Raw genomic sequence first — 105,780 nt, forward strand, 5'->3', positions numbered from 1 at the left:
AGTCCCAATAGTTCATTTTTGCTTTTGTTTCTTTTGCTTTCGTGGATGTATCTTGCAAGAAGTTACTGTGGCCAAGTTCGAAAAGGGTGTTGCCTGTGTTCTCCTCTAGGATTTTGATGGATCGTGGTCTCACATTTAGATCTTTCATCCATTTTGAGTTTATCTTTGTGTATGGTGCAAGAGAGTGGTCTAGTTTCATTCTTCTGCATGTGGATGTCCAATTTTCCCAGCACCATTGATTGAAGAGATTCTCCTTTTTCCAGTGGATAGTCTTTCCTGCTTTGTCGAATATTAGTTGACCATAGAGTTGAGGGCCCATTTCTGGGTTCTCTGTTCTATTCCATTGACCTATGTGTCTGTTTTTATGCCAGTACCACACTGTCTTGGTGATCACAGCTTTGTAGTACAACCTGAAATCTGGCATTGTGATGCCCCCAGCTATGGTTTTCTTTTTCAATATTCCCCTGGCTATTCTTTCCTGATTCCATGCAAATCTTAAGATGATTTGTTACAGCTCTCTGAAGAAAGTCCACAGCATTTTGGTAGGGATTGCACTGAATGTATAAATTGCCTTGGGTAGCATTGACATTTTCACAATATTAATTCTGCCAATCCATGAGCATGGAATATTTTTCCATCTCTTTGTGTCTTCCTCAATTTCTTTCAGAAGTGTTCTGTAGTTTTTAGGGTATAGATCCTTTACCTCTTTGGTTAGGTTTATTCCTAGGTATCTTATGCTTTTGGGTGCAATTGTAAATGGGATTGACTCCTTAATTTCTCTTTCTTCAGTCTCATTGTTAGTGTATAGGAATGCCACTGATTTCTGGGCATTGATTTTGTATCCTGCCACACTGCCGAATTGCTGTATGAGTTCTAGCAATTTATCTTTGGAATTTGCAAGTTTCACTATTAAATATAGAGGTGTTGAATGGTTTTTATTGATTTTGGGGGGGGGGACCTCTCTACCTCCTGGATCTTAAACATAGATTTTTTTCCTTCTGAGGCTGTCATTTATTTCCCTTAACCTTTCCTCATGGTCTTTTAATTGTTTTTCTCTTTTTTCTTCAGCTTCCTTCCTTGCCATCAACTTGTCTTCTATGTCACTCACTCGTTCTTCCACCTCGTTAACCCTCATCGTTAGGACCTCCAGGTTGGATTGCATCTCATTTAATTGATCTTTAATTTCAGCCTGATTAGATCTAAATTCTGCAGTCATGAAGTCTTTTGATTCCTTTATGCTTTTTTCCAGAGCCACCAATAGCTTTATAATGTGCTTCTGAATTGGCTTTCTGACATAGAATTGTAATTCAAATTCTGTAACTCTGTGGCAGAGAGTGCTGTTTCTGATTCTTTCTTTCATGGTGAGTTCTTCTTTCTAGTCATTTTGCTCAGTGCAGAGTGGCTGTATGAGCAGGCTGAGTCAAGAATATCAACCACGACCTCAGTAAATTTCACCGTAGATGATTCTTGTTAGAGGCGAAAACCTTTCTCTCTGTAGTGTTCCAGCTGTTCTCTCTTTAAATTTCAAGTCTAATTCATAGGTTTTCAGGAAGGTTTGAAAATAATCTAGGTAAGTTGGTGAGGCCAGGTGTGTTGAGGATCCCTACTCCTCCACCTCCTCAAGAATCACTTTTCAATCTGCTTTGTAGAAACTGGATCTCAGTAGTGAAGAGAATAAACCAGAACTATACCATAAAATAGACCTTCAATAAGTCAAAGAATGAACTACATAAAAAAAACCTGTCAAACAAAGGAGCTTGAAGTAAAAAATTAGCATAACTGAATACTATCAAATATTGTCATAGATAGCTTGAATGTCAGTATCACTGTTGCCCGAACTCCAGAGGCACCATTCAGGTACAAAATTCTGTGGTAGCAGAATATGTTGTAAATACATATTAAAAAGAAAAGGCATAGGTTGGGAAATTTTATCGCTGAAGAAGCGTAAAAATTGTACAGAAATATATGATGGGGCACCTGGGTGGCTCAATTGGTTAAGCATCTGTCTTCAACTCAAGTCATGATCTCAGGGTCCTGGGATCAAGTTCCATGTTAAGCTCCCTGCTCAGCGAGAAGTCTGCTTCTCCTTCTCCCTCTGCCCCTCCTCTCACTCATGCTCTCTTGCACTCTTTCTCAAGTAAATAAAACCTTTAAAAAAAGAGAAATACGGCACCCCCAGTGATGCAGTGGTTTAAAGCCACCTGCAGCCCAGGATGTGATCCTGGAGACCCGGGATCTAGTCCCATGTTGGGCTCCCTGCGTGGAGCCTGCTTCTCCCTCTGCCTCTCTCATGAATAAATAAATAAAATCTTAAAAAAAATAAAAGAGAAATATATAATATTATAATGTTATTATTTGGATTTCACTTTGAATGTAGTAAAAAATGAATAGATGTTTTGTTGCTGATGGAAAGGACATAGTATCTTCTTATGTGATAAAATGTCCATCCTTGCTAGTGATTAAAAACAGACAAATAAAAAAAACTCAGAGATACTATTATATCCCCATTAAAGTAACAAAACTAGTGATAAAATCCAATGATGACAAGTCTGGGAAGAAATAGTTTCATGAGAAATTGTATATTAGCTTGGTCTCTTTGGAGATCAGTGTGGTGATCCCCCACAAGTGTTGTAAAGGTGTTTATAAGTTTTAACCAAATAACAGCTTACTGTCACGGGAAACACTTCTTGTTTAATGCTAAAGATGTTTATAACCAAATAAATTATGAAAACATAAAGGGAAATAAATATACATGTACATAGCTGTTAAAAATGGCAAAAAGAAGGGCGTCTGTGTGGCTCAGTGAATTAAGCATCCTCCTCTTGATCTCAGCTCAAGTCTTGATCTCAGAGTCATGAGTTCAAGCCTGGCATTGGGCTCTGTGCAGGGCATGAAGCCTACTTAAAAAAAATTGCCCAAAGCATGGATAATGTAAAGTGAAAGATCAGAAGGTGTACTATTGTTCTCTGCTGACTACTATGGTATAAAGCTTTATATGTACATTGATAGCTAATAGAATTTTGAATGATATAAAGTGTTAGTTCAGTTTATAGAGCATTTGCTAGGAGGTTATGCTAGGTTTATGGAGACAGAGGAAAAAAAAATTAGATACCCAGATAAGTGCACAGATATTTTCATTATGGTAAGCAATGCCAAAATAAATACAACAGCTAGCACTTAGAGGGTAATTAATATGTCCCAGGTATTATTCGAAGAACTTTACATAAATCTCAAGTAATTATCCCAATAACACTGTGAGGTGGAAACCATTATTATTCTATTTTACAGATGAGGAAACCGAGATAAGAGAGGTCAAGTCCTGTGCCCAAGGTCATATAGCTGTGAGAGAGGTCAGCCTAAGGTTCTGCAGGAGCTTCAAGGTAGAGTGGCTAGCCTAGGCTGGGGAGGACCTAAAGTGTTTCCAGAGAAGGTGATACCTGCTCTGAGCCTGGCAGGACCGGATGGGGACAGATGCGGCAAGGCCATTCCCAGCAGAGAAACGGAGTGAATAAAGGCAGAGAGGAGAGGCAGTATGGCATGGTGTCTCAGGGACTATGGGCAAGGCCTGTTGCTGGAACGCAAAGTTGTAGGGGGAGAGTAGCTGGTTTCAGATGTGGGGTTGGGTACAAATCAGGAGGGCTTTACGTACCATGCTGAAAACTTTGGACTTGGTTTTGTCAAATATGACTTTAATGGTGGGGGAGAGAAGAACTAGCATTTATTGTTCCTACCACAGGACAAACCCTCTTTTATGTGCTTGACAAGGGTTATTTCAACAGATTACATTGTTTCTGTAAAGTTTTCTCTATTTTTTTAAAGTTTTCTCTATTAATAAGAAATAGAGAGCACAGGTTATTTTAATCAGGCAAAAGGCTCCGAGACAACCTATCCTGTTTCATGTTGACACTGTAAGAAAGATGCTGCCAGAATTGATGTTACAAAGTACTGTTTCAAATGAGAAAGTATAAGAATAATATCCATGAATTATTTACTCTAGAGAAAAGCTTCATAAGTATTATATTATTAGGCTTAAAGTGACAAAACCGATTAACCAGAAGCCAATTTATTAAAACCACAAATCATCTTTTTTAAAGGTATTTTTTCTCTTTATGGTTTTAATAAATTTTCAATTTTAATTCCAATATAGTTAATATACAGTATTATACTAGTTTCAGGTATATGATGTGGCAATTCAGCAATTCTATACATTACTCAGTGCTCATCACAGTGTACTCTTTAATCATCTATTTAGAAATACAATCATCTTGATCTCTCCCTGTGTTTCCATTTTAAGGAGAAATAAGAAGACAAGAAAACAGTTGATGTTAAAGATATATTAAAAGAAAACCAACTTCTGCGTCAAGTCCTGAGGTTGATAAACATTCATTCCAACTCACTGTCTCTACCCTGCAGCATGTATGAGGCCTGGTCCAGAGCAAAGACCACTGACCCTGCAGGATGGCAATTAGCAGTTCAGTTCATTATGCTACACTTAATAAGGCAGGGAAATTTAACAGAAAGTATAGAATAATTTTTCAAATAAATGATTCATTCATTCATTTTCACAAATGCTTATGGTATTATTATCTTTGCATTGGGCACTTCCAGGAGCTGAGGCTTCCTCCAGAGGAAGGGAGTTCTTGAGCTGAAACTTGAGGTGTGAAGTTTGGCAGGTAGATAAGCAGGAAGGAAGTGTACTCCAGGTTGGGGGAACTCCCAATCCCAGGTGGAAAGGCCCTGAAGCCCTTCTATAAAGCACATGATGGGTTTGCAAAGTTCTCCATGGTGGAAAATAAAGTTGGTAAGAGGTATGTGAGACAGTGAGGTTGAACAGGATGGATCATGATTAGATTCATGTAATCAAACGCTTTCTCTGGAGGCAGAGTGGGGCCAACATGAAGGGGACAAGAGGAGCCAGAAACCAGCAAGACAGAAGCCATTTCCAAGCATGACATAATGGCGGTCTCAACTGTAGCTGTCACAGCAAAGAGGAAAGGCACCAGAGCTGTTGAGGGAGACAGCAGTGGTGAATGTAGTAGGAAGTAAGAGGAGAGTGGAAGAGGAGCTCAGGTTTTTGGCAAAGGCCCCCCATGATGGCGGTGCTTGTAGCTAAGATGAAAGCAGAAGGAGTGGGTGTAGGAGTTGAGCTGTGAATCCTGGTAACACTGGCCCTTATTTCCTACTTTAATCACCACAGGACCAGGGTTATTCCATCCAGTCTTTGGTAACTGAGGGAGTCAAGGGGCCTACCTTGAGGTAACTGAGGGAGTCAAGGGGCCTACCACATTGCAAGGCGCCATTTTTCATTTCTTTTTTTTTTAAGATTTTATTTATTATTCATGAGACACACACTGAGAGAGGCAGACATAGGAAGAGACAGAAACAGGGTTCCTTTGGGGATCCTGATGTGGGACTCAATCCCAGGACTCCGGGATCACGACCTGAGCCAAAGGCAGATGCTCAACTACTGAGCCACCCAGGCACCCCCATTTTTCATTTCTAAGAAGCAAAAATGGATCTCATTCAATTTTTTTCCTTTTAAAAAAATAATTATACATTTTTACATGACCGTATGCCTGCTGAAAAAATTCAGGTATTATTAATTTTCCTTTGCTAGTTTTATCAGAATAAATTAGCAGTCCTCAAACTGTTTGAATTCAGGACTTCTTTATAGTCTTAAAAATTATTGAAGGCCTCAAAAAGCAATAGTTGATATGGATTATGTCTATTGATATTTACCACATTAGAAATTAAGACTGAAATTTTAAAATTGTTTATTAATGTATTTTAAATGAATAATAATGCATGCTAACATAAAACCTATTAAATGTTGATATAAATAACATTTTAAAAATAGCAATATATTTTTCAAACAAATATTAAATATTTGAGAACAGTGGCATAGTTATGCAGTTAGGCTAACCTGTTCAGTGACAGCTTGATATTCTCATATATGCTTCTGCCTTCAATCTGTTGCTGTATCACACATCATGCACTGCCAGAACTTCCATATGTACATGAGAGAATGAGTAACAAAAATAAACAATGGTTTTGTTTCATCATGGAAATAGTTTTGACCTCACAGATACCCTGAAAAGATCTTGGGAACCCCAAAGGCCCCTGGACTACATTTTGAGAATCATTGAACTAACATTAGGGGAGCATCATAGCTGAAGTGTAGTTGGGTTTCAGTCAGGTGCCTGGCAGTCTCAAGAGAGACAGCAGCCACCTCTGCCCTCCCAGCTTCTCACTAAATTTAGCTCTGCCTTGGAGCAGCTTTGTGGCATTACATGAGTCACATAGTTCTTTGGGTCTTGGTCTGTGAAATAAAGTGGTAAGACTAGAACATCTCCAAGGATTCTTCATGCTCTAAAATTCTATGCTTTCATAAGCCTGCTGTAGTAGGTGCAGTATACATACTTTGAATACATGTGTGAAAAACTAATAAAAGACAGACCTCATGATGATGTCGAAAGGACTTTGCATTGAGTGGAAGCTTGTACCAAAATTCAGGGTCATGAAGACACATAGTTTTGGGCTAGGTGTCCCTCTCTTTTTTCTCCCAATCTAAACCTATTCATGGGAAAGGATCTAATAAACTCATTCATTGAGGGCAACCTCAACCAGTGAGACCAATACCGTGAAACATATTTGCACTTTTAAAGTGTTAGTCTTAAGCCAAAATCAGGGAGCTCTGATGCTGGAATTTGAGCATCAGTGATGAGACCAGAGCAGGGAGCCTTGGCTGTTCTCCAGAATCCATGCTACATGTGCCTACATGTCCAAACCTGGGAGCTGAAGCACTACCTATAAAGATCTTCTCTACAGAATCACTAGGTGCTTTGATTGTTAGAGACATTTCTCCTGGGAATCTATGTCCCAAGGAGGTCTCAGGTAAGGTAGGCCCCACCTGGAGCCATAGCCCTCCTTTCTAATAGGAATCACTTCCCACATCCAGAAATTTGCTATAGTTAGCCAGCATCTTTGATGCCATATATCAGGGCTTCCTGAAGAGCTCTGCTCCTCAGGTGGGATTTTTCAGAAGTGTTGAGATGAGCAGCCTGTATCTTCCCAGAAAACATATTGGAAAGTCAATAAATCCCTTTCTGAGGATTCCTCCTGTACATTCCATAGGGCCAGGGCACCAGGGATGTACTAAGTAGAACCCCACTGGAAGAACCATAGAAGGGTAGGTGAAAGTAGAGGGAATTTTCCATCTCCTAAAAATGGGAGGTCTGGAGTCTGGATTGACCTTCAACTAAACAATCCTATATACCATCTTGATTTGCCAAATGCCTTCATACAGATATCACTCTGAAACCCTGGAGCCTCAGACAAGAGAATTCTGAGTCTCCAAGATTTCTTCTTTGGTCACTGATGATTAAGGGAAATGTGGCTTTCTCCGCTGGTATAAATCAAGGCTATTATAATCAAGATTATTATAAAACAAGCTTCAAGGCTCAGGGAGGACTTGAGACTATTTAAGAGACTATTGGATACACGCAAAAAATTTTAGGTCTCACAAAAGAATCCTTAGAGTTTTGTTGCAATGGAATCTGTTACTGACCACCCAAATAATTGTCAGACCATTGTCTTCTTTGTTTATGGATTGTGCACACATAGGGAGTCTCAGGAACATTTAGAGACTGGGGTTAGAAGTTGTGATTACATGCCATGTGTCCAAATTACAACAGAGCTGGCCGTGAAATTTGAGGATGGAGAACAGCCTGGCATGGTCAGGATGTCATAGAGATGGTGCAAAGTAATCCCTGATATGGAAAGAGACAAGACGTGGATCTCTTTCAGTTCTTTGCTTTCGTTTCTCTCTTTGAACGAATCACCCCAAAGGGCCCAGAAGTGTCATCAAAGAGATGCTATGGGAAAACCCTGTCTAGACCACAGGAGCCAGATTGTTCCCTCTAAACACACACACACACACACACACACACACACACACACAGGAGCTGGGAAGAGAGCTAAACCCAATATTGTCCTTAGACTTGGCAATGGAGCCTCTACTCTGAGCTCTGGCCCTTAGGAGGTTCCTTGTTTTAGAGAGACTTCCTCAAAAGTGGTTTTCCTCTGGTGTCTGAGACTATCTGTGCCTAGCAGTACCATCTGGATAGGGTGCCTTGAGCCTAGACAGGAACTTACATGGGCCTTGGTCTGTGGCCACATTCATGCCTTTGGGCACTCTCCAACCCACTAGCTGGTGCATGGGGTTGACCAGATGTCTCCATAGGCTTTAGGACTTGTTCTTACATGGTTGTCCCAGGGCTCCATAGCCAGTTTCAGTTCCTGGAGGGTGGCCTGCAGGGCAGATTGCTCCTGTTAGCAGGTGTGATTTTATTTTATTTTTTTGTGGGATTGTGTAAGATTGGCTCCCAGAAGGATGCTAATACTCTGCCACACACACCCAAGGGGCAGCCCTGCCTGAACCTATCTATATATCAAAGAGGCATGAGGAGATTGAATCACTTCCCCGACTTGTGTTGGTTTGTGTGGAAAAATGGGAAGACAGAGGAGTCTGAGGAGAGAGTGAAGGGAAGCCCATTTCCTCTGTTCTTCCTTTTACTGTATCTGTAACTGAAGGCTGGCTCTCTTGACTCTCTGGCACCAGAGTTTGCTCAGGCCTAAGGGAAGTGAGACATCACCAGACACTTCCTTAGTGGAGGAACAGAATGCCTGAAAGTGGAAGTTCCCACTAGGCAGGGATGTGGCCCATTAACTTTCCTCATAGAACTCAACCAAAGTGTCTCTTAGGTTTGACCTTGGGTTTTTTGTGTGCTTTTTTTTTTTTAATGACAGCTTCTAGGGATGAAACATCAATATGCTCTATTCCATCCTATAAAATATAAGTGTGCTTCAGAACAAGTTGCCGGACCACCTCCCCAAGCACCTCAGATACCTCCTGGGTGTGGTCCTGACACTCTCCCCACACCATTTGTACTGAATTTAACTTGAACTCCACTGAAATCAATGCAATATTTAGTGAATTTTTTATTTTTTAAAGATTTATTTATTTATTTGAGGGGAGGAGGGGCAGAGGGAAAGGGAAGAGGAGAGAATCTCAAGATCTCAAGCAGACTTCCCACTAAGCGCAGAGCCTGACACGGGTGGAGAGGTATGGGGACGGGACTTAATCTCACAACCCTGAAATCTTGACCTGAACTGAAATCGAGTCAGATGCTTAACCAACTGAGCCTACTCAGGTACCCCTTTAATTAATATTTTAAAACATTTATAATTTGTGTTCCTCAGTAGAATATAAACTCGTTGAGGCCAGGGACCATACATGTCTCATTCCCAGTTAACTAGAACAGTTAATAAGGTGAATGCTCAGCAAATATTTTCCAATGGTTGAATGATGGATTTTATCACTGGACTTTTGTTTGGTGAGCTAATTGCCCATGTGCATTCTATATTCTGTTCCTTTTAAATTCTTAGGTCATATTTATATTTGAAGGAACTTCTTGTGTGCTGCTAATGTTGCTTTTCTTGAAATGGTCTCCTGACCTTGCCTTGCCTTTCAATTCAGTCCAGTCCTATTAACATCTCTCAAGTTTGGTGGTCCAGAGTGGAGTTTTCTGAGACATGTAGACTGGGGAGGGTTTGAATCCTGGCTCTGCTATTTTCTACTTACATGACCTTGAGCAAGTTATTCACTTTACCAAATCTTAAGTTTCTCCATCTGAAATACGAGGATAAAAATATCTACCTCATAGTGTATTATGGTAAGATACGTCTTTCTGCTCAGTAAGTTGGCATGCTGCCTGACATGTTACAGATGTTAATACTGTTTTTTGCTCAGTGCCTACTCCCAGCCACTGAAGAGACAGAGATGAACAGATGCCTTTTAAATCTCCCAATCCAGACAGAAGTGGCCTGAGCACCAGACCTGGGAGTGAGGGTGAGGCAGGACTGGCTCTCAGGTCTCAGAGTTTGGAGGAGAGGCATGAGTGAAAGAAAGAGCACTGTGGGGAAGGAGAGACCAAAACCCCAACTCAGGGAGTTGATGGTCCAAAAAGGATGGGCAGGGTGAGACTCTCAGAAGAGTGAGTGTGGAGACAGTGGGCCCAAGAGAGGCAAGTGGAAGCTGGAGCAGGTTCTTTTAATAAAGCCTTGAGACCTCAGGTATAGTGTGAGAGAGATGTTAAGGGCTGGCCAGGCACTGTTGTCAAGGAGTTTAGAGTCTAGTAAAGAAGACTGGTGTGTAAGTGAACAATATTATAAACAGGGGTAAGTGTGCACGCTAAAGCTAGAGGAAGCACAGAGGAGGGAGTGATTACTGCCATGGCATGGGAGGGAAGGTGCGGTGTGGCAGGAACCAAGGAAGGCTTCAGAGACGAATAGCCAGGAGGATTTGGAGGATGAGAAAGAACTTAGTGGGGGTGAGGGATGAAATGGGTGGAGGGTTGGGGTCTAAAATGGAGGAATGAAGCAGAATGGTATTTGGGTGTTTTCAAGGCTCTGCCATGTTAGGGCTTTACCTGGGCTGTCGAGAGTGCATGGACTGGAATGGAGGGGCATTTTGGGTTCCTTACTTCGGTGGTCAGGTGAGGCTCATGTTTCTTTACTGAGAACAGGTCTTGCTTGGGATGGAGCAGGCCACCATGGTCCCTGAGGCACCCCCTCTCCTGTTCTCAGTCTGGGTAAGAAGACTGGCTTTGGAGTTTCACAGGACTTTGCCACTTACCTGTTGTGGGGCATTGAGAAAATCACCTAACCTTTCTACACTTAGAATTTCCTCATCTGTAAAACAGGAATAAAAGTGGTGCACACTTGACAGGGTTGTTTTGATAATCAAATGAGATAATGCACATAGAGGGCTTAGTATTGAAACCACTACATAATATGCACTTGGTATAGATGGGTAAACATCATTCATTCACACATGCATTGGCTCACCATTTAACATCAGACATGGGGAATACAGGTATGAACAAGGCCCAGTCCCTGCCCATAAGAAGCCTGTGCTGAGTATTTGTGTGGGAGTAAAGACAAATAAACAGGTGATTAGCATGTGTGTGATGGGTGCTATGGCAAAGGCACACACAGAGTGTTGATGGAAAGACAGGTGAAGGGCACACTGGTTGCCATGATGATGATCATCAGAGCATGGATGATATGTTGAGGAGACATCCCAGCCCCCAGGAGTCAGATCAAGACTAGCCTTGAAAGTCAGCCTTATCCTGAAGGCCACAGGAGTAACTGAAAAATCTGAAGCAGTGGAGGGACCTGGTGCTATCTGTGTTTGGGAAGGTCACTCTGGTCCCAGGTAGAATGGTTAGGAAACTGTAGAATTCCAGGTGAGAAATACTGAGGTACCACCAAGGAACTGAGGGTCCTAATGAGGTCCAAGGGCCACAGTCTACTGTAGCAGGGGAGTAAGAGGGCCAGACTCATAGGAATTTCCAGTCAGAGTTTAGGATATGAAGAGTCACTTGAGGAATATTTAATGTATCTCCTAAATCATGCAAAAGTCTAAAGAATGGGATAGCCAAATGCACCATTCACACCATATTATTTAGAATGACACCTCAGTTAAGGCTAGCTGGAATAGTATTTCTCTGAATTGGCTTCTCCCATGAAAAGTTTTATTATTTGAATATCCTGTGCTGTGTTTCAGAGAAATATAATTTGATTCAAAATTATCTTTCTCTCTTATTAATGCATGGCATTGAATTTAACGTATCTCCAACCTGGTGAGCCTAGTGAGGAAATAATGGACTGTCGATCTTACCCAATAGGTGCTCTAGACACACTGGGTTTCTCTGCCTTTTTTTTTTTTAAATGTTTGAATGGTGTCCAAAGGAGTTGAAAAGATTTGTTAATGTTATCACTCACAGATTTCCTAATAGAATTCTAGACACTGTCAGTCACGTTTTGTATTTAACTGTGAGTTCCCAGAAATGAGTGTTATAGGAACACTGCATTCACTTATACCAGTTTCTTTCTTTTCTTTAGCTCTAATGTAATTTAGATGTTTGCTGAGCATCTTTATTGTCTGAGGGTAAGGAAGAGCTCCAGTATGTTTTCCAGACACTATTTCATTGCTTTCAGTAAACTCTTTCCCTGACTCTTTCTCAGTACCTACACTCTTGGCTTCAGATGGATTAAATGCACTGATCTGCTCCAGCAGCTCTGGATCTCCAGGCCTCTTCTATCCTCCTGTAAGCCTTGGTTCAAACTAGAGGTTAGGTGATGCCTTCCTTAGGGGACTCAATCAAATGCATTCAGCAACCCCAAGTAGGAAAGCTAACTAACTCTTTTATGTTTTTGATCTGTGCCATTTATACCTCCATTTCTTCTAAAAAAAAATTGGGGTGGAGTATATTCTAATGAAGTTTTTGATACTACATCAACCCTATTTGACCTAAAATAATCTGCTTTTCCAGGGTATAAACACAAAGCTATTTGACCCAAGACATGTCCAGATTCCAAGAACTCCTGAAGCCCTACTTTTGAGGCCAAGTTCAGGTTTACCCTGTGAGTCCTTCCTCTGTAGTAGCTGTTAAAGTGACAAGCTCACACAAAGCACTTCCCAACACATACTGAAGAGTAGATTTTTAGTTAAAGGGAAATGTGCTATGGTAATTACTCTGTAAATGTCTTGACATAAAAACAAATTAGAGATGTTAAGAGCCTGGTTATGAAACAGAATACTCAGCATGTATTTTATTAGTTAAGATGGACGATAATTCAAAACTCATGCTACAGAACATCTATAAAGTAAAATGTAAAGGAAAAGAACTCTTTACATGGTGGATGGAACTCTGGGAAAGAGAGCAGAAGACTGGAAATGCCAGTCTGTCCATCACAGAAACTGAGGGTATCTCTCTTAGAGGGTGTGAATGGGGAAGAACGAATTTAACATTTTTTACTCACCAACTCTGTGCTGGGGGCCATGGTAGGCACCTTACAGACATCTTTTTAAATATCTTCTTTTAACATAGACTTCATTTTTTAGAATGGTTGTAGGTTCCCAGCAATACTGAGCAAAAGGCACAGGGTTTTCCCCACACACTTCCTGACCCTACACATGCTTAGCCTTCCCTATTACCCCCACCTTCCCTAATATCCCCTGCCATTATGGTACAGGTGTTACAACTGATGAACATACACTGACATATCATCACCCAAAGTCCATAGTTTGCATTACAGTTCATGTTTGGTGTTGTACATTCTATGGGTTTAGACAAATATAAAATGATGCATATCTACCAAAACAGTATCATATAGAGTAGTTTCATTGCCCTAAAAATCCTCTGTACTCACTAACTCCTCATAATCCCTGATCTTTTTTTTAATTATCCCCATAGTTTTGTCTTTCCCAGCAATTCATTTTGTTGGAATCATACAATATGTAGATTTTCAGATTGGCTTCTTTCACTTAGTACTATGCATTTAAATTTCTTCCATATCTTTTCATTGGTTTCTAGCTCATTTCCTTTTAATGCTGAATAATATTCCATTGTTTGGATGTACCATAGTTTATTTACTCACTAACTTACTGAAGGACATTTTGGTTGCTTTCAAGTTTGGACAATTATGAATAAAACTGCTATAAATATTCATGTGCAGGTTTTTGCCTAGATGGAAGTTTTCAAGTCCTTTGGGTAAATACCTAAGAGCATAATTACTGTCGCTGTGGGAAGAGTATTTTTTTTAGTCTTATTAAGGTATAATTGACAAATAAAATTATAAGATATTTAATGTGTGCCATATATTTAGGTTTTAAAAAATCTTTTTGAATTTATTGAGATTTGTTTTATGTCCTAGCATGAAATCAATTTTGAAGAATGTTCCATTTGTATGTTTAGTTTTGTAAGAAACTGCCAAACTATCTTCCTGAGGGGCTGTAGCATTTTGCATCCCTACCAGTAATGAATGAATGTTCCAGTTGCTTCACATTCAGCATTTGGTGGTCAGCATTCCAGTCTTTGGTCATTGTGTAGTGGTATCTCATTGTTTTAATTTACATTTCCCTGATGACATATGATGTGGAGCATCTTTTCATGTGCTTATTTTCCATCTGTATTTCTTCTTTGATGAGATGTCTATTGAGGTCTCTCGCTCATTTTTTAATCAGGCTGTTCGTTTTCTTATCGTTGAGTTTTAAAATTTCTTTGTAGGAGTACCTGTGTGGCTCAGTGGTTGAGTATCTGCCTTTGGCTCATGCCAAAGGTTGTGACTCTGGGGTCCTGAGGTCCTCTGCCTATGTCTCTGCCTCTCTCTGTGTCTCACATGAATAAATAAATAAAATCTTAAAAAAAAAAGAAAAAAAATTTTTGTATATTTTGGATAACAGTCCTTCATCAGTTATGTCTTTTGCAAAAATATTTTCCAGTCTGTGCTTTCTGTTCTTGTTCACTTGACAGCACCTTTCATAGAGCAAGAATTTTTCATTTTTCATTTTTGAGTCCAGCTTAGCAGTTATTTCCTTCATGGATTGTGACTTCGGTGTTGTATTGAAAAAGTCACCATCAAACCCACAATTGTCTGGGTTTGTTCTTGTGTGATCCTCTAAATCTTCTTAACAATCCCTCAATCCCCATTTTACAGATCTGGGCATAGGGATGGTAAGTGATTCTTCAGTGTAATAAGTTAGTAAGTGGTGGGACTGGATTCAAACACAGGATGCTCTCTCTTTACAGCTGCTGCCTCGAGAGCAACTCTCAATGGCGATCAGATTGGCTCTTGTCCAGGGTTGGATGAGGTCTCTGTCAACACTGAGATTCTAGGTCATAGATTAGAGCACACAGAAAAATGAGTACTCCCTTCGCCTTTTTGACTCAAAGACCTGCTGTTGAATTTTATCTTCATGCGCCTGAAGGGTACTCCCGTGTCATTTTCATTCATCCTTACAAAGACAGCTCACAGAGCATGATGACCTCTAAAATTTTGGCTGAACTGGGCAACCGAATCCCTCATTTTTGCTGGTAGGATTTGAGAGAACTTGGGGGAGATGGTGCATGACCAAATGGAGAATTAGTGAGTTTTTATGATGTTGTTATAAACTTTATGATGTGAATTGATTGTTTCATGTAGCCTCATAAAACAAGTCAGAGATGGTGGAAGGTGATTACATCACTCCCTCTGCCCTCCCAACAGAGATGAAGCCTTCTTTAGGGCTCAAGAGCTTTCCTGATGCCCCACTCAGGCCAGCCCAGTTTTCAGATCTTAATATGTTCCTGTAATAGGTGTGGAAAAAAATGAGGAAGAAGGGAGGAAACCCATTGGCTCAACTTGTTGCAATGCCATTCCTGGCAAAGATAAATGGCTAATGTCACAGGGAGAGCACCAAAACTTACAGAAACAGGTCTATTTGGCCTGCATAGTAAATAAATAAGCCAGTTGCACATTTCTTGGATGGCCAGCAAAAAGTTTTGTTGTCATAGCAACTCCCCTCGGCATGTGCTCTGCTTATACAAGTTACAGCCTCTGTCCCAACCCCAAGCTACCTAAGGAGGAGGAGCTGGGCCTTGTTCATTCCTTATTTATAATTAGCTTCAAGTGAGGGGGAGGGACAGGCAGGGTTGCCTCCTGAGCAGGCTGCTTGCTTGAGTTACATCCACAAATGCCTCGGAAGCAGCAGGCTGACTGCATCGTTCTCTTCACATTCCTGGGTCTGTCTGGGCTGGTTGGTGCAGTTACCAGAACATACCACATTGGGATTGTGGAAGAATACTGGAACTATGTACCCCAAGGGAAGAATGTTGTTACTGGGGGAAGTTTTTCAGAAGACAAGTGAGTAAAGTTGGGGTTCCCACAGACTCCTGAGTTTGGTTTCTTTTTGACTCTACATGGAGAGGGTTATAGTCCTTGGGTCACTATGGTGGGGGTGACCTGATCTAAACCAAGTGGAGGGGTTTGCGTTTGTTTGGAGAGCCCACACAAGGGTGGGCATGTAATGTGGAAGAGAGATATTCTTGACCCTATGTATTTGTTGAGCCATCTATGCACAGCCTGGTCTGTAAAGTGCTTTATACACAACCAGGTGCCTTGAATAATAGCTTACTCTATAGAAGGACAATTTTCACTGAGCACCAGTAGGGACTTCTGGGGGGTTCTGGACTCAGCTTGTTTTTTAAAATACAAAACAAAACAAAACAAAAAAAACAAAAAAAAAATGTAACTCTTGGGATGAGCATTTGAGAATTTTCAAGAATTCTTTACTGTTAAAAACCACTGTTTTCTCAGTTTTATTTTTGGAATGAAACTTCATAATTGGAGATAAGTATGCTGTAAGTAGTTATGTTTTGTTTTGGTTTAGCAATGCTTAAAGGGGGAATAGTTATAATAGATTTGACCGGTATTTCAACAGTTTTCCCAAGTACTCTTAGAAATGGCTTTTTCACTGGTAAGAAGATTGTTTCAACCACAATTTATTCAATCTGAGGGCAATGTTCTAGCCACCAGGCCCATGGCATAGCTGGGTGAGATGGTGTCAGTGTTGTATGTCTCTGCTTTTTATTTTTTTTGCAGAAAACAATCCTTGCTCTCCCTTTCTCCCTCAGGGTCCAGTGTCTTATATCCCTTATTTGTTCCCTGGAGCTCGTACTAAAATCACCTCCTGGCTCCAGAAGCTGTAATGCATACTTCCAATTTTGTGGTTCTTAGAACATCTTTTGAGATGTTCTGGCAGCTACTATCAGATATTTGGATATCCTGGCTTCTTTCTGATAGACAGAACCCAGTTCATTCAACATCCAAGTTCCATTTTCTAAAAACAACGTTAGTTGCTAAGATTCAGGAATACCATGGGGTCTTCCAATGAGTCTTTAAGGGTCCCACTGCCGTAGGGGAAGACCAAAGACCCAGTTGGCTTAGACACCAAGCTTCCAGATTTCTAACAATACAAAGGTGGCATAGTCATGTTTGGTTATAGAAGGATGAAAATAGTGCCAGCCAGGCTGCCAAGAAACACTTCCTTAAGCTTTGTACCAGGAAACTTAATGTCCAGGGGGCACTTTCTGAAGAGAGCTCTGGACTTCTTTCGATCTCATATGTGACAAATGGAATGGGATTAAGAGGCTACCCTAACTGCCAGCATCATTCCCTAAGATTGAGTTCTGCTGTCCTCAAAAAGGGCTCAATAGAAAATAGTCATTGTGGGCAGCTACTGAACAAAAGACTGTTCAAGATGTGTATGCGGAGCATAATGAATAGTCTTTAAGCACAATGTGATATTGACTGCCTTTCCACATGGTTGAGTAAAAAGCTTGGAAGTCTATCTTTCTCCTAAACTGTCAGCATAGCTGTTTGTGAGCATTTATTCCAACCCAGGAGTTTCACCAGTTCCACCAGTTCATCTTTCAGTTCATTATTGTTTGCAGATGATCTTATTAAACTTTACAAACCAGGAACTAAGACCCCCGAGATTAAGCACTTGTTGGAGTTTACAGAATAAAGGCAGCACCAAAGTTACATTGCTACAGAGCCTGGGTTTTTTTGTTTTTTTGTTTTTGTTTTTGTTTTTGCCATGTAACCTGTTTCTTGATGAAGGCGATGCTTTCCCACTGAATTAAACTCAGCTTTGATGGAAGCCAAGGGTTCTAGTAAAAAGAACTTTCTAGAAAGTCCCAATTCTTACCAAAGGTAGGTTTAGTCTCATGGGTCACTCTTCCCAGAAAGACGTTGGAATGATCACTGGTGTCAGTGGCCAGACTGGTTACCTGGGTTCATTAAAAAACCCAAAGTATTTTAAATACTCAAATGCTACAATGCTTTTTCCACAAAGCTGAGTGAAGGAAGAAATTAGGGGCTGTTAATTGTTTCAGCCAGAAGATGGTGCTTTAAAGAACATACAATAAAGTTTCTGAAAATATTTATGGTGAAAAAGAAAAAAAAAAGAATAGACATGACTAAGACACAGTTTGGTGTCAGCTTAGAATAGGGTGGTTTAATAAATGCTGTGGTCCCACCTGAGAGGACTCTTGCCCTGTAGGCACAGCTGGGGTTCTAGACATCATGCCCATAATGCCCAAGTCCCCAAATGTTTCCTTCCAGTGTGTAAAGGGATGGTGTTTGTGCAGGGATGCCTCCTGACTCTTAAAAGGGAAGCCTGGGTTATTTAGTGCATATTGGCTTTTATTAGCAATCATGTCTGGCAGTGCTACTGGTGCGGCAGGTGGTTCAGGGCAAGTCCCTAAGAAGGCTTATTTGTAGTGGGCTGCTGACTCTTACAGGACACAAGTCATGATTCACATGTGTCACAGCTGCCACAGGTGTAACAGGTGAAGATGCCACAATTGTGGGACTTATGGAGTTCAGTATGTGTAGTCTATCTTGTGCCTTTTCCCCAGTAGCAAGGAATCATCTTGGATAATGTGACCATGCCTCCCATTAAGCCTCTGGGACTTCTGAGGACAGTCTGCTGTTGAAGATATTCAGACCCAAACAACTGCCCGATATTTAGATACCTAGTATCTCACTATGAGTGGGAAGAGCCTGAAATAGGAATCAGGAGACCTGATTTCAGTCCTTGCTCTGCCCTCAACTTGCTATGAAACCTTGAACATCTCATGCAACGTCTCTGAACATCAATTTCCTTAATTTGTATTACAAGGGAGTTGAACTATGATCCCTAAAGTCACTTGAGAAGCATCATTCCAAGGATTCAAAAATAATTTTTGAAACTGAATGAAAAACCTACCTGATTCTCCAGTTCTAGAAAGATTTTTACAATGGTATGAGAGAGATGATTTGTAAATGTTCAGTCTAGGAATCCAACTTGGAGAAGATCTGAGAGTGGAGCTATATGACAAATTTTGAAGTATTCTATATTTTTCTCTGCCTGTCCATTTTTCTCCTGTTCTTTAAGAATTATCTCCAAATCTTCATGCAAAAAGCATTTTCCCACAACTCTGGCTTATTCTGATCGGTTTCCTTCCTCACTGTTCATGGAGCTTGGCATCTTCCTTAAGCCTTAGACACAGCATTTTCCTGTCTCTACATTACTGTGTGGGTATTTGAGGTACACTGGTCGCCTCAGCAGCTGAAAGATACTCACTGTGTTGGCAGAGAGGGAGGCCCAGAGTATATTTAATCATGCCCTCTACCCTGAGCTTTGACTGTGCCGATAATCCGTGGAAGACTGAGCACAAAGGTATTCATTTAGAATCATTAAAAACTAATCACTTTGTCAATTTAGTTTTTCCTGTTGCCTAATCTTTGACTATGAGAATGGCAAAAATGAGGGGAACAGAATGGTGAGTGCCAAAGTTTCCGTGATGTAAAAACCTTGGAAACCAAAATTAGGCAGTGCCAAGAGCCTAATAAATCCTGATTCACACAGATTAGATAGGAAATAAATTGAGATCATTTTGCCAAGACTCCATAGCAGCCAGATGGTACAATTTAATTTTCCATCTTGGTACCTTTGCTTAATCACAGAGCTTAGAAATATAATTTAAACTGTAAACACTAACATTTCCTAGAAAGCATGAAATTTAGGCATTATATCCTATTTAGAAATATTTTACCCAGATGAATATATTCCCCCTTTCCCTACTGGGCCTAATGGGGACACTGGGCTCTTTTGATTTGCCTGGGGATGCTGTCAGCATTTGATCCATTCATGCCTATCCTGTTCTGGCTCATAAAGTGCTTAATTAAGGTGTGCCTGTGCTTCGGTGGTAAAGCCTAGTCTTTAATGGAACCAGAGTGCTGGGGTCACCTTATTTAAAGCTACAATTCTCATCAAAGACCTCATTAGGCAACCAACACACATGCAGGATTTTTCTTCCCAGTGAAATGCAGAGTTTTCACATGTGCTAACTAGAACCATCCTTGGACATGAGTGAGGCCAACCATTGCTCAAACCCCAAGTTTTAGGTCTGTTAAGAAGTTTACTTAACCATATCACTGTGTCAGCCCAGTTGATGACAAAGGATTTTGGGTACCCCCTTGAAGCGGACCCTAGGATGGGCATAAGGGAGAGACCTATATATCTGTTTGGAACAAGAACTGGTTGAAGGGAAGCAAGTAGGGGAAGACAGAGTCTTCTGTAGGCTTTTAAATAAAGGGAAGGGTATCATCTTATTTAGGCTTGATCTTAGAGGGTGACTTTCAAATTCCAACTTCTGTTGGATCAGCAGAGAAATCATGTGTTGGATCTGATGCCATATGAATATCTCAGGGCTGCTGTTATTCCTTAGATTAGATAGTGATTGATTTGGGCTGCCTGGCAAGTGGAGACCAGAATAGAACAGCTTAAATGAGCTTCTGTATTCTCTCATAAAGCAATCCCAGAGATGAACAGTCCCAGGCTGGTGAGACAGGTAGTATGATAGGTTTTTGGGGGACTTCTATATTTTTGACCTATGATCCTTAGCATGTGACTTCACTCCTCAAGGAAGTTTATGGTCACAGTATGGCTGCTAGAACTTCAGCCCTCATGTCTATGTGCCAAGAAGTAAGAGGAAGGGTGAAGGTAGAAAGGTCTAAGTCCTGCGGCATTAGCCCATTGGCCTTCTAAAGGGCTCTCATGGAAACCCCCTACAACCAATTCTATGTATATCTCTCTGGATAATCAAAGCAACAAAAAGGAGGGGGTGGAAATATAGTCTTTTAGTTTTGTGTTTTTGTTTCTGAGTAAAAGTGTAATATGATTCTGTTACTAAGAAAGAAGGGAACGTGAATATTGTAAGACAGCAGGCAGTCCCTCCCACCTTCCCCTACCTCAGTTCTCCCTGTTTCTCAACCTTCACAAACACCCTCTTAGTCTCCCTCTTCCTTTTTCCACCTCTAGAGAGTGGAGCCCCAAGTCCTAGTTAGTGGGATTTAAGAGAACTCACAGGCAGTATAACAGCTAAGTATCCCTGCGTCCTCACTCTTGTTCCAGGCATTGTCATAAAAGCTTTCCATGCCAGGCAGGGGGTGAGAGATGTCCTGTCCCTGGTCAGGGGGGCCAGCAGGCCCAACGTGGGTTTCCTCAGCCAAGTGTAGCCCAGCGTGGTCTAACAGAGATGCTATGGCAGCCTGATTGGCTAGGGAATGTAGGTGGGGGGCATCTCACATCAACTGACAAGCTTACAATTCTTGTTCTACCAACTGGGTAAGTAATTGAATCTCTTTTTGCCTCAATAAGCTCATGAGTAAAATGAGGATAATGATAGTACTTGCTTTGGGGATTTAAGAGTTTCCAGGGGCTGCCGTAACAAATTACCACAAACTGGGCAGCTTAAAACAACAGAAATTTATTCTGTTCCAGTTCTGGAGGCAGAAGCCTGAAATGAAGAGGTTGGCAGGGCCACATTCCCTCTTGGAGGCTTTAAGGGGGAATCTGTTTACTGACTCTTCCAGCTTCTGGTAGAAGCTGCTGGCAATCCTTGGTTCTGGTGGCATTGCTCTGGTGTCTGCCTGTATTTTCCTATCACCTTTTCTATGTGTGTCTGATCTTTTTCCTCATCTCAAAATCCTTAACTTAATAACATCTGCAGACCCTTTTTCCAAATAAGGGGATTAGGACTGGGAATTATCTTTGGAAGTCATTATCAACCCACCCTTTGAGGGGATCAGGAGGCTCAGATGACACAGGATCTGTAAATGTGCCCAGATGCAGTGCCTGGCTCTGGGTTAGCATGCCAGAAATGTTAGTCATCATGATAACTTTCCTATCACGAGGGGTCTCTGGACAGCAGGAGCTCTGTGGGAAAGAGACCACAAATGGTCACATTTCCATCTTTCTAATTAGAGCTTTGCCATAACTCCCACTGACTGAGCATTCACTCTCCCAGACGCTGTTCATGGGACTTCCCACCGTCTTATTTACTCCTCATGAGGGCCCTGTCATGGTCACCAGTTTTTAGCCAAGGAAACTGAGTTCAGAATCGTTACTTCTCCAAGATCTCACAGCATCAAGTAAGGAAGCTGGGATTCAAGTTCATTCTCTTTTCTATTTACTGTGTAAATTTGTTTTTAACCCCCCTGTGTGGGTTCTTATGGGCTTTTGTAGACATGAAGTGGGAGAAGGAAGAACTCAAGACCTGAGTGGTGCCAGGGGAATCAGGGCAAGAGGCTGTGTAAAGGGATGCATTGCTTGGATGGCTTAAAATATATCAATCTAATTAGGGAGGGCATGGCTATGCCCAAGTACAACAGGTAATCACTGTCTCTGCCCTCTTTTTTCCAAGTAGCCCTTGCCCCAATCTAATTTTCTCAACGTCCCTTCTCAAGCTCAGGCAACAACGTGGCTTGTCCTTCTTGTGACCATGATGGTCTCACACATTTGCTCTGACCATAGCCTCTGCTGCTGCTTGCCTTCACACCATCTCGCCTCTATACACTCAGACCTGCAGGATCTATATGGTGCGGTTGTCACAATATAGAAAACTTGGTGCTGCTATTTACTCTCCAATGTGATTGTTTTGTCTTCCCAGCCAGATGGTAAATCTCCTGAGTGCAGGGATTGACATTCATACGTCTCGGCCCCATTTTCTAGTTTAAGGTCCCATATAGTGTAGAGGTTTAATAATTGCTCAGTGGTTGAATGGATGGGGAAAAGATCTGACTGAAAGATTCAGGTTGTGGGGGACAGCGGTGCTGGTGAGGTGCACACCCACTGTGAGCCACCAACTCCTTGGAATCTGACCCCAAACCCATCTCTGCACTGGTTAGATGATTCTCACGAGAAGATTTCTTCTAACAATGGTCAGTCTCACCTGCTCTCAGGAGGCATCTTCCTTCATGGTATTGCCCTTGGCTTTGGTAATGTAAATGTTCTACATCCTCATTCTGTCTTTAAAGCAGTTTCTAATATGGAAACTTTCCAGCCCAACTGGATTTCCTTACAGCATAAAATAGATACCTCCTCAGTTTGAGTCAGAGTATTAGAATGTTGGTTGGGTTGAACTTGAGGGGTAGTGATTGCTCAGTCCCTCACAGGGGGGCAAGCCTGTGGCTACACTATAAATACTATGAAGCCCATGAACACAGGCATTCTAACAAGTGCTCTACAGCTATGTCAGAAGCTTTCTGTGGATGCCTTCCTTGAAGTCACCCACTTTTATTTCTTGGGCAAGGGTTGCATTTTCTAGGGTTCACAGGAGATGGAGCTTCTGTCCCACTGTTACAAATGCATAATGTGTTCTTAGGAGTAATTTGCTGTGGAGACACTAAAAAAATGGATTTCTCTTACTTTCACCTATCCCTGTCTTTTCCACTTTGGATAGTTCCTATGGTTTCAAATAGTGACTATGTTCTAGTTTCAAATAGCTACTATGGCTTTTGTTTTGTACTGAGTACCATGGAAAGTGATTTCCTGACTTGTATGTACATTCAGCATTGTATTAGTTAGACCAGGTTAGGTTGTGCTCTAGCAACAAACAATCCCTAGATATCAGAGGCGTATTTTTCACCCACTCAGGTTCATAAAGGGTCACATGACTCCAAGACAACTGGCCTTTTGGGACAACTATTAAACCAGGCTGCTGGGATCTTGAAGCTTCACTAACTTCACTGGAGGCTTTCCCTGAACCATAGGATGTTATGGGGTCTTGTAATGGCAATTAAATGTCCTGGCCCAGAAGTGACACATGTCGCTTGCCAAAATCCCATGGCTCCATCTATCTGCGAAAGCTCTTTGTTCTCCCTTCTGCTGGGAGGAAAGAAGAATCAGCATGGGTAAGCACAGGGAAACTCTCTGTAAGAATTATTTGGTGAATTTAGGGAAAATACAAATGCCATGCCAGAATGTCTGATTCAGTTGCCTGGGGCCTGGGAACATAAATCTTTGGCAAATGTCCCAAATAATTCTGATCCGGCCGATACATGGGTGGACATATGGGAACATTTGTTTTAGACAACCTAATCTCTCGGGGTGACTATTGACTGTCTATGTGGTAAGACTGAGACTCGTCCAGGAATGTGTAAAACAAGTCAATATATATAACTCAATGCTAAAATATGCAGCATATGTAATAAGTGCTGTGGGAAGTCAACAAATATTTCCCTCCTTCTGATATGCTCGCCTCTTTGGGTGGCTCTGCCAGACAACTTGTGTGATAAGGAACTCTTACTCAGCATGCATTTGCATGTGTGTTTATACATGCGTGCGTGCGCACACATATGCTGGGAGCTCAGAGCAGAGTGGTGCGGTGGAGACTCAGATGTCCATCTTTCCTGCAGAGCCATTAGAATGACAAGGCACTCCCTATGAATAACCTCATTTTAGTTTTTTATCCATCAGGCTGAGCCTAGAGAGACACCAGTGATTTTTAATCTAATCCTTCCCTTGTCATTGCCTTACTGGGTGGCCCAGCATCAGCTCTAAAGCCAGGTAACTCTGCTTGCTCTAGGGCTGCTTAGCCAGCCTGAGGATGACTCAGTTCTTCCTCTGCTTCTTCCTCCTCCTCCTTCTGAACAGCCTGTTCAGTTAGGATTGTATTCAACTGCTGGTTAACAGAAGCCTGGAAAACACTGGCTCAAATGTATTTTTTGGCTTATGCAAAAGAAAGTCAGAGGTTGGCAATCTTCAGTGGCCCACATTCCTTTGGCTTTCCACTTAACCATCCATAGGGTATGACCCTCTACCCCCTTCTCTCAAGACAGCTGCTGAAGCTCATCATCAGATCTCCATTTCAGGCATGAATAAGGGGAAGAGCAAAAAACTACAAGGGTCTCTGCCAGCTGAGTCCAGACAAGTACCACTGAATGACACATGCATATATTCCATTGGCTAAAAGTGTGTTGCATGACCGTCCAGGCCTCAAGTGAGGCTAAGAAACATAAGAGCTTCTATCAAGAAGTCTCAGTGTCAAGCTTCTGGACGTTTTATCCCATTGCCTTGCACAGGGAAGTTTAGGCTTCTGCTTCACAGAGCAGAGGAGGCAAACTCTTGTTCCTGGGCAGACATACACAGGCTCAGTGGATATACAGAGGGAGGAGGTGGGGTGTACACACACCCAAATATGCCCCAAGTCCTCAGTTCCGACATCTGAAAGTGGACTTGTCAAGCCAGAGGTTGAGCAGTGATTCTCTTCCCTCCAACTCAGGCCACAGGCACTATGCTACCTCCCCTCAGGGTGCCCAGCCCCCCACGGAGGAGAACTCACCCGAACAGCACGCTTTGTGGAGGGAGCTATGCTTTCAGAGGGAGAAGGCACACAAGAAGAGAAATTTGGCCACTCAGTTGTCAAACAGCCTGGACCTTCTTTTCTAACTAAGATGTGAGCTTGTTTTTTATTGTGAAAGTAAATGAGGTACAGAATCAAACACTCCCAAGGTCGGAAGAGGGTGAACTTCTCATTCCTTCTTGCTCCTGCCTATGGCCTCAAGCCCATGACCCAGAGGTTATACTCTTATAGTTTCCATGGCCAGTTTCCAAATGTCTTATTTTCTTTGCATGTATGTGTATAAGCACATTGTTGAAAAAACACGGAAATGGGGCAGCCCCGGGGGCCCAGCGGTTTAGCACTGCCTGCGGCCCAGGGTGTGATCCTGGAGACCAGGGATCAAGTCCCGCTTTAGGGTCCCTGCACGGAGCCTGCTTCTCCCTTTCCCTCTGCCTGTGTCTCTGCCTCTCTTTCTGTGTTTCTCATGAATAAATAAATAAAATCTTTTAAAAAACCCCACAGAAATGGATTCATACTTTATATGCTAATCTGCAATTTTCCATGTAGTGTCTTGGTGATTGTGCCATATTGTCACCTATAGAACTCCCTCATTTTGTTGTGTGGCTATGTGGTATGAGGGTACCATAATTTACTTATCCAGCCACCAGTTGAAGAGAATTTTGGTCTTTCCAGGTTTTTGCTACCAAAATCATTTTTAATACTTCAACCCTTTTGTCAGGATTCCTGTCTTGTAAGTCCTATTATCTGGGTGCTGAATCTAGCAGGTTGGAAAGAAAGAGCTTTGCTACCTCTGGGAAGACTAGTACCGTGGTTCCTGGCTCCTCTGAGGGGAGCCTCAGCCTATGGTTTTCCCATTTGTTTTAGGAACCTCCTGCTTACTGACTCCACTCCAAGGGCAGGGCCAGGGTTGACACATGTGGGTGGCTGAGCAGCCAGTAATCTGGTGCTCTGGGAAAATAAATAATATTGGGGCTCCTTCAACTGATATTTGGAAAAATACTTGTTCAACTCTTATTTGGAGACAAGGCTGAGCCCTGAGGAGAGAAGGTGGCCTGGTGGTGGCAGTTTTTACCATCTCCTTGGTCACAAGAAGAAGCGATTTACTCTACAGCTCACTGGAACAATCCTTCTTGGAAGAGATTACAGTGACTACTTGCACACATCCCCTGAGGTCTCCTCCTTCCACCTCTCAAACCCCATCTGAGGAAGCTAATCCTTTCCAACCATATACAGTACTTGCCCTCAGAGAAGTTCCGGAAGTTGCGATTTTCTCCACTCCCAAAGTCATTTCCAGTTAATTTTATCCTCCCAGCAATGCCATCCAGCTCCCCGGTGATGTTGCAATGCCCTTTAGAGCTAAGGCCTAGTGGCTCCGCATCTTAGTTTGGCTTAGCTGAGGACCCCCGGAAGTTCCCCTGCTTCTAAGGCCAAGTCCAGTCTCTTTAAAAGGGGCTTTATCGCTGACAGGGTTGACCATAGCCTGTGGTGGTCTGGAGTAGGCTGGATGCCCCAGCTGGTTCGAGCAAGGAAGTAATGATGTGAAGAAATCACTTCACAATTTGATTTTAAAACCATGCTACGTATGTTTAAGTGTTTTTCTTTTAAATTTTGTTATACTGTGAGCTTCTGTTTATAAATTACTAAAAAGTAAGGCAGCTGCAAACCCTGTTTGTTAGCAAGGTCCCTGGGAGCAAGAAAAAAGTCTTTGGAAGGCAGGTCCAGCAATCAAATCCCATAAGGTCACAGGGAGGGTTTCAGGGAGGATCATTGGATATTTTCCAGTGTCCAACAACTCTACCCTGGACCCAGCCATCATCAGATATAATGTCTTCTGTAGTTTGGTTACAAAGGGGACCTGACAAATGAACAGGAGTTCATTCCCTGTCTGTTGCTGCTACGACACAACAACTTGGTGTATGGTCTGCCAGTACTGGTAGTACTATGTCATCCAGTTGTAGAGAAGGCCACACCCAGAGACCTCAAAGTAAGATGTTACCTGGCTTCCTGTGTAGAGGAAAGAGAGCAACTATGCACCAAGTATGCCTCCAACCCCACATCCACAGTAGACAACCTGAGTGTTTAATTCTTCCCTCTGACTGAACTCAAACTTGACTTTTTTTTCTAAGCAGTCACTACCAACCAGTCAGATTTGATGCACAAGTTAAAACCTATTTACCATCCTGGGCCTAGAAAATATTCAAAGCTGGGTATGGCAACACAGACTTTTCTGCAAATATAGTCTGCAAAATTATCACTTGCCAATCTGGGATGAAATTCAAGGCTTTTCTTTTTCTTTATTCCAAAGCCACTAAGCCCCAACACTTCCAGGCAATTACTCAGCACTACAATAAAAAAGGTATTTGAAGGATTTTTGTCTTCAATTAGCTCACAACCCAGAGATATACATACCTTACTGTAACACGTTTTGGCAAGTATGTTATTAGTGCTTGATCTGTGTGCATATGGAAGGGGAAAGGAGGAAGAGTTTGAACTGATCTGGAAGGGTGCTTGGTAGATAGAGAATGAGGGATACCATCTTGACACAGGAAAAGAATGTGTGCAAGTCTCGGAATGCTGAAAGGATGCAGCATGTTCTGGGAAGGCTGAGCATGATGCCTGATGGAAGGGTGAGGCCATGGGAGGTAGGCAAAGAGGGTATGAGGAAATGAGCCTGGAGAGATGTACCAAAGCTGGACTAGATGCACCAAAGAAGATTGCTCCTGATTTGACTTGAGCACTGGATCCCTGTCCCCTGCTTGACCCAGGCACCCTATCCTCCATCTGCCTGCACTTCTATCTTCTGCTCCATGGTGGGCTGCTTGTCTGGCCACTTGACACACTGCTCTCTGGCTCCATCATCCTGAAAATTTTGTAGGGTGGGCAAAGCTGCCATTCATACTAGAGACTGCTGGGGAGCCTTGTAGTAGGAACTTCTTAGGAGCTTGTATCTGAGTCACTGGTATACAAACATTGGATAATCTCTTTGAGGAAATGAGGATGAGGCCCTGAAAATATCTTGTCTTTGGCTTTTTGATCTATAGTGCTTCCCCCATCCTTACTGAAGCAAACATAAATCCATTAGTCAATACAGAGCCTCTCAGACCTGGTGTGATTCTAGCAACTCAAATGGCACTTAATCATATACTGCTGTATGTCATTACCTAATTTTCCCACTAGGTCATAAACTCTTTTGTATCCTTGTATAGCATGTAGCAAAGTGCTGGGATCGTGATAAAATACATGCTAAGTGTTTGTTGAATGAAAACGTGAAGGGGAATGTGTTGAATGAAAAGGGGCAAATGGACAGTGAGACTTTAGAGTATTCTGTTTAGCTTTGGTTTTGTTGTGAATACTTTTTGTGTCTTTTGGCTTGCCACTTAACTCTCTTAGCCTCAGGTTCCTTATTAATAAATTGAAGATAATCTCACCATCTCTACTGAGATTACAGGGTTATTTCCAACACCAAATAAGAAATCATACATGCTAGTACTTTATGAACTGTTACAGTAAGCTATTAGGATTTTCTCTTAATGTCATATAATTATAAAATATTTCCTTCTTACTTTTAGGCTTGCAACCTTATTTCTCGAAAGAGGGCCCAACAGGATAGGTGGTCTTTACAAAAAGGCTGTTTACAGACATTATACAGATGAGACCTATTCCACAGAGATTCCCAAACCTCCCTGGCTCGGATTCCTGGGCCCTATCTTGAGGGCTGAAGTGGGTGATGTGATTGTCATTCATTTGAAGAACTTTGCTTCCCGACCCTACTCTTTGCATCCACATGGTGTTTTCTACAACAAAGATTCAGAAGGTAAATATCAATCCTCTATTATTGGTGTCTTGTCTTTATTTCATAAGGCAATTGTCAGCTACAGTTAAAGGGATCTAAGAGGCAATGATTACAGATTTTCCTTTGTCTTTTCCCCATATCCTTCTCTCCCCATCTCCATCTGTTCCCCTGATAGAGAAAACTTCAACAACACCATCAACCACCTTGATCTAATTGGCATCTACAGAACATTCCAACTAATACACCTTCTTTTCAAGATTGTGTGGAACACTCCTCAGGATACACAGTAGACTGTGCATAAAATAAATCTAAAATTTAAAAGAATGGATAGGATGCAAAGTATATTCTCCAATCACAATGGAATTCAATTTAATATAATCAATAAAAGAAATCTTGCAAATTCTTGCAAACATTTGGAAATGAATAGGGCACTTCTAAATAACCTATCGGTCAAAGAAGAAATCACAAGATAAATTGTAAAATACTTTGAATTGAATAAAAATGGAGACAATACATACCGAAATTTATGGTATACAGCTAAAGAAGTAATTAAGAGGAGATTTAGAGCTTTGCTTATTTATGTGAAAAGAGAAGAAAAGTCTCACACCAGTAACATAAGTTTCTACCTTAAGAAACTAGAAAGCAAAGAGGAAACGAAACCTAAAGCAAGCAGAAAGAAGGAAATAATAGGATTGGAGCAGAAATTCAAAGAAGGAGAAAACAAATAATATATAATAGATTAAACCAAAATTTGGCTCTTTGAAAAAGATTAACAAAATTGAGAAAACTTCATCTAGTCTGACAAAGAGAGAGGGCACAAATTACCAAAGTCAGGAATGAAAGATGGGACATCAGTCAGATCACACAAATATTAAAAGGATTATAAGGGGGGGGGTATAAAAAATTTTATGCCAAAATATTAGACAACTTAAATGAAATTGACAAATTCCTAGAAAGAAATTACCCAAACTCACTTAAAAATTTGAACAGACCTATAAAATATACAGAAATAGAATTAGCATTTAAAAATCCTCCCCCTAAATCAAACTTCAATAAAAAATATTAAAATTAAAAATCTTCCTTTGAAGAAAAGTCCAAACTCAAATTATTTAATTTATAAATTCTATAAATTACTAAAATAATAATAATTCCAATCCTTTGCAAAATCTTTTGGGAAATAGAGGAATATTTCTAAATTCATCCTATGAGGCGAACATCAAGACCAAAGCCAGATAAAGACATCACAACAAAACTACAGACCAGTATTCCTCATAAATGCAGACAAAATATTAGCAAAAAATTCCTAACAAAATATTAGCAAACAGAATTATAAGGAGAGCTATATACCAGGGGAATTATACACCATGACCTAATGGAATTTATCCTATGATTGGAAGGTTGGTTTAACACTAAAAAATAAATGCATGCTGGGGAGCCTTACCCAACTCCTTATTTTTCAGCTTAGGTCATGATCTTGGAGTTTTTGAGACTGATCTCTGGATCAGGCTCCACTCTGAGCATGGGTCCTGCTTAAGATTCTCTACCCCTCTGCCCCTCTCGCCCACTGAAGAGCTTTCTCTCTTTCTCAAAAATATGTAAATAAGTAAAACTAAATGAATGTAATGCAACATATTAATAGAATAAAGGACAAAAACCACATGACCATCTCAAAGGGTACAGAAGGGCATTTAACAAAATCTAGTACTTGCCAAATTAAAAATTTCCAACTAACTAGGAATAGACAGGAAATTCCTTATCTTGCTAAAGGTTATCTAAGAAAAATCCACAGCTAATGCCATGCTTAATAGGACAGAGACTGAATGATCTCTTCATAAGACTGGGAGCAAGGCAAGAATGTCTGCTCTCACCATTATCGTTAAGTATTATTCTGAAGATTCTAGCCAGTGCTAGACAATCTGCTAGCAAAAAACTCACTCAGCCTTTATTTATCTAGAACAGCTTTACTTACCTTCCTTTTTGGAGGGATAGTTTGCTGGATAGGGTATTCTCCATTTGCATTCCCCCCCCCTCGCCCCAGCACTTTGAATATATTATCTCACTGTCTTCTCGTCTCCATTCAGATGGGAAGTTGACTGTTAATCATGTCAATGCTCCCACAAATGTGATGAGTCTTTTTTCGCAGCTTCCAATATTACCTTTTTGCCTTTTTTTCCTAACAATTTGACAACAATGTATCTATGTATAGATTCTTTGTATTTATCCTACTTGTGGTTCATTATGCTACTTTGGTGTGTGGATTAATGTTTTTCATTAAGTTTGGAAAACTTTGGGCCATTATTTCTTTAAACATTTTTTTCCTGTCCCTTTTTCTTTCTTTTCCCCTTTGGCAGGTTACTATTGCACCTGTTAATAGACTAGATGTTGATCCACAGGCCTCTGAGATTATGCTTATTTTCTTCAAGCTTTCCCCCCCTTTTTCAGATAGGATAGTTCTATTGACCTATATTCAAGTTCACTGATTCTTTTTCCATCTTGAATTTGTTGTCAAGACTCTCTAGTGAATATTTTATAACATTTATTGCACTTTTCAATGCCAAAACTTCAACTTTGTTCTTTTTTATAATTTCTACCTCCTTGTTAAGATTTTTCCATTTGTTGAATCATTTTGTTCAATTTCTCTTTAATTATTTAAACATGATTTGTTTTAATTGCTTGAACATTTTTTAAAAGATTTTATTTATTTACTCATGAGAATACACAGAGAGGAGAGAGAGAGGCAGAGACACAGGCAGAGGGAGAAGCAGGCTCCATGCAGGGAGCCCGACATGGGACTCGATCCCAGGTCTCCAGGATCATTCCCTGGGCTGAAGGTGGTGCTAAACCACTGAGCCACCTGGGTTCCCCTGCTTGAACATTTTTATAATAGCTGCTTTAAAGTCTACTTGCTAAATTTCACATCTAGAGACACTTTGAGATAATGTGTATTGACTTTGAGAATGGGTCATACTTTCTTGTTTCTTTATATGTCTCATTTTGTTGTTCTTGTTAAAAACTGGAAATTTTTGAGCATATATTGAAACAACTCTGGATTCAGGTCCTTCCCTCATCCAAGGTTGTTTTTTTCTTGGTTTGATTTTTTTTTTAAAGATTTTATTTATTTATTCATGAGACACACACAGAGACAGGCAGAGACATAGGCAGAGGGAGAAGCAGGCTCCCTGTGGGGAACCCGATGCAGGACTTGATCTTGGACCCTGGGGTTCACACTCTGAGCCAAAGGCAGATTCTCAACCAGGCATCCCTTGGTTTGCTCTTTTGTTTAGTAACTTGCCTGGGCTAAATCCGTGAAATCTGTTTTCCCTGTAGTGTGAGGCTGCCAAGGTTTCTGCTCTTTTTTCTTCCTTGTGTTTATTTTGAAGGCTGGCTGCTAAGGGGTCAGCTCTAAATCTGATTAGCTTTGAAGTCAGCAGATGCTTGGACAGAGGTTGTGCTTAAGCATCATTAACTCCTCAGTTCTTTGGAGTTGGAATTGTGGGTGGATAGAGAACCCATTCAAAGTTTAGGTGGTTCTTGTCTGCCTTGGATTTTAGTTTTTGTTGAGCCCTTTGCTTCTCCTCTTTGCAAGCACACAGCATTAAAGCCAGCAGGAAGAGACAAATAATTGATGTTCAGTAATTTTTCAAGCATAAACATTACTGGATGAATTTATTTAATTTCCAGGGCAATGGAATGGTTGGTATTTTTCAATTTCATTCAACTTTACGTTACTTTTGGGGGAGAGGATTTGCTGATGCCTTCGCTCTCTTTCGATGAATTTTTCTCTTCACTACCATTCCAAGTTTGCTAATCTGAAAGTCCCTGCTCAGTTCAACTTAGTGTTTACTATGAACTAGACTTATTGCTGGATACTGGGGCTGCAAAAATGAGTAAATACATAGTTGTTGCTTCCAAGATTTCACCTGAGAAGTGGTAGAGAATGTACTCAGAAGTTGGTAGGTAGAATTAACATTGATTAAACAGTCCCAATTTGTTAATCCCTATGCTAGAGCTCTTACATACAGTATCTCACTTAGTAATGGAATTAGTTGGTGTTTTTTTGATCTCCATATGAAATATAGTTATGTATTAGGACTATTTAAAAATAAATTTTATTATTTTTTTTTAATTCAGAAAAGCTTTAGGGGTAAATGCCTCACATTCTGATTCCCTATATATCCACTAAAATGAGCTCAAAACAAAAGATTAAACAAAAAGTAGTATATGAACATAGAAAATTTTAAGAGTACAAAGATGTATAATAAGGAAAGTAAAAATTCTTCTTTCTTGTCTCTTACCTGAAAAGCAATTGCCTTTAAAAATGTCTCATAAATTTCTCTTAGAAAAATTCCTGTACCTATATGTGAATGTGTGTGGTTATGTGTATGTATATACTTGTTCATTTGTAAAAAAAGAGATTATACTCTAAGGTTGTTATGTAGTCTCTTTTTTCATTTTTACTTCATGTTGGAGATTTTCTCACATTAGCGCACATAGACCTCCTTTTAAAGTTGTGCAATATTCCATTGTATGAATGTACCAGTTTAGTACATTGATGATTATTGATGATTAATGATGATCATTTAGGTAGCTTTCAGTTTGGGGTTGATACCAGCAATTCTATAGTAAATATTCCAGTACATTTATTTTGGAAAACATTTTCAAGAATGTTAAATTCTTAAAAGTAAAATTGCTGGTTATATTCATTTTCTTTCTTTCTTTCTTTCTTTCTTTCTTTCTTTCTTTCTTTCTTTCTTTCTTTCTTTTAGGAATTGGCAAATTGTCCAACAAAAAATTTCACATTTACTATTCCACCATTTGTTCATGAGCTGGCCTGTTTCTCCTACAACTTCAACAATCCTCAATAGTCTCAAATCTGATGGGGTGAAAACTTGTATATTTTGATTTATAAAAGCCCACACATTCTAGAATACCAAATGAATGTTTTAAAAATATTCTCATATTGTTAATGTTACTATTGCTCAAACCCTTGTCAAATCAAAATCCCTTCCTAAGAACAACTTAAAAAGCAACCCACCCCCAAATCACTTTTTACTTTATATTCACGGTTTATTTTGCATCCTAAATCATCTACCTCATCTTCAGTGGTGACACCAAGGATTTGTTTGGGGACTCCAGCCTTTCCTTTCAATAATAGCCATCAACACCCCCCAAAAATAATGAGGAAAAAGAAAGCACATAGGGATCCCTGGGTGGTGCAGTGGTTTGGCGCCTGCCTTTGGCCCAGGGCGTGATCCTGGGGACCCGGGATCGAGTCCCACATCGGGCTCCCAGTGCATGGAGCCTGCTTCTCCCTCTGCCTGTGTCTCTGCCTCTCTCTCTCTCTGTGTGTGTGTGACTATAATAAATAAATAAAAAATTAAAAATTAAAAAAAAAAGAAAGCACATAAATAAATTGTGAATAAAAGAGTCTCTAGAAAAATTGGTGTTTGTACCAAAATGAGTGAACTCATCTTCATGAGTTGAAGCTTCTAGACAAATCCACTACCCACCCATCCTCCGCTAGCTACTGATGCTCAGTCTCTCCATTTATAAGCTCAAAAGCTTCCAAACCATGCATATTATTCAGAGGACCTTGGTGTATGGTGTACAGTTGTGCCAGTCATTTATTATTTTATTCAACACATATGTGCTGAACACCTACTATACTAAGCACTGGGGTAGATCTTGCATTTAAAATTATGAGCAGAAAGAAATCTGGTTTTGTGGAAATTACAGTCTAATGTGAGAGACAGACATTAATCAAACAATTATATACATAGTGTTATACATATTTAACTAAAATCTTGGGCAGGTGCTATGAATGAATAATAACTGATGTTTTCTGCAAACTTACTATATACCAAGTGTTGTGATAAATGTATCATAGATCTTATGTCATGTAAGCCTCAGCAACTCTATGAGATAGGTGTGATAATTATCATGAAGCCAAGCCTCCTAAAAGAGAAGGAAATTGCCCAAGTCACAGCTAACAAGTGATAGAGATAGGATTTGATTCCAGGCAGTCTAACTTCAATGGCTGTGAACTTAGCTACTCCCTGGCTCTACTGCCCTAATTTGTGTGAATGCGTTTTAGAAAATTGATCTAGTCCAAGGGATTCGGGATTGTAGGTTTGTTGAATAAATTGGTGAACAAGTGAAAGAATGAAGAATGAACTTGGAGTGTATCCACATCCATCTCCTTGGACCCTCATTCTCCAGCCTTCTTCCCAGTGCTATCCAACTCCTCCCAGTCCTTCCAGGCCCCTACCTTCTATCCAGGTGGTTATCAAACTAGTTTTAGCAGTAGACTTTCCTTAATTGAAAAATATGATGCAGGGCAGCCCTGGTGGTGCAGCGGTTTGGTGCTGCCTGCGGCCTGGGGTGTGATCCTGGGGACCCTGGATTGAGTCCCATGTCGGGCTTCCTGCATGGGGCCTGCTTTTCCCTCTGCCTGTGTCTCTGCCCCCCCATCCCCCATGTCTCTATGAATAAATAAATATAATCTTAAAAAAAAAGAAAAATATGATGCAATCTTACTTTACAAAACAGAAAGGGAATGCCATGCCTATGTGCCCCTATCCTCTCTGTGGGACCCCCACACCTAGCAAAACCCATTATGTTCAACACATCACCCTATTTTACTCTCCAGTTGTCCCATGTGCTAATAATTCCTGTTCTGATCTGCTCAAACAAAACTGTAGGATCTCTGGAGGAAACATGAAAGTCTTACTCTTCCTTCCTATCTTTCATGAGAACTCAAACAGGTGCTGAATCTATAATAAGTGCCCAAGAATTTCATTATTTCTTCTACTGTTTCTATCCTTCTTTTTTTTTTAAAGACTTTATTTATTTGAGAGAGAGAGAGAAAGCACAGGTATGGGAAAGGGGCAGAAGGAGAGGGAGAAGTAGACTCCCCACTGAGCAGAGAGCCCAATGTGGGGCTCAGTCCCAGGACTCTGAGATCATGACCTGAGCCAAAGTCAGATGCTTAACTGACTGAGCCATCCAGGGGCCCCTCTCCTTTCCTTCTTGAATTGATGTTAAGTAAGGTGGATTCAAATCTTCCTGATTGGTTACAAGAAGCCTATCAGAAGGGGTCCTTATGAACATTTATTAAGCATCTGGTTTTGTGCAGGATGCTTTGTGTACATTGTATAAGCTGGTTTTCACAACCCTGTGGGGGAAGGTATCAAAGTTCTAGCTTCACTGGTAGAAAGCCAAGATATTAAGAATTTAAGTAATTTGTCTCAATCCCGCAGGAAATAAATTTTGAATCATATGGGTTTGATTCCAAAGCTCTACGCTGACCACTATAGCATGCAACCTCTGTATGTTAACTATGCTTTATCGTTTCTTGAAAGGAGCTCTATACCCAGATGGAACATCCGGAAGGAATAAGAATGATGATATGGTTCCTCCTGGCAAAAACTACACCTATGTCTGGCCAGTAAGAGAAGAATATGCCCCTGCTCCAGCAGACGCCAACTGTCTGACCTGGGTGTACCATTCACACATTGATGCTCCTAAGGATATCTGCTCTGGGTTAATTGGCCCGCTCCTGGTGTGCAAGGAAGGTAAGGAGCCCCTCCCTCCCAATACACACACACAGACACACACAGAAGCCTATTCCCAGATATGTTAAAAAGTGTTTTGCTTACCTCCCTTGTTCCATATGGAAGATGTCTTTCCTTCCAAGCATTCTGTAAGATTAGAAAGATTTTTCTAACATGGAAGATCCATCTGACACCACAAAAGGGGCAATAATTCAGACTTCTGTCAAAGAACCATCAACGTATTCCGAAACTTATATGCTTTAAAAAAACCAAACCAGGGCCCTACCATATTGATAGCCACCCATGCCAGCTTGACACCACACATAAAGTAGAAAAAGTAGCCAAGTGGCCAGGTTTACTTTTGCTTTAATATTTCACCCTCATGATCACTTTGTGATTTGTTCCCTATTAATCAAGGTAGTGTGTCTGTGCTGTCAGTAACACTGGCTCCCTTCAGGAGCAAGGTTTTCAAGTCTGGTTGTGAAGACTTCTGTTTTATGACTTTCCTCTTCTATGACTCTGTCATTTCTATTAAAATCCTTTGCTGCTGAGGATCCCTGGGTGGCGCAATGGTTTAGCGCCTGCCTTTGGCCCAGGGCGTGATCCTGGAGACCCGGGATCGAATCCCATGTCGGGCTCCCGGTGCATGGAGCCTGCTTCTCCCTCTGCCTATGTCTCTGCCTCTCTCTCTCTCTCTGTGTGTGTGTGACTATCATAAATAAATTTAAAAAAAAATCCTTTGCTGCTTTCATGTTGCAGTTACTTTTGTTCCTATAGTCTTTGGCAGATTTCAAACTTACCTAATACTATTGGCAAGAAGCAAAACTCATCTTGATTTAATTCACTTTGAACTTTTTCTCCACTCTTTTGGATGTCCCCCCTCCCTTGAATAGGTATCCTGAATAAATATACAGGCACAAGGACAGATGTGGACCGAGAGTTCATTATCATGTTTACTCTGGTGGATGAGAATCAAAGTTGGTACCTTGATGAAAATATCAGACATTTCTGCACCAACCCTGATTCAGTTGACAAAAAAGATGCTGTTTTCCAGAGAAGTAACAAAATGCATGGTGAGTGTCTCCTATGTTATCAAATATATATTGAATGCTTTTTTTGTGGATCTGATACTATGAGGGATGAAAAAACACAGAAATGTCTAACCTGGCTTTCTAGGATTTATAACTCAGTGATAAGAATGGTTAGGAAGTGATATGAAACATCATACATGTCAGAATGTAAAACAATCTGAGAAGAGATGAGGCAAAATTGGGTATGACAAGCTATGGTATGGAAAATGGAAGGATTAATGTTAAACCAGGAAAGAGTCAGGAGGTGAGCCTAGAGAGGATGAGTGGGTTTATATTGACATGAGAAAGGAGAATGAATCATCGTTATGTAATAATCCAGTGGTTTGCAACCTTTTGCATTTATCCAGTAACCATTTTCTAAATGGCTGCTAAATTTCATAGTTTAAATACACATTTGTGAATTTTCTATGTTTCCCATTCTTTTTTAAAAGTTAACTTTTAGAAAGATTTTATTTATTTATTTATTTATTTATTTATTTATTTATTTGAGAGAGAAAGAGAGAGAGCAGGAGCAGGGTGAGGAGCAGGCTCTGCACTGAACAAGGAGCCTGATGTAGAACTCGATCTCAGGACTCCAGGATCATGACCTAAGCTTAAGGCAGACACTGACTGAGCCACCCAAGCACCTGAAATTAATTTTTTAAAAAAGAGAGACAGAGAGAAAGAATTTTAAGCAGGCCCCATGCCCAGCACAGATCCCTATGCAAGGCTCAATCTCATGACCCTGAGATCATGAGCTGAGCTGAAACCAAGAGTTGGATGCTTAACCGACTGAGCCACCCAGGTGCCTCTCCCAGAGATCTTTTCATCAACATTTATTGAGCATTTACTATGTGCCAGACCCCATATTTGAAAATATTGAATTTCTATAGTTATCCTTGCCATTGAGACAGACCACTTACCCATGTCTGTTTTGCAGAGTAGTGCTTAATACAAAATTTTAGGACTTGAGGATTATTAGGCAGTCTCATTCTTCTGTTTACCCAGAAAGTTCTAATGAACATAATAGACATCTTCAATGTAAACAAACACCTCATGTCATTCATTGATAAATTTCCTCCATATCTGCTTGTCTCCCAGAATCATCCTAACCAAGGCAGCGTCAATGTAGTCATAAAGTCATAGAGAGAAGGAAAGAGCTAATGGTCATCTGACCTCCCCCATTTTACAGATGAAGAAACTGAAGTCTAAAGACCATCAATGATTTGTCTAAGGTCAAAGTGATCATTGGGCCAGAGTTTGCCTGAGAGAAGCTAAGAGGGAAGCCCCAAAGCAAATAAATGTTAGTTAGTTTGGTGGTGTTTGATTCCAAAGTGTGTTGAGGTGTGAGTGTCAGTATACTGACAATTTCCACTGCACTGCACACCCTCTGTTCTTTCCAGTAGTATTTCAGCAACCATGTGTGAGGCAGGTGTTTGGAAAATAGTTTAGAAGGGAAGTAAAAGACAGAAGGGAGGGACACAGGGAAGGAAGTGAAAGGTGAAATAAACAAAAACTTAAATTTGAAACATTGCTGCGTCCAGTCCACTTTTATTCCTATGCTTTACAAAACGGTGGCAATGATCTCAAATCTTGCTGAAAACTACTAACTGTGATGGTTTACGACTCAGCTGCCCACATAATTCCTCTTACTCTTTCAAATGAAAATGGCCAACAAAAAGGAATCAATTACATAAGCAAATATAGACTATTTAAAATGAAAGCTAGCCTGGGGACACCTGGCTGGCTCAGTCGGTAGAGCATGCAACTCTTGATCTCTGAGTTGTTAAGTTTGAGCCCCACAGTGGTGTAGAGATGACTTAAAAATAAACTCTTAAAAAATAAAAAATATAGAGGTGGCTGGATGGCTCAGTTAAGTGTCTGACTCTTTGTTTCAACTCAGGTCATGATCTCAGGATCATGGGATTAAGCCCCTCATTGGGGTCCACACTCAGCTCAGAGTCGGCTTAATGTTTTCTCTCTCTCTCCCTCCCTCTGACCTTCCTCCACTCACACTCTCATAAAATAAATAAATAAAATCTTTAAAAAAAATCAGCTGTATGCAGAAATAGGTGTTTGCAAACAATCTTTCTTTGAATTAGTAAAGGAGACCCAACCAAGAATTGAAAAAACATTAACTTAAAAAAAAAACTAGTCAATAGAAGATGTTCAATCAGTATAAGATATATTAATAAATTCATTTAAGCTTACTAAAATTATTTAGAATCAACTGTGCTGTCTTAATCATTATCTTAGTAATAATTGCTTTTTTGAATTTAAAATGAATTTAAATTTAAAATTTGAATTTCAATTTGAATTTAAGAAGTGATGTTATGACTCTTTAAAACCCTGAATCAAGTTCTCCTGCACTTGGTCAATTCCTGGCTCCCATTGAGATAATTCAAAAGACTAGGTTTCTGACTTCCAGCATAAGCTCAAATAGATTCTGCCCCAGAAAGACCTAGAAAATGGGTTTTTCTCCCTGCTTTTAAACTAACAAAACTTTAGAGTAAACACATCTCCTGGGACCCTTCTAATCAGCTCCTTTCATTTCCTTTTTTGCGGCTCACTTTAATTACTTAAATGAAGTAGCTACTATGTGCCAACTTTTCTGCCGGGTCCTGACAGCCCTGAAATGAGTAAGAGTAGATTTCTAATATCAAGGGACAGAGTCTCCTACGGAAGTCAGGTATGAAAATGAAGGATCATGATAGAAAGGGGCTGAGCCACCCGGAAAGTCTGAGCAGTGCTCTTTTTACTCCTGATCTCATTATTGAGTTCACACAGCAGCTCCAAGGCTGCTTTCATGTGTGCTCATCTCCACGTTTATTGAGTGCTTTTCTCTTGAAAAACCTAATACCTTTCATTCTTTTCTGGAACTATAGTTTATGAAAGGAGCCATGCTTTCCTGCACAAAAAAAATTACAACCAATGATCAGTGCTAATTTTTCAGCCATGCTAGAGTATGTGCTACCATTGCTTCTGGTCCTGCTCACCTCTGCAGGAGAGTCTCTTCCACCAGTGTGTTTCTGTTTTTCAGCCCTCAATGGATATCTCTTTGGAAACCTCCCTGAGCCTGATATGTGTGTTGGTGAATCAGTGTCCTGGCACTTATTTGGGATGGGGAATGAGATAGACATCCATTCCATCTATTTCTATGGAAACACCTTCATCAGCAGAGGGCATCGGACTGATGTCGTCAACCTGTTCCCAGCCACCTTCCTGACAACAGAAATGGTGGTTGAGAATCCTGGGAAGTGGATGATAACTTGCCAAGTCAGTGATCACCTTCAAGGTAAAATGGGCAAAGACAAGCATGTAAATGTTTAGAGTGGGACGATTATATCATGCTCTCAATGTTGCTCATTCAGCATCTGCTTTTAGATTGATTCTTGTGCTATATTTAATTAAATATTGAATATAGAGGAAGATGTACAATGCTCAATTACTTGGCATCCTATCAACAGATATTTATTGATCAATTCCATATGAAAAAGGTGGGAGATGAATGAAAGAAATAGTAAGACCATCAAGGAGCCTATGGTCCATTAGCTAGACACAGACATTTACAAATGAATAAAATGTGAGGTGGAAAGATAATTGCTCTTTGTTTGCTATAGCCACTTCTCTGGGACAATCCGAGGTACTTTCTGAGGAGTTGGCTCCTAAGCTGAGTCTTGAAATATGGGTAGGAATTGAACAGATGAAGAAGGGAAGAAAGACTTTCCAGGCAGAGGAAGTGCCAGGAACCAGGAAAAATACAAGTACTATATAAGCAATTCTAAATAGAATAATAACATTTTAGCATTTGAGGGAAATTTATAGATAATCTGAACCAACCCCACATCCAATTCTTGAATTTCCTTTTGGATGTGTCTTTCAATTAATTGTAGCAGCCCATTTCCTCTCTGGGCTGCTCTGTTAGAATGTTCTTCCTTGTATTGAGACAAGAGCCAATGATAGTTGCAAAATCCCATAGGTACATGATAAACATTATTTTACCTAAATGCCTGTTGAATGATTTAGTCTTGTTCCTTTGGGACCACATAGAATGGGTCCCTACTTAGCTGGACCACAGGCTTATACCAGAAGAGTGATAAGAGAGAAGCCTGCAGTCAGAGCCCAGTGGAAGGAGATTTGAAAGGCAAGGCTAAGGAGTCAGGACTGGAAGTCCATAATGAGTTCTTCTAGATTCTTAGGCATACCAGTGACATAATAGTGCAGCAATCTAGGAAGATAAATATGATACCTGTGTGTAGAAAGGATTTGATGGAGAGATTCTGGCTGCTGGATGCTAGTTAAGAAGCATTGACATTAGAGTTATGACATAGAAAAGATCTGGCTTAAGATGGTGAAAACAAAATACAAAAAAGTGTTAGATACATAGACACAGAAGAAATAATGCATAATTAAATTTAAATACTGACTACATGTAGTCACCAGCAGGTACAGGGATGCAACTCTCCAGGACAGCTTTGATAACACATTCTTGTTCCCACCAATCTTAAGCAGCTAATCTTAACATTAGTCAGATGGGTTATTCCAATTAAATTTAACTCAACAAATGTTGAGTTGATCAGAAATATGTACCAGATACTATTATGGGAAGACAAAGATGATCAAGTCCTATTCTTATTTTCACCCAGTTTTATTGAGGTATAATTGACACATAGGAATTGCATATATTTAAGATGTGCAACTTGATGTTTTGATATGTTTTGATATACTATGAACTGATCACCACACTCAAGCTAATTAACATATCCATGACCTCACATAGTTAACTCTGTATGTGTGTGTGTGCACGCGTGTACTCATACGTGCATGTGTGGTGTCACACATCCATGCTAGAAACACTTGAGATCTCAAGGAGTACAAAGTTTCAGTTATACAAGATGAACGAGTTCCGGAGACCTAATGTATAGCATGGTGACTATGGTCAAAACTGTAGTGTCCTTGAAATTTCCTAGGAGGGTAGATATTAAGTGTTCTTGCCACAAGATCTTACAGGGTCTTCTTACATTCTTACAGGGTCTCATGCTCTTAAAACTGGGAAGAAACTAGTTTTAAAATCAAGGCATTTGCAGCTATTTGAAGTCTCAAATTGAAGTAAGATTGCTAAGCATGGCCAGTGGTTGCGGACATAAGCTGGTGTTTGTACATTACTAAAATATAATATTTCCTATATTGTCCATACACTCAGAAAAAAATATCATAAAAATTAGAAAATACATTTAATTTTTAAATCAGCAATCCTGTTTTAGATTAATGGTGTATCCTCCATTTTCTAGACCTTTATACATAAGTGCATGTTATTTATAACATGAAATTAGTCTATTAATACATTGCCCTTTATCTTACTTTTCCCACTTATTAATATATTAGTAATATATTTCCATGTCAGTCAATATAGAGCTACTTCATCATTGTTAATCCTCCCGGGGTCCTTTCAAAGGCAATTATGACTTACCTAACCAATATTCTACTGCCTAACACTTGTATCCCCTCCCTTTTTTTGATTATTATAAACCATACTAAAAAACCGCAGTTTGCAGATATACTACACTTTTGTCTGGTCTTTCTTGAGGAAAACTCTTAGATTTAGAATTCTTGGGTCAAAGAGTTTGATTTTTCTCTAAAGCTATGGTCAGGCTTGCATTGCCAAATTTCCTTTTACTCTTCACCCTTAGTGTGTGAGCATTTCTCATTCATCTGCCAACACTGAGAATTATTAGTGTTTCTAATCTTTACCAATCTGATAAATGAACAACAGTATCGCTTACTATTAAGGTTGAGCTCTTTTTTCATGTGTCTATAGGTTGACAAGTATTTAGATAGATTTTGTGAATAATGTATTGATGTCCTTTGTCCATTTTCCATTTTCCTTTCTGATTTCCTATGTGAGCATTTATACCCTGGCTTGTGGTTTTCTTCTGTTCTGCAGCTGGCATGTTGGGACAGTACAATGTTGGTAACTGCAAAGGTGATATTTCTCATCCCAAGATGAAGGGTCAGCAGAGACACTACTTTATAGCAGCTGAAAAAGTTCTTTGGGATTATGCTCCTCAAGGCTATAACAAATTCAGTGGTCTTCCCCTTAATGCCTCTGGCAGGTAAGCAATCTTTGCTGGTGTTTCTAAGACTCTACTAGGAGAAGCATCTCTTAGACTTTTTCCTCTGACCTCACTTGAATTCCCAGCCCTTCTCCTATGAGGACATACTAGATGGCACGACACCACCACTAAGGGGTGGTAATGGACATATTGCTGAGAATTGGCAGAGTATTTATAGTTTCATGATTGGCTGGCTAAGTCAAAGCACTAGATTCATTCATTCACCAAACATTTTCTTTAGCACGTACTATGTGCAGACTGCAGTTCTAAGTGCCATGAGTAGTACTAAGCTGACAGAGAATAGGATAAGGCCCTTGCACATGTAAAAGAGACACTTCTAAAGAGAGAATAAGACAGGGCTCTCTTTCAATGGAAATAAACTGGCCAAGGGAAGTTTCCGTTTTGGTTCAAGGACAGCCTGATAAGTTATGCCCCCTCTACGCAGAAGGTCCTTTCCTACCTATTCAGCAAAATGTTATTTTTCTTCAAAATCTAATTCTAATGTCACGCTTAAGTGAAGCCTCCCCTGACTCCTGAGTCATTGTTAATCATTTTGTCTCCCATAGCATGTAGTATTTTTCAAACTGAATCTAACAATTCATTAAGTGGATATGGACTCTTATGACTTGTTATTATAGAATACTGTGCAATTATGCCTGTGAAAGCATTTTAAAATGTACAGTATGTGGGGCACTTTGGTGGCTCAGTTGGTTAAGCATCTGCCTTCAGTTCAGATCATGATCTTGAGGTCCCGGGATCGAGCTCCACGTTGGGCTCCCTGCTTAATGGGGAGTCTGCTTCCCCCTCTCCCTCTATTCCTCTTCCCTTCTCATACTGTCTCCCTCATAAATAAATAAAAAATCTTTTAAAAGATAAAGAAAATGTACAGTATAATACCGAGTGATTGTTATTACCCTATGATCCCTTTTATAATCAAGATAATGTTTTAAAAATTCTCTTTGTAAAAAAATAAAAATAAATAAATAAATAAAAATTCTCTTTGTGATGGATAAGACACCTTCCATTTCTTTCATCATAAGTTCATTCATTCTTTCATTCATTCATTTTTTCCCACCAAACCAATGCCTTTGAACCCAGCCTAAAGGATTTGTGTGAACCTTATTTGAACCTGCTTGATATTGACAGTCCCTATTGACCAGTATTTTTCCATAAACAGAATAATGAGAATTGGCATTGGGAATTTTGTCTTAGAAGCCTTTCAGATTCTGAAGCATCTTATGAAATATGGAATATTAAACTATCTTTAGCTGATACTTAATGTGATATATGAAAATACAACATTAAAAGTGACATGAGGGTTACAGGAAGGTCTAAACCAGCATTCCCACCCTCAGGTCAGAAAGAAACGGCATGCCCAGAAAAGAACTAACTTTGCAAGTTACAAATAAGATTAAAATGAGTTGTCCAGACAAGTGGGTTCTCTGGGCATTCAGAGAATGCTAAGACAGCCAGAGAACACTTCACAGAGAAATGAAACTTAGTAGAGTCCTGAAGAATAGTGGAATTTATAGAAGTGAATAGTAAGGAGGGAGTGAGATCAAAATGATTGGAGTGGGGGATTTGCACAGGGGAGTGGATGTTTGCATAGAGCTATAGGGAGAGGATTGGGTAAACTGGGTCTCAACCACAGAGATCCCATAATCCTTTTGAACTTTATCTGATTGGCAGTTTTAATTGAGTAAAGATGTTGGAGCAGGTAACTAGCTGTGGAAATTACCATCTTGATTAATGTTGTAGTAATGCATATGCTAAGGGAGAACTTGGACCAATCCAGGTGAGAGGGAGGGCACAGAGTGTGCAGCTGGAGGCTCCGTAAAATGTTGCAAACACAGGGTGATGAGGGCAGGTATGGCAATAGTGGCAGTGGGGAGAAAAGCAAGGAAAGGGGGCAAAAGAGGCAAAAATTGTACAGAGAAGAAAGGCTGAACAAGATAAGAAGATGAGGAGAGAAAGAAGGCAAAGTCAGCCTGTGAGACTGCAGGTCTGGTGGCACCACGGGCAGAAATAAGGTTTCTAGAGATAATGCTAGTCAGAATGCATATCACTGTAGTCCACAACTTTGGACTCTGGTATTTCATTTTTATGGTTTATACAATAACTCTCCATTGACTAAACTATTTGGTTAACTAGACACTCCATTCCTTAATCATGCCAGATATCAAAGAGCTTACTATATGCTGAGACTATTCATATTGACATCAGCAAGAGATAGAGGGATACTTATTCTGCAAAGAAACCAATTAGCTCTTTACTTTCCAGTTAGTTCTTTCCAGAACACCATTCTGGAACTCCAGGGCTGGTAAGTAAAGAGTTCACTTGTGCTTTCTTTGGTTGCTGGACCTCTGGGGAAGACAAGTATGGTGGCTAAGAAAGGAATGAGCTTGACCATCATCCAAGATCTTTCAAGGCTGCCTGACTATTCCTGGAAACTTGGTTGAAGACTGGGCCATCTTTCTTGGGGAGATGGGTGGGTGAATGAGCTAAAGATAATACAAGGAAGCTCCATAATTAAGGCATCTGGTGGATATGTAGAGATGTGCTCTCAGTCAGGTTCCTATTCTTTACACAGTGACTCCGAGCTCTACTTCACACAAGGGGACAACAGAATTGGAGGAAAATATTGGAAGGCTCAGTATATGGAGTATGTTGATGCAACTTTTACTCGAAGAAAGAGACTCTCTGAGGCAGAAGCCCATCTTGGAATTCTTGGTAGAATAAAACCATCTGTCATGTTTTGAATGGGGGGAGATGGTTTAGTGGGACATATATGTACATGGAATGACTCCTTTCCTCCTGCCTATATTCACTTCCCTCTGCCCCTTTTCATCCTTTTCTCCCTCCTCCTCTTGATATTTTTCAGGCCCCGTCATCAGGGCAGAGGTGGGTGATACTCTGTTAGTGACCTTTGCCAACAAAGCCGACAAAGTCTACAGTATTTTGCCCCATGGCGTGATCTATGACAAGGCATCTGATGCAGCCCCAAACATAGATGGTGAGTCTCAGCCTAGTCTCTGGGAGGAAAGAGGATGGGGGAACAGGAGACTTGGAATCAGATAGATTTGATTCAAATGCTGGCCCCTTTTACTACCAGCTCTGGGAACTTATGTGAGCTTGTGCCTTACTCTTTTCCCTACTAATGCAGATAGTGACACTCACCTCACAGGGCTTCAGAAGGAACTGGAGAGAATTTAGGGCAGGGTTTGCTCCACAGTAGGCACTTAGGAAATGTTCATTCCAAAAAAAAAAAAAAAAGGAAATGTTAATTCCTTTCCTTTTCCTTCAATAATGTAATAAATGTCAAAGTGAGCTATTTTCACGGTTACCTCTGCTTCCCTAAGTTGGAGAGTTTTTCAGCCACACGTTGCAAGGGATTCTGTGGGTGGAGGCTGAGAATAAAACCTGATTTGGTTAACATCAAAATCCTACACATAGTCTTTGCTTTGTCTCTATGGATAAATATTTATTTATAATCAGTCTTGTGCACTTACCATCATATATGGCCTCTCTCTATCACAGAGTGGGTAGCACAGACTCTGTACATGTAAGAAAGGAAGCTGCACCCAGTGGCTGCAGGAACTGTCCTTCCCCTCATGATACTGCTCTTTGGAACCTCTTAGTCTCCTTGTAAGTCTTTCCTATCACTGCAACAGACATGAGTGTCTGGGATACTTCATGCCCAAGGATGGTGCTAGGCCCAGTCCAGAGCAGGCTTTGAGATGATGGTAAGGCAACAGAGTAGGAAAGAATGGAGGGAGAACTCCCCCACCCCCACCCCCCACCACCAGACCCATCATCATCCCTCCTCCTGCAACACCATCTCTTTCACCTGTACTTTCTCCTTGGTCAAAATGCTCACAATGACTTTGTGTGTGTGTGTGTGTGTGTGTGTGTGTGTGTGTGTGTGTGTGCAGGAAGACCACCAGTGACAGCCCAAATGTCTATATTTTCTATTGTTTAACTTAGCAAATTTACTGGGCACCTTTTTGCAAAGCTCTGGACAAGGAGTCAAGAGTTTCTGGTCTCAGTCTGACTGGAGACCCTCAAAGAGTTCATCTGGCAATATAATGTGCAGGTCCAGTGCCAAGTCTTTAGAATCAGACAGCCCTGAGTTTGAATCCCAGATCTGCCACTTACCACCTTTATCACCTTGTGTCTTCACTTACCTCCTCTATCTTATGGTTATTTGGGTTATTTCCTGGTTCAACTAGATTTCAAACTCTTTAAAGATTGGGCTCTTGCTTACCTTTTTGGGGTATCCTCCTCAGTGCTGATATAATGTATTCCACATCTGAAGGCACTCAATGATACTTGACTGATTTACATTTAATTGTGAGAAAAGTAATTATCACTCTTTTTATTTGCTAAGCCCAGTATTTGAGTAGGAAATAGTATTTATGGAGACACTAAATGTAATCTCTGAAGAAGATAATTCTTTGATATAAGCTTCTGTCTCATAAAACAGCTGACTGTGGCAGTGACCTCCCTGGTAGGGTACCTAAGTGGAAACAATTGTCCTTCTACAAAATACATCATCAGAGAGAGACCCTAGAGCTGGAAGACCCAGCCTGACAAATTTGATGTTCTTGGTCTTGCGTTGAGAGTAACTATATTTTTTTATCTGCTCAGGATTTCTGAAGCCAGGGGCGCATGTTAAGCCAGGTGAAACTTTCACATACAAGTGGACGGTGCCTGAGAGTGTAAGCCCGACAGCTGGTGATCCCCCCTGTCTGACCTATCTTTACTTCTCAGCGGTTGAACCAATCCAGGACACCAGCTCTGGCCTTGTGGGGCCTTTGCTAGTCTGTAAAAAGGGCGTACTCAATGCTGATGGGACACAGGTAGGCCGTCAAAGGTCACTAAATTCTCCTCAGGGTTGTATGTGGGCAAGAGCAGTAATATGGCATGGAATCAGGAAGCAATAAAGTGTCAGGTATGAAAAGTGGTTTTTTCCTCCTTCCTCTTAAAATTGACTTAAAATACATAATGAGCATTTTATTCTATTTTTTTAAATAAATTTAAGATCTGAACTTAAATTTAACGTGATTTTAATGTAACTTTAAGATATGAAAGTTACAGATGCCTCCCCTCCCCTCCGAAACCCAGCATTTCTGCTTGTTGAGGCTGGAATTTGGTGGGTGCTTGTCCCTGTGCATTGCTTTGATTCTAGAAATCAGAGATCTACATGGACTATGAATTGGGACCCTTTCTTCTTGGACAAGTTTTCTCAAATTGGCCACATGTTAGAATCATGTAGGGGACCTTTTAAACATCTTCCATTCTGGTGCTCCAGACCGATTAAATCAGAACCTCCATGCGTTTTCCAGTGGTTGAGAACCACTGTAACTTACCACTGCAAACCGCAAGTGAATCGCCGTGGACAAAGACACAAGAAAGCATATAGATAAATTCCTGCAAGTCCCGACTTGGAGGCTTTGCTGGTTGCACTGACTCATGTGGCAGAGCACACCATTTCAAGCTATGTCTATATGATATTAAATATATTGATGTAAATAGGAAGATTGAATCATGTTAACCATTTTGATTTACTTCACCAGTCAGAAATAGTAAGACTATTTATTTACATGGTATATTTTATAATGTTTGGCATTGTAAGCACCCACTTCTGGGCTCCAGGGAATTTCTAGGTAGAGGACACAAAGTGTCGTGATCCACTATAGATTTTCATTCCCCAGCATGAGGGTCCAATCTGAGAAATGTCTATTAGAGGTTCAGTATGTACCTGGCCCTCCAAATGGCTCCTCAATAATGCACGTGTACTAAGATTGAACAGTTACACTGTACCCTCAACCACCATATAAAGCAAAATAGAATGACTATCCCTATTTTAAAATTAAAGAAATTGGGCAGCCCTGGTGGCTCAGCGGTTTAATGCTGCCTTCCACCCAGGGCATGATCCTGGGGACCTGGGATTGACTCCCTCATCGGGCTCCCTGCGTGGAGCCTGCTTCTCCCTCTGCCTGTGTCTCTGCTTCTCTCTCTCTCTGTCTCTCATGAATAAATAAATAAAATATTAAAAAAAAAAACCTAAAGAAACTAATGCCCAGAGACATTGAATGAGATCCCAAGTAGTAAGTAGTGGAACTCAGCAGTAACAGGACTTTGAGCTTCCAACTTGGTTTGTTTTTCTAATATACTACCCTGCTTCCTAGAGCTAAATAAATACCCGAGCCCAGGAAATTGAATGCCAGAAAACTTCTGAAAGGTACTTCTGATTTTTCCCCAATTGTATCCATTTAATGGTAACTTGGACACTTGCTAGAAGCACCTCATAGTATGGGAAAGTTGTTGCCTGAACCGAACACCACTCATGGTCAGTCCATTTACATGAAGTTCATGAAAAAATTAATAGTAACCTGAAATACCCCACATTTGGGATTTCATTGAGAGAGAAATCCATTTGGCCAAAGTTATTTTCTTTTTTTCCTGTTATTTTTTAGAATTTAAATTCAATTTGCCAACATATACTATAACATCCAGTGTTCATCACGTTGTACGTCCTCCTTAATGCCCATCACCCAATTACCCCATCCTCCTACCCACCTCTCCTTCAGCAACCCTCAGTTTGTTTCCCAGAGTTAAGAGTTTCTCATGGTTTGTCTTCCTCTCTGATTTTTCCCCATTCCATTTCCCCTGCTTCCCTTATTTTCAATGCAAAAAAATACTACTGAAACATAAACTAAACCAGACCCTCTATAGGTCAAAGCTTAGGTCTCTCCTCAGCAGTTAGAGAACACCAAAGAGGTATTTGCCTCTCTTTCCAAAAAATTCTCCCAGGAGTGAATGGATGTCATAGAATCTAACCAGGTACTAATATGGCCCTTTGCTAAAAGTCATGCCTTCTCCAATGGCCACTTAATCAGAATTCCCTTCACCCAGATTCCCCAAATATAAACATTTCGCCTCATTTGCTTTATTAGCTTTCTCTTTATTTTTCTGTTGTTTTCTTTTTCCTGACCTGTTTGAGGTAAGTTATAGATCTAATGTCTCTTTGGTGTGTTTCCCAAAAGCAAGGTCTCTCTCTGACATAAACACAATTATCCAGGTCAGGAAATTAGTCTTGATACTGTACTATTTTCAAATTCAAGCACCTTGAAAATTTTTCTGTCTTTCCAATATCCTTCGTAACAAAAGGAATATATGTTTTGCCTGGTCCAAGCTCTGATCTAGATCATGCATCATCCCCTCTTCGTGCCCCTATTTCTCCTGTGATCTCATTCATCACAGGAAAGCAATTGTGACTGTTCTAAAATGCAAATAAGATGAAGTAATATCCACGTTAAACATCCTCCAGTGGCTTCCTATCACACTTGGAATAAAAATCTACATTTCTTAGCCTAGACTTATATGCCCAGCCTCTGACTCCAACTTTGATAGAACTCCCACACTCCCTCGTACCTACTTCTCCATCCTTATAAGCCTTGCTGTTTCTTGAACAGGCCAACCTTATCCTTGTCTTAGGGCCTCTTTACTAGGCTCCCTCTGCTTGGAATGCCTTCCCTTGACCTTTGCATGGCTGACTCTTCCTGTCACCTCCTTAGAAAAGCCTTTCCTGATCACCAAGCTAAAGTCATACTCTATTACATCACCTGATTTTAATATCATTTACTAATGTAGGACATTTTCTTTGTTTATTTTTATATGTCTGGTATGTTTCTTTTAACAAGAATATAAGTAACATGGAGCAGGAAAGTTGTCTGTCTTATCTTCATTTCCCAGAACAATGCCTGGTACACACTCAACTGATATTTATGGTTGAATAAATGAAATACAAGATAAGCACTTCTATCTTCAAAATCATATTAAGAAGTTTAGGTAGCAGAAAATGTCACATTACACAACTCAAACATTAAATGTGTGGCCTGCAAGTAGACACTAAAAATTCCAGGACAACCTTATTTGCAAAATTCATTTCCCATATCCACATTTAAACACTCAGAGTTGTGCGATGGATCATGGTTCAGACCTCCCAGTTTCCTTGCTGCTATGAGAGCCTAAAACATACTGTTGTATGTAAGTGCTCTTCACAAAAGAGCTTTGTGCTGTGGATACTAACCCTCACTAAGATGCATCCTATGCACAAGTGGCAGGGTGGATTAATCCAAGTTCTCCAGAGAAAGAGACCCATGAGGACATACATATAAACACAAACAGACTTATTATAAGAAGTTGGCTTACATGGTTATGAAGGCTGACAAATTTCAGGATCTGCAGAGAGTTGGCAAGCAAGAGACCCAGGAGACAGAAAAGTCCAGCAGGCTCAGGATCCAAGAAGAGCCTATGTTTGAGTTTGAATATGAAGTCAGAAAAAAGTCAGTGTCCCATTTCAAAGGCAGGAGTAAATCCCTTTTACCTGTGAAAGGATCAGACTTTTTGTTCCATTGAGACCTTCAACTGATTGGATGTGGCCCACCCACACTGGGGAGAGCAATCTGCTTTATCCATCTATCAACTCCAAATGTTAATCTCATCCAAACACATCTTCATAGAAACACCCAGCACAATGTTTGACCTATTATTTGGGCACTGGAGCCCAGTCAAGTTGACACATAAAATTAACCATCACACAGGGTCCTATCACCTACTTTCCAACCTTTTCCTGGGTTAATTTCCCACTCACATAGACCCAGTTACCTTCCAAGTGAGGTTTTTCAGCTCAACACCTTTTAGCAGTTCCTTTTTGTCTTATGGACAGTTGCAATCATAGCTAATAATCACAATTAACATTGAGCACTTTGGATTTTCCAGATGCTGCATTGAGTGCTTTACCTATATTATCTAATTTAAACTTCACCAAAAAATAGGAAGTGATAACTACTCTTACTCTCCTTTTTGCAAAGGAGGGATTTAGGGCTTAGAGAGAGTAAATCGCTTGCCCCAGTTTCCACAGTGAATTAAGCAGAATGACATTAGAACCCATAGCCCATAATCTTTTAAAATATATTTGACCTTTTATTACTCCCCCAGTTTTTATATTTTACTTTTAGGCCCTCATTGTTTCTTTTCATAGCCCATGATCTTAAACTACTGCCTTCTAAAACACCACATGATAAATCAGTAAGTGTATATAAGGAATGGTATGAGAATAGAGCAAAGAGTACCCACATCTTGGATGATACATCAGGAAAGCATCACAGAGGCAGGACAGCTAAACTGGCCTTTGAGGGTGGTGGTGTTCAAGTTGAATGCATGAAGGATGGAGGCCTATGCAGAACATAGCAAGTTTAGATTGCTGCAAGGAGCTTGGCCTCACTTCAGTCAGAGTGCCAGGAGGGAAGGGCCAAGAGATCAGGCTGGGCAGATAGGCAAGGACTAGATCACTCTGAGTTTAGATTGGACTGTCCAGTTTCAGAGAAAGAGAGATATGATCAGTGGCATTGCTGGGGGTCCCTCCAGAGCAGGCAGTAGGGTAAAGGGTGGGTTGGAGGGGAGCACATTAGAAACAGGAAGATGGCTGAGGGACAGAAAATTCAGTCACTTCTCTGGTTCAGCTTTAAAGAAAACCATATTTCAGCAACGCAAGATGCGGTGTGGTCAGACATGCTCAAATAGATAGATTAGGAATACATACAGTGAGAAGTAATCCATGGTCCCCTCAATTTCAACTTATGTTAACACAATCTAGCAAAGCCCCATGGGTTATATGAACCCATTACTTCACTCAAAGACATGTAGAGCACCTGCTTTTCCAGGCATTTTTTTCAAACTGGGGACACAGAGAGGAACCCTACATGTCCCTACACTCACAAAGCTACAATGCAGTGGGACAACAATAAAAAAAAATAAGTTCATAAATAAAATATAATTTCCCATGGAGACTAGTGCTATGAAGAGTATAGTGAGGGGTGAGTGAGTAAGTTTGCAGGCAAGGTGGAAGCCAGACGACTGTTTTAGACAGGGTGGTCAGGGAAGGGCCCTCAAAGGAGGTGACATTTGTGCAAAGAACTGAATGGAGTAAGGGAGTGAGCCAGGCAAGACCTGGGAGGAACTTTTGGCAATGGGAATGGCACATGAAAAGTCCTTGAGGCAGGAGTGAAGCTGAGTGATCATAGAAGAGCAAAGGACCAGGGTAGCTGGAGTGAGCAAGGGATGAGGACAAGGAGATGAAGCTGGAGAGAGAGGTCAGGGCATGGAAGCCCTGGTAAGCAGACTAAGAGAGTGATGACTAGGTTGAAAACAGGAGTCCCACAGTGTAGGAAAGCTTCTGAGCAAGGACTTATCATCTCTGAGCAAGTCTCATGGGGAGGAAGAAGGATATAATGAGAAAGATGAAATTATATAGGGCATAAAATGAATTTATCAGAATCATGCTCAACATCCTGATTGATAAAATGACCCAGTAAATCCATGGCAGTTGTTGGTCCTCTGTTACTTTGGATTAACTCTGAAAGTGAAGTAGAAATAAGAATTCCTCCAAGGTGTACTTTTTAATACATTCATTTCTTTCTTCCCTGTAGAAAGGAATAGATAAGGAATTTTACCTACTGTTCACAGTCTTTGATGAGAATCTGAGCAGGTACCTTGATGAAAACATTCAGAGGTTTACATGGCGCCCCTTCAGTGTTGACAAAGAAGACAAGGATTTTGTGAAGTCCAACCGAATGCATGGTATGAAAAATGACTTTCTCTTCTGTAAGGGAAAGGTGTAATTGCATTTGAAGTGGAAATGATTGGAGTGTTTTAACTATCTTAATTTTGTTTTCTTGGATATTGTTCTTGGTCACGAGTAAATCTTTTCATGACGTCATCTCAGAAGGGATGGTGAAACCTCCCTATCTCCCAAGGATGTTGTGAAATTTAATTAACACTTCTGAAATACTTCATTAGCTTGAGATGAAGCAACACAAAATATGAACTTGCAAAGATCACAGTACATTATAAAAGTAGAAAATTACTGACAGAATGCCCTCCCTTGGGTTTGTAATCACATCATTAAGTCTGATAATCCAGTGATCATTAGAGATAAACATTAAACAGCAAAGCATCTCTTATCAAGTTACATGAAAGAATGTCTAAAGTGCTAATTTTTAAAACGCTACTCATTCCTATCCCAGATATTATTTAGAAGGAATTACTTAATTCCCCTTCTCTGTATCTCTTATATCTGTTGTAACAGTGGCAAACCACCTTGTAATTGGTGTGACTAACACAGGATTCTCCTTGGTCTTGGGCACATTACCCACAGTGACAGAATAATTAGCGAGAGTTCAAACTCAAACAATTATAAGAGTGCTGTCAACAAAGTGGCGCACTCTAAGATAACAGGAGCCAAATTGCTTGCTTTAGGACCAAGGATAACAACTATTTATTGCCTTTGAGACATTACATGGAAATAACAAAATAGTCCCTACTCTCCCTTCCCCACAAGGAAGTCCAAAAAACTCCAAAGTTCCAAGTGACCCACAGCAGCCAGCTCACAGATTCCTATGGTCCTAAGTGTTCTATGCCAATAATCTCCTTTTTGGACCAATGAAGAGTACAGAGTAACTCATTTTCAATACCATCTTCTACAAAATTGTTGTTATAACTGAATAATGAAATTTGTTTCTAACCTTCCTAGTAGCCAAAAAAAAAAAAAAAAAAAAAAAAGGAGAGGTGGGGGAGGAAATAAAGTAGAAATGAGGAAACATAGCAATTTCTTCATGGGAAACTCAATTGCAAAAGAAATTTATTATAAGAGAGGCCTGTAAAGAGAAAGCATTAAACCCTAATGGATCTCATCACATCCATCCCCCACCCTGGTTTGACAATGTGAAATACACTCTCATATTTTGGACAAGCAGAGTATGCCACCTTTAAAACAAAATGCAGGGAAAGAAATGTATTTTAATTTAAATTTTACATTAATTATAAATTAAATGCTATCTCTAGGCTTGCTTGCCTGGAGTAAAAGGAAGAATGATGGCAACAGTATCAAAAAGAAAGTGCCTTACACAGTAGACAGTGCTTTCCATTACTTTAGAGATAAACATTAGTCTATATTCTAAGGTGTTTGTTGATCTCTTTCCCTAGAGGGTATCCCCAATGGATCCCCAACGGCTTGTGAGCTGTCTTTGGGGATATTTTATGACAAAAAAGAGGCCTACCTACAGTAGTTCTTGGCCTTGTCAACAAATATGGACTGTGTACCCAAGAAGGCAGAACAGTGTAACTTCTTTACCTTATCATGGGCTTTGGCTACCTTTACCTGACACTATAACCAGCAATGACATCATTCTTTCTATAAATTTTTAGAGTGCTATTAAAAAGCAAAACAAAACAGAAAACAAAAGTGTTTGTTGAGTTCATGAATGGATGGTCCAGAAAGAGAGGATTTGAACTAGAGTTCCAAAGCAAGAGAAGATTCTCTACCAGTCAGTCAAGGACTAAATTATTAGCACCCCAATTTACAAAATCTCTCTAAAATTCAATGGACAAGATTTATATAATTTGCAAAAAAGATAATTTATATAATTATCAAAGAGTTTTTTCAGAAGATACCATGTTCTTCTCAGAAGCCTCTAGGCTTCTTAGACTTTCTACTGAAAGTCCCAGATATTTGAGTAAAATTACCCAGTACTACTGGTTCTGCAAACACAGAAATAAAAAGTAATTTTATCTGATAATGGGATCATAAAAGAAGATCATTCATATGTATGATAGTTGTTCTTTTTAACTATGGGCACTAGTAAGGAGTAGGGTGTGGATAGAATTTTTATCTCTCCAAGGGACATCAAGCATGAGACATAATTATGTATAGTACCCCCTCAAACAGTGCTATTCAGTTAATATATTTATCCCTCATAGAGTGAGAATGTGGTTTCTAAATTCTTTTCAAGGCACTGTTCCAGGTAGTCACTATCAGTGGATTGAAGTTGATATAAAAGAGGAAACCAACTTTCGTTTCTGGAGATACAGGTCTTCATTATTAAGTCATCATTATTCAAAGTCCCTTCAGTTATTTTATCGAGGTAGGGAAATAAAAGTTATCAAAAGACAAAATTATTTCCTCAAAGACTAACCTCTCATAGACTTAGCACCTCTCTCCCCTGCAAAAAAAATCCCTCTCCACTGACCAGATGTGCAAATACAATGTCAATCAATTGCAAATCATTACAGGCATGAAATCGGTAAAGGGATATCTGGCAACTTCTGGAATCCAATGCAAATCCCTTGGCAGATGAAGATCTAACAAAATTAAATGATTTAACAATCTGAGGGAGAGACACTTAAGGGAGATAATAGGATAATAACCTCAAAAAATGATTTTCAAATCAAGAATTCTAGAGCAGGCTTTGGGGAAATGAATGAAGTTCATAAATATTTTTACAAGGATGATGCTTTAAAAAATCTGCAAAACTAAAATGTGAATTGCAGGATATCATATTACACTATCAAACAATTTTGTCAGAAAAAATTATGCCAGAAAACAACCTGATTTATTCCTTATTGATTCTTAGAACTTGTGCCCTTGCATATACATTGTTAAGTATAACATCACAATTTCAGTGTGTTTTCATTATTCATTGTTCAATTTAGTCTCCAGTTTGGATTGGTTCACTGTGTGACTTTTCTCCATTACTATTTACTCTCTTGTAGTTAGAAGCTTCTGTAAACAGTTTGAACTTGAACACTTGAACAGCCTGCCCCCCTCCCACACACACACTGATAATCCTCAACGAAAATGGTGCATCTTCAGTACCTACAAGATCATAGTGGGCTCTATCTTTTTCCTTTCCTTAGCGATCAATGGCTATATGTATGGCAACCAGCCAGGCCTAAGCATGTGCAAAAAAGATAGAGTTTCCTGGCATATGATTGGAATGGGCACCGACACTGATATGCATGGAGTTTATTTTCAAGGGAACACCATCCACCTACGAGGGACTCATCGCGACACCCTAGCCCTGTTTCCACATACCTCCACAACGGTGTTCATGCAGCCGGACCACGCAGGTAAACTTGGCAGGACCATCTCAGGTGACCAACTTCCTATCTTCAGGCATATACTCTAGAAGAAATTGGTTGAATTTGAGCATTCCAAGGCCTATAGCAGGACAAATAGCCTTGGTTCCAATCAGACAATCCCAACTATTTTATTCCAGACACACAATATAAAGAATAGAGGAGAAGTATCTAAAATGGCACAAAGGAGAAATGGAAGTTCTCTAAATGACCTTCTCACACAAATCTTAGGAGAGTGCTCTTAATTCATTCCCAGGAATGATTCAGCCCCAAGAAAGAGGATATTTCTTATTCCCTTTAAGCACCAACATTTGCACCACACACAGACAGCCCATAGATGCTTTCTGGTTATGGACATGACCTGGTTTCCCTTCTCTAGAGACTGATAGTAGCCTTTTGATAAGTTGTTTGGAGACTTCTCCATTTTCATTTTGTTGGGCACCTCTGGTTTTCCTAGAGGGTAAACTGTATTAAGCTGCATTGGGTCTGAAGTCCAGGGAGGGCTCATTGAAGTGCCAGTACTCATTCCTTCTCTTAGAGATTTCCAAGCTAATTAGATAATCGGGAAACTTTTATAAAACATATGAAGCAATATGTGGCAGCAAATGCTACCTGCCACATGAAAAATAAGGATTGCAGATGTTATGGGCATTCAAAATATTTCTCCAACCCAACTTTTTTTTATTAGTCTTAAAAAGAAACTGTTATGGGCCATGTGGGTGACTCAGTTAAGCATCCAACTGTTGATTTTGGCTCAGGTCATGATCTCAGGGTTGTGAGATCCAGCCCTTTTCTTGAAAGGGAGTCAGCTTGAGATTCTCTCTCTCCCTCTCCCTCTGCCTCTCCCCTCACTTGCTCTCACTTGCTCTCTCTTTCCCACTCTCAAATAAATAAATCTTTTAAAAAAAGAAACCAATATTCTACCCAAGAGGAGTACTTACTTGCTGATTCTGTATCCTTTATGAATTGATGTCCAATTCTCCACTTCACACTAGAAATGCAGTTTTGATGCCTCTCAGTGTCATTGGTTAAAAACTTAAGGCTTGGGCTTCAAACTGTGGAAGGAGCCTTGGTGTCTATTGAAAGATGAATGGATAAAGAAGATGTGGTCTATGTATACAATGGAATATTCCTCAGCCATTAGAAATGACAAATACCCACCATTTGCTTCAATGTGGATGGAACTGGAGGGTATTATGCTGAGTGAAATAAGTCAATCGGAAAAGAACAAACATTATATGGTCGCATTCATTTGGGGAATATAAAAAATAGTGAAAGGGAATAAAGGGGAAAGGAGAAAAATGAGTGGGAAATATCAGAAAGGGAGACAGAACATAAAGACTCCTAACTCTGGGAAACGAACTAGGGGTGGTGGAAGGGGAGGTGGGGGGTGGTGGGGGTGACTGGGTGATGGGCACTGAGGTGGGCACTTGACGGGATGAGCACTGGGTGTTATTCTATATGTTGGCAAATTGAACACCAATAAAAAATAAATTTATAAAAAAATTAAAAAATAAGGCTTGGGCTTCAAAACTTTTGTCCAAGAACTGCCTGAAACTAGGAGCTCCATTAACTCCTGCCTTATAGACTCTGAGTATTTAACCTTTCTACATTAGTATAATTGATCAATTATGAATCACCCTAACCAAGGTATGCCTTAAGCACAATTATTTTTTTAAATATGTTCTTCAAGACCAAAGATGGGAGAGAAGGGAAACAGCCAGTTTTAATCCATAGAAACGGGCATTCAAAGCTACAGTTGGCTGGAATAATTTTAGGAACATGGGTAACTATTCCAGCACTTTGTGTATTACATATGTACCCTACAAGCTTCTAAGGAGCTTATGACAATGTTTACCAGTTTACATTTGGTGTTGAGTATAAATCTGTGACTGCTTAATAGCTTGGTCATTTTACCAATTCCTGTCCCATATCTATAGGCCAAAAAAAGTTCCCCAAATGTGAGTAGATCCTAAACTTCAACTCAAATATTTTTCTTTGTTTTTGTTTTTAACCACTTTATTAAATAGATAATTAATATATATTTGTTTTGAACATCTTTTCAGGTGTCTGTTGGCCATCTATATGTCTTCTTTGGAGAAATGTCTGTTTATATTTTCTGCCCACTCTTTAATTGGATTATTTATTTTTAGGGTATTGAGTTGTATCATTTCTTTATATATTGGATATGTCATTTGAAAATATCTCCCAGGACAAACATTATATGGTTTCATTCATGGGAGGGGGTGGGGGGGGTATAAAAAATAGTGAATGCCATTGAAGGGGAAAGGAGAAAAAATGAGTGGGAAATACCAGAGAAGGTGACATAACATGAAAGACTCCTAACTCTGGGAAACGAACAAGGGGTGGTGGAAAGGGAGATGGGTGGGTGGGGGATGGGCTGACTGGGTGCTGGACACTGAAGGGGGCACTGGACAGGATGAGCACTGGGTGTTATGCCGTATGTTGGCAAATTGAACTCCAATAAAAAAATATACCAAAAAAAAAAAAGAAAATGTCTTCTCCCATTCAGTAGGTTTAGTATTATTGTTTTAGTTTTATTGTTTCTTTCACTGTGCAGAAACTTCATTTTGATGTAGTCTTGGTAGTTTGTTTTTGCTTTTATTTCCCTTGCCTCAGGAGACATATCTAGAAAAATGTTGCAATGGCTAATGTCAGAGATATTAACTGCCTGTGCTCTCTTCAAGGATTATTATGGGTTTAGATCCTACATTTAGGTCTTTAATCCATTTTGAGTTTATTTTTGTGTATGGTATAAGAAAGTGGTCCAGTTTCATTCTTTTGCGTGTTGCTGTCCAATTTTCATAACGCTATTTGTTGAAGAGACTGTCTCTTTCCCATTGCATAATCATTTCTCCTTTGTTGAAAATTGAATGACCATATAATTGTGGGTTTATTTCTGGGTTTTATGTTCTATTCCATTGATTGATGTGTCTATTTTTATGCCAGTACTATACTGTTTTAGTTACTACTGCTTTGTAATATAACTTGAAATCTGGGATTGAGATGCCTTCAATTTTTTCTTTTCAAGATTGCTTTGGCTATTTGAGGTCTTTTGTGGTTTCATATAAATTTTAGGATTGTTTGTGCTAGTTCTGTCTGTGAAAAATGCTGTTGGTCTTTTGATACAGGTTGCATTAAATCTAGATTGCTTAGAGTGATATAGACCTTTTAACGATATTTGTTGTTCCAGCCCATGAGCATGGAATGTCTTTCCATTTCTTTGTATCATCTTGAATTTCTTTTATCAGTGTTTGATAGTTTTCAAAGTACAGGTATTTCACCTCTTTGGTTAAGTTTATTCCTAGATAATTTATTGTTTTTGGTGCATCTGTAAATGAGATTGTTTTCTTAATTTCCCTTTCTTCTGCTTCATTATTAGTGTATAGGAATGCAACAGATTTCTGTACATTGATTTTTGCATCTTGAGACTTTACTGAATTCATTTATCAGTTCAAATAGTTTTTTGGTAGAATCTTAGGGTTTGCAAACCAAAATGAGATGTCACCTCACATCTATCAGAATGGCTAAAATAAAAAACATGAGAAACAAAAAGATTTGGCAAAGATATGGAGAACCTTAATGAACTGTTGGTGGGAATGTAAATTGGTGCAACCACTCTGGAAAACAGTATGGAGTTTCCTCAAAAAATTAAAAATAGAACTACCCTAAGATCCAGGAATTACACTACTGAGAATTTACCCCCCAAAAATACAAAAACACAAATTCAAAGGGATACATACACCCCTGTGTTTATAGCAGCAATATTTATAATATCCAAGCAGCTCACATGGAAGCAGCTCAAATGTGAATAAAGATGTGGTAATATATACCATGGAATATTATTTAGCCATAAAAAGAATGAAATCTTGCCATTTACAACAACATGGACAGAGCTATAGAGAGCATAATGCTCAGTGAAATAAGTTAGTCAGAGAAAGACAAATACCATATGATTTCACTCATATGTAGAATTTAAGAAACAAAACAAATGAGCAAAGGAAAAAAAAGGAAAGGATAACAAAAAAAGAGAGAGAGAGAGAGAAATCAAGAAACTGATTCTTAGCTATAGGGCACAAACTGATGGTTACCAGAGGGGATGAAAACAAACAAAGAAAAAAAGATAGAAAAAAATAAGCAGATATTTATGCATAAAAAGAAAGAACAAATCGATGAGTTGGGAGTTAAGCATATATCAGTGAAGCCATCACCACAATCAAGGCCTTAAATTCCTCTTTGTTCTTAGAGAGGATAATTCCTTGGCTAGCAAAGAACATGATGAACACATGAATAACGGGCTGACTAGCAAACAACATACAGAGGGAGCTCTTTCCATGTCTGCCTTCAGAATGTCTTCTGTGTGTTTTCACAAAGAGACTTCCCCGCGAGGGTCCTGGTCAGTGCTGAGGCAGCTAAAGTACCCACTGAACCAATGGGTTTTTGTCATTCTCAAGGGGTAATTTGGCAATATTTAGATATGCATAATATGATAAAAGCTATCACTGTGCATTGTAGATGATAATGAGAATAATCACTCCTTGCTTGTCTCTAAGAACAGAGTCTACAAAAGGGAGGATTTATTGACCTAGTAATTCCACTGTCAGTTAATAACTTCCAATAATTTTATGTGATTTTATGGTGAGTTCAATTAAGATATAGCTACCTGATGCCAATCTAGAAAATTGCATCAGTTTATAAAAGTACATGATGTAATTGTTGGCATTGTATAAGGAAATCTAGTTGATTTTCTTTTTTTTCTCATCTGGTATAATGTAGACCTACCATTGGTAATGAGAACCTCCTTTGTTCCAAGGCTTAATAAAGTAATATGCCTGGCTTTAGTAATAATACCTTATGTGTTTATGAAATCCTTTAGGGCAAAACACATGGTTTCAGAAATGCGCCCTTATTTCAACTTTGTTTAGACTGTCAATCTTACGGGTAGTTTATTTTAAACTGGGCTGGGCTAAGATAATCATACGTATCAGTGATTTTCCAGGAGCAACTCTATTCTAACATGTGTGTACAATAGGGAAGACCCAGAGGAATTATTTCTTGGTAGCAACTTTGCAAGTTTTCATTTTCGATTACAGATGAATTTCAGGTGGTATTTTATCCCCTGGTAAGTAAAAATATTCAAATAATTTATTCCTCTTGGAGTCCAGCTTTAAAATACTATATAAACATGGCGTTTTAAAAATCCACCTTACCGGTTATTTATTTGGGAACAAAATGCTATAGATTGCTAGCAAACCAAAACTACTAAAACTATTGAGTTCCGCACACAATGCCAAGTCATTCCTCTTTCAGGTATTTTCAGGGTGTTTTGTTACACCATGCACCACTTCGTGAGAGGCATGAATCAAATATATGAGGTCAACAGCTGTGGCAACAAGGACCCTTCTGAGCAGCCGTACGGGATGATAAGAACCTTTTACATCGCTGCTGAAGAGGTAGAATGGGATTATGCCCCTAACAAAAACTGGGAGTTCGAAAAGCAGCACTTGGACGCAAGAGGGGAAAGGTACCATGGGCCAAGCCACCAAGTCTCTTGGGTGGGATTGCACATGCTCTGTAGACATTTGTCAAGTGTGAAAACCTAACATTGCCCTGGTTTTGTATGCACAATTTTGGCAGACAGAGACTGTTAGGATCAGCACAAGAGATGAAGGAAGCTGCCCATCTGCATCTGAGAGGGGAATCTGAAGTCATTTGGGGGCACACCAGGCAGGTTCAATGCATCCTCACCCGTAGGGTGGCAGGTTTCATGTATGGCTGTCCTGAGAATGTGTGTGCCTTTGAGCAAGCACCTAGCATGAAAGGATTAGAGAAAGAGGCAGATTCCGGTGACAGGGGGACTGTGAAGACAAAATGGTACAGAGGGAGGCAGAGATGAGGTGTTGCAGCGAGGTGAGCAGATGGGGTGCTGTAGATTGAGGACTGTAGGGAAAGAGCATCCATCCAGATAGAGGACAACCTAGGAGAGTGTAAGAGGCATTGTTTTGGCAGAGAATTGAGATGGAAAGAGCTGGTCTCTCTACCCTGTACCCAGAAAGTCCCCAAGAGTGACCCTCCCATGAGAGTACTGTCAGCCAGTGCTAAGCACCAAAGAGTCAGCAAGACTGGAGCCTGGTGCAGGTATGTGAGCACAGGTCTCACACCCATACCTCCCCTTCTACCTGCGTAAACTGGGGTAGAGTCATACAGGCAGAGAGGCATCTGCCAGGGGCTGACCTATAGACTTCCTCCACTAAACAACAACATGCTGTGTGGATATTCCCCGTCCCCACATACAGACCAGGAGACTCATTGCAGAGTTAAGGCTAACCACAAGTCATGGGCACTGGAATTGAATAGACCTCTTACAGGACAAATCTGTGTTCTCAACACCAAGACATGTTAATTTGCATGTCTTTGGTCCTCTTTGTTCTGTATTATCAGCTCCAGCCACCACCGCTGCCCCCCATACTAATTCTCTCTGGCCATATTCCACACAAATCCTCTATACTCAACTGTTCCTAATCTTCACATGTCTTTTTTTTTCTCATCTTAATTGTTGGCCTGTTTTGAGGGTGTAGACTCCTGGAAAAGGGTATAACAGCGTCACCTTATGGACAAATGAAGAAACAAAAATCACTCCTTCATTTTAAAAAGATTTGCCTCAGAGACAGGATGATTTAAAATTTATTCCATGCCCCACCAGTCCATTTATTAAACCAGACACTCCTCTTCTGCAAAAGCAGTGCTATTGATACAAGCTAAAGACGGATACTGGGGCCATGGAAGATGAAATGAATACTAATTCAGCCTTTTCTAAAATGATTATTTTTACTACAAGGCTGTTAGAACTAAAGAAATAATTGCGTAATAATCTTGTTCTATGCATATTCCTAGCTATGAGAGTATAAGAAACATAGCTATCATAACTTTTCTTGGAACTCAGTGTGATTTCTGTTTTCAGATCACCATCTCTCTGAGCTGGCAGGATGCTCTAGCCTCAGTCTTCTGGGACTGTTTCCCAGGTGAAACAGAGAGATAGGGGTGCTGGGGTGTTTGTACTCTACCCTGCCACTCTGGATATTGCCCATAAATAAATTAAAACAAAGTAAAATGAAAACGTGTTCACATATTCAAAGTACCACCAATTTGTAGATAAAAACTCAGTACAGATGGAGATGACCAGTCCTCCTACTGACACATCTGTGGTACCTCTGCAGGTGGGAGCCCAGGGACAAATGCCCCTTCTGCTCCCAGTTGTTATGACTCTACCTTTTGAGACAAAGCTATGGCATGGGGCACATCTGATTTTCATTTTTTAAAAAATATTTTATTTGTTTATTCATGAGAGACACAGAGAGAGGCAGAGACACCGGCAGAGGGAGAAGCAGGCTCCCTGTGGGAAGCCTGATAAGGGACTTGATCCCAGGACCCGAGGATCACAACCTGAGCGGAAGGCAGATGCTCAACCACTGAGCCACCCAAGTGTCCCATGTCTGGTTTTCAAACTACCTGTTGGTATGGGTCATCTCTGAGATATTTATTGTCCCAGTTAGCACAGACTCTCTGCCTCAACTTGGGATCCAGATACCCAGGGCTTTCTCAGAACACACTGAAAAGGCCTCAGGATCCCAGAAAAGCAACCAGTGGGACCCATCAGCACAATGCCAGGGTTTGTGCCAGGGAGAAAATTTGAAAACAGAGATAAATTAAGTTGCTCTAGGGAAATAAAGCTGTATTCTTAGTACTCCAGGGCTTGTGGACTGATATTCACTTAATTTAACCAACTTGGGATTTGAGACAACAACTGCCATGTATTGAGCAGCCACCATGCTCCGGGCATTCTGCTAGGGTCTTTAAGTCTCTATCTGATAATGACCCTCACAATACACTTGACCTATCTGGTAAGCCTTGGCCCAGCAAATCACATGCCATGCCATCACAAGATGGTGATAGAGCAAGCACTTACATGGTGCTCAGTATGTGTGTGGCACAGTGCTTTACTGATCTTAACCCACAGAATCTTTGCACCAATTTAGGGAGGCAGATACATTGTGATCACTCCACTTTGCAGAATAGGAAAGCTGATAAACAGTAAAGTGTGGTTCCAGAGGTGTTGGGGTCACTATTACACATGTTACTAGGACTATTTGAAAATGAAAGTAGAAGAAAAATCCTCTTCCCCTGGAGAGCATATGGTCTAGGTCAAAGATATACAGATGTTTGTTAGGCACCTATTGTGTGCTAGGCATTGTACCAAGTGCCGATAAAATGGTGCTAACAAGGGCAGGCAAGGCCCTTTCCCACAGAATTCATGGCTCATGGGGAAGCATATGAGAGATCCCTGGGTGGCGCAGTGGTTTGGCGCCTGTCTTTGGCCCGGGGCGCGATCCTGGAGACCCGGGATCGAATCCCACGTCGGGCTCCCGGTGCATGGAGCCTGCTTCTCCCTCTGCCTGTGTCTCTGCCTCTCTCTCTCTCTCTGTGACTGTCATAAATAAATAAATAAAAATTAAAAAAAAAAAAAAAAAAGAACAAGCATATGAGCAAAGCCATCACCATGAGAGGGGAAATTCAGGGCCCAGAGGAAGTTCACAGCAGGTGCACATGGCCCCAGCTGGGGGAGAACTTCGGGAGGAGTATACCAGTACACCATCAGGGAAAGCTTCTTAAGAGAAAGTGCCCTTAGCACAGGGAATAACAATGCATGGAAAGCCTGGAGGTGGGAGGGCATGTGGAGTTCAAGAGAGAATGTTTATATGACCAGAGCACAGAGTGTATGGGTGCCAGTGATAGGAAACAAGGTTTGGGAGGTTGGCAGATGCAGATAGTGAAGGAGCCATAGACTTTTTTCCCATCTTTTTGTGATCATCTGTCTTGGTGATGAATTAAATAGAGGTTGATCCTCATTATTTGCAGATTCCATGTTTGTGAATTTGCCTACTCACTGAAATTTGTTTGTAACACCAAAATCAATTTTTGTGGTCATTTACAGGAATGCATAAAGCAGCTGAGAATGTGTCACTCAATGCACACATTCCCAGCTGAGGTTAGACAAACAAGGCATCCCTGTCTTTTTTTTAAAGATTATTATTTTTATCAATTTGAAAAAGAGAGAGAGAGAGAGAGCGTGAGTGGAGGGACACACAGAATCCCTCTGCCTTCTTGTTTCAGCTTTACTGTAAACAAACATCCTCTTTGTGGTCTATTTAGTGCCACTTGTGTGTGTGTGTGTGTGTGTGTGTGTGTGTGCTTTTTGTTGGTGACTTAACTGTTAAAATGCCCCCCAGAGTAGTGCTGCCTAGTGTTCTCAAGTGCAAGAAGGCTGTGATGTGACTTACAGAGGAAGTACATGCACTAGATAAGCTTCATTCAGGCATGAATTATAGTGCTATTGGCCATGAGTTCAAAGTTAATGAATTAGCTATAGATATTGAATAAGATATATTTAAACAGAAACATACATAAACCAAGGATATTTATCTGTCGATGAAAATATTGTGACTGGAGGTTTGAAGAAACTGGGGGGTTTTGAGGGTTAGGGGAGGTGAATTTTCCTCTACCCTTCAAATTCTTCTGGTTGGTCTAAGAATAAAATTGATGTGAGAAATCAAATTTGCTTACACAGGGAGAATCAACATAAACATGAGAGGTTCCAAAGACAGGCAAAATGAGATATATATTTCATCCTGAACTAAGAAGGAGGAAGGAATCTGGGACCTCAAAGGAAAGGAAAACAATTCATAGGAAGATGAAAAAGAGTATATGTTAGGTAAACAGATGTTGGCTGGGCCACTCAGAAAAAAATGGGACAGAGAGAAGAATTTTAACAGTCTTCACTAAATTCCTCACTATCTCCCACCCCTATTTTATAATATACTATAGTCACCCCTGGTAATAGCCCCTTCCTGGAGCAGATCCTCTACCCAAACACTTTTAGGCAGATGAGGGAAGGTCAAAGTTTATTCCTGAAACTTTTGGGTCTTGATAGTTTTCAGCTCAAAATGATCCACATGCCAAAGTGGCACATCTTGGGGCCATTCGTTGTCAACATCTACAAAACCTAACCTTGTATTTCCCCTAGGAACAATGGTTCAGTATTCATTATTTCAGTGTTCGAGGTGACTTTCTAGAACATGACTCCTGTGAATAACAAGAATCAACTATGCCTATATTTGTATATGAGTATATGCACAATATACAACCCAGAGTCTTTCTTGAGATCTTTAAAGTGGAAAAGTAGAACAAGGTATGGAATGATACATATGACATCTGAAAGAATTCAGGGTGGTAGAGTGTGAGTGTGTGCCTGTGTGCATGCACGTGCATGTGTGTGAGGTTAGTTGGTCCCAAGAAGGAATGTGCCATCTCATGGGAGTCTCTAAATAATGTTGGCCCCATTCAGCACCCAACAGGGTTTTGCAGTGAGGGTCCCCAAGAAGTGAGACCTGTGCTGGCCTGCCCCAGTCAGAACCCCCTGAGGTGCTTCAAATGCAGATTCCTGGCCCCACTTCCAGAGAGCCTGGTGCAAAAGTCCAGCTCCACAGGGAGATCCTGATGGTGCCAGATTTGGGAAACACTGCTCTGGAGTACCTCGGAATCACTCCAAAGCACTCAATTTTTCTCTATGTCCTGGCAACTTTAATTTCTGATGTTTCTGATTTACAGACATGGAGATATATTTATGAACCACACTGAAAACTGGATTGGCTCTCAGTACAAGAAGGTAGTTTACAGAGAATACACTGATGGAGAATTCGTGGAGATCAAGGCTCGACCACCACGAGAGAAGCACTTGGAACTCCTGGGTAGGGCACAGATTGCAGCCGTGCACTGCCAGCCCCAAGGGTGCATGAACATGCACACATATACTGTCACACTTACACCTAGGAAGAGGCAGCAGCGACAGAGTAGCCTGACTGCATTCATCCAAGTGTGACATCTTCCTGCCATCCCTTGTCAAGGGAGCATGCTGTGTGCTCAGCTCATTCAAACAACCAGATATTAGTCAACCAGATAACCAGATAACATGCAAACAGCAATCCATAACATCAGGTTGTCTAACCAACGTCTGTTGCCCTGAAGTTCCTTTTCCCCCTCTGCTGAGCGAGACATTTTAACTTGAAATAATTTGATGCCTCAGAAGGGCAGGCAAAGTATTTGCATAACTCCTTCAAGGTCCTGGATTATCCATGCACAGAACCGTAAAAACACACCATAAAAATAATACAAGTAAAAGAGAAATCCCTTACAAGAGAGGAGCACTAAGGGTGGAAGGGGCATCCACTGAGTACTGAGGGTGTAAGGCATTTGGGACCTCCTGAACTTGGCCTTCTCAGAATCTCCTGGGCTTGTCTGATGCCCTGGGCTGCCTGACCTGACGATCAGATAAGCTCCTCTGGTTTTCCTTCCCTGATTTCCCCTTGGGAGTAGCCAAATCTGATCTCATCCTGAAGATGAGATCTTTAGGCAGAGGGCTAATCTAGATGACTTTCTGAAATCCATTGCCTTTTTTTTTTCTGTCCTCATTTTTAAATGTACAAGGTGACTTATATAAGTAGTATGACTTTACACAGTCCTTCTTAATATTAAAGAAGGCACCAGGACAGCTAAGTTGACAAATTATTAAATGCCCCATCCACCTTTCCTGCACCCTCACTGTCTATTAACACTGGCATGCAAGCTTGGATTGTGACATTTAGAGTCAGCCCCAGTGGGAACATTCCTTCTTTTGAGCTGTATATGTCAAGCAAGCTCCAGAAAAAAAGATACTGGTCCTGCCAACAGGGTGGATTGCCCCTCAAAAAGCCCTGATTTGGGTCTGCTCAGTAAAATGACACAAAGGAGTGACTCCTTCAGAGGTAAGCCCAGCAGTGCTTCCCCCAGGAGAGCATAGGCCCATTCACTCATTTTTCTGAAGCTCAGGGACAAACCTGTGCTCCTGAAGTTCCAAATGGCACAGGGCAGGTGACAGGCCAGGCACACCTTTGTTCTTTCCTACTCCCACTGACATAGCAGGCCTCAAATCAGAAGACATTCACTCTTACTAGTACAACAAGTCATGTGGAATTGAAATGGTAATGAATTACAAATAATGATTTTAATATATGTATACACATGCACCTATCTGTAACTATATCCAAATTTGCTGTTTAAAAACATGCATTCTTTTCTAGCTTTATCATTAAAAACAAAATAGTAGGGTTTTTTTTTTTAGAGACTTCCTGGATCATACTAAATATTTTCTTCCAAAGATAAAAATAGTCCAACAAATTTTAGATTCATTTAGGACTTTAATGGTCTTCTCAGAAAAACAATTATTTTTTTTATTTTTATTTTTTTATAAATTTATGTTTTATTGGTGTTCAATTTGCCAACATATAGAATAACACCCAGTGCTCATCCCGTCAAGTGCCCACCTCAGTGCCCATCATCCAGTCACCCCCACCCCCCGCCCACCTCCCCTTCCACCACCCCTAGTTCATTTCCCAGAATTAGGAGTCTTTCATGTTCTGTCTCCCTTTCTGATATTTCCCACTCATATAGAAAAACAATTATAACCATAGTTTGATTCAGTGAAGAGTGGATGGGTGTAGTCAGACCACCTACTGTGAGTCTATCTCCCTATGAATGTAGAATGCTGTGAATACCCAAGAATGCAAATAAATCCCCAGGGACCGTAAGATCAGGTCTGAGGAGATTACAAAATGGGAGCCTGCTTCCATCCTCCTTGAAACAATGCTGCATGAAGACCTGTGTATATGGTACTCTGTCAATGTGGTACTCTGTGTATATGGTGCTCTGCCAATCTGAGCTAACTGTATTTGTGCCACTCCTGATGCACTGATTGGTGAGAAATACCTGGTGTAGGCAAGAGGCACCCCGGAGCATGCTGGCACAGGGCTTTCCAGCAGGATGTGAACCAATTTTCAGTGTCACAGAGGCTGATGGCTTCTAACAGAAATGTATATGTGTGATTGCTGAGGAGCACATGTCTCATCAAGGTATCCAAGTACTGAGAAATAGCACTGGATTAGTGCATTAGTGAAATCACTGTATTGATCATAAACCATCACATAGATATTTTAATTTTATTCTTATCTTTCAAAACCCTTTTATGTTCAATATTTCATTGGATCTTCATTATGGTTATTATCATTAATATATCCACTTACCAGATAATGAACAATTTCAGACTTACCAAATGTTACATACAGAAGGATTACAAGTAGAAGTCACCATATTGTGTGGGTATGGCTTTTCCCAGAGAATGTCTCAGCAGTAGTAAAATTTAAGCATTTACTGAGTACTTATTATATTTCAATACATTGAAATAAGTACTTTACATACATTATCTTATTCAATCCTCACTATATCCCTATGAGAAATGTGATATTAAACTCATTTCATAGGTGAGGAAATTAAGAAGCAGACAGGTTACTTGACTTATCCAAGGCCTCTTTAATAACTGAAGGAAGCAGAACTTGAACCCAGGTTGGTCCAATTGCCAAACACTACATGAGTATTTAACATTACTTATATTGCCCTCTAAAGGAAGTACGCTAATGAAAAAGCTAACCTTTGTTTTATTTTGCTAAAACCCACATACATATATATTACATCAGTGTTGAAGAGAGCAGTGATAATGCACACAGGCTTGTGTTTTGCCTTTAGGCCCAATGGTTCATGCTGAAGTGGGTGACTCCATCCTGATCATATTTAAGAACAAAGCCAAACGGCCCTACTCCATCTCAGCCCATGGTATTGAAGACATGGATAGTGGGAAGCAACTCCACGTGCCCATCACAAAGCCAGGTAAGTTACGCCAGAGATCTATTCCATGCTGATAAGGACACTGGACTCTCTTTTGATCTTTTCTGATCCTTGAAGACTCTTGGAAAGTTCATCTTAATGTCAATACATTCCAGCCATTGCCTAATAACTCCTAATATGAGCTCATCATTTATCCAAAGACAAGTGGTTATGGTGTTCCTAGGCTTAATAGAGACCTAAAAGTGTAGTGAGACATAATAATAGCTAATACATATTGAATGTCCATCTTTTGCCAGGTGCTATGCTTTATATTTTTTAATAATCTCATTTTCCTTATAATAACCCAAAAAGGTAAACATTAACATATGTCATTGACTCTGATATCATTGATTAGAATACCCATCATTATTTTTATCTGGCACTAAAAGAAAGACCACACTGTCAATTAAACCTTAACATGCTATGATTGAAAGATGCATCTTGATTTTAGTTATGTTAAAATGTGAAAAGTAAACATCCTATAATTGAAATATGGTATTGTTTTGTCCATTTGATAAATGACTAAAGAACAGAGGGGTAAAGAACTTTACCAGGTCATACATTAGTAATGGTGGAACTTCAACTTGTTGGACTTTAGAACCTATGCTCTTAGCCATACATTTCTCTCAAGTTGTTTAAAATTAGTTTGGAAGAAAAAAAGATAAGACTAATCATTTCAGTAGTAATGTGGATTATATATAATGAAATTCTAAGTGGTGAAGGGTTTTAAGAATGTATCTGGGAGTGTTCATAAAAATTTCAGAGAAAGAAAATCCATGAGGATTGATTGATTGATTTGGAACAAATAAAGAAAGGAGTAATTAGGGAAAGTTAGCATCGAAGGGAGAGAAAATATCATAACTTAAAGAGCTTCACATAACATTTACACAGTTGAGATGTGGTTGTAGTAAATGTCAAGAGTCTCTATGACCTTCAGTTATGAAATTGAGAGCAATCATAGGTATAATTACAAAGGAATTATATTCCATTTTACTTCATATGTGTATATATATGAATATATATGAATATATTTATGAATTCATATGTATATATATGACTAAAAATTATAATAATTACAATAAAGGTCTTATAAACTTTTAAAATTTTAAAGATGCATAGAAGGAAGAAAAGAAAGCAATCTAATGGATCACTAGAAAAAGTTAGCAAGGTATTCTTACAAGGATGGGACTGAGGAAAGGAAATCTTCACTGGCCCAATTCCAACCTCTCCTGCCGCTTCATACCCCATGTACCCCTAATTCAGAAGCCTGTGCTTTGCTGCTTCAAGAAATTTCCCATGAACATTTTAAATGTCTATCTATAGGTAGATACTTAAACATATTTTGAAATTTCCCTACAATGATCTATTACAGAGCCATTAGATGATACTTAAGAAGGTTTTAATGACATGGGGAAAACTTGTGGTATCATAATAAGCAAAATACAAGTATAGAACAAAGATTAAAATGAAAATAAGCCAAAATGTTAATAATGGTTATATCTTTGGGGTAGTATTTTAAGTAATAACAGTGATACTCCTTCTAACTTCTTCACATTGTTTCTACTTTCAACATTTTCTGTAATGGATGTCTTGCTTTTATGAAGAGGGAGATTGTTTTAAATGGGTCAAAAAAGCAATTAGAGTTATTCATTTTTTTAAAGTCATTCATTTTTGATAGTTAAAAGCAACTCTGGAAGGGGGGAGAAAGGTGTCAATCAGGCATGAGGAAGGGTTCTAACAGGACTGTGGGCCAGCTGGGGTGAGCCCCACAGGCTGCTGTGCCCTGATGGTGAAGACTGGCAAGGGACATAGCTCTTCTGTGCTGACTGCCCTTCTAAGGGCCCTTGATGGAGTTTGGGGGTGGGGTGGGCAGGTAGAGGGAACAATGATCAGAATGTGGCAAAGGGGCATTTTTCTCACTGGAACTCTGAAGGAGAGAATCCCCACAAGGATCTCTGACAAAGATGAAAGGCTTGGAAGAGCCCAGAGATTGAGGGTAGGAGCAAGAAATTAGTCTTGTACACAAAATCCAGAAAAGTTGAAGACGAATGGTTAATCCAGGCATGCATGAGATTAGAAAAGCAAACCCTCTCAAATTTCTTCCCCTTCCTCTTTTCCATGATGCCACTGAAGGAACATGTACGGAACATCTTTTATTTAGAGCTGTGCTCTCCACTGGGGTGAATAATGGATCATCCCAACTTTAATAACACCACCCCTTAGCCATTTGCATTTAGGAAGCTGTGTATCAGCAATTTATTTTGCAATTAACAAGGAAGGGGGGCACTATAATGACAGGTAATGGAAACTAGACCTAAGGTTATATTGCTAACCTACTGGTGTATGAGCAAATATGGAACAAGTTACATGTAAGCATCATTTTTGTTTTGCCTTGTGGCTTGCCTTCAGCTAAAAACTATATGTCCTGATGAGGTTGGATAGTCCAAAAGGAGATAATGTGGCTTTTATTTGAAACTTTTACAATGTGATTATTTTGCTAATTTATGTAAATTTATCTGTGACACTTCTGCAAGACTCTGGGTCAGCCACAGGGAAAGCATAATGTGATACCTGGCATTCATTTGTTATTAGCATATATAGAAATGAACATTTATGAACTGCCTTCAATGAGAGGCACTAATGTAGGTATTTTATTTTATTTAATCTTTACAACAATCTGAAGAGTGGGATGACTAACCTACTTTACAAGTAAGGAGACTAAAAGTCAGTGAAGTTAAGCAGTTTGTCAAAAGTTAGGTAAATAGGAAGTGACAGGGTTGAGATTTGGAACTCAGTCTCTCTGATTTTCTCTGGTTCTAAGTAGATGTCACTTGTCTGCACATTAGAATCACCTGAGAAGCTTTAAAAAAATACTGATGCCCTAGTCCTACGTTCCAGATATTTTAATTTCTTTGGCTTGAGATGAGACCTCAGCAGTAAAAGCTTACAAAGCTCCCTGATGGTTCAATCAGAAATCAGGTTTGAGTCCCACAGTAACTCAAGTGTGCTCAAGCCCACCTCTTGGGAGGGAGATATCAAATGTGAGGAGAAAAAATAGTGAGGAATACAGTAAGTCTTCATGTCTTGGATAAACATCTGTTGATAATAGAAAGGGCACATTAGAAAGAAAGTTGTAGTCTGGAATGAAAAATCTGCCATTTTGCAAATTCAGAAAATCAAGATGTAAAGTTAATCAGAACATTTTTAATGAATAACTCTCCCCAGCAATAAACATTAACCAAAATATATAACGATCTGTTTGTTATTTCTTCAGGTAAAACATCTAAAACAGAAGTAACACTAGTAAATTCTATTTCTTCTCCTTTTTTTCAGGAGAAATAAATACTTACAGGTGGAATGTCCCTAAAAGGTCTGGTCCAGGACCAAATGACCCAAATTGTATTCCATGGGTTTACTATTCAACAGTAAACTTTGTGAAGGTAAGATTGAGAGAGCAACCAAAATGCTTAAAGTAATATGACTTTAAATTAATTATTCAAGTTATCACATTGGTGAGTATATGTGAAGGGTGTGATGGTTGAGAGCAAGGATCTCAAACTATGGCCACACATATTTGTTAATATTGTCTATGGTTGAATTCAGTGGTATTAAGAAAACAGAATTCAACGGAGTGAATTTTAAAGATCTTATTGGCTTTACTCAACAATTCATGTCTTCGGCAGCTTCTCATCTAGCAGATAGAAAGGTTCTCTGAAGAACTGTACAAAATGAGAGACTTTTATAGGCAGAAGGGGGCAAAACAAGGAAGTTACTACCAAATAGTGGATTATTTATGGCAAGGTCACCTTCTTTTTGGGGGTCTATCAAGCAGATTAACTCACTAGTGCTAATGATTGACTAGTTTAAGATTCCATTTCTGCAAGAGAAACTGTAATCTAGGAATTAAGTCTTGGTTTGATGATGTGAGCTTAGTATAGGTGACTTCATTTTGGATCCATTGTCTCTCTTTTTTAACAATTTTCCCCCTTTTGATCAGACTCTCATTATGACTGAGAGATGTGCTAAAAAAAATTTAAGGCATTAGCACCTCTCCCAGCTACTGCTCTGAAACTCTCACAATTTTTGTTGATCCTCTGTGTGGTATTCACAGGTCATGATGTTTTTTGTTGAAACTCTGTGGTATTCATAGGTCACAATACCATGTTCACATTTCTTAGGTTAGTCATTCTCTCTTTTCTTTTTTCTTCTGGTATTCCAGTCTTAGCAAGATCATTTAGCAGCTATGAGCATGCATTTCAAGCTTTTGAAGGAATACAGTGCACCGGGGAGACTACTGTGATAATCCCCACTGTCTGGTGTGCATTTTGGAGCCATTATCCCCAAAGCACAAACCAATCCAAATCAAATAAGCCAAAGAAAGTCTACATTGAAGGAGTCACTTTCTTAAGCCAAGTGGCTTAATCAGGTTTTGTGTGTTTCAGCCTCAACTTCCCCACAAATGCTATTGAGGTGCAAGTGGTGTTGGCCACAGTATAGACACTTCTTTGTTCAGCTAGAAGATAATAAAAGGCTATCCTATGATGCAGAACAATTTTTGCCTTGCAAAGATGGGTACTGCTATTAGATCTTTTTGTGATTGGGACAGGTCTGATTCAAATAATCATAAGAATGTAGAAGTGCAAATATACCATAACTTGCATAGGCATTTGTGTTTAACTGGACAAAGTACAGTCATAATTGGAGAAAGGTAAAAACAAGACATGGATATTCTGACCATAAAAATTGGGCTTTGTAATTGACTCCTAAATGGTAATGTGAAGGGTCGATTAAGAATAGAAGAAAAATTGCTCAGAAGGAGGACCACATGGTCTTTAGCATCATGGACAGAAGATTTGATAACAAATCTAGCAGTCTGAAATGTTACTCCTCCTTAACCAGGGCCTGGGAGATATGGTTGATAGTGTTATCTTTCCAGACCAATGCCAGAATAAAGGAAAGAAAGAGAAGAAGGAAGGTTTCATGTTTAGTTAAAGTATGAAGCTTTGGTGTGGTATCTTGGATGGAAGCAATCTATCTCAATGTAGGCTATTTCTTTTCCTAGTCCATTTGATTTGAAAATCTCCAATGTTAATACAGGATGAGATGTCAGGTAGAGCCTTCTTCAGCCTTGAGACATACTCAAGATCCAGTTTACAGAAGTATCAGTGGTCAGAACCACTTGATAAGGCCCTTCCCATGAGTTTCACTCTTACAAAAATATCAGAGAAAAATAACTCTCTGTGAATAATAAAATACTTTAAAATTGCCCATAATTAAAGATCTAATAGGAATTCATTATCATGGAATTCACAAGGAAATTTGGTTATTTCTGTAACATAAACATTTTAAAATAATAACTGGAATTATGATTAATAACATTATATTAGGATATATCAAATTTCTAGGAATTTTATACAATTTCTAGAACATCTATAATATATATCTATATAAATATAAGGAAGGCTTAATATTACTTATTTCACAATGTTTCCCATGTAATTCAACATCAAATATACTTAGTTTAACATCTCTCTTTTAATAAGGAGAGGGAACAAATCTTTTTTTTAAAAAAGATTTATTTATTTATTTATTTATTTGAGAAAGAGAGAGAGTGAAGGGGGGAGGAGCAGAGGGAATCCCAAGAAGTCTCCTTGCCAAGTTCAGAGCCTGAGACAGGGCTTAATCTCATAACCTTGAGATCACAACCAGGGCTGAAACCAAGAGTTGGATGCTCAACTGACTGAGCCACCCAGGTGCTCTGAGAACAAATCTTTTGAAATCTTCCAGGGACCCTCTTAAAATATTCCAAAGTTGGTCCAAGGCCATAAAGACTTCATTTAGAATCTGCTTTTTGGGAAGTTTCTCAAAAACATCAAAAGATTTTAAAACACTTGGCCAAATAAGATCATAGGTCTCTGTGAAACAGTAAATAGTTATCCATTTAACCATAGTGATAAAGGCTTTACAAGGCAAATACAGAATGTTAAATAGTTCTAAAATAGTTTTAGCTCTTTTAGTGGAGAAGACTCAGTTCTCTTAAGTAAACAAAGACTTGATAAAGATGATTTGAAACACAGAAAATTATTTTGATAAGACAGAATTTTTGTTTTCTAGGCAGATTACTTAAAAGGTAACACATACACACACACACAAACTTTTATTATCTTTTGTCAAGAGCAAACCAATTATCCAAGAAAACTTTGTCTTTTTAACAGAGAAGAAATCAAATTTTAACTTTATACCAGTGTACTTTTAAAAAGAAGTATAATTAACATACTATTAGTTATAAGGATACAACATATTGACTCAACAATTCTATATATCACTCAATACTCACCACAATAAGTGTTAGTCATTGTCACCCTACAACATTATTACAATATTATTGACAATATTTCCTATGCTGTGCTTTTCATTCCCTAAATTAATTTATTGTATAACTAGAAGTTAGTACCCTATAATCTCCTTTATCTATTTCACCCACTCACCTACCCATTGCCTCTTTGGCAACCACCAGTTTGTTCTCTGTATTTAAGACGGTTTTATTTGTTTGCTTGTTTGTTCTTTGTTTCTTTCTCTGTTCATTTTTAGGTTTTAGATTTTTCTCACTTTTTAGAAGTGAAATCATATGGTAATTTCCCTGTCTGATATATTTCATTTAGTGTACTATCCTCTAGGTCCATCCATGCTGTCACAAAGTCTCACAAATTCTTTTTTATAGGTAATATTCATATATATACACATTATAACATGATGGGTAATTGTCACATATATATGTTATATATATTAATATATATATATCACTTCTTCTATATCCATTTGTCTATAAATGAACACTTGGGTTGCTTCCATATCTTGACTATTGTAATGATGCTGCAATAAACATCGGGATGCATATGTCTTTTTGAATTAGTGTTTTTATTTTCCTTGGGTAATACCTAGTAGTTACTGAGTCATATAGCATTTCTTTTTTTAATTTTTTAGAATATTTTATTTATTTATTTATTTATTTGAGAGAGAGAGAGACAGAGATGGTGAGAGAGAGCATGAGCAGGGAGGAGAGGGAGAAGTAGGTCCCCTGATGAGCAAGGAGCCCCAAGTGGGGCTCTATCCCAGGACCTGGGGATCATGACCTAAGCTGGAGGCAGATGCCAACCAACTGAGCCACTGGGGCTCCCCTGTTTTTAATTTTTTGAGTAATCTCCTTGCTGTTTTCCACAGTGGCTACACCAATTTACATTACCATCATCAGTGAAAGAGGATTCCTTTTTCTCCACATCCTCACCAATATTTGTTATTTCTTATCTTTTTTATTCTAGTCCTTCTGATGAGTGGAAGGTGATATTTCATTGTGGTTTTGAGTTGCATTTCCCTGATGACTAGTGAATTTGATTATCTTTTCATGTGTCTGTAGGTCATCTGTATATATTCTTTGGAAAAATACCTATTCAAATCTTCTGCCCATTTTTAAATTTGGCTACTTGTGTTTTTTTGGTGTTGAATTTTATAAGTGCTTTATATATTTTTAATATTAATCGCTAATTGAAAAATCACTTGCAAGTATCTTCTCCCATTCATTAGGTTGCCTTTTCATTTTGTTACTGGTTTTGTTGATTGTCCAAAAGATTTTTAGTTTGGTGTAATCACAATTGTTTATTTTTTGCTTTTGTTCCCTTGCCTGAGGAGATATATTTAGAAAAATGTTGCTAAGGCAGATGTCAAAGAGAGTCCTATCTGTTTTCTTCTAGGCATTTTATGGATTCAGGTATCACTTAGGTCTCTAATATATTTCCGTTCATTTTTGTGTATGGTGTAAGAAAGTGACACACTCAGTTTCATTCTTTTGCATTCAATTAGCTGTCCAATTTTCCCAGCATATTGAAGAGACTGTCTTTTCCCCACTGTATATTCTTGTCTCCTTTGCCATAGATTAATTAACTGTGTAATCATGAGTTTATTTCTAGTCTCTCTATTCTGTTCTATTGATCTGTGTGTCTATTTGTGTACCAGTATCATACTATTTTGATTACTACAGCTTTATAGTATATCAAGAAATCTGGGATTGTGATACCTACAGTTTTGTTCTTTCTCAACATTGCTTTGAAAATTTGTAATCTTGTGGTTACATACAAATTTTAGTATTGTTACTTCTACCTCTGTAAAAAGTGCAGTTGGTATTTTGATAGAAATTGCATTGAATCTGTAGATTGCTTTGGGTAGTATAGATATTTTAACAACATGTATTCTTCCAATCCAAGCATGGAATATCTTTCCATTGGTTTGTGTTATCTTCAGTTCCTTTCATCAATCCTTTATAGTTTTCAGAGTGCAGGTCTTACAGTCGACCTCTTTGGTTAATTTTATTTCTAAATATTTTGCTCTTTTGGGGGATTCCTGGGTGGCTCAGCGGCTTAGTGCCTGCCTTTGGCCCAGGGCGCAATCCTGGAGTCCAAGGATCGAGTCCAACCATCGGGCTCCCTGCATGGAGCCTGCTTCTCCTTCCTCCTGTGTCTCTGCCTCTCTCTCTTTCTCTCTCTCTCTATGTCTATCATAAATAAATAAATAAATCTTTTAAAAATAATAAATAAATAATAATAAATAAATAAATAAATAAATAAAAATAAATTTTGCTCTTTTGGATGCAATTATAAAGGAATTATTTTCTTACTTTCTCTTTCTATACTTCACTATTAGTGTATAGAAATGCAACAGTTTTCTGTACATTTATTTTGTATTCTGCAACTTTACTGAATTCATTTATAAGTTCTAATTGTTCCCTGGTGGGGTCTTTCAGGTTTTCTTTAGGACATGATGCTATCATCTTGTCATCTGCAATTAGTGACAGTTTTACATCTTCCTTACCAATTTGGATGACTTTTATTTTTTTTTTTCTCATCTCTTTGCTATGGCTAGGACTTCTGGTACTATGTTGAATAGAAATGGTGAGAGTGGTGATTTTTGTCTTGTTCCTGATCACAGGTGATCTCTCAGTTTTTTTCACCATTGAAGATGATGTTAGCTGTGGGATTTTCATATATGGACTTTAATATGTTGAAATATATTCCCCCTAGACTCATTTTGTTGAGAGTTTTGATCATAAATGCATGTTGTATCTTGTCAATTGCTTTTTATGCATCTATTGAGATGATCATATGATTTTTATCTTTTCTCTTGTAATATGATATATCACATCGGTTTGCAAATATTGAACCACCCTTAAATCCCTAGAATAAATCCTGCTTGAATGTGATGAATGAATTTAACTGTAATGTTAAATTCTGTTTGCTAATATGTTGTTAAGGATTTTTGTATCTATGTTTATTAGAGATATTGGCTTATAGTTTGGGTTTTGTTTTGTTTTTGTAGTGTCTTTATCTGTTTTGGTATCAGGGTAACATACTGATCTTTCCCCATCTATGAACCCATAGCAGCCTTAGACAGACCCTTCAATGGCACAGGGACCAAAGCCTGCCCAGTGCATCCACAGCAGGCAAAACAGATCATTATAACTCACTGCTCTGAAGGTAAGCACATCTTTGCCACAACAGTATGAGGCACACAACCCACATAAGGGACACCTCTGTATCACCTAGTTCTGGTGACCAGAGTGCAATGTGCTACAGGGTGCCATAGGACCTCTTCTACTAAGGCTAATACTTTCAAGAGCAGGAGATGTGGTTGATCTCCCTAATACATAAAAACAAACATAGAGAGTTAGACAAAATGAAGAGACAGGGGAATATGTCTCAAATGAAAGTATAAGACACAATCACAGCAAAAGAGCTGAATGAAATAGAGATAAGCAATATGTCTAATAAACAATTCAAACTAATGGTCATAAAGATACTGGACTTAAGAGTTGATGAACTCAACAAACACTTCAACAAAGAGATAGAAAATACAAAACAAAAAACAAAAAACAAAACAACAACAACAACAACAACAAACAAAACCCAACCCAGTCAGAGATGAAGAATTCAATAACTGAAATTTAAAAAGCACACTACAGGGAGTCAACAGCAGATTATAGAATGCAGAAGAATGGATCAGTGATCTAGAATACAGGATAATGGAAAGCAACCAAATAGAGAAATTTAAAAAAAAATAAAATCAAAAGAATAATTTAAAAATGAGGATACATTAAAGGAACCCAGTGACAATATCAAGCATAATACCACTCACATTATAGGGGCCCCAGAGAAGATAGAGAAAGAGGAGAATAAAACTTAATTGAAGAAATAATAGATGAAAACTTCTCAAATCTGGGGAAAAAAACAGATGTCCTGAGTCAGGAAGCACAGAAAGCTTCTAATAAGATTAACTCAAGGATATGCACACTAAGACACATAATAATTAAGATGGCAAAAAGTAATGATAAAGAGAGGTTTTTAATAGCAGCAAGAGAAAAGAAAACAGTTACATGCAAGGGAAACCTCATAAAGCTATCAGCTGATTTTTCAACAAGAAATTCCAAGTCAGAAGGGAGTGACATAATATATTCAAAGTGTTGAAAGGTAAAAACCTGCAACTAAGAATACACTATGCAGTAAAGTTATCATTTATCATTCACAATAGGAAGAGAGAGAAAGTGTTTTCCAGAAAAACAAAAGTTAAGTTTATCACCATTAAACCAGCCTTAGAAGAAATGTCAAAGGAAATTCTTTGAATGACAAAAAGGCCATAGCAAGAAGAAAATTATGAAAGAATTTCACAGGCAAAAGCAAACATATAGTACAGGTAGTAGATTAATCACTTATAAAGCCAGTATGAAGGTTAAAACACAGAAGTAGTAAAAATCAATTATATCTACAAAAATTAGTCAAAGGAAACACAAGATAAAAAGATACAAAATATGAGATCACATACATAAAATGTGGAAAGAAGTAGAAATTTAGTGCTTTTATAATATGTTTGAGCTTAAGCAACCTTTAACAACATAAACTGCTATACACATAAGATATAACATATAAATCTAATGGTAACCACAAATCAGAAACTTATAATAGATACACAAACAATGAAGAGAGAGGTATCCAAGCATAACACTAAAGAAAGCCATCAAACTGCAAGGGAAGAAAGCAAGAGAAGAAAGAATAGAGAAAATCATAAAAACAAGCAGAAGACAATTAACAAAAGGGCAATAAATATATACTATCAATAATACTTCAAATATAAATGTAACAAATGCTACAATTAAACGACATAGGGTGACTGACTGGTTAAAGATGCAGGACCCATCTATGTGCTACATATAAGACATTCACTTCACATGTAAAGATACATACAGACTGAAAACAAAGAGCTAGAAAAATATACCATGCAAACGGAAGTGAAAAAAAAAGGGCAGGGTTGCAATACTTAAATCAGACATATAGACTTTAAAAGAAAGGCTATGGCAAGAGGCAAAGAAGGGCATTACACAATGATAAAGGAAACAACAAGAGGATAAAATAATTGTAAATATCTATGCACCCAACATAGAGTACCTAAATAAATAAAGCAACAGACATAAAAGGAGAAATTGACATAATACAATAATAGTAGGGGACTTAAAAGAATGGATAGATCATCCAGACAGAAAATCAACAAGGAAACAATGGCTTTGACCTAACAGATATGTACAGAACATTTCATCCCCAAACAGCAGAATACACATTCTTTTCAAGTGCACATGGAACATTCTCCAGGACAGATCACGTTAGGCCACAAAACTTGTCTCAATAAATTCAAGAAGATTGAAATCATATCAAGCATCCTTTCTGACCACAACTATATGAAACTAGAAGCCAAGAACAGGAAAAAAAATCCTGAAAAGAGGCTAAACAACAAGCTACCAAACGATAAATGGGTCCATCAAGAAATCAAAGAGAAAATAGAAACAATACATGGAGACAAAAGAAAATGAAAATACAATGGCCCCAAATCTTTGGGATGCAGCCATAGCAGTTTTAAGAGAGAAGTTTATGGCAATACCTCAAGAAGCAAGATAAATCTCAAATAATCTAGCGTACAACTACAGGAGCTAGAAAATGAAGAACAGGGCCCAACAATAGTAGAAGAAAAGAAATAATAAAGATCAGAGCAGAAAGAAGTGAAACAGAGACTAAAAAAAATAGATTAAAAAATACATTAGACAAAATCAACAAACCCTTGAGCTGGTTCTTTGAAAAGATCAACAAAATTGATAAACCTTTAGACACATTAAGAAAAAAAGAGAGAGGACTCAATTAAAAATCAGAAATGAAAAAGGAGAAATAAAAACTGACACCACAGAACTGTAAAGGATTACACGAGAATTTATGAAAAATTATTGAACAAATTGGATGACCTAGAAGAAATGGATAAGTTCCCAGAAACATATAATATTCAAAAACTGAAAAAAAATAAAAGCAATAAAACAAACAAACAAAATATTCAAAAATTAAATCAGGAAAAAATAGCAAATTTTAACAGACCAATTGTTTTTTTTTTTAATTTGTATTTATTTATGATAGTCACAGAGAGAGAGAGAGAGAGGCAGAGACATAGGCGGAGGGAGAAGCAGGCTCCATGCACCGGGAGCCTGATGTGGGATTCGATCCCGGGTCTCCAGGATCGCGCCCTGGGCCAAAGGCAGGCGCCAAACCGCTGCGCCACCCAGGGATCCCCAGACCAATTGTTGGTAATGAAATTGAATCAGTAATCAAAATACTCCCACAAACAAGAGTTGAGGATCAGATGACTTCACAGGTAAATTCTATGATACATTTAAATAAGAATTAATATCTATTCTTCTCAAACTATTCCAAAAATAAAAGTGGAAGGAAAACTTCCAAATTCATTCCATGAGGCCAGTGGAATTTCCCATATATCATATATTATATATCATATTTCCCATATATTTCCCATATATCAGTGTACTCTCACTATTAAAATATTTTTTTAATTTTAATTTATTATAGTCTTGGCAGCTTTAACCACATAAAATTTCTTTCCCAAAATTGCTTCCTGCAAACCTTCTACAACTTCCTTTCTTACCTCCAAATTTTGTCCTTGTTTTTCCTCATCCTAGTTTGAAATAACCAGCACCACCTAGGGCAAAATTACTTTCTTTTCTCTCAACAAAATGTATCCCCATTTCTCAGACCTTCTTTTATAAAAAACACACAGTCTAGTTTCCTTGCAAACAGAGTTGTGTCCCTTATTGCTTCTAGAAGCTTGCATATATTGAATTTTTAAAAATATTGTATCTATTTAATCATGAAAGATACACACAGAGAGAGGCAGAGACACAGGCAGAGGGAGAAGCAGGCTCCATGCAGGGAGACTGATGAGGGACTCGATCCCAGGACCCCGGGATCATGCCCTGGGCCAAAGGCAGGCACTCAACTGCTGAGCCACGCAGGCGTCCTGCATATATATTGAATTTTTAACACCTTAATTCCTAGTGAAAAAATTTAAAAAGCAAACAATTGTTAACTGTCTTCTACACTAGCATTCTGTGGTTTGCCAAATTTATACATACATTTTATGATTTGTGGAAATATGTTCTTCCTCACAGTAAATTTTTCATGTGGCATAAAACTTGTTTACTAATAGACCCAAATGTCTCAAACTTCCTGGTAATGAGAAATAAAAAAAAAAAAAGTAAGTAAACCCATGTTCAGTAATTAGCATTTCAGTATTTTATCTTATCTGGAAATGATCTAGATATTAAATTACTATTTATCATTTCATTTCACTTAGCAAAACTCAAAGGTTTTAAGTTACCAAAAAGATGTGGAAATACTATTTAAGTAGACATTCCATAAAATACCATTATTGTTGAAGGTATGAAACCACAAAGGCCCTGAATAGCCAAAGAAAATTTGAAAAAGAAGAGCAAACCTGGAGGTATCACAATTCCAGACTTCAAGCTATATTACAAAGCTGTGATCATTAAGACAGTATGGTACTGGCACAAACACAGACACATAGATCAGAGAATGGAATAAAAACGCACAAATGAACCCACAACTATATGGTCAACTAATCTCTGACAAAGAAGGAAAGAATATCTAGTGGAAAAAATACAGTCTCTTCAACAAATGGTGTTGGGGAAACTGGACAGCGATAAAAATAAAACTGGAAACTTTATTACATCATATACAAAATAAATTCAAAATGGATGAAAATGAGACAACCACCAAAATCCTAGAGGAGAACACAGGCAGCAACCTCTTTGACATTGTAGCAACTTCTTACTAGATTCATCTCTGGAGGCAAGGGAAACAAAAGCAAAAATGAACTATTGGGATTTCATTAAGTTAAAAAGCTTCTGGGGGTGCCTAGGTGGCTTAGTTGGTTAAACATCTGACTCTTGATTTTGGTCAGGTCATGATCTCAAGGTCGTGAGATTTACACCCCCCCCCCAAATCAGGTTCTGTGTTCAGCACAGAGTCTGCTTGAGATTCTCTCTCTCTCCCTCTGCCCCCACCATCCTCTTACATAAATAAATTAATTAATTTTAAAAATCTATTTTAAAAAAATCTGCACAGCAAAGGAAATAATCAACAAAACTTTTAAAAGGCAACCAACAGAATAGAAGATATTTGCAAATTGACATCTCTGGGTTATACCCAAAATATATTAAAGGTTATATAACCTAACACCCCAAAATTAAATAATCTAGTTAAGAAATGCTAAGAAGACATGAATAGACATTTTTCCATAAAAGATATCCAGATGGCCAACAGAAACATGAAAAGATGCTCAACATCACTCATCATCAGGGAATACAAATCAAAACCACAATAAGAGTCCACCTCACTACCTGTCAGAATGGTTAAAATTAACAACACAGGAAACCACAGATGTTGGCAAGGATGAATAAAAAGGGAAACCTTTTTACACTGTTGGTGGGAATGCAAACTGGTGCAGTCACTCTGGAAAACAAGATGGAAGTTCCTTAAAAAGTTAAAAATAGAACTACCCTGGGATCCAGCAATTGCGCTACTAGGTATTTGCCTAAAAGATATAAAAATATAAATTCAAAGGGGTGCATGCACCCTGATGTTCATAGCACCATGATCAACAATAGCCAAACTTGAGCCAAGCTCAAGTTTCCATTGATTGAGTAATGAAGAATAAGTGATATGTGTGTGTAATGGAATATTAAGTCATCAAAAAGAACGAAATCTTGTCATATGTAATGATGTGGATGGAGTTAGAGAGTATTATGTTAAGGGAAATAAGTAAGTCAGAGAAAGACAAATCTCATATGATTTCACTCATATGTGGAATTTAAAAAACAAAAGAGATGAACAAAGGGGAAGGAGGATAAAGACAGAGGGAAGCCAACCGTAAGAGAACAAACTGAGGACTGATGGAGGGGAGTTGAGGTGATGGGCTAGATGGTGAGTGTTCATTAAGGAGGGCACTTGTGATGAGCACTGGGTATTATGTGTAAGTGATGAATCACTTAATTCTGCTCCTGAAACTAGTATTACACTGTATATTAACTAACTAGAATTTAAATAAAAACATCAAACATTAAAAAAAAAGTTCACCTAAAAACTCTTAAGTCCAGTTACATCTAATTAATTCACTTGTTTTCAACAATTATGTTTAGATTAATTATAAAAATTTCATCATAAAAGTTATTTTTCTTGCTGACAAAATTTTTAACAGCGGTAATATGACTTATTTGACCAATAAAGCCAGGTAGAATAAAAGTTGGATAATGCAAAGTAGGTTTGCATTATATAATTCTAAAGACATGTACATTTTTTAATTAAGCCATCAAACTTAAATTATCTTTAATACTGAATATTTTTCCAGATCACATAAACCCAAAACGCAATTGGGTTAGTTTCTATTGTATTTTTGAGAATTTTATACTTAATTCACGTAAGTACTTAATTTTCTATAAGTCAGTTAGAGCTCTTTTACAAATTCATTTTGGCAATACCATCCCCACGTAGAAAATATCACACATCTATCACACACACACACACACACACCTTACAGATTCTGTTCTAATATTTTGCAATGATTCAAGCACAATAATACAAAATCCACTAGTATAAAAGAAGTTGGATCCAAATTGTGTTTCTGGTAGATGAAAGAAGTTACAGTTACCTATTAGGATGGTCAAAGTTTTTTATTAATATTTGTGGAGAAGACAATTATGATTTTTCATTTGCCCAAGTTCCAAAGAAAGTCTTCACCCCCTTGTTTTTCTTTGATAAGAATTACCTCCATGAAGTTTGTATTTCACGGAGATGGCTAGATAAGAGTTCCTAGTTAAGACCACGTAAAATATTTACAATCTCAAAGGCACAGGGAAAGAATGCAAGGTCTTCCAAAAATACATTTGTTTCCTAAGGCTAGAATTTTTACAATATTTACAAGGCTTTTGCAATGAATAGGGGAGGTTTGAGGGAGTGGTAAATAGAATAGGTAGATTCTGAATTGTTTCTAGAGCTGCATTTTTGGTTTTGTCAAGGTATGCGAGATAAAGGTAGTTGCTGTAATTCCTCTAAGAATTGGACTGCAGCCTAAATAATACCAAGAGGCTGATTTACCCACCTAACATCATTATCTTCAATTTGCTTTTTAAAATATATATCAGGAGAGGATTTCCAAGTAAGATGAAAATCAAAAGATTTCTGTGTCCTGGATTTAGAGCTGTTTGTCTCTGGAATGTTTTAGTAAATCCTTCTACAAATGTTTGAGATGGTTTTCTTTCCCTCTGGATACATAGTTTTATTTTTGCTAGGGGAAGGAGATCTAAAAAATGGTTCTACCAGGCTCTGAATATCAGCTTCCAATTTGGCCAACCTCCCACCACAGAACTACTTTAAAAATTCTTGTAAATATTTTGTCAGTTTTTAGCCATGAGAATATCTCTGGCAGTATTGATACCTCCCCCCACCCCATATATAAAAAACAGTCCCTGAAAGAGGGTAAAAATGTTACTACTTTCCTAAGATCCAAAGTCATACCCAAAGACTGCCAACAGAAAGAAATGACAACCTGCACGTCCCTGGCAGGTGGAAAGCCAAATTCTTAGGACATAAAACAAAGCAAGTGAGTGGGCAATAGCTATCCCTGGGAAAGAAATGATCAATAACCAATAGGTATGGATTTGGAAAGGAAAGGATACATGAAGTTTATTTTCCTCACTTGACTGGACACTACAGACAGAGGTTCAGGAAAGCCGACTCTGGTAAGGATTCTTACCCTCCTCTGGCTTCTGGTAGTTTTCTCAGGATCCCTCTCTGCAGGCTCCACTATCTACTGGAATTTGGCAAGGTTTTAAATTCATTTTAATTTTCTTTTCCCCTGGTCTTTTAAAGGGAATAACACAGCAATACACAAAATCCATCAGAGTCTTGTCAACTCTGGGAGGGGGCCATCGGGGACCCTCCTCTGAAGGTAGATATGGGGGCATTTGAGTTAATATTGAAGGATACGCACAAAACCTTTGAGGACAGTCTTTCTCCTTATGTCCCAGTTGATTAAAAATGAGACATCAATTTCTAGGCCAAAGTTTTGATGATGGACCCCTAGGAGAGTGTGATGAGGAAGGCCTTGGTATTGTTTTAGATACCTTCTGCATCTTTAATTTTTCATTAGTCTTTTGTGAGGAAACTTTTAATGAAGTTATTTTGGAATCTTAAAGCTTTTTGGAAGTTTTTACATACAGTTAAAATAGTCATCCCATTTTGTTTGCTTGATTTGGAAATCCTTGTTTGTAAGTGCACTTCTTAAATAAAAAATCTTGTATCATTGGAATGTTCCCCATAATGACCATTGCAATTCTAGGTTGTCTTTAGTTAGATTTTGCGATTTGGGTACTATTTACAGCTTCTAGGACCATAGTTCTAAGACATAAAATAAGCAGATGTGCCAAAAGAGGGCATGCTCAACTCTTTGGAATTTGAGGATTTTTTTTTTTTTAAAGCTAAACCCCTGGGTCTCTTGGAGCCAAACTAATACTTAGGGGGATATGCTACTGGGTTGGGGATTATGTAGTGTTTTACAGTGTGCCTTGTTACACACACATTTTCTTGAAGTTGGTGAGTGACCTAGTATCAATCTAACCCATTCCATGACCAACCTATTCTTAAAGTCTTAAAGTCAGGTATAGCAGATGCCCTAATAGCTTTTAAATGCTCAGCCCATGCCCACCAATTTTGCAGCATTTGGCTTAACAATGGCCTTTACTTACACAAAAAAAGTTAAATAAAAATCTATTTTGGACCGAGGCCAACGGAGCCCAGGTTTTAAGTCAGATCCTGTTTGACTCCAGCCAGTAGCACTTCCCTATGTGAAATCTGAGGACTGAACCAAAGGTTGGAGATTCCAATCAAATGGGGAACTATGGAAAGCTAATTAGATTGAGAGCTTGACACAAAGAGAGTGGAGCTCAGAACCAAGAAAAGCTTACCCACAGCCCTCAGAAACAGCAAGAAAGAGAATTCAAAGGGTCTGCCGGTATCATGCCTGTGTTTCTCATTGTCCCTAAAGCCATCAGGAATGTCCTTTGGATTCCATCACTGATACCAATTCTCTTAAAAAACAAAACTCAGGGCACCTGGGTGGCTCAGTGGTTGAGCATCTGCCTTTAGCTCAGGGTGTGATCCTGGAGTCCTAGGATCGAGTCCTACATCGGGCTGCCTGCATGGAGCCTGCTTCTCCTCCTCTGCCTATGTCTCTGCCTCTCTGTGTGTGTGTGTCTCTTGTGAATAAATAAATAAAATCTTAAAAAAAACCTCAACTGAGTACATTTTCGGGTCCTTCAGGCTTTATTCAATTATTCATGAATCAAGCGGCATCCCACCTAGCAGATAGAAGAGAGCTTTAATGGAAGAGAGCTTCCATATGGAAGACTTTTGTAGCAGAAGGGGGGTGGAATAAGAAAGTTATTAGTAAAAAATGGATAGTTTGTGGCAAGGTCACCTTCCTTTAGGGGATAGCAGAGGCAGATTATCTCACTAGTGATAACCAGGTAACTCCAGGTAACTCCAGATTAAGATTCCACTCCTGGGAGAAGTTGAAACTATAATTAAGTTAGATATTAAGTCTTGTTTTGGTGACATAGGCTTAGCATTAGTGACTCCATTCGGAGTCTATCATCTCTTTGTTAACAGTAGTCGTGACAGAAACAGTATGGCCAACAAAGAAAAAATATTTACTCTCTGGTGCTTTACCAAAAAAAGTTTGCTGACCCTCAATCTAAAGTATGTGTTTTAAAAACCCAGATAAAATCGCAAAGTTTCAGTAATAAAATTTAGAATTTACAAGATAGCTGAAAGCAAAAGAGAATATGTAAATAGATAATCATAAAACAAAGGAAAATATATTTTAATGTAACTTATATCATGGTTTTTCATGTGTGAATTCTATGATTTTTAAAGCACTACCATTACTATCCAGACTCAGGAAAGAAAGCAGACCCCAAACATAATAACTGAAACTACAAACTATTTGAATAACAAATAGACTAATTTTACTTAGCAATTAAAGATTCAATATTGAATTTGAGTCAGATATGTGTATGTAAAACAACTAGTCTCTAATTATATGTCATAAATCAAAATCCAAACTAAAGTCATATCTGATATATAAGCATTGCTTATTATTTTAAAAAAGGTGAAGGATTATCTTAATTTCCTCTTAAATATTAGATGCTGTGTTAACATCCTTGAGTTGTATTGGACAGTGCAAGGATTCAGGGGAGAAATACAAGACGTTTGAAAAAATAAAGTTATGTACTGGAATTATGAGCAACCTGCATTTGTTTATTTCTTTATACACCCCAATAAATATATATAGGAAGCATTTAGAAAAGAATCTAAGAAGAGAGAACACTGCTAGTAAATAAATGTTGAGCATCCTTCTGATTATCATATAAGGTACAAAAGGAAAGCAGTTTGGGGAGCTTAAGCTAGAAAAATCCATTGGGGGAGCACATGAGGGGCTTAAGGACCTATCTAGGATTTGTATTTTATCCAGCAAGAATATCACTAGGAAGTCACTGAAGAGTGCTGGAATGGGAGTGATGAGATTAATCTGATGGTAGTCAAAAGGATAGGCTGGAGGTGAGGTAAGCCAGAGACCAGAGAGGAGCCAATTTCTAGTCCAGGGTAAGGCAGTAAGATCCTACACTAGATGTATGGCAAATTGAATGGAAAGAAAGTCACAGAATGAAGAGGCATTGTGAAGGGAAAAGAAATGCAAGATTTGACAGCAAACAGATAGGACAAAGTGAGGATAAGGGAAAGATTAAACACTGAAATCACTTTCTGACCTAAATGACAGAAAATAGCATAGTGCTATTAACAGAAATAGGGAGTTCAGGAGAAGACATGTTTTGAGGGAAATAAAATCCACTTAAAAATGCTCAGCAGATTGAATTGTTGCAGGATGCACATTCAGGTGGAATATCTAAATAAGCAGTTGGAAATGTAGGAATTTTCTTTCAGAAGAAAGCTTGGGGATGAACAATTTGACATGGAAGTCATCCACAGTCCTATATCATTTTCTAATTACCTTGTTCACTTTTTTTTTAATTTTTTTTTATTTATTTTTATTTACTTATGATAGTCACAGAGAGAGAGAGAGAGAGAGAGAGAGAGAGAGAGAGAGGCAGAGACACAGGCAGAGGGAGAAGCAGGCTCCATGCACTGGGAGCCCGATGTGGGATTTGATCCCGGGTCTCCAGGATCGCGCCCTGGGCCAAAGACAGGCGCCAAACCGCTGCGCCACCCAGGGATCCCTTTTTTTAAATTTTTTTTTATTTATGATAGTCACACAGTGAGAGAGAGAGGGGGGCAGAGACACAGGCAGAGGGAGAAGCAGGCTCCATGCACCGGGAGCCCGACGTGGGACTCGATCCCGGGTCTCCAGGATCGCGCCCTGGGCCAAAGGCAGGCGCCAAACCTCTGCGCCACCCAGGGATCCCACCTTGTTCACTTTTACCCATAGAAAGTGGAATATAAGCATCTGTATATATATTGTCTCACTTGAAAAGCAAACAGGAAAATAGAAATAAGCATTCCTTTATTCAAGAAATATTTATTGAGCATCTTCTATGTACTAGCCACTGGACTGTGCTCTGGAGACTCAGTGATGAGGGAGGGACACAGATTCAGTACTGCAAGAAGTGACTCTGTAGCTCACTTTTAGGAACATTCCTACATCTTCAGGGCTTCTTAGTAATTATTTTGTGGTAAGGGTGCCTGGGTGGTGCAGTCAGTTAAGTGGCTGACTCTTGGTTTTCACACAGGCTGTGATCTCAGGGTCATGAGATTGAGCCCTGCACAGGGGCTCCATGCTCAGTGAGGAGTCTGCTTCTCTCTCTTCCTCTCCCTTCCTCTCCCTCTGCTCCTCTCCCACCAATGAATAAATAAATCTTTTAAAAAATTATTATTTTGTGGTCAACAGTCTTTTTATAATGACTTTCTTACTAGCACTTAATCTGTGTTATTAAATTATTTAAAGGCTTATCTAATTCAGTTTATTTTTCTTTCAGGATACATACAGTGGTTTGATGGGTCCTCTGATTATTTGCAGAGAAGGAGTGTTGAATGAGAAGGGAAGAAGAAGCGATGTTGATTATGAATTCGTTCTCTTGTTTTTGGTATTTAATGAGAATGAATCCTGGTATCTGGATGACAATATTAAAAAGTATCTCAATAAAGATCCACGATATTTTAAGCGCAGTGACGATTTTGAAGAAAGCAACAAAATGCATGGTATATCAGAGGTTTAAAAACATAAGCTGACATAAGCTCACAGAAATTCTTAAAACTGTAGGAGGTCCCGGCCTCCTCTGAATCCTTCCTCAGTCCCAGGGGCACCTGGCCTAATGAAAGTCCTCTAAAACTTTCCTTCCGAGGGAATGAACTAAGCCATTGGTTGACTGCCAGCAAGGTCCAGTGCAACTTGGGGGAGCTCTATCTCTGAAGGCTGGGATCTCTAAACCACAAATTAATTTAAATTAATTTAAAAATGAATTATATGACTTATTGGTATATTTCTATAAGAATACACCATACATCTAGCTAATCAAATTTAAGAGCCTGGCTTAACTGACTCTGGGACATGAAATATCATCACCAAATTTCTGTTTTAATGTGTTATTGTCTATGTTATTTATTTAATTCTATGTAATTTAAGGTAATTTTTCTAAGTGGGAATAATATGTTCTAATTGACACATTCTCACTCTCTCACCAAGATCTACTTCTGACCAAAAGTATACAAAAAGATAGGCCTTGCCCAAGGTCACAAAGTTAGCTAATTGTTAACATCGATTGGAATATGTTGGCTGATTTCTAATTCAGCTACTCTTTCCCCTACAATTTTGCTTCCCTCTCCCAAAAGTTTCTTAGTATGCTCTCTATTTTTAATAAATGTAATTCATTTAATTGTGGCATGATGACCAGAATAAAAAGTTAGTAGAAAGCAGAGTGAGGGCAGCCCTGGTGGCTCAGTGGTTTAGCACTGCCTTCAGCCCAGGGTGTGGTCCTGGAGACCCGGGATCAAGTCCCACGTCAGGCTCCCTGCATGGATCCTGCTTCTCCTTCTGCCTGTGTCTTTGCCTTTCTCTTTCTCTCTCTCTGTCTCTCATGAATAAATAAATTAAATCTTAAAAAAAAAAAAGAAAGAAAAGAAAGCAGAGTGAGAGTCCCCATCATGTCCACCGAGTCATGAGTTTGCTTTGGCATGGGCTCATCCCATGTGAAGCTTTCCTTCTTTTGGCAATTCAGCCATACTGAATAACTTGCCCCAAACTAGTTCTCAGAAAGTGAAATATCGAGGGAATAGCTTCTAATTCATTCAGTTTTGATTTATATAACCGATTCTCGTGTCATCGTTCACTTGTCTACAGAATGGTATAAATAATGGCTGCTTCAGAAATGAGCCTGTAACCCACTCTACAAAGCGAACATGCCAAACCAGCAAGCAGACAAACAAAACACACTGCTACCAAAGATGTAGCTTTTAAAAATAAACTGTGCCTTCTTTTTTCTGGCTTTTATAAGGATTTCTTATTAACCTGGATTTTGGGCCTAGAATGGTGGGGACATTGGTGTAAGTTTGTTATGTGTTTATCGGGTAGATGAAAATATTGGTAACCTAAAGATCTTGAATCATTTCTAAAGCCAGATTAATGACCACTTATAAAGAATATTTTCTTTTCACCTTCTTAGCTATCAATGGAAAGATTTTTGGGAATCTCCATGGCCTTATCATGAATGAAGATACGATGACAAACTGGTATCTGTTGGGAATAGGAAGTGAAGTGGACATACACACCATCCATTATCATGCTGAGAGTTTTCTTTTCAAGGTAAGTATAAGGAATATGCTTCGGAAAAGACTTTTTGAACTAAAAGATTCAATGTATGTTCACTGTGAAAAAAGATGGGTTTTAGCAATAAGGCTTATGAGGTTCATGTTAGAAAGTGGAAGAGAATAATGTGATTATACCCTTCCCCCAGTTGATATTTCTTAATATGTACATATATTTTGTTGTGCTTGTGAGAAACTCTCCAAGCCTCAGAAGAGAATTTTCTCATCAGTATTCTCATCAGACTACTCATCATTCTAATTTTTACCACTCTGGATTATGCTGTTAATACTGTATGTGAAAGCACATGTACTGGTTTTTCCTTTTTTCTTAAACTTCTTTTTTTCTTTCACTTTTGTTTTTTTCCCTTTCTTTTCTATGTCATTAACTATCAGAATAGCCCTATCCAGTAAAGGAGATACTTTGAGCTCTGGCTTGGGCTCCCAAACTTTATCTTGTTTTGTTTTGTTGTTTGTTTGTTTGTGGTTGTTTTGTTGTTTGTTTGTTTGTGGTTGTTCGTTATTTTTTGTCTTTTGTTTTGTTTTGTCTTACGGAGTTGGGCTGGACCATGTATAGCCTTCTGCCTGTCTAGCCTCAAGCTGTACTATCTGGGTGGTACTGGCTGTACAGCATCACCCAGCTGTTTAAGAAACAGATCGCCAGGCCCTACACCAGTCCTGAGGAATCAGAATCCCAGGTATAAGGTCTAAATAGGCCATCATCCTGCAGCACCTGGATGGTTCAGTCAGTTAGGGTTTGACTTCAGCTCAGGTCATGATCTTAGGGTCCTAGGATTAAGCCCCACTTCAGACTCTGTGCTCAGTGGGGAGTCTGCTTCTCCTGCCTCTGCACTTCTCCTGCTCATGCTCTCTTTCTCTCTCAAATAAAGAAAATCTTTAAAAAGAAAGAAGGAAAGAATGAATAGGCCATCATCCCAAAAGGCTTAGTGAATCAGCCTATAAAGAAAAAGAATAAAAAAGAATTCCAATGCAGTGGAAATAACTGCTTTGTTCTTTTTTCCAGCTATACAGCAATAAATAGTAACTTTAATAAAACACCTAATATTTCCCCTCTGTGTATTTATTTAACATAGTTTAAGACACCAAGTACTAGCTTATAGTGGCTATAGTTTTATATATTAAATGGCTATGCTGCTTTTCAGAACTTGGCTTTTTCAACTCACATCTTTAAAAATATATTAAAAATGTATAAAATTTAATAAAACTGTAAAAATTATCCTATACACCTATACAATTATTTTGTATACATCTATAAACTTTAAAAATTAGAGTACAATTGACATCGAGTAAAAGTCCCTCTATTTAGGGTACAGTTCTGTTTTGGAAAACACATATGGTAGCATGATTAATGCTAATTAACATCTACATTACTCCCTCAAATGTCTTTGATGCACTTTCTACAGTCAGCTACTTCCTTTTGCTGATATATATATTTGCTATATTGATATATTTTCTCTCTATAGATTTGCCTTTCCTGAAATGTATAAATGGCATCATACCATCTACAGCATTCTGAAACGGGCTTGTTTCACTCAGTATAGGCATTTGAATTGTGTCCATCTTGTGTGTATCAGTATTTGGATCCATTTGATTATTGAGTAGTAGTCCAGTGTATGAATATACTGCAGTTTGTTAATCCATTTTCCCACTGAGGGATATGTGGGTTCTTTCTGGGTTTTGGTATTACAAATAAAATTATAAATATTGTGACATATTTTCCTGTGAACACAAGTTTTCATTTCCCTTGAGAAAATACCTAAGGGGTTGGATTGCCAGACCATGTGATAAGTATATGCTTAACTTTATAAGAAACTGCCAAAGTATTTTCCACAGAGACAGTATCATTTTGCATTCCCACCAGAAAAGTATAAGAGCATCACCTGTTCCACACCCACATCAGCACTTGGTATCTTCCATTTTTATTTTATTTTTTTCTTTGCCATCTTATTAAGTGTACTGGTAGCTCATTGTTTTTTGTTTACATTTTCCAAATGGCTAATGATATAAAGAGCATCTTCTCATGTGCTTATTTACCATCTGCCATCTGTAAATCTTCTTTGGTGAAGTGTCCAAGTTTTATGTCCATTTTTAAATTTTGTTATTTATATCCTTATCTTCGAGTTTGTGGGCTTTCTACATACAAATAGTTTGCCAGCTATGTGATTGCAAATATTTATTCCCAGTCTGTGGCTCATCTTTTTTATTCCCTTAATGTTATCTTCCAAAGAATAGAAAATTCTAATGAAGTATAGTTTATCATTTTTTTCTTTTGTGCATCATGCTTTTGGTGTGAAAGTAAATTTTTGCCTAACTTAAGGTCACAAGGATTTTCTTCCAGCAGTTTTATAGTTTCAGGTGTTATATTTAGGCCTCTGATCCATTTTAACTTTTTTATATGGTTCAAGGTTTATTTCTTACATATGGGTGTCCAGTCATTCCAATACCATTCATCGAAAAGACTATTCTTTCTCCCCCTGTGTCAAAATCATATTGATCATATATAAGGTGGTCTATCTCTTGGATGTCTATTCTGTTACGTTGATCTATGTATCTGTCCTTTTTTGAATACCATCCTGTCTTGATTACTTTAGTGTGAGAGTAGGTGTTTAAATCAAGCAATGATTGTTTTAGCTATTCCAGATCTTTGCCTTCCCATATAAATTTTAGAAATGGCTTGTTGATTTCTATTAAAAATTCCTGTAGGATTTTGATTGAAATTGCTTGGAATCTGTACATGGGTTTGAGGACAATTGGTATCTTAACAATATTAAGTCTTCCAATTCATGAACATGATATACCTCTCTATTTATGCAGATCTTCTTTGTTTCTGTCGTCAGTATTTTGTAGTTTCAGCATACAGGTCTTGTATATATTTTGTTGGATTATTACCTAAGTAATATCATAGGTTTTGGTGATAGACTTTATTTCAATTTCTAATTTTTTCATTGCCAATATATAGAAATATAATTGATTTTTTATATAATTAATCTTATATCCTACAACTCTGATAAATAGTTCTAGTAGCTTTTTTATGGATTTTGGGTGATGGTTTCCTACATAGACAATCTTCTTTTCTGTGAATTGAGATGGTTTTATTTCTTTATTTTAAATCTGTATGTCTTTTATTTCTTTTTCTTCCCTTAGTGCAGTGGCTGGGACTTCTAGTATAATTCTTAAATATGAATGGTGAAAATGAATATCCTTGCCTTAGTCTTAGGGGGGAAAGCATTCCGTTATTTATCACTGAATATAAAGTTAGCTGTAGTTTTTTTCTAGATCCTATTAATAAGTGGAAGAAGTTTCCACTCTTAGTTTGCTGATGGTTTTAATCATGAACAGATGTTAAATTCTGTCAAATTCTTTGTCTGCATCTATTGGGATGAACACATTTTTCTTCTTTAGTTTTTGGATGATTTTCTTTAGTAAACTGGTGATTTACATAGATTGATTTTCTTTTAAAAAAAAACTTACTTGAGAGAGAGCATGAGCATAAATAGGGGGGATGGGCATAGGAGCATAGAAGAAGACTCCCACTGAGCTAGAAGCCCAATGTGGGGCTTAATCCCAGGACTCCTGAGATCATGACCTGAGCCAAAGGCAGATGCTCAACCAAATGAGCCACCCAGACATCCCCATAGTTTGACTTTCAAATATTGAACCAATTTTCAGTCTCAGGATAAATCTTACTCTGTCATAATGCATTATGCTTTTTATGTATTGCTAGATTCAATTTGCTAGTATTTTTAAAGGGTTTTACAATTATTTCCATGAGGAATATTGGTTGTAGCTTTCTCTTCTCATAAAGTCTTTGTATGATTTGGGTATCAGGGTAATGTCGGCCTCATAAGATGAGTTTGGAAGTGGTCTATCCTCTTCTATCTTTTGGAAGGGTTTGTTTTAATATTAGTATCATTTCTTTTTTTCTATAGTATCTTTATTTCAAATTTAAATACAATTTGCCAACATATACTATAACACCCAGTGCTCATCACATCAAGTGCCCTCCTTAGTGTCTGTCACCAGTTACCCCATCCCCCTACCTACCTCCCCTTCTGCAACCCTTTGTTGCCCAGAGTTAGTCTCTCATGGTTTGTCTCCCTCTCTAATTTTTCCCCACTCAGTTACCCTTCTTTCCCTTATAATCCCTTTCACTATTTCTTATATCTCACATATGAGTGAAACCGCATGAGGATTGTCCTTCTTTGATGGTATCATTTCTTCTTTAAATGTTGTAGAATTTGCCAAAGAAGCCATCTGGACCCAGAGTTTTAATTTGTCGGAAAGTCTTAATATAATTCCATTTTCTTTAATAGTAACCTGAATAGTGATCTCAGGTAGTTTTCATCTTAAGGAGTGAGTCCATACCATCTAAGTTGTAGAATTCACAGTTATTAAAAATATTCCTTTATTATCCTTTTCAACGTCTATAAGGTCTATAGTGATGTCCCCTCTTTAATTCCTAATATTTGTAATTTGTGTCTTTTTTTTCTTGGCCAGTTTGTCTAGGGGTTTGTATTACTTATTTATTGCTTTATAACAAATTACTCCTACACTTAGTTGCCTAAAACAACAAACACTAACTCACAATTTCTCAGGGTCAAAAATCTGGGAGTAGTTTAGCTAGTTGGTTCTGACTCAGCATTTCTCAGGAGGCTGCAATCAAGATGTCAGCTGCAGCTGTAGTCATCACGTTTGACTAGGGCTGGAGAATCACATCCAAAATCATTCACAGGGCTGTTAAACGAAGGCTTCAGTTCTTCACCACATGGGTATGGCATAGAAGCTGACTTCTCCCAGGACGACTATTCCAAGAAAAGAGAGCAAGAGAGAGGGTCTAAGTCTTTTGGAAGTAGCATGCCATCACTTCTGCTATATGCTATTGGTCTCACAGATCAACTCTCATACAATGTAGAAGGGGACTCCAAAGGTTATGAATAGCAGGAGGCAGGTATCATTGGGGGCCATTGTGGAGGATGGTACCACCAGGTTTATCAATCTTATTGACCTGTTCAAAGAACTAGCTTTTGTTTTCTTTGATTTATCTCTATTATTTTTCTGTCCCCAGTTTTATTGATTTCTGCTCTTATCATTATTACCTTCTTTCTGCAGATAGATAAATCTTACCGAGAAGATGTGTACGATCTCTTTCCTGGGACATTCCAAACCATTGAGCTGTTTGCAGATCACCCAGGAACATGGCTGATACACTGTCATGTGTCTGACCACATCCATGCTGGCATGGAGACAACCTATACAGTCCTTCGGAACATAGGTACTGTTTTCTGTCAGTGATGATGGGTGATAGCACCAGGCTTCCTGTAGGCGCTGTAGGCACAAGAGCCCCCAAGGGCTCAGAGTCAAGCAAGAGAGACAGACATGTAAGTAGTAACTGTAATAGAATATGATACAAGCCAACAGAGAGTGCAGAGTACAGGGCTCAGTGGCAGCAGTAGAAGGTAATGATTAACCTCCTACTGAGGGATATGAGCAAACATTCTAGAGGCTATAATGCTTCAGATGGATCTTAATGGGTGAGTAGAAGCTTGAAAGGTAGATGGGGTAAGGACAGCATGTGTACTGGTATGAAGTAGAACAGTGAGAATTTACGAAAGACCTGCAGATACAAATGGGATAAAGTCCTCATTGGTAAAATGACGTGACTCTTGAAATACCTCATGTCATGAAAAGAATCTACTTCTGTTGTTTATAAAACAATTAACTTGTCTTCCTTGTCCAGACAACAGGATCCCTTACTCTACCAAGTCTCCATCTGGAGGAGCATCCCCCCCAGCCACAGTGCCCTCCAATGGTAATGATACCCTCCCTGAATCCCACATGTGAATAGTCAATGTTCACTCCCTAGGGAAAGGCAGAGGACTGACACCTCACTCTTCTTTCCACAGAAGAACCTGGCAAGGAGCAGCTCTATTTCTTTGGCAAGAATCTGCATCCTAGGGGAGCAAAAGCAGCCTTGGTCATCCTCTTCATCATTGGACTCCTCTTCCTTATCTCCACGGTGATTCTTTCCCTCAGATTGCACTCTGCAAAGAAGCAGGTTGCATATCGGCAAGTTCAGTCCTGTGCACTCCCCACAGATGCTCTGTGAACCAGCTGGTCTTCCTTAGCAGTGAAACTGGACAAGGCATCGTTAATCAAGAAAGGTTTACATTATATCTTGGATCAGGCTCTGATCCTCCAGAATACAATCAAAGCAATTTGCTTTTACTTATTTATTTTTCAATGGGCTGTGAATAATCCTCAGGTATAACATACAGAAAGAAGAACAGGTGTGACTGAGAAAACACAGTATGTTTTCTGAATGAATTTGCTGACACGGGGAAAACCTCTGAAAGATATCTTTATTTTCCATGTTTCATAATTCTCAGATTAGACGGTGGGTGCTTCCTTAACCAATCATCCACATTCCTAGATGGAAGGCTTTGGGAAAGAGTTATACTGCCTCAGACACCTAACTGGAATATTGCTGACTCTTCAACACAGTTGTGACGTTTCCCTTAGTCGCTCCAGAGAAAATAACTTTCTGAGGAGTTCATGGAAATGTCGAAATTAGTATCTGCTGATAAAATTTGATCAAATGAAGTTGTTGGAGGCTTCAGTCAGCTTTCTTGGCCTTTTCCACTTGAATACAAATAGCCTGTGCACTGTTTGCCATAGAAGGCAAAGTTAACAGCATTTAGAAAAAGATTGCTGCTATTTTTATGCAAGCCTGTAGAGGTGCTTTAATGCTTACGACTCACTTCATGTTATGTTTTCACAATGTTTCCATGGCAACGTTTGTTATTGTTGTTGTTGTTGTTGCTGTTTTCCAAAGTCACCTAGAAAATTTGTATTTGTATTTCAGGATGTGGAGGGCTGGAAGCTATAAAAGAGCAGGCTAGGTTCTCCCACTGTGAGGCAGAGACTCCCTAAAAGTTTAGTGGGAACTTCTACGTGGGAAGGAAAGTTTGTAGGAGGCGAGTCTGGACTTGAGCCCTGAGTCTGATTTTTCACCTCACCTAGCAGGATATTTCCAAAGTCTGCATCTTCAAGGAGATAAAAACAGTCTCATCATGTGACTGGTTGGGAGAAGAGAGCTCACAAAATTCTTGATTCCATGCTTCTTAAAGACAGCTCTTTATGGGAGGAGAAAAAAAGAAAAAAGAAAAACCTAGAAAAAAGTTTTTAAATCATTAAATTGGCTTTGAAGATATACATTACAGTTTTCAAGGCTCACGTGTAAAAATAAAATATCGGACAACTAAACTCAACCAATTACAAGGCGATCCATACTCTGTATGCATGCCTAAACGTTAGGTTAAGATAGATAAAAGCAAGTTTGCTTATTACTAAACTAAGAAATTGCCCTTAGCTCAGGGCAAGATGCCCTGCGATGCCAATGTCAATGCCAGATGAGTGATATCAGTACATTTGCCTTAGCAGATTCATTTGGATATCCAGGTGAACAATTAGGACCTAAAAAAATACTCTGGTGGAGGGACCTTTCATACTTTCTCATCTTCATCTTGGTGAGGGGAAACGAGTAATTTGATAAAAGTTGTACTCTTACATAAAACAGGATGCCAATGCTAATAGTTCTGTTCTTAGTTTGCTTGAATGTCATATCAAACAGTGTACCCAAAAGATTTTGAATTCCAGCCTGCTTGCCACTGATAATGTGATTTTGTAGTATGTGCTCTACAGTTTTCATGCATATGTAGGCTGTATAATTTCATAGTAATAATTGTGATAAATGCCTTATTTATAACTCACCTAGACAACAAATTATTCAGTTTTTTCCTTTTCTCTTAGTCTATTTTTTTAATGAAACCATAAAGTAGTTTGATTACACCATTTCTCTTTTTAATAAAGTTTCAAAGATCATAAGATGGCAGTTTGCATTTTTTTTCCACTAAATATTATGGATCACTAGACATAGGGCAAGGGGTTCCTTAAAGGAGACTTGTCTTTTAGATATTTAGCAACTATCCTAGCTATACCTGCTAAAGGAAATGAAACTAACTACATCTCTGCAAATGATGGACTCTCCTTGAATATTGTTTCCTCAAATGTACCATACTCCTTTCCTTGCTTCAGTCCTTTAAGAAAATCAATTACATTTAGATACATCTCCTGTTACAATGGAAGAGGTATCCCTATTCCTAGTAGGTGGGTCTCTTACTTGGCTCTGGACTTTATCTCTTCTTGCTTTCTCAAGGATATCAGTGGTACCCACCATTAGCAAACAGAGACATCTGGGTGGCTCAGTGGTTGAGCATCTGCCTTCAGCTCAGGTCATGATCCTAGGGTCCTGGGCTCGAGCCCCTGGGATCCCTCCCCCTCTGCCTGCTGCTCTCCCTGTTTGTGTTCTCTCTCTCTCTCCCTGTCAAATAAATAAAATTTTTTTAAAAAAAACAACAAACAGAAGGCTGTTGTCATTAACTTCATTACCCTCTGTAACCTAGTTAGTTTCTCCGTTCCTTTGATTGCAGAATTTTCTGCCTTTATCATGCATGCTTCAACCTTTTCCAATGACTTCTAATCCATCGTACCTCACTCCCACCTCCCAGTCTGCTGGGATGGGATCAACCACAATGCCATTTCCAATGGTTTCTTTCCCATCTTGATCTCACTTCACCTCTTTATAACAATCGATAGCTTCTTCCTTTGAAACACCCTGTAGTTCCTTGGCTTTTCCACGTGATCCCTGCCAGCCCTCCTTCTTTGGTTGCTTTTTCTTTTCAGTCTCTTGCTAGCTCTTTGTGTCCCATCTCACTGAAGTGTTGACATGCCTCAGGGCTTGACACTGGGCCCTCTTCTCTTTTTTGCTCTCTGAGGTAGGCTGAATAATGTCCCCAATGATTTTGTGTCCTAATTGCTGAACCCATGTCACTTTAGATGGCAAAAAAGACTTTGCAGGTATGATTAAGTAAAGGATCCTGAGATAGATGACTCAGATTGTCCATAAATAAAAGTCACAGCACCCGTCTAAAAGAGAGCCAGAGGGAGATATGACTATGGAAGAAGGCCAAGTGATAAGTGAAGTAGGACACTATGCTGCTGGCTTTGGAGATGAAGGAAGGGGCCACAAGCCAAGGAATGCTGCCCTAAAACCTGGGAAAGGCAAGGGAAGAGATTCTGCCCCAGAGCCTCCAGAGAGAGCTTGGCCCTGCCAGCATCTCGTATACCAGTAAACATGATTTTGGATTTAAGAGTTCCGGAACTGTTAAGAGAATAAATGGGAGTCATCACGTTCGTGGTCATTTGTTACAGCCTCCTCCCTACATTATTTTATCCAAATTTGTGAATCTAAAAACCATCTTTAGGCTAACACATTAAAAATGTGTTTAGACTGCAGGCCACAAATCCTACTTAAGCAGGGTCACTGCATCAGTCTCCCAACCATCCTCTCTGCTGTCACTATTGTCCCTTCCCACCACTCTACACAGCTGCAGCAGTGTTCTTCCAAATCTGATCACATCACCTCCCTGGTGAATACCTTTCAATGTCTTTCCATTTCACTTTTGATTCTATCCAAACTCCTTACCTTGGTCTCAGGCTCAGCCTGATTTGGCCCATGACCGCGTCTCTGACTTCATCTCCAACTCTTCCGTGCTTTAATTTTGATCAATTCTTGTGCCCTGCTAGTTCCTTCCTGCCTCAGGACCTTTGCGTGTGCTACTTTTTAAGCCTGGAATACTGTTCCTCTCTAGCACCCTCCTCCCCCTTCTTAACTTTCCTAGCTCATCTGTGAGCTCCTCAGACTGCCCTCTCTAAAGCAGATCCCTCCCCTATGTCCACTATTTTCCTTTGTAGCACTTCTCATGGGACATGACCATTTTATCTTTGTTAGTTTGATTTTCTTCTGCCTCTTTGGCTGCAGTGTAGGCATCATGAAAGCAAAGACTCCTGACCTGCTTTGCTCATTGCTGCATCTCCAGCACAGACCAAGTGCAGATATATAATAATTGTTCAGCAATATTACTTGAATAAATGTATAAACAGAACAGACAGTGTAGTAGGCTTGACTATTCTCACTTTGAGTATTTCGGCTGCAGAAAGTCTCATGTTCAAATGTCAAATGTCATGGGTCTGAAACAAAAAAAAAAAAAACAGATTCTGGGACAGTGGCTGTGAGAACAGCTATTCTGGCTTCCTTCTAATAAATGACACTGGACCTAGGGTAAGGGCTGGAGGGACATGAGAGGAGCATGTGTTATTCAACCCCTAAATGCACCTTACAATTAGAAAAAAAAAGCAATGTCATCAAAAATAAGGAAAGTCTAAGAAACTGTTGCAGCTAGGAGGGCCTCCTAAAAATTAAGGAGATATGAATAAACTAGATTTTCATTAATATTAATGTACCAGCATTGGCTCATTAGTTGCAACAAATGTATTATACCAATATGTTAACAAGAGGGGAAAATAGGCTCAAGAGTGGGAGTATATGGGAACTCTCTGTATCATCTGTTCAATTTTTCTGTATATCCAAAACTATTCTAAAAATTAAAGTCTATTTTTTAAGAGGGGCGGATGGTGGGGGGGGGGGAGAGAGAGAGTCTTAAGTGGGCTCCACGTCCAGTGCGGAGCCTGACTTGGGGCTGGCTCTATCTCACGACCCTGAGATCATGACCTGAGCCGAAATCTAGAACCCAGATGCCCCAAAGTCTTTTTTTTTTTTTAAGGTAATGTTACATATACTCTTGTGTGACACCTTAAGCTTCTGAGATTGGTAATGACATCTACCAAAGGTTCAGTGCCCAGGACGTGGAATGCACTATTACATACATGTAATCCTCAGAACAGCCCCATGAGGTAGGTGGTATTATCTGTATTCAACAAATAAGGAAATTGAGACTTAGAGATTTCCAGTGATATATCCTTGGTCACACAGCAAATCTGGGTGGCAAATCCTGGAGCTGGACCCAGGCTCTTGCTTTCTTATTGTGTCCGGAAAAAACCTGGCACATGTTAGACTGATGTGATTTTTTTTTTTTTTTTTGGCTCCCTTCGTCACCCT

The 105,780-nt window shown here is 39.1% G+C and overlaps 1 protein-coding gene across 2 annotated transcripts; it reads left to right on the top strand.

The window, feature by feature from the left end:
- Positions 1-15,531: 15,531 nt before the first annotated feature.
- On the top strand, positions 15,532-102,647 carry HEPHL1 (hephaestin like 1). 2 transcript variants are annotated; one of them, XM_055320690.1, is made up of 20 exons: positions 15,533-15,750; positions 28,649-28,893; positions 36,234-36,446; positions 37,319-37,498; positions 40,536-40,790; positions 43,440-43,608; positions 46,199-46,338; positions 46,490-46,621; positions 48,256-48,467; positions 54,105-54,255; positions 57,370-57,582; positions 62,923-63,136; positions 68,278-68,417; positions 71,284-71,424; positions 74,755-74,861; positions 92,921-93,143; positions 94,604-94,743; positions 99,873-100,035; positions 100,501-100,572; positions 100,667-102,647. In XM_055320690.1, exons 1-20 carry the CDS (start codon positions 15,581-15,583, stop codon positions 100,867-100,869), a joined length of 3,483 nt encoding a protein of 1,160 aa, XP_055176665.1. In that variant the 5' UTR covers positions 15,533-15,580; the 3' UTR covers positions 100,870-102,647. The 2 variants fall into 2 exon arrangements, with proteins under 2 accessions (XP_055176666.1, XP_055176665.1); XM_055320691.1 differs by lacking the exons at positions 62,923-63,136; positions 68,278-68,417 and having other exon boundaries at positions 15,532-15,750.
- Positions 102,648-105,780: the final 3,133 nt, after the last annotated feature.

Source organism: Nyctereutes procyonoides, unplaced genomic scaffold (genome assembly GCF_905146905.1).
Source record: "Nyctereutes procyonoides isolate TBG_1078 unplaced genomic scaffold, NYPRO_anot_genome, whole genome shotgun sequence".
NCBI classification, from domain to species: domain Eukaryota; kingdom Metazoa; phylum Chordata; class Mammalia; order Carnivora; family Canidae; genus Nyctereutes; species Nyctereutes procyonoides.

Coding starts and splice junctions, on each gene's coding strand:
- HEPHL1 (XM_055320690.1), top strand. CDS start 15,581: ATGCCTCGGAAGCAGCAGGCTGACTGCATCGTTCTCTTCACATTCCTG. Junction 74,862..92,920: donor CAACAGTAAACTTTGTGAAG/GTAAGATTGAGA, acceptor TTTTTCTTTCAG/GATACATACAGTGGTTTGAT. Junction 100,036..100,500: donor TACAGTCCTTCGGAACATAG/GTACTGTTTTCT, acceptor TTCCTTGTCCAG/ACAACAGGATCCCTTACTCT.